Source organism: Notamacropus eugenii, chromosome 1 (assembly GCF_028372415.1).
Source record: "Notamacropus eugenii isolate mMacEug1 chromosome 1, mMacEug1.pri_v2, whole genome shotgun sequence".
NCBI classification, from domain to species: Eukaryota; Metazoa; Chordata; class Mammalia; order Diprotodontia; family Macropodidae; genus Notamacropus; species Notamacropus eugenii.
The window spans coordinates 254,219,539-254,361,257 of NC_092872.1; the positions used below are offsets into that span (position 1 = coordinate 254,219,539).

Sequence of the window (141,719 nt, forward strand, 5' to 3'; positions counted from 1 at the left end):
TTCTCTAGAATAATTAGACAAATTCATTACTCCACCAGCAGTGCTAAATGAAGAGTTGTGAAAATCAAATGAAATAATATATGTAAAAAGTGCTTGACACAATGTGGTGCATAGTAGGCACTATAGAAATGGTTTTTTCCTTCCCTTTTCTTTTTCCTGCCTTCCAGATTCCAAGAATGTAGTTCATCTGGGCAAGGCTTATTGAATTTACAGGGCACTATTTGTTCCTCTCCAACTGACACATGTTCAAAGGACATGATTAGGCAATTTTGGGGGAAGAAGTCCAAGCTATTAATGCTGTAAGAACAAATGATCCAAATCACTAATAATTAAAGACATACAAATTCAAACAACCCTGAGGTTCTCCTTCACAATCAAACAGTTGTGAGAACAGACTAAAAAGGATAACGCATGCCTTCAAGGGCTTTTGGGGGGAGGATTCTGGGAGGATGGTGGACTAGGTTACAAAATTCCAAGCTCTCCAGATTTCCCCTACAAATGAGAAAAACATAGAGTGATAAAAATAAATAAGAATAGGGGAAGAACAGTGGTCCTCCTGAGACAATCGGAAATCTGAAGAAAAATATCAGGATGAGGTTTGGTCTCTGCAAAGAGTAAACACTTCCAGGCTAAGTCCACTTAAACAAGTGCTGTCAGTTATCTGGGATTACAGGTTGCTGTGAGAGGAGTTGGGCATTTGAGCCAGGGAAAATCGAGGGGATCTCTGCTGACAAGAAATGTCAGCTGTGCAGCAGAGATGTTGCTGTGCATGACAAGGAACCAGGACAAGCTCAGATGAGTGCAAAAGCACTGGGGTGGGGACACCACTGGCTGTGGGCACTTATGGGAGGCTAGATTTGTTGGTTTTGGTTCTACACCAAAGGGGAGAACTGAAGAAGGATCTGAGACCAGAGGCATCATCTCCCATATCACAGGGCTAGAGGTGATTATAAAAATGAAACTGCTACAAATAAAAACAAAATATGAACAAGCAAAGGAAAAGGAATCCAACCATGGAGAATTACTATGGTAATAGAGAAGACCAGAATTCACATTCAGAGGAAGATACTGAAACAAAGAAACCCTCTTCTATCCCAAAGACTAGTGTCAAATCATCACTGGCTGAAAAAAATTTCAAAAAAGAACTTTTAAAAAGACTTTAAACATAAAAAGAGACTGAGGACAATCTAAAAAAATAAGAACTATTCAAGAAAAACAAGATGATCATGAAAAGAAAGTCAACCAATTGGAAAAGGAGATCCAGAATCTTATGGAAGAAAATAACTCCTTGAAAATCAGAAGATCAAGAGAAAATCAAGAGAAAGCCAGAGAAGCTATAACAGATCAATAAATAATAAGAAAAATATGAAAAAATAGAAGAGAATGTGAAACATCTCAGAAGAAAAAACAATTGATCTGGAGAAGGGATTATAAAGAGGAAACATAAGAATAATTGGACTACCTTAAAGCTGTAATTTAAAAAATCTTGATGCAACAATACAAGAAATGATTACAGAAAATTGCCCTGAAGCATTAGAACAAGATGGAAAAGTAGGAATAGGAAAAATCCACTATTAACACTTGAAAGAGATTCTACAAAAAAAATCTATAGGAATATTCTAGTCAGATTCCAATACTCTTATTTCAAGGATAAATATTGCAAACAACAAGAAAATAAAATTAAATATAGTGCGAGTGGCAATTAGAATATCATGAGCCTTGCCTAAGAGATTCTAAAGGACTGCAGATCTTGGAACACTATATACTGAAGAACAAAAGAACTGGAGTTCCAGTCAAAAATATTTTACCTAGTAAAGCTAAGCATAATCCTGAATGGGGGGAAATGGGCATTTAATTAATCACTAGACTTTCAAGATGTTGTTTTAAAACAAACCCTACCTTAATAGATTTCACTTTCAAGAGCCAAGAGAAATATAAGGTACATGCCAAAGACTAATTACAAGGGACTCAATGAGGACAGACTGCTACCTTTTATGTAAAGCATATGTCTAATACTGTTATTAGTAACTGGGTAGTTCATAAGAAATATTGGGGTAGACCTGAGCATGATATGATTTTCAAAAGCAAAACCTTTTAGGAACAGCTAAAAAGAGAAATCATCTTATATAAATGAGGGGAGAGAGGAAGAGCCAACAAAGAAGAATTAGATGGGGAAGAGGGCTGTTGATTTTGGAAACCTATTTTCATTGGGAATGGGTTAAAGAACAACACATATATATCGAGGAGAGTATAAAAGTTTTCTAAATTCAGGAAGAAATAAAACACTAAGGGAAAGGAGAAGAAGATAAGGGAAGGATCTTTAGAGTGGCAAGTGAGGGAGTAGATCAAAGAGGAGTATAGAAAGGTATTTTGTTTTGTGGGAATGGGAGAATAAGGGAGGGATCCTGGTAGGGGTTAGATTAAGTAATAGGAGGGCAAGGTAGAAGATAGAATAAAGTAGAGGAGTCAGGAGGGCTAGGGATATGCAAGAAGACATGCACAAACATAAAATAAGGATCAGAAGCGGGATTTGTTAGGGAAAAAGAAGCAGGAGTATTAATCTCGGACAAAATTAAGGCTCAAATAGATTTAATCAAAAGAGAAAAACAGGGAAACTACACTATAAGTCACATTTATCAACATTGTTTTGGATTATTTAAAATAACTAGACAGTATAAGGTGGGAATATTGTTGTGATACAGGAAATCATGAGTTGATGGATCTGGAAAAATGCAGAAAGACTTGGACTTATGAAGAGGAGGTTATTGACCCTCAGAGAAACAGAGGATAAATTAGTATGATCTTACATAGATGCTTCTTAATGAATATGTCTATATATGAATGTGATTATTAATATCTAAGTACATGGATGTGTGAATGCATGCATATATGGGTCTTTATATGTCAATATCTTTATCTGTATGTATGTATATATACTTGCATGTGTATGTATCTGCACTTAATTGTGCCATCGTGGGTGAGGAGGAAGAGGGAAAAGGAACAAAGTAAAAAGTGTAGAGCACAGAACAAACTAAACTTACAAGGAAACAAACAGAAGATGGACAATTCTCAACACAATGTTTAATATTTATTATATAAGTTTTTTGAAATAGAAATTTATTGATGTATATTTTGAATTGCATGTGGCAATATTTTTTTTATTTTCTTATTTTGTAGTTAAGTTTAAAATTATTTAAAATTACAAAAAAAAACCTACAATTTGCTCTAATATGATTGATACATTAAAGAACATGTCAAACATAACATGAATTTTGAGTTTTCTTCCTGAGAAGTGACAAGAATGCAGAATATGGCACCACTTAACAAAAATTTACAAGTTGCTAATCTTAACACAAGTAAACCTAAGGCTTTTGACAAGGTAAAGTGCCACATGCATTCTATGATTTATGGTACAGTTAGGAGCTGTGAGCAGGGAAAGCCTGGTCCTCACACTCTCTCATGCCAATTTCTCCTCCATGGCCTCTAACCTCAAGGCTCAAGTTTGACTTGCCCTGAATCCTAGGGCTCAGTCATTTTGTTCAATTATTTTTAGGGCATGCATCCTTCTCCTTGGAAAAGAAAACATATAAGAAATGAACCTCTCTGCCCTCTTTCTGTTGTTGGCACTATTGTCCTGTTTACCCTAAGCAAGTGTCCCTTCCCTTGGTTAATACTCTTTTGCCCTTGTTCACTTAAATCCAATTAACTTATCATGTCATGGCATCATCTCCATGATGACATAGACCTCAATAACAAAGTACAAACAGCAGCAGCACCAAATGACTGAGTCACTCAGTGTCTAGCTTTTCACATTTGAAAAGTGAGGGAAGTAATGCTTGCCTTACCTCACAGAATTTTAATGAAAATTTTAAAAAAATCCCAATATCTGTAAAGAGCCTGGTAAATGATAAAGTGCTATGGAGAGTCATAGGCTCATAGATCTAGAGTTGAATGAGAAATTGGAAGTCATTGACTCCAACAGCTTCGTTTGACGCATAAGCAACTGAAGCCCTAATTAGGGCAAATGACTTGACCAAGGTCACATAGGGAGTCATGAGCAGAGAATGCATTTGAAGTCAGATCCTCTGACTCCAAGTCAAGGTCCCTTCCCAGGATACCAAGCCAAATCATTATGTGCACTGCTGGCCTCACAGGAGTGGTCAAAGGCGATGGTGCACCACAACTGCATTTTACACTACAAAATGCTCTAATTATGGCTGTGTATGAGTTTAAAAGCTCTATAAAGGTCTAATAATGATGTACTTCTCATTATTACCTTCAGCTAAACCTCAACATAGAAACTGGAATGAAATAGAATTCCATCTTGTCCAGAACACTGTGCAAAGTTTGGGGGTTTGATGCACCCAGTGCTATTTTATCCCCAAATTGGAGCACCTGGAGGACCTCACCAACCAAATGAAATTTTTCTTGCTCTCTATCATGATAATGTTAAAAACTGTCCATAACCATGAGTCTCCCTGACAATAATGATTAGAAGGCTGGCTCAAGGTGACCTCATTCTAGAATCCACATCACTCCTTCTTGTCCTTGAACCATGTACCTTGCATCTGTGTGAAACAATTTAGCAGCAATTAAATAATAGCAGTCCTGGATCAGGTAAACAGGTAAGTTTTAAAGAAATGCAAACATGCTCAGAACTTCATGCCAAGTTCAAAAGAGTCCATCAGTGGTCACCAGGGTCCATTTCTCCTATAAACAAAGAATGAAGTTCATCTCAGATTGAGTGAGTGCGTAGTTCAGGCAGGATCCCAGCTCTACCTGCCACTCATTGGGTTTATGGCCTTTTGGAAATCTCTTCCTATCTCTGTGCTCAAATGTCCTAATCTTTAAACTTGGAGGAGAACGTTTTATTGGGAAGGGAATCACAGGACTACAAGGGTTCCCTCTTTGAGAACTGGGTGGTCTAGTCCAGCACTCACAGTAATCATAGAAAGAAACTGAAATCTAGGGATAGGAAGGGACTTGACCAAGGTCAGGAGGGTAACAGGGGGTGGAACCAGGATGGTATTTCTGATATTATTCTCCAGTCACTTAATCACTATGTGGCTCAATTTTCTCATCTGTAGAATGGGAATAACAATAGCATCTACTTACTCAAATTGTTGAGGTAATACCAATAAAGCTTTTTTTTAAAATTTATTTATTTATTTTAATTTTTTTTAATTAAATTTATTTATTTAACTTTTAACATTCATTTTCACAAAATTTTGGGTTACAAATTTTCTCCCCTTTTATCCCCTCCCCCCCCAAACACCAAGCATTCTAATTGCCCCTATGACCAATCTGCTCTCTCTTCTATCATCCCTCTCTGCCCTTTTCTCTGTCTTCTCTTTTGTCCTGTAGGGCCAGATAGCTTTCTATACCCCTTTACCTGTATTTCTTATTTCCTAGTGGCTAGAACATTACTTGACAGTTGATCCTAACACTTTGAGTTCCAACTTCTTTAGCTCCCTCCCTCTCCACCCCTTCCCTTTGGAAGGCAAGCAATTCAATATAGGCCAAATTTGTGTAGTTTTGCAAATGACTTCCATAGTAGTTGTGTGGTATAGGACTAACTATATTTCCCTCCATCCTATCCTGTCCCCCATTACTTTTATTCTCTTTTGATCCTATCCCTCCCCATGAGTATCGACCTTGAATTGCACTCTCCTCCCCATGCCCTCCCTTCTATCATCCCCCCCACCCTGCTTGTCCCCTTATCCCCCACTTTCCTGTATTATGAGATAGGTTTTCATACCAAAATAAATGTGTATTTTATTCTTTCCTTTAGTGGAATGTGATGAGAGTAGACTTCATGTTTTTCTCTCACCTCCCCTCTTTATCCCGCCACTAATGAGTCTTTTGCTTGCCTCTTTTATGAGAGATAATTTGCCCCATTCAATTTCTCCCTTACTCCTCCCAATATATTTCTCTCTCACTGCTTGATGTCATTTTTTTTTTAAGATATGATCCCATCCTCTTCAATTCACTCTGTGCACTCTGTCTCTATGTATGTGTGCGTGTGTGCATGTGTGTGTGTGTAATCCCACCCAGTACCCAGATACTGAAATGTTTCAAAAGTTACAAATATTGTCTTTCCATGTAGGAATGTAAACAGTTCAACTTTAGTAAGTCCCTTATGACTTCTCTTTGCTGTTCACCTTTTCATGGTTCTCTTCATTCTTGTGTTTGAAAGTCAAATTTTCTTTTCAGCTCTGGTCTTTTCATCAAGAATGCTTAAAAGTCCTCTATTTCATTGAAAGACCAATTTTTCCCCTGAAGTATTATACTCATTTTTGCTGGGTAGGTGATTCTTGGTTTTAGTCCTAGTTTCTTTGACTTCTGGAATATCCTATTCCATGCCCTTCGATCCCTTAATGTAGAGGCTGCTAGATCTTGTGTTATCCTGATTGTATTTCCATAATACTTGAATTGTTTCTTTCTAGCTGCTTCCAATATTTTCTCCTTGACCTGGGAACTCTGGAATTTGGCCACAATGTTCCTAGGAGTTTCTCTTTTTGGATCTCTTTCAGGCAGTGTTCTGTGGATTCCTTGAATATATATTTTGCCCTCTGGTTCTAGAATCTCAGGGCAGTTTTCCTTGATAATTTCATGAAAGATGATGTCTAGGCTCTTCTTTTGATCATGGCTTTCAGCTAATCCCATAATTTTTAAATTGTCTCTCCTGGATCTATTTTCCAGGTCAGTTGTTTTTCCAATGAGATATTTCACATTATCTTCCATTTTTCCATTCTTCTCGCTTTGTTCTGTGATTTCTTGCTTTCTCATAAAGTCCTTAGCCTCCATCGGTTCCATTCTAATTTTGAAAGAACTATTTTCTTCAGTGAGCTTTTGAATCTCCTTTTCCATTTGGCTAATTCTGCTTTGAAAGCATTCTTCTCCTCATTGGCTTTTTGAACCTCTTTTGCCAATTGAGTTAGCCTATTTTTCAAGGTGTTATTTTCTTCACCATTTCTTTGGGTCTCCTTTAGCAAGATGTTGACCTGCTTTTCATGCTTTTCTTGCATCTCTCTCATTTCTCTTCCCAGTTTTTCCTCCACCTCTCTAATTTTATTTTCAAAATTCTTTTTGAGCTCTTCCATGGCCTGAGCCCATTGGGTGGGCTGGGACATAGAAGCTTTGATTTCTGTGTCTTTGCCTGATGGTAAGCATTGTTCTTCCTCATCAGAAAGGAAGGGAGGAAATGCCTGTTCACCAAGAAAGTAACCTTCTATAGTCTTATTTCTTTTCCCTTTTCTGGGCATTTTCCCAGCCAGTGACTTGACCTCTGAATATTCTCCTCACACCCACCTCGCCTCCAGATCCCCCCAGCCAGCATTTGGGGTCTGAGATTAAAATGCTGCTTCCAGCCTTAGGGCTTTTGGCGGGGGCAGGGCTGCTATTCAGTGTGAGATTAAGTTCAGGTGCTGAGGTCTGGGCAGGGCTGCCTCTCAGGCTCAGTTCCCTCAGGGGGTTTATGCACAGACCTTCCACAATGGATCCAGGCTCCTGCCCCCTTGGGGAGCCCTGGTCTGCAGCTGCCTCTCAGCTTCTACCTCCCGGGGGGGCCTGAATTATGGGGGCACCCCACTCCTCTCTCGACCCACCAAAGAGACTCTTTCACCAACTCCCCTCACCTGTGGGTGGAGGGACTTGTGCAGCCGCTGGAGATCCTGTCCCTGAAGCCTGCTCGGATCTGTACCTCTCAGTGCCGTGGCCTTGGCAGGTCTGGGCTGGGCTGGGCTCCGCATCTGCAGTGTGACAGACCTTTTGCGAGAGGTTTGCAGGTCTCTCCAGAACAGAAATCTCCCTCGCTCCAATGTTCCGTGGCCTCTGGGTGAAGAATTCACCATGAGTTACTTCCCTGTAGCCGTTCTATGGGTTGTGGGTTTGTAGCTATGTTTATGTGCGTCTTTCTACTCCGCCATCTTGGCTCCACCCCCCTATAAAGCTTTTAGCATGGTGTCTGAAACATGGAAAGTGTCACATAATAATAATTATTATTGTTATTGCATATATCAAGGGTTCTGTGATTGAATCAATGAAGGAGCTCCTTCTAAGAACAGAAAAGGTAAATCAATTATGCTTTTACAGAATAGGTAGCTCTTGTGTAAGTACTCCTAAAAATCCTCCACAGGGGCAGTATGCAGGGGTGGTCTGGTAAATGTCTAACGTATGGCTTCCCAGAAAGAAATGCCGGGCATATTTTCATATTAAATAAACCCCACTAACATTTACCTCATTAATTTTGAAGTCTGCAAATAAAACAACAATTTAAGCACTTCTTTATGGTATTTGTCAGATGTTCAAGGTGTAAATGTTCACACTTACAATTCAAAAACCAGCTCTCTTGAGATGAACAGAGCAGGCTCTAGCACATCTTTTGGCAAGAGTTGAATGCTTTATCTTCTCATTTTATTCTAAAACTATCACATTCTCCTTTCTTCCAACAGAACAAGAAGCTTTGATAGAGTGGCACCTTTAGACAAACTGCTGGCAGTGGACTTTCTGTGAAATGAAGAGAGGGTGATAAGTGAATGAAAACTAGCTGAGACCATACTCCAGTGCGTACATTTCTTCTTGTAGTGTTCCCTGTATGCTGACGATTGATGGCACATTAGATTATCCTTGAATCTTTAAAGATCTGTGGGTAAGTCAAACATAGGGCAAGGTGTACATCCTGATGCGATTTTCAGAGCCTTGCACCTGACATGAAAGCAGATGTCAAGTATGAACAGAGAAATGTGTCCCATATCAATCCAAGGGGGAAAACCATTAAGAATAAAACTACCTGTAGCCATAGTCTCAATCTGAGATCTGTAGTTGTTCCCCAAACTATAATGGGGTAAGTAATCCATGGAAGTCTGTAAGAGGGATGGATTCATGCTCTGCTTGAGCTGTCATTAGTAGGTGAGGGCAAATACCAAGGATGATTGGAGGGTAAGCATCATCAAGGACTGATACAGTAAAAGACAGCAACATGAAAGAAAGATCATTGTCAGGAAGGCTAAAGCTCAGAATACATCCAAGCATCTAAAAAGGTTTGGGACATCAAACGTCCAAGTAAGAAGAAGAAAGATAGATAGTGGGGAGAGCTCCTAGGGCAAGTGGACTACTGCTCAAAGAGGATAGAAAAAAGGCAAGGTATGTCAATGCCTGTTTTGTTGCCTTCTTCTCTCTCAAGAGAAACGTTCTTCAAGATGAAGGACAAGCATGATTAAGAAGTTAATCAAGCCCAGTTTAGCTTAGGACATAAGAAGATAACAGCTAATCACTTAAATGTGAGGTGAAGTCTGCAGTATCTTAGAATCTGGACTCTATAACCATGTTTTCTCAAGATGAATCTGGATATTTGCTTTGTCCTTAGCTCAACACACACCCATAGGTCAGCAGAAATTTGGTTGTTGACAGCTTCTGACCCCTCCTCAAAAGATGAGCAGGGCAAAATACTGGCATACCCTTACTTTCCCTGTGCATTTTAGGGGAACATTAGAGTCAGGAACTCAGTCTAAGGGGTCACTTCCCACATCATTAATGTTTTAAGTAAATTACTTGATCTGGTCTTCTCCATACCATACATATCTTTGATAGTGAATAGAGAGCTCGAAAGGATTCAGCTCTCTCCTGTTACATATGAGAAAAAAGGGGGCCCTAAGGAGTTAAATGACTTTCTCATTGACACATACATACCTCTTAGCTGAGGCTAAATCTAAATCCAGGTCTTCCTGATTCAAAGTCTAGTGCTCTAACTAATATGCCATATTGTAGGAGAGGAAGAAGGTTGCCTAGCAAGGACAAATTTATGGTGCAACAATGGAAGCCTTAGGAAATTGGGAAGGTTCTCTTCTCTCAGAGTAGAGAAATGAAGATGGTGGTAAGGCTCCTAGGACAAACTTTATATACCTCATATGGTTTCAAATTATTTTCCCTGTTGTCTCTCATTATTTCATGAATTTCATACTTCTCATTTAGGATAAAGGTAATCCCCAGGCTGAATTTCACTTGAAAAACCTATTAATGACTGCAACAGACTTGGTGCAGGGACAGAGACAACTAGCCTTACTCTAAGATATGGTCTGCTGCTCATTCTGAAACATCCTAAGATCCAAGATAAAGTAGAATTGCTGTGTTTCCTGACCAGGCCTGCTTTCCTAGCATTGTACCTTGCTCAGCAGATGGTCCCACTTTCTCACTTTTTGGATTTACTTGACTCCCACACAGATGAGCAACAGGTCACACAGTAGCATATTTAAGAAAACAAAACACTGGAACAAGATCAGAGAGTTATTTAAGTATGTGAAGGTCTATCATGGGAATTCAATTCACTTTAAGATGTATAAAGTTCACACTATACACCTTCACTTCAACACTTAGGATGGAAAGACTCAAATAACATGTCCCCTTTCCTCAAATGACTGACATCCTACCAGGATGGATCCAAAGATGCAGAACTAGTAGCCACGGAAAGAAGTTCCAAATTGAGCAATGAAAGTTTCATATAAGGAAAGACTTGCTTATTAATTCTTTATTTTTATTATTCTATTATTTTTATTATTTATAATTACCTACTACAAGACTATTAAAATTCTCCCAAAATTGATTCATCTGCCCTGGAAGGCAGGAGTTCTTGATTGTTGAAGGTTTTTAATTTGTTCATTCCATTAGAAAGAGGATTCCTGTTCAACTAAGGATAATGCTGTCATTTTTAACGGTGAGACTCTATGCCTCAGCAACCTAGGTTATTGAGACAGGAGATGAGATACATACCTATTGAATGGTTTGAATCAAGATTATAATATCATCACCAGCATTATCATATTCATATAAAGACATCTATTTTCTTTCACAATGTTAGCTGGAATCAATATAAAGGATGTAAGGTTTGCAAATCACTTGACATATTATTTCGTTTATTGCCCTATAAAGGAGGTATAGTTACTATCTCCATTTTACAAATCATAGAATAATAGATTTAGAGGTATAGGGAAACTTACAAGACATATAATTTATGATCCCCATTTTTCCAATAAGGAAAATGAGGCTCAGTTAGGTTTAATGACTTGCATGAATACATACAGATGGTGTCTAAAGAAAATGTAAACATTGTTCTTCCTGACTCCTATCCACGAAGTCACAGAAAATTATTCCATCGCTGTTGAAAAAGCCTGTTTCCTGGACTATGTAGAAGGAGGACACTGAGTAAAACTGAGAATTATTTTAAGTCGTAATCAGGCAGGTACTCCTCACAGGTTCTGTTGCGCATTTCCAGGAGAACAGGAAGTTCAGTGATTATTACTATTTTTGTCTTTGCAGCAAAAATTCATGAGGAAATTAATCATGTGATTGGATATAATCAAGTTACTTCCATAAAGGACAGACAAGATATGCCCTATATGGATGCTATGGTGCATGAAGTGCAAAGATTCATTGACCTCACACCTTTCAATGTGCCCCATGCAGTGACCCATGACATTCAGTTCCAAAAACATGTCCTCCCCAAGGTAAACAGTCTTGGGGCCATGGAATCTAGTGCTGGCAAACATCAAAAATGTCATTTGATCCTGTGACATCATTTTAGACATGAGAAAATCAAGTCTCATTGTCACCATCTCCTAGGAAGTTCCCCTTAAGGCAGTCTTGTTAGATATAGCTAACTTGGATGTGGTGCTGAATGGTGAATAAGAGAAAAGCATATATTTATTTTGATTCACCCTGTTTTTCATTGATCACAGCACCACTGGAAAGACAATGTGCAAGGAAAATAATAGAATGACATTGCTAAAGAGAAATTTTTGTTCACGCCATTTCCTCTTACTAGACAGTGAAGTAGATTATGTAAACGCTCTTATTTGTCCCATTCTATAGATGGAGACATTGAGTCTCAGATCTAATGCCTTGCTCAAGGGCATTTAAAAATGTTGGAGCTGAGACCAGAACCTGGATCTTTAAACTCTAAAATACTACTTTCCAGGGGTGATAAAGAAACACTGAATTAGACTAAAGTTTTCTAGCAATGGCTGAGCAGAACTGTTCTCCCTCAGAGAAAACAGAAGGGAGCATCTCATCTAATTTCACATGTAACATACCCCTTTGAGTGCATTATGCAATTCCAATCATCAAACATTCTCAAGAACCAACTATGTGAAAATTTCTAGGTCAAGTTCCGTTGGCAAAAAGCAAAAATAGAAGGATATTTGACCATTAAGGACTTTGGTTTCTCCATGAGGGAGCACAATTTGGAGCCAGAAAAGTTCATCCAAAGTATCATTTCTTTCCTTCACACTCAAGCTGGATTTGATTGGCAGAATGACTTTCTGCTGAAGAAACTCCCTTAGGGGAAAGTAAAGTGTGCCACCAGAGGCTTAAGCATTGCCTGGGGCACTGACAGTTCATACATCCTGACCAAAGTCACAAAGGCAGCACATGTAAACATGAAGTATAGATCAAAGAACTAAGGAGAGAAAGAGCACAAAAAGATTCTAAAAAGCTGAAATGAGCAATAAGTGCCTTCAGGGAATGGGGCATAACCATGATAAAGGTATGAAAATCACTGAGGGAGCCTTGTGCATGGGAATAAAGCAATTGGACCAGTTTAACTGGAACCCCAAAGAGGGCATGATGGGGACAATAATGGGGTCATCAACTTAGAAAGCTAGACTGCAGTCTATGTAGATTCACGATGGCTAGACATCCCAGTCACTCAAAGAAGTCTGTATTTTGTACTAGACAAAAGGGAGTCACTGAAGATTCTTGGCACTGCAATACAAAGGATGTTCACAATGATAATTGACTTTCCCCTGGAATTTCTTCCCTCTAGGGCACAACAATCTTTCCACTGCTCTTCCCAGTCTTACATGAGAACAAAGAGTTTCCCAAACCTGACCAGTTTGACCCCCAGCACTTCCTGGATAAGAGTGAGAAATTCAAGAAAAGTGATTACTTCATGCCTTTTTCATTGGTAAAAAGAAAAACTTCCCATCTCTACCTCTCACTCTAAAAGGAGAATTTTGTTCCCCTTTCCGCCCTTCTCTGGATAAGCTTCCTCCTCTTAGTTCTCCTGAGGATATATTGTACCATTGAGGCACATGACAATGATTTTTCTAGTATTCCTATGGCCTGATTTCTCTTTAGATCCCTCAAATGATGAGCTGATCCTCTTAGCTGCCTCACCTGACCCCTTACTTTAAAGAAACACTGGCAAGGTCCACTGCACAAAGGCTCACCATGAGAAGAATAGTATAAAGAGGGAATTTCTTCCTTACCTTAATGATGATTGATGGCTAAAACGTAACAAAATAATAGTTCTGACTATTTCTGCCCATCGATGTCCTTCTCTTTTACTCTTTTCCTCACTATTGCCCTTGATCACTGAGTCTGTTTTATTTTGTCTGACACTGGGATGTTCTGTGAAGACTTCAAAGTACAATTTTCTTTCCCTCCAGGAAAATGATCTTGTCTTGGGGAGGGTCTAGCAAGAATGGAGCTGTTTTTATTCTTTACCACAATTCTATAGAACTTCACTCTCAAATCAGTTGGAGATCCTAATGAAATTAGTATCAGGACCAATCATGTTGGGTTCACCTATGTTCCACCATATTTTCAACAGTGCTTTCTTCCTCATGTAGGAAGACGATGAAGTTGATTTAGGAAATTATGCAACTGTTTTCATCTTTTTCACTCAGTACTCTCATGTTCTTTGACTGAAATCCCCTTGAAAGAAAGAAAAATTCCCACCAGTGATCAAAATGAGTCTTAATTTCCAGAAAAAAGTCAGGTTAACAAACTACCTTGTACGCCATTATGTAATAGGGGCTGCCTTTTAGTTATTTATGTGCAACTCCCTTACCAGTGTCTCCAGTCATGATCTAATTCACACCCTCAATTCTAGTTTTAGGATATGGAGAAAGATCTGTAAAATATCGCCCCAAGAAAACTCATATTAATTTGTAATTTTCAAATATCCAGATGAATCATCTTCTCTGGCATTGCATAGCTCTTGGTTGTGAATGTAGGGAACAATAAACTTGGTGGTGTTGATAATAAATCCTAATGTGCAAATGTGTGCCTGCACTTCCATACATTGAGGATTCATGACTTCAGAAGCAGCATGGTAATATGGAAGGAACCCTGACTTTAGGGGCAGAGGACCTGGAACCTATGTGCACATGTTCACGAGCAGTAAGGAAAAAAGCAATTGAATTAGAGATATTGAAAACTGGCAAAAGACAAGGGTGGATAGAAAGCACAAGTGTCAGCAGAGAAAGGAGTTATGTATGATTAATGCTAACAACTTGTGTGTCCTGGGACAAGTCAATTTACTATTTATTCTCATATCAGATTCTTCATCTCTATAATGAATAGATTGAACTACATGGGCTCTGAGTTCCCTACTGATTTTCCATCTATAATACTCTGATGAGTGCAGATAGTCCATCCATCTTTACTTCAGTGGACCATTTTCAAAAGTTAAATTCAACGGAGAACCATCCTCTGGTGACAGCCATACTAGTGAGGAACTTTTCTGCTATTGACTAGGATGGTCATTAAACCATGGTGATTAAACCACTGGTCATTGGTGGACCCATAACTTTCCAGTGTTGTACAGTCTTCTAGAGTTTAGGTCTTAACCACTCAAGACCACATCTAAGCTACAACAAAATGCAACACATCAATCTGTCAAGGATCTGTGCTTTTGTTGGCAAAGTCCCAGAAACATAAGAACACAACTAGAACTCACTAGCTAAATCTGAGAGAGTTAACTAAAGTTCTCAGACATCATTGGACTTGCCTATGGTCACACAGTTCTAAAGAATTATTTGGAGAATCCAGACCCATATTTTTCAGACTCCAAATCCAGCTTTTATCCACTACAACACACTGTCATGTTTTTCCTGGGGCTCACACTTTCTGCATCTCTCCTTTTTCCTTCACTTCTATGCCTCCCTGTTTTCCAAGATCCTTCCTTCATTTCTTGTATCACCTTCTTCCTTTCAGCATCTTGACTCAGTGGTGAACCAGTTCCATCTTCAGTTGACCTCCATGTCAAAATCCCTTGTTCTCTTCCACTATACAGACATGTATCCCATGCCAAAATCCAACATGGAATTACTCCTATCATTTGCCTTCTCTTTTACTATAGACTTGCTACTGACCACAGAAATTTTCTCTAGCTCACTACCTCCCCCCACATATATTCTAAGATTTCTCTTTTCTGTTTAGTCCTCTCACATCCCGTTCCTTCTAACCAAGAAACTGAACTCCATCTTTCACTGAAAAAAAAAAAAGAGGATGTCTATTTCATTGAAGAAAAAGAGCAAATTTTTTCTACAATTCTATATTCTAAATTACTTCTTCATTCCACACAAACTTCCTTTCTTTTGGTTTAGTATGATAGATGGAGGTGGAAGAATAGAAAAAGAAGGCAGCATTTCTCTATGGAACCATGTACTTCTCTACTCGGGCCCTTAATCATACATAGCTCCTTTCTCTGCTGACATTTGTGCTTTCTGTCCACCCTTGTCTGTTGCTGATTTCCAGTGTCTCTATGTCAATTGCTTTCTTCCTTACTATTTGTGAGCATGTGCTCAACTCTCTCATTTTTAGAAGGAAGTAAAAAACAATTCCAGAGATTCCTTGGCTGCTTCTTGCTTTCACCCTTCAAAATGACAAAACATGTTTTTTTGGAATATGTGCCAAGTTAGCAACAGCTCTCTAACTCAGTGGAGGAGACTTTGCTTCAACTTCTGGGAGGCACAGTATATCTGAGTCCTTCATGACTGGCTTTTCATCTTAAAGGTACAAGGTGCTGAGTCACACATGGCCAGCTGGAAAGTCACCTGGAAATCTCTCTGCCCTGTTCAACCCCAAGTGTATTGCCCTTTTCTGTCTCTCCTCCTTCTCATGGTCGGTCTTTTTACTTTGTTCATTCACTCCTCTTGCCTCCAGAAGGCTACAATTAAGTGCATATATATTTATATAGATACACATATACTTATATACACATACATACATACATATATACATACATATATTTTCCTAATAAAATCCACTTCTAATCTCCTTTTTATGTTTGTGTGTCTTTCTTATCCCTCTTAACTCCTCTACTCCTTTACTTCTGCCCTCTGCCTTGTCTTCATATTAATAGACCTAGATCCCTTCCAAGGACCCATCATTTTTCTTCCAATTCCTTTAAATGTAAACACCTTTCTATGTCCCCCTTTAACCTACTTCCTCACCTTTCCCTCTAGAGATTCCTCCCTCATTCTCTCCCCCTACTTATCCCCTTAGTGCTTTATTTCTTTCTGAATTTAGAAAACTTTTATACTCTTGTAGATATATGTCTTGTTCACTCTTTAACCCATTCCTAATGAAAATAGGTTTCCAGAACTAAAAGCCCTCCTCCTCCATCTAATTCCTGTTCGTTGGTTCTTCCTCTTAGATTTCATTTGTATAAAATAATCATTCCTTTTAGCTATTCCTAAACAATTTTTGACTTTTTAAAGTCATATCGTACTCTAGTCTACCTCAGCCTTTTTTATGAATCAGCCAATACTACTAACAATCTTAGACATAGGTTTTAAGTTTTACATACATAAAAGTAACCTGTCTGTCCTTATGGAGTCCCTGATATGCACCTTATACTTCTCTTGACCCTTGGACATCAAATCTTCTATTAAGTTCAGAGTTTGTTTTTTTCACAAAGTCCTGACCATTCATTAAATATCTATTGTTTTCATCCAGCATTATGCTTATCTTTGCTGGGTGTGATATTTTTGGCTGGAACCTCAGTTCTTTTGCTCTTTAATATATAGTGTTCCAAGACTCATGATCTTTTAGTGTCCATTCTGCTAGATCTTTTGTGAATCTAATTGTGGCATCCACCATATTTAAATTATTTTTTTCTTATTGCTCATATTTTATCCTTGAGCTATGGGTTTCAGAATCTGACTGTGACTTTTCCTTGCAGGATTTCTTTCAGGTGGTAGTTAGATTTTTTTGTATTTCTGCTTTTCCATCTTGTACGTATGCTTCAGGTCAAATTTCTTTAATTATTTCTTATATTATTTGTATCAAGATTCTGTTTTTGATCATAGATTTCAGAGAGTCCAATTATTGTTATGTTTTCCAGATCAGCTGTTTTTCTTATAAGATGTTTCACTTTCTCTTCTATTTTTACATTCTTTATATTTTATTTTCTTATTTCTTGATCTTTGATAGCTTCCTTGGCTTCCCCTTCCCCAATTCTGATTTTTGAGGAGTCATTTGCTCCCTTAAGATTCTGAATTTTCTTTTCCAATTAGTTCACTTTCATTTCATAATCTTCTTGCTTTTCTTGGATTTTTTTTTAAGGTTTTCATCTATTTGTCTCCACTGATTTTTAAAGTCTTTTCAAAATTCAGCTATGAATTCTTTGGGAGGAGGTTACCATTTGATGTTATTCTTTGGCGTAGAACAAGGTTTCTTTGCTTCAGTATGTTCATCTGAATATGAACACTGATCTTTTCCATTGCTATAGGAAGTCTTTGTGGTTTGATTTTTTTCTCCTTTGCATAAGAATTTAAAAAAAATTTTAGTACTTCAGCTTTTATAACCACCTTTAGTCCTCGAATATTGGTGATGGTGCCTCTGGCCTGATATTGTCCTTTAGTTCTCCCCTCTGTCTTGGAACTGGAACAAAGTCCTCCAGCCTCCTGTAAGTGCTCACATTGAGGGGCATCTCTGCCCCACTGCTTCTGCATTCACAGGCATGTACTGGTTCCTTCTTGCCCCCAACACTCACCACAGCACAGCTGGGTCTACAATCACTTGTCAGCAAAGATTTCCTTCACCTTCCCTGGCTGAGATGCCCCACTCCCCTCACTATTCCAGGGGTAAAATTTCCTAAAGCTAGGGCCTAAATAGCCTCCCAATCCAGCAAACCCCAGGGCTTGCACTTTGTTATTTACCGGGAACCTAGGACTAAGCTCAGAGGTTTTATTTTTCACATAAACCAAATCTCATCCTGGGACTTCTCTTCAGATTTTCTCCATTTGTCCCAGGAGGACCCATTTCTGCCCCTACTCTTACTTACTTTTACTGCCCAATATTCACCCCAAGGCTTTGTTGATGTCATTTCTGGAGGAATATCTTGAGAGCTTGGAATTTTCTGACCTACTCCGCCATCTTACCAGAATACTCTCTACAGTGTCTTTTATTTGCAAAATTATGTTACCTTTTACCAATCTTCATCTTTTGACCTCTCTGACACCTTTCATATTATTGACCACACTCTCCTTCTATGCCAGTAATGCTTCTCCCTGGATTATCTTGATGCTGTACCTCTCTTCTAAATATCTTCCTTCTCCTTGTCTGGCCACAATGTGGCCAAGATAATGAATTTTATAGACAGTAAGGGAGGGGGATAAGTGGGTGCAGTAGCCATGATAAACAATCCTTTAGATGTGCTAGCTATATTACAGAAACACTCAGAAGCAAAATTAGCAATTCTGACATAAGGGACAGAAGCATCAAGTGACTTCAAATGCACTTTGCAATGACCAGGACATTGCATCATATTGAAGGGAGAGAAACTCGGGGAAACCACTAAGGAAGCCACAGGGGTAGAGAAAGGATCAAGAACAAACTGAGAAGGAGCTCCAATGGGATGGAGTCCTGTTGTCAGGGGAGAGAGAGCAGGAAGGTGCCAGCTGAAGACTGCCCAGTAGCCATTTTGGGGGGGGGGGGACAAGATTATAAGATCCATTGTTTCTACTTGCTGAAAGAATACAAAAGATTCCTCTCACTCTCTCATTGGTGGAACAGGGGAACAAAGTCCTCTAGCAAAGTCCTCCACCCTCCTGTAAGTGCCTACAACCAGGAGTGTCCCAACTCCACTGGTTTTGCACTCACCAGGCATGTGCTTCTTCCTTCTTGTCCCTGGCTGCGTTTCTGCAGCACAGTTGAATCTGGCATTCCTACCTGGTTCACCTTAGCTATAGCACAATTGCCCTATTTTTGATTATCTCATGTAAGATGTTATAGCCAATAGGTTCTCAAAGCAAGGACTGTGATCACTTCTCAGTCATTCTGAGGCTATCTCTCCTAATACTCCTAAAAAGCAATCTCTTTCTACACCTGTGACAATCTCCAGATGACGGCTAGGAAAAGTCTAGTGATTGTTTGGACAATGAAAATTCTTTTCTTCAAATGTAGCTTACCTAGTGTTCCATTCATCAACACCTCTATCTTTTAAAACCCTTATTACATTCAGGAAATATGCACAAAATTGGTGAGAAAACTGAATGACAATATGCCTCTTCCCCCTACCCCAACATAAAAAATCCCAAATGACACCTCAGACACTACAAATTTCAAAGGATCAGTGACATAAAAATAAAAAGTCACATGAGAAAAGAAGATGAGAATGAAATGTTAGCTCTTTGAAAAAAATGGGGAGGGCAATAAAAACCTACCAAAATGTTCCTAAACATTGACATCTGGTCAATACTTTAATTATCTAAAATCTTATAGTTTTGTACTTACAGTTTTCTCTTATAGTTTTAGACAAAGTTGCTTGGCATGCTGAGAGGTAAAATGATTTGCCCACATTCTCATAGACAGGACATAAAACCAAGTCTCTAATAATTTCAAGGTCATATGTTACTCCACAGAATTGGGCTGCCTCTTGTAGTACTCCCACATACTTTGCTGTATTTTCATCCATCTCATCCCTATTATTCAGGGACGTTCCCCAGTACTCTGTTCTAAGCCATCTTCTATTCCCTCTCTATACCAAGGATTCTTAAACTGAGGTCCAAGCACCAGTGAAGGTCTAAGGATTGATCTCAAGGTGTCTATGGGCTTGTTTGTGGACAATTTCACAGTACCAACTACCTGGTGAATATATTTCAACGTTGATGTCCCATAGACATCTCACACTCAACATGTCCAAAACAGAAGTATCTTTTGCCACAAACCTTCCCCATTAATGTGAAGGGCATCACTATCCTTCTAGATACCCAGGCTTGCAACCTCAGTGTCATCCTCAGTTCCTCTCTCCTATCGATTTCCAATAGCTAATCTCTTATTGAGTAATATCGTTTCTACCTTCTTGACATCTCTTACATACATCTCCATTGACATCTCCACTCACATAAATACCACTCTTGTTTATGCCTTCATCATCTCATGTCTGAGATCACACAATAGCCTTCTGATAGGGCGCCCTGACTTATTTTTCTCTCCATGTCAAACCAAGTTACCAAACTCAGCTGCCAAACATTTAAATCACAAGTCTGATCATATGTATAAGAAAGTGCATTCATTTCTTATTACTTCCAGGATCAAATATAAAAATGTTCTGTTTGACTTTTAAGGTCCATCAGTACCTAAATGCTTTCTATATTTCCAATTATCTGACTTTTTTCTCAGTAACTTAGACAATCAGGCAATAAACATTGCTTAAATACTTACTCTGTGCCAGGTACTGTGTGCTAAGTGCTAAGGATACAAAAAGAGATAAAAGAAAGTACCTGCTTTCCCTGGAAGAACTTACACACACACACACACACACACACACACACACACACACACACACACACACACACACACACACATGTCCTCACACACAGAAAAGCTTTATATTCAAAGAATTATCACAGAGAAGGCACTAGAATTAAGAACTTTGGAAAATTTTCCTGTAGAAGAACGGACTCTTAGTTCAGACCTAAAGGAAACAAAAAACAAAAAAGGAAATAGGTGGAGATGAGGAAGAAAAACATTCCAGGAACGTGGCACAGTCTGAGAAAATGCCTGTACCTGAGAGATAGAGTGTCATCTTTGGGGAACAACCAAGAGTCCACTGTCTTCTTTCAGTAAAATGCTGTTTCTCTATATTAATTGATTCTGGTTTTGCTCTCACCATTTCTAAGATCATGACTACTCCAACTACTTTTTTTTATTTAGCTGAGGAATATTAAATTGTGCTGTAGTTTCTTATTTTAACTGCACAAATCCCTTGTGTTTTAAGTAGATTTCTTATAAACAACATATTGTTTTATTCTGCTTTGTAATTTATTCTACTATCCTCCCAGTTTTCTGTATGAGTTTATTCACATTTAGGAACATTTATTGCATGTTATTATCTTCAACCCGTTCTCTATACTTATTCTTCTCTGGACCCATCGCCCTCCATTCACAAGTACAAATGGTAAGATGAACATAGAATATGCTCAGCATTGGTCCTCCATGATTGATGGAGTCTGACATTTTCTCTTCTCCCTTCCCAGACAACAATCACAGGGTTCTACCTTCCCCTTTTTCCTTTAAAAGTTTCTCTTCTCAACCCTCACTTTCACTTTAGAGTTTGTTTTACTTATAACTTATCCTTCACTGAATCTAGAATCCTTCTTGTTTGATACAAGCTGTTTGATCCTCAGGTAAGTCTACTAATCTCTATTAAGATGACACTGTAGAAGCATGGATCTGTAGATCCATGCAGAAGTATGCTCAGGCTCTTCCCCCAAAACCCTTAAAATACCTGCAAAAAAGACTCTAAAGAAATTCTAGAGCAGCAGAAGTCACAAAATGACAGAGTGAAACAGATTTCCAGTCCAAGACAACCTGGAAGGCTGACAGGAAGGATCTATTGTATTGAATTCAGAGTGGAGCTCATTCCAGTGTGTCACACTCCTGCATAGACAGGATTGGAGCAGACTTCAGGTCTCTTAAGCTGCTGTGGTTTCCAGATTTCTCAACACACAAACTCCAAAGACAGCTTCAAAGGTCAATGAGAAAACTTTCTGACCTAGGTGAGAGGAAAGAGTTATCTGGCCCCAGTGTCAGCCCCAGCTCCAGCTCCAGTTACAGGGGTGCAGCAGCCACAGCCAGAGCGGCAACTGCTTCTGGAGCTCTTGGATTACAGACAGTGGGGGAATCGAGGGGTTGATCTGTATCTCAGTCCTGAGTGGTGGGCCTGAAGTGAGGAGGAGAACTGGCATGGCAGAGCTGATGGCAGGAGTGTAGAAGGAATCCTACTCACAGTTCCATGGCATAAAAAGTGCTTGTGGTTGCTCACAGACCAGTGTGCAAGACAGGAGAAGAGTAAACACCTATCTTTTGATCATACCATTTTGGAGGAACTAAGAATTTACAGGTCCCTAGAGATATCTTGGGGAACAGCTACAGAAAACCACTGCCGAATGGGGTACTATAACCTGCACATAATAAAGATCTCAAAAGTCTAGTAATTGTCAGGGGAAATACCTAAAAGGGGGAAAATAAGACTGTAGAAGGTGACTTTATAAGAGAAAAGGTATTTTCTTCCATCCTTTTGGAGGAAGAAGACCAAAACTTACAACACAAGGAAGACAGCAAGATCAAGAGTCCTACATCTAAAACCTGAAAAAAATGTGAAGTAGTTTTGGGCCATGGAAAAGCTCAAAAAGGATTTTGAAAATCAAATAAGAGAGGTGGAGGAAAAATTGGGAAGAGCAATAAGTGTGATGCAAGAAAATCATGAAAAATGAGTCAACAGCTAGCTAAAAGATACCAACAAAATGCTGAAGAAAGTATGACCTTTAAAACTAGACTATCCCAAAAATGCAAATGAAGTCCAAAAAGCCAATGAGGAGAAGAATGCCTTAAAAAGTAGAAATGGCCAAATGAAAAAGAAAGTTTAAAACTTCACTGAAGAACGTAATTCCTGAAAAATTAGAATGGAGCAAATGGAAGCTAATGAATTTTTGAGAAATCAAGAAATTATTTTAAAAAATCAATACATTCAAGGAAAGAACACAATGTGCAATAACTCCTTGGAAAAATAACTCACCTGGAAAATAGATCCAGGAGAGATTATTTAAAAATTTTTGGTCTACATGAAAGCCATGTTCAACAAAAGAGCCTAGACATCATCTGCCTAGGAATTGTCAAGGAAAACTGCCCTGATTTTCTAGAACCAGAGGGTAAAATAGAGATGGACAGAATTAACCACTCACCTCCTGAAAGAGACCCCCAAAGGATAACTCCTAGGAATATTGTAGCCAAATTCCCACATTCCAACGTCAAGGATAAAAGCAGCCAGAAAGAGACAATTGAGGGACTATGGAAGAACAATCAGTGTAACACAGGATTTATCAGCTTCTACCTTAAGGAAATGAAGGGTTTGGAATATGATATTCCAGAGATCAAAGGAGGTACAATGAAAATCACGAATCACCTAACACAAAAAAAAACTGAGCATAATGCTTCAGGGAAAAAAATGGAATTTCAATGAAATAGAGGACTTCCAAGCATTCTTTAGAAAAGACCAGAGCTGAAAAATACAAGAACCAATAGAAATATGAAAAGTTAAACATGAAAGAGAAGCCATAAAGAACTCTACAAAGTAGAACTGTTTACATTCCTACATGGAAAAATGATATTTGTAACTCATGAGATCTTTCTCAGTGTTAGGGAAGTTAGAGGGAATGCATAAACATACATACATACATACACATATATGGGTGTGTGCATATGTATATATGTATATGCATATATATGTGTGTATATTTCTGGCTTAGTAAGAAGGCAGATGAAATTCAGTTTTATGCTGATACTAACATTCCAAAGTGCTTTTATGATTTCCTGAAAGCTATTTATGGACCTAAAACCTATGGTGCCAGTGGAGTCACATTGATTAGTGATAAGGACATGATCCTAGAGAAATGGGCTGAACCCTTCCATAGTGTTCCAACGGATCATCATCAATCAATGCCAAGTCCATTGGCCATTCACGTCAGGCTGATGTCAATCCCTCTCTAGCTGAACTTCCAACTGAAGAAAAGGTTTTCAATGCCATTAGGATCATTTCATAAGGCAAAGCACCTGGTGCTGATTCTATTCCAGCTGAGATTTACAATGTAGGGGGACCATTACTCAAACAAAAGCTGAATGAAATTTTCCAGGTTATATGGCAAGAGGAAGTTATCCCTTGGGAGTTCAAGGATGCCTTCATTGTCCATTTCTATAAAGGTAAAGGAAATAGATTGTCCTGTGACAATCACAGGGAGTTCTCTCTCTCTTTGCCATTGCTGGCAAGATTCTTTCTAAAGTCCTCCTTAATAGGGTGACCCTTCACCTGGAAGATGGTCACCTACCCAAGAGCCAGTGTGGCTTCAGAAAGGGCCAAGGAACAGTCGGAATGGTGTTTGCTGCCCGACAACTCCAGGAGAAATGCCAGGAGCAGAACAGAGATCTGCACACACAATGTTTGCAGATCTGACCAAGGCCTTCAGAACTGTTAGTCATGAAGGCTTATGGAAAATTATGTCAAAATTTGCTTGCCCAGGAAAGTTCATCAGCATTGTACATCTATTTCATGATGGTATGTTTGTCCAGGTTCTATATAGTGGACAATGCTCTCGTGTCTTCCCAGTCACCAATGGAGTGAAACAGGGCTGTGTACTCACTCCCATGCTTTTTAGCATGATGTTTTCAGCCATGTTGTCAAAGGCTTTCAATGAGGATTAACACGGCATCAGGGTCATCTACTGTGCTGATGGTAAATTCTTCATTTTGGAAAGGCTAAAAACCAAGATCAAAGTGAAGGGAGTGGTGGTGCACGATTTTCTGTTTGCAGATTATTGTGCACTCAATGAAGCTTCTGAAGCTGAGATACAGCAAAGTATGGATCAATTCTCTGCTGCCTGTGCTAATTTTGGACTAATAACTAACACCAAGAAAACACAGGTGCTCTATCAGCCACCACCACACCATCCATACATGGAACCATCAGTTACAACAAATGATGAAGTTTTGAATGCTGTGGATAAGTTCACTTACCTTGGTAGTGTACTTTCCAGGCATGTACACATTGACAATGAGGTTGATGCACACATTTTCAGAGCTGGCTCAATGTTTCAGAGGCTCTGAAGAAAAGTTTGGGAGAGAAGAGGTATTAGATTGATGACTAAATTGAAGATTTACAAAACCGTTATGCTGACCTCATTGTTTTCTGCCTGTGAAATATGGACAGTCTACCAGCACCATGCCAGGAAACTAAATTGCTTCCATTTGAACTGTTTTAGGAGGATTCTGAAGATCTTCTGAACATCTGAAGTATAAGGTACAAGAAACTGAGGTCCTTGCTCAAACTAAACTGCCAAGCATTCCAACTATGCTTCAGACATCACAACTCCACTGGGCTGGCCACGTTGTTTGAATGCAAAATCTATGCTTGCAAAAAAGACTGTTTTATGGAGAACTCTCATGGGGCAGGAGATCACATGGTGGTCAGAAGAAGTGATACAAGGATACTCTCAAGAATTTTGGATTTAACTATGTGACATGGGAGACATTGGCACAAGACCACTCAGTTTAGTGTGCCCACATGAGAAAGAGAGCTGTGCTCTTTGAGCAAGGCAGAATTGAGACAACACAAAGGAAAAATAAGATGAACAAATTCAGAGTGTCCACCCCAAATGTTCATACCAACTATCTGTGCCCAATCTGTGGTACAGCATTCCGAGCTCATATAGGTCTGATCAGTCACAAGTGGACACATTGAAACTTGATGTTATCATGGAGATGCCATTTTGGTCCTCCTCGAGAGCAAAGGAAAACTGCCACCACCACCATATATGTGTACACACATCATATATACATACATATTCACATACACGTGGGTATGTATGAATATACTATATGTGTGTATATATATGGGTAGGTGTGTGTATGTATGAATATACATGTATATATATACATATATATATATGAGCATATTGTATGTGTGTGTGTGTTTGTGTGTGTATATATGCATAGGCAGAGGGCACAGAATGACATGAATATGAAGGGAGAATACGTAAAAATAAAATATACTGTTTAGTGAAATACATTAGGAGAAAGAGAAAATGAGAGGTAGAATGTAGCAAATCATGTCACATAAAAGAGGCAAGAAAGAGTTTTTACAGTGGAGGGAAAGGGGGACAGATGAAAGGGAAAAAAATGAACCTTACTCTTATGGGATTTGACTTAAGGAGGAAATAAGCACCTCCAACTGGGTGTGAAAATCTATTTCATTCTGTCAGAAGGTAAGCGGGGAGGGAATAGGAGAGGGCAAATAAAAGAACGGACAGTAAATTGGGGAAAGATAATGAGATGCAAACACTGTTGGCAGGGGACAGGTCAAGGGAGAGAATTGAATAAATGCCGGGCAGGATAGGACAAAAGCAAATGTGGTTACTCTTTAGCAACATCACTGTTATGTAAGTATTCTGCACAGCTACACATGTATGACCTCGATTGAATAGCTTGCTTTCTCAATGAGGATGGGTGCGCATGGAGGAAGGGAGAGAATATGGAACTCAAAGCTTGAAAAATGAATGTTAAAAAGTTATTTTTGCATGCAAGTGGGAAATAAGATATACAGGCAATGAGTTATAGAAATCTGTTTTGCACTACATGAAAATGGGTGCAGGGGGTTGGAAAAAGTGGGGTGATAGAAGGGAGGACAGACTGAGTGAAGGGTGGATAGGGTTCATGCTTTCCTTGGGTGGGGGGTGGGAAGTAAGTTTTGTATTCAAATTCTTGAGAAAGTGAATGTTGAAAATTGAAAAATAAATAAATTATATATTAAAATTGAAAAAAATTAAGCTACCAAGAGAAAACATAAGTAATGAAGTATATTACCCTATCTCATGAAAATACTAAGAGGAGGAACAAACTAGAAAGGGACAGAAACCTATTAAGGTTTATTCATTTATTTTCACATAAAGTATTTATTTTCAATTTTCAACATTCACTTCCACAAAATTTTGAATTTCAAAATTTCTCCCCAAATCCCCTTTACCACCACCCCAGGAAAGTGCATATTCTGATTATTGTTTCCTCTAATCTGCCCTCCCTTCTATCACAACCTGAATCCCCTTCTTTTCTATTTTCCTTTAGATAAATTTCTACCCCGCTTTGCCTATATGTCATATTTCCCAGTTGCATGTAAAAGCATCCTCTAACATTCATTTGTGAAGCTTTGAGTTCCACATTCTCTCCCTTTCCCCCTCCCCACCCACCCTCACTGAGAAGGTAAGCAATTGGATGAAGGTTATACCAATGTGTTGTGATGGGAGTTAATTATCTTCCCTGTCTATTGATAGACCTCAGGTGAGGCTGTTGATGGAAGCTTGATTCAGCAATTGTTTTGTATGGAGGCCTATACTTTGTGCTGGATGCTGGTGAGGCAAGGTCACTAGGTGTTATTGAAAAGAGAATATGCACTCTGAAGTGAGGTTTTGCTTTGGGGTTCAGTTTTTGGAAGAAGTTTCATGTGCCAGATGAGACTCTGGGAAGTCATTTTAAGAATCCCCCTGACTTTGAAAACCCAGATGTTGGAGCTTCTCTCTAGTAACAATGTATGTTTGCATTGCCTATGATCAGACAGTTGGAAACCCTGTCTATTGGTCCTGCTTGTATTTTCTCTGTTAGTATATGTGTTTGATTAAAGTGATTGTTGACCCTTCAAATATTGCTTTGCTTTTAGAAAAACACCTGTGTAATAGGCCCTCCTGTGTATGCTGGTGTTCTTACTGCTGCCTGTGGTCATCCAAAACATCTGCATAACAGTGATCTTGTGAAAGACTAACCAGATTTCCCTCTATCCTGTCCCACTGTCTGTTTGTTCAATTTTCTCATTTGACCTGTCCCTCTACCAAAGTGTTTGGTTCCAATTACCCCTCACTCCAATCTGCTGTCCCTTCTATTATAACCCTTCTCTTATTCCTCTCCCTTCTGCTTTCCTTTAGAGTAAGATAAACTTCCATACCAATGGAATGTGTGTGTTATTTCCTCTTGAAGAAAAATCCAATGAAAGCAAGGTTCACTTACGTCCTCTCACTTTCCCCTTCTTTGCCTCCATTGTAAAAGTTTTTCTTTTCATGTGAGATAATTTATTATATTCTGCCTCTCCCTTTCTCTTTCTCCTAGTATATTCCTCTCAACCCTTAATTTTCTTTTTTAGATATTGTCCCTTCATATTTACCTGACCCTGTGTCCTCCATCTCCATTTCTCTCTCTGTCTGTCTCTCTGTCTTTCTCTGTGTCTCTCTGTATCTCTCTGTATATACACACATAAATATACATACACACACATATATGTATATATATATATACATATATATATATATATATATGTTTCTTCTAGCTATCTTAATACTGAATACTGAGAAATGTCTCAGGAGTTATAAATATTTTTCCAAGTAGGAATGTAAATAGTTCAACCTTAGTAAGCCCCTTATCGTTTCTCTTTCCTATTTACCTTTTCATGCTTCTCTTGATTCTTCTAGTGAAGAATCTTCTAGTGAAAGTGAATTTTGTCCCAAAGAGATCACAAAAATGGGAAAATGTCACACATGTACAAAAACATTTATAGCAGCTCTCTTTGTGGTGGCCAAGAACTGGAAATTGAGGGGATGTCCTTGAGTTGAGGAATGATTGAATAAGGTGTGCTATACTGATGTGAAGGAATACTATTTTCCTATAAGAAATGATGAACAGGAAGGCTCCAGAGAAGCCTGGAAGGACGTATATGGACTGAAACTGAGTGAAATGAGAAGAACCAGGATAACATTGTACACAATAACAGCCATAGTGTGCAAGGACTGTTAGTGGTAGACCTAGCCCTTCACAGCAATGCAAGGACTTAAAATATTCCCAAAGGACTTGAGGCAAAATATCATCTGGATCTAAAGAAGGAACTCTGGAATTGGAATGCAGAATGAAGCAGACTCTTCTCTCTTGTGTTATGTTATGTTCTGGTTGTTTTGTCTTATGGCTTCTCCCATTCATTTCCATTTTTTATGCAACATAACTAATGCCAAAATATGGTTAATAAGAATGTGTCTGTAGAACCCATATAAGATTGTATGCCATCTCGGGGAGGGAGATGAAAGGGAGGGGGAGAAATCTGGGACCTGTGGAAGTGATTGTGGAAAACTGAATACAAATAAATTAATTTTTAAAAAAAGAAAGTGAAATTTTCTATTCAGCTCTGGTCTTTTCAAGAAGAATGCTAGGAAGTTCTCTATTTCACTGAAGTCACATTTTTTCCCCTGAAGTATCATACTTGTTTTTGCCGGGTAGGTGATTCTTGGTTTTAATCCTATCTCCTTTGACCTGTGGAATATCATATTCCAAGCCCTTTCATCCCCTGCTCTAGAAACCATTAAATCCTGTGTTATCCTGACTGTATTTTTACAATACTTCAACTGTTTCTCTCTCCCTGCTTGTAATATTTACTGCTTGATATGGGCACGCTGGGATTTGGCTCCAATATTCCTAAGTTTTCCTTTAGGGGTCTCTTTCAGGAAATTATTGATGAATTCTTTCCATTTTTATTTTACTCTGTGATCCTAGAATATCAGTGCAGTTTTCATTCAAAATTTCTTGGAAGATGATGTCTAGGCTCTTTTTTGATCATCGTTTTCATGCAGAACAAAAAGTTTTAAATTATTTCCCCTGGATCTATTTTCCAGGTGAGTTGTTTTTCCAATGAGTTATTTCACATTGTCTTCCATTTTTTTTCATTCTTTTGTTTTTGTTTTGTAATGTCTTGATTTCTCTTAAAGTCATTAGCTTCCATCTGCTCCATTCTAATTTTTAAAGAACTTTTTTCTTCAGTGAACATTTGGACCTCCTTTTCCACCTGGTCAATTCCACTTTTTAAGGCATTCTTCTCTTTATTGGCTTTTTGGATCTCTTCTGCCAATTAAGTTAGTCTATTTTTATAGCTGTTATTTTCTTTAGAATCTTTTGAGTCTCCTCTAGCAAGCCGTTGACTCATTTTTCATGATTTTCTGGAATTACTCATTTCTCTTCCCAATTTTTCCTCCACCTCTCTTTCTTAATTTTCAAAGTCCTTTTGAAATTCTTTCATGGCCTGAGACCCTTTCACACTTTTTAGAGACTTTGGATGTAGGAGTCTTGACCTTGCTATCTTCTTCTGGTTGTATTCTTTGGTCTTATTCTGGTTCTATGTTTTGAACTTCTTCATTTAAAAGGATAGAAGACAGTACCTTTCACCAAGAATGTACTCTTCCATGTTCTTATTTTCTCCCTTTTGGGGGCATTTTTCCAGACAATTACTTGACTTTTGAGTCCTTTGAGATCTGTAAATTCTTAGTTCCTCCAACATGGTATGATCAGAGGGGAGGTGCTTACTCCTCTCATGGCCTGTACTCTGGCCTGTGGGCAACCATAAGGACTCTGTTCTACCCTGGAACTATGAGTAGAATTCCATCTCCACAGTCAATTCCAGCTCCATCATGCAAGCACCCCTCCTCACCCTAGGCCTGCCACTCGGGACTGAGACCAAGGTCAGTCAATGGATTCCCCCACCTTCTGTAGGCTGAGACCTCTAGAAGCCACTGTCACTGCTCTGGGGCTCAGCCAGGGGCTGGGGCCTAACCAAGTTTCCCTCTCTGCCAGGTGAAAGACCTTTCTCACTAACCTTTGAAGTTGTCTTTGGTGTTTGTGTGTTGAGATATCTGGCAACCACAGCAGTTATCCATGATTCAGCACATTGAAGCCTGATCCAGACCCGTCTGTTCTAGCAAGGCCCATGCTGGGCTGTGCTCCACTCCAAGGCTGGTACAAAAGACCCTTCCTGTTGGTCTTCCAGGTTGTCTTGGGCTGGAAACAAGTTTCATTCTGCCTGTCATTTTGTGGCTTCTGCTGCTCTAGAATATGTGTAGAGTCATTGTTTACATGTATTTTAAGGACTCTGAGGGGAAAGCTCAAGCAGGTCCATGCTTCTACTCCACCATCTTGGTTCTGCTCCAGGTTAGTCTATTTTTAATGGTGTTAATTTCTTCAGCATTTTTGGATCTCCTTTAGCAAGCTGTTAGCTTGTTTTCATGATTTTCTTGCATCACTCTCATTTATATTCTCAATTGTTCCTCTACTCCTTTATTGCATTTTCAAAATTCTTTTTGAGGTCTTCTGTGTCCTGAGACCAATTCATATTTTTCTGAGAGGTTTTGGATGCAGGAGTTTTGACTTTGTTGTCTTCTTCTGGCTATATATTTTTATCTTCCTTGTCTCCAAAGATGCAAGAAAATACCTTTTCACAGGGAATGTAAGAATCTGTAGTCTGTTTCTTTTTAGTTGGATTCCTCATTTTCTGAGTCATTCACTCACGTTGAGGGCTCCAGAAGCACCCTCTGGTTCAGCAGTGGCTCTGAGGCAGGGGCTTGAGATCCCTTCTGAACCAGGTGAGAGATCATTCCCACTGACGTTTGAAACTATCTTTAGCATTTGTAGGCTGAGAAGTCAGGAATCCACAGCAGACACCATCAGTTGTGTCCCTAAGGCCTGGTCCTGCTCAGTCCAAGCTGGCATGACCCGCAGAAAGGCAATCCTTCCCCAGCCTGGTTGGATACAACATGCCTGTTCCAGATTGTCTTTGACTGGTAATTTGCATCTACCTGCCATTTTATGGCTTCTGATGGTCTAGAATTTATTAAAAGTCATTTTAAATGTCTTTTGAGGAGTTTTGAGGGAAGACCTGTAGTAGGTCCCTCTTTCTACTCCTCCACCTTGTCTCTTCCTTCCCATTCTAAGTTTTAAGAGAAAAAATAACAGAAAGATCTTCAGAGATTTCTTCCCAAAGGTACTCAAGGGGATAAGGATTGAATTCCAACTTCTGTCCCTTCCTCCCTCCTGCACCAGCCCCAATAAGAAGGCAAGCAATTTAATATAGGTTTTACATGTGAAGTTATGCAAAACTTTTCCACAACAGTCATATTGTGAAAGACTAACCATGTTTCTCTCCATTCTATCATGCCCCCAATTTATTTTATTCTCTTTTCACAGAATACCTCCTTAAAAGTTATTTCCTTCAAATGCCCCCCTCCTCCCATTTCCCCAACCTTCTAAAATCCCTCCCCACCCTGACCCCACACTTATCCCCTTCCCTCCTACTTTCCTGGAGGGAAAGATACATTTTCATAGCAAATTGCGTGTTCATGTTATTCCCTCCTTAAGCCAAATGCAATGAGAGTAAAGTTCACTCTTTCCCTCTCACTTCCCTCCTCTTCTTCCCCTCTATTGAAGATTTTTCTTGGCTCTTTTATGTGACAGATAATTTACCTCATTCAATTTCTCCCTATCTCCTCCCAATATATTCCTCTCTCATACCTTAATGTTATTTTAAAATATCATCCCTATTCTACTCACCTTGTGCCTTCTGTCTATATGTATATAATCCCTCCATCTATCCTAATGCTGAGCAAAGTGTCAAGAGTTACAAATATTATCTTTCCATGTAGGAATACAAAGAGTTTGACTTTAGTAAGTTGCTTATGATTCTCTTTCCTCTTTACCTTTTCATGCTTCTCTTGATTCTTGTATTTGAAAGTCAAATTTTCTATTCAGCTCTGGTCTTTTCATCAGGAATGCTTCAAGTCCTCTATTTCATTGAAAGACCATTTTCCCTTTTCAGGTCCATACAATCAGGGATCTTTCGGGTTTGCCACCACTGAACAAGTTAATGAGACTGGCACATGAGGATATTGTGTGTTCTCATGTTCATCAAAGGAACAGGCTAATTTGCCTTGAAACAATCAATGCTATTAATTCCCCACAATGTCATTTTAAGTAAACTAATTCTCATCCCTAACAAAAAAAAAAAAAGACCATTTTCCTTTGAAGTAATAAACTCTATTTTGCTGGGTAGGTGATTCTTGGTTTTAATCCTAGCTCCTCTGATCTCTCGATTATTTTGTTCCAAGCCCTTCAGTCCTACAGTTAATGTAGATGCTGCTAGAACTTTTGTTCTCCTGATGGTATTTTCACAATACATGAATTGTTTCTTTCCTACTGCTTATAATATTTTCTCCTTGACCTGGCAGTTCTGGAATTTGGTTACAATATCCCTAGGAGTATTGATTTGGGATCACTTTCAGGAGGTGATCAATGGATTCTTTTAATATGTATATTATCCTCTGTTTCTGGAATATCAGGGTAGTTTTCCCTGATAGTTTCTTAGGAAATGATGTCTAGGCTTTTTTTTTGATCATGGCTTTCAGGTAGTCCAATAATTTTTAAATTGTCTCTCCTGCATTTGTTTTCCAGTTCAGTTGCTTTTCTGATGAGATATTTCATATTGTGTTTTATTTACCAAAGAATTCTTAAATTGATCATTCCTTTTGACCCAGCAATACCACTACTAGGGATATATTTACAAAGACGATTAAGGGAAAAGGAAAAGAACCGATATAACCTAAAATGTTTATAGTAGCTCTCTTTGTAGTGGCAAAGATCTGGAAATTTCAATGATACCCATCAATTGGGAAATGGCTGAACAATTGGTGGTACATGATTATGATGGAATAATACTGTGCCATAAGAAGTGATGAGTTTAACGATTTTAGAACAAGCATGAAAAGGCTTCCACAAAATAACCAAGAAACAAAGGAACAGAGCCAGAAGAGCATCATATGGAGGAACAGCAATATCGTTTTTAAGAATAACTTTGAGTGAATATCATTTTGACTATTATAAATGCCCAAATTAGCTACAGAAGACATGTGAAGAAAGATGCTATATGCATCCAGAGAAAGAATTGACAAAGAGAAATATGGATACAACAAATTTACACAAACACACACATGTATTTGTGTCTGGTGGTAACCATCTCTAGGTTGGGGGGAGAAACAAATAAGTTTATATAACTTTATTATATATTTAAAAGGATTAGCAAGTTGCACATAACAGATTTATAGTATCATGTACATTCATTTTGTTACACTCTGTTATGGAAAAGCTTGTTTTATTCCAGAAATTTAAAAAATAAAAACAAAATTTTTAAAATGCAAATTAAGATGATTAAGGAGATGATATCTGCAAGGGACTAGAGAAGACAAACGAATATCAATATTCAGCACATATTTAGCAGATGCCATACATCTGAATTAAAATAAAGAAAATTCACTGAATTCCAAGAAGATATAGACTTCCCTGCAACTCTAGCTCAGATGGGGTCTCATAATTATGGCACCTTGATTTCAATATATTTATTTCATTTCAATTCCACCCAAAACTAGCCATGAGAAACTATGGAAATATCAAGCTCATAAACCATCTGTGAACAGTGGACAGAAGTACATAAAAAAATACCCTGACATTAGTCAGTTCTTTTCTGCTGCAGATAAATAATAGCCATGGCTCATTATTTGCTGTCAAAGAACTACCATGAAGTACTCAGTGGCAAGGACCTGATGCATTGTCCATTATCAGCAGTGTGATCAGCAGTGTACCCAGCAGGCTAACCTCAGCTGTTTGCTCTTTTCTTCTCCTTTTATACTTCCAACCCCACATTTCATTCCTATGTTCCAGAGAAGAGAAAGTGTTGGCCCCGGGGCCAGGAAGATGTGTTCTGACTTACTGGCTATGTAGCCTTTGACTAGTCATTACCATCTTAGTATACCTAGAAAATTCTCTAGTCGAATGTTTCAGAGAAAGTGCAATGTGCATTAGGAGAGGACATCTATCAACAGAAATTCATTCCCTAATGGAATCACACATTTAAGAATGACATAGCACATACTTGGCATGATCATAAGAGGGTTTTGTGGTAGGAGAAGCTTTATATGGAGTTCAAAGGTATGCCTGCAAATTCTGCTCTGCCAGTTCCTGCTTGAACATACTTGTGTCAATCACTGAATGACTCAGGGCCCAGGATTTTGCATTTGAAAAATAAGCTGAGTAATGCTTGCCCCACTCACCTCACAGAATTCTCATGAAAGTTAAAGGAAACAATGTCTGTAAAAACCTTGGGAAATCATAAAATGCTTAAAAGAGTCATGGGATCATAAATCTAGAGCTGAATGGGAACTTGGAAGTCACTGAGGCCAATGGCTTCATTTGACACATGATAAACTGAAGCCCTTGTTAGAGCAAGTGACTTGACCAAGGTCACACAGGGAGTCACCAGCAGAGCTGACATTTGAAACCAGATCTTCTGACTCCAAGTCTAGGTTCCTTCCCTGGATACCAAGCTAACTCATGAGGTGCACTTCTGACCTCACAGGAAACTTGTGATGATCTAAGGATCATCTGCATTTTACAAATGATCAACTGCATTTTACACTAAAAATGCTCTAATTGTGACTGTGTGTGAATTTAAAAGCTATATAAAGTTTTGATAATGATGTAGATATTCCCTTTGTTACCTCCTAACTGAACCTCAACACAGAAATTGGAATTCTGTCTTGTCCAGAGTGCTCTGCAAGTGTTGGGGATTTGATGCATCCAGATGGAAGCACCTGAAAGACCTCACCACCCAAATGGAACCCATCTGGCTCTCCATCATGACAGTGCTAAAAACTGTCCATGAACATCTGTCTCCCTGATAATAATGATCAAAAGGTTGATGCCAAGTGATCTCCCTTCATAATCCACATTCGCTCTTTCTTGTCCTTGCAACATGTATTTTCCATCTCTGTGGAACCAATTAGAAGGAATTAATTCATACCAGTGTTGAATAAGGCACACGGATAAGTTTTAAGCAAGCTTAAAGTGCTCATAATTTCATGCCAAGTTCAAAAGTCCATGAGTGGTCACCAGGGTCCATGTCTCCTATAAACAAAGAAATAAACTCATCTCACTTTGGTTGAGTTCATAGTTCAGGGAGGATCCCAACTCAGTGTGTCACTCATTGAGTGTATGATATTATATAAATCCCTTCTAATCACTTCACTAACAATTCCTAATATTTAAATTAGGTGGTAAGGATTAGGTAAGGCATGGGGAGGGGGATGGAATCACAAGATCACAAGGGTTCACTATTTAAAGACTAGTTCTTCTAGCCCAATGCTCTCAGTAATCAGGGAAGGAAATTTAGGTCTAGGGACCAAGGTCAGAATGGTAATGGAATAGAGGCAGTATGGTATTTCTGCTATTATTTTTAAGCCACTTAACCTCCATTTGGATCACTTTCCTCGTCTGTTAAATGGGGATAATGATAGCACCTAGTTACTCATATTATTGTGAGGATTAAGTGAAATACTTATAAAGTTTTGAACACAGTGTCTGGGACATAGAAAGTGTCACATAAATATTTTTTATTACATAAATTAAGATTTTGGGGATATAACCAGAGAAGGAACTCCCTCTAACAACTGATATAGTAAGACAGTCATATCTTTGCAGGGTAGATAATTCTTGTGTCAGGACACCTAAGACCCTCCAAAGAGGCAGGGTTCAGAAGTAGGCTGGTAAATAGCCAGATTTCCAGAAAAAAAATTACACTTGTCACACTTTTAGATTTAGACTTAACTATTAACATTTTCTTCATTATTAAGTCTAGAAATAAAACAATAAATCAAGTGCTGATTTGTGGTGTTTGTCAGATGATCAAAGCATAAATGGTCACACTTAGATTTTAACAACCAACCCTCTGGAGATAGACTGAGCATACCCTTGGTCAGTAATCTTAATTCTTTACCTTTTTGTTTTCTTTTTGAAACTCTCAGTATCCCCTTTGTTCCAACAGAACAAGAGACTTTAGTCAAAGTTTGCCAGGGAATGGAATTTCTGTGAACGAAAAAGAGGAAGATAAGTGAATGGTGACTAGCTGAGACCCTACCTAGAGTCCTTCCTGAAGTACTCTCTGTGTACTGACCATTGAAGGCACATTGTATTACCTATGGAACTTTAAAGATCTGCAGGAAAGTGCAATATGGGGCAAGGAATACATTCTAATGAGATGCTCAGAATCTTGAACCTGACACAAAATGGAGGTCAGTATGAACAGAGAAATGAGTTCTATATCAATATAAATTGGAAGACCACCAAGAATAAAAGGATTTAGGATTACAGTCTCAGTCTGAGAACTATGGTTATCCTCCAAGCTAGAATGAGGCAGGTAATCTATGCAGGTCAGTAGGAGAGATGGGTTCAGACTGTGCTTAAAGTGGCATTAGTAGATGAAGGCTTATAACAAGAATGGTTGGATGGTGAGTATTTTCAATGACTGATACTGGAAAAGAAATCAACCTGAAAGATCAGAGTCAGAAAGACTAAAGCTCTGAAGACATTTAAGGATGTAAAAATCTGGGAAACATAAAAGGTCTGAGCAAGAACAGTGAGAAAGAGAAAGATAGTGGGGAGGACCCCTAGAGGGGATGGACTACTACTCAAAGAGTACAAAAAGAAAGCAGGACATGTCAATATCTATTTATTTGCCATCTTCTCTCTCAAGGGGAATGTTCTTCAAGGTAGAGAAAGAATAAGCATGATTAAGAAGTCAATTAAGCCCAATGTAGCTTAGGAGAGAAGATGATAGGACATAAGTTCTTTAATGGGAGGTCAAGCATGCAGGATCTGACCATGTGAAATCCACCCCTACCTCCTCTCAGGCGGAATTTGGATATTTTCTCCCTTCTTAGTTCAATACACATTCATAGACCTGTAGAAATTTTATTATGGACAGTTTGTGATCTCCCAACAAGAAGAGATGGATATAATCCTTCCTGCCTCCCACTCTCTCCATGTAATTTATTGCCAGGTTAAGGTCAGTGTCCAAAGACCATTAAACTAAACAAAGTTAATGGAAAACTAATCCTGATTTCCTACAAGAGCTATGTGTTTATTGGCTGGTCATTCCCTCCCCTTGTTTTCTACAAATGATTATAAAAGTATGGTAACTGATCCAGTACCCCTGAGAGCTGTAGGACCACCTTTCAGGGCAATGGATCCTTGGGGGTTCACCACTACTGCCCTTCTGGCTTGTGTCCTTTTCCTGTTCTTTGTGTCCCTATGGAACCAAGGATTCAAAAGGAGGAAGCTCCCACCAGGTCCCACTCCTCTACCCTTTATTGGTAACATCCTGCAATTGGATTTCAAGAATCTGACTGCAACATTCTCACAGGTAAAGGGACAGAATTTGGGGTTTGGATCCTAGCTGCTTGGAATATGTCTCTGTGTGTGTTGGAAGGGGGATGTGACACAAACACTTCAAATAAATAATAGAATCAGGACTCATGGTGATTTAGAGTCCTAGCTTATGTACAGTATAATCAACGGTTGTATGAATGATATCTCCATTATCAATGATGCCAGGCATGCATTGATGGTTTTCTCAAAACTCTGATAGCAAAAGAATTTCAACAATACATCCAGTTTTCCCAGAAATTTTTGTTGAACAGTAAGTTCTTATCCCAGAAGTTGAGGTCCTTGGGTTTATCAAACTTGATAACAGTGTGGCAGAATCCAGGCGTAGACAAATGCCTGACACCTTACACAAAAATCAAGTCCAAATGAATACATGATCTCGGTATAAAGATTGATACTATAAACAAATTAGTGGAGCAAGGAATAGTGTATTTATCAGATTTATGGAGAAGGGAAGAATTTTTGACTAAATAAGAGATAGAAATTATTATGAAGTGCAAAAGGGGCAATTTGGATTACATTAAATTGAAAAGTTTTTGCATAAACAAACCCAATGCAACCAAGATTAGGAGGGAAGTAGAAATTTGGAAAAGAATTTTTGCAACTAGTGTCTGTGATAAAGGCCTCATTTCTAAATATAGAGAGAACTGAGTCAAATGTACAAGAATACAAGTCATTCCCCAAATGATAAATGGTGAAAGGATAGAAATAGGTAGTTTTCAGAGGAAGAAATGAAAAGATGTCTGCAGTCATATGAAAAAATGCTGTAAATCACTATTGATTAGAGAGATACATATCAAAACAACTCTGAGATATCACAGGACACCTATCACATTGACTAACATGACAAAGCAAGAAGATGATAAATGTTGGAGAAGATGTGGGAGAGCTGGAACACTAATTCATTGTTGGTGGAGCTGTCAGCTGATCCAGCAATTCTGGAGAGCAATTTGGAACTATGTCCAAAGGGCTAGAAAAATGTGCATGCCCTTTGACCCAGCAATGCCACTTCTAGGATTGTATCCCCAAGAGATTATAAAAATGGGAAAGGATACTACATGTACAAAAATATTTATAGCATTGATATATTTTGTGATGGCCAAAAACTGTAAATCAAGGGGATGCCCATCAATTGGGGAATCGCTGAATAAATTGTGGTATATGAGTGTCACAGAATACTACTGTGCCCTAAGAAATGACGAACAGGAAGAGTTCAGAGAGGAATGGACAGACAAATGATCTGATGCTGAGTGAAAGGAGCAGAACCAGGAGAATTTTGTACACAGCAGCAGCCACAGTTTGCAAGGATTTTTTCTGGTAGACTTAGCACTTCATTGTAATGCAAGGACTTAAAAAATTTCCACTCGTCTTTTAGGGCAAAATGCTTCCCACATCAAGAGAAAGAACTGTGAAATTCAACTACAGAATGTAGCAGATCATTTTCTATTGTATTATGTTTTGTTTGTTTTAGGATTTCTTCCATTCATTTTAATAAGAATTAAAATTCTTATTAAAAATAAATTTTAATTAAAATTTAAAACTACACAACATGAGTATGGTAAAAGTGTTTTTAATAGGAATGTATGTGCAGAACCCATATAAAATTGCATGCCATCTTGGGGAGGGAGGGGGGTGGTGGGAGTAAGGAGGTGGAGGGAGGGAAAAAAATCTAAGTTATATGGTAGTGATTGTAGAACACTGAAAATAAAAAAAACAAAAAGAAATTCAACAGTAGGATAAAGTATTTGTCTTTTGTAATGCATCACACTACTTTCTGGGGATGCAAACGCAAAAATAAATCAGTCAATGAATGAGAACTTCTTCAGTACTTATTATGTGCCAGGCACAGTGCCAGACACAGGAGAAAAACCTGAATGAAATCATCTCACTTTGAAAGAAAATGGTTCCTGTCCTCCTAGTGCTTATGTTCTAATAGAGGGATATGACAAATTCATAGATAAATAAGTAGAAGGTAATTAAATTACAGAGAAAAAACTTGTAAATGGAAGATCCAAAAAAAAGTTTCAAGTGGAAGAGAACACCTGAGCTAAACCCTGAGGGAAATAACACATTCTGATTGGAGGACAGGGTGGGAGTGAATGCCTGGCATGGGAGACATCCTGGGCAAAGGCAAGGAATTGGGGGATAATGTAACAAGCAAGTGGATTGGGCAATAATGTAAAGCTTGGGATGAGGGGTCATACAAAATATATCTGGGCAATTAGATTGGAGCCAGCTGTGGAGGTCTTTAAGTGCCATGTTAGGGAAGCAGTAGGGAGCCCCTGAAGACTTTTGAAAAGACGAATGACATGGTCAGAATTCTGCCACAGGAATATTGAGTTATTAATTGTGTGGATTATTCATTACAAAGGAGAAATATTAGGCCCAGGGTGTTGAAGTTGGAGTTCACTGAAAGAATGGATAAAAATATCAACACTTAAGTACTTACTATGTGCTCAGTATGGTGGAGATAATACAGAGTATGACATTTCAGGTCTATATCACTAGGAAAGGTCTGATTCTTCTTAGGGCAAATTTACAAAACTGGTAGCAATACAGCACATTTAACATCAGTTCCATTGATAAAAGTCATATCTTTTCTGATACTGAACCATTTTCTTTTCCAGTCTTCAGTAGTTATGGCTTCAGCACCTACAAAAGCAGTTGCTGGAGTTTTGCTTCCAGGGCTGATGCTGGGAGTGGCTTGAATGGAAGTAGGAACAGTGGTTTGCAGGGTGGACTGCCACTCCCAGGAATCTTGGGCTTACCTGCCTTCCAGGATCAGTTGTCTAGTAATTGGAAGTGATGGTTTTGAGGAAGGTGGGTCCCTTATTCATAGCGATTGCCCCTCAGTGAAAGGATTCTTGCTTGGCCTGGGCAAAAACGAAAGTCAACAGTCTACGGGGAAAAAGTTCCCAAAGGGGGTGATACCATGCAATGCGGGTCACCAGGATGATCCAGGAGGTGATAATAGCCTCTGGTGCAGTTATGGAGCATTGAATAAAGACAAGCTGGCAGTGGAAGCATAAGGACAGAATAGCAGAAAAATTTGAAAAACTTCTTGTACGTGTTTTATCTGTTGTGAAATAGAATTAAAGTCATATTATTTACGTTATTTTCTAAATAAAATAAACTTTTTTATTTTTTTACTTTTTAAAAATAAACAAATAAACTACATAAAATGTAAGTTATAATAGATCAGTATGTTGTCAGTCCACAGGTCTTAACAAGCGAGTGTTGTGAGGTAAGTCTATAGTACATTTATGGTTGTGAAGTCCAGCATCCATTTGCAGGAATATCTGCATGTAATGACATTTTAACATTATGACATTATGTCATAGAAATAAAAAATTTTAGAAACCACTAATTTTCACTAAATTATTAAATATAAGTTGTATCGACTGAGATATTCTTTTGCATTTTTTTTAAAAAATTGAAATGTTGAGGAAAATTGATTTCCAAGAAGCCACTAAAGAAGTTTTTTGAAAAAGAGACAGGAGGCCAAACAAGTTTGGGAACCTCAGGTCTCAGGGGAGGAATCATTGATGTGAAAAGGCCATCCCAAAGGCTCTTGAGTAACAGTTCTGGGCTATCTCGATTTCTAAAGGATTTTAATGGTAGTTTGATGGTCATATTCCATTTTTTCTTCCCCTCTAAGTTACTTATTGGGTTAAGGAGTTTGGGTGCAGTTTCAGAAGTCTATTACAGTAGTCTAAGCAAGGTAGAGAGGATGAGACTCTTTATTAGGTCAGAAAACAAGTAAGGATGGAAGACAGAATATATGTGGGAGACACGAAGATAGAATCTACCAGACTTGACCACAATTAATTGGATATAATTAGGAATGAAAAGTCAGACATAAACCCATACCTAAAAATCAGGGTTGGTGGAGGTGCCTCCAAATGAAGTTTGCCTCTTGGGTTCCCTCAAGGAAAATGGATATGTTTGGAGGAAAGTGTAGTTTTAAGGGAAAACAAATGACTTGTATTGTGGACATATTAAGTTTCTAATACCAATAGGATATACAGGGTGAGAAATCCACTTCTCAGTAGCTAAATATGTGGAGGTCAAAAGTGATAGCCTAGTCATATGAATGTGGGAATCTTCTGCTTATAAATGATAATTGAAACCATAGACACTGAATTACCTAGCTAGAAAGTGTAATGGCATCTCCATGGAATCTCCATGGGAGTGAAAAGGAAAGAGGGGCCAGAAAAGAGCCTTAGTGGGCAGGAGATTTATGATGATCCAGCACTGCAGATTCAGAATAAGCAGCCAGGCATGTAACAGGAGAACCAGAAGAAACTGAGATAGTCTGCAGAAATTTCTTGATTACTCAGTTTCCTATCTATTTTTCTCTCCATTTTGCAGGGAGTGGTAGTTTTACTTTGCTTTATTGTTTCTTGATGCCTAATGGAACCATAAGCCTCAAGTCATTCTGAAGCCAAATTTCAAAAAGAGAAAAAAATTCAGAGCCTGTGAAAAAATGGTCAATTAATTTTATGTCAATTCCTGGAAAATTTTGGGAGTGGATTACTGAATAAATATTTGTTGAACATCAAGAAAAGAGCATGATGATTACAAAAAGCTACCATGCCTTCATTTAGAACAGATAATGCCAGGGTAACTTCTTGTCCTTCTATCACAGAGATATGAAAGTGAAAGAAGATCTAAAGTCCTGGTTTTAAACTTGTTTGAAAAGAAACCTGCAGAAAGAAGTCTGGGTAGCAGAGAATGGGCCTAAGCATCTCTCACAATTCGATAAAAATAATGTTATGAACTACAACAAAGAGGGTTGTTTTTTAAATTTCTGTGTGGGAAAAGCAGGATAACTATGGAAAAGGACATTTGCTTGGCATTCATGGGACAATAATGACAACAGAGAGGGGGCAAATTCAGGTATTCCTTATTTGACTACGCTTTTCTTGCCAAGGAAAAGGAACTATGCACTGGAAATAATGGGGGAAAATGACTGAGAGGTGATGTTCAAGATAAATAAGGAAACAGTAAGAGAACGGTTAATTTTACTTAATTAATTAGATTCACATTTTTTTGTGCAAGGAAATTCATCTTTTCTCATCCTGCCTGAAGCTCTCACATTACAAAGAAAATCAAATCCTTGTAGCTAATGTGTGGCCAAGCAAAACAAATTCCTGCATTATCTATGAACGAAAAGTATCTCCATCTGAACCCTAATCTATCCCATTTCTTTCAGGATGTCTATAGAATGTTTCATTATTAATCCCTTGGCATGGTGGGTTCTTGGTGTGCTGATGATAGTCCTCAAGATTTTCAAAGTTTTTTGTTTTTATAATGTTGCTTTTAACACATACGTTGTTCTTGATTTGCTCACTTGGCTCCACATCAGTTCACACAAGATTTCTTCTGTTTCTCTGAGACTATCCCATTCTTCACTCCTTAGAATGAAATAATATTTCAGCAAAATTATGTACAGCTATTCCTGCAATAACATGTTGTATGATTTCTCCCAAATCACCCCACTATCCAAAATTGTGCAATAAAACCCATAGTTTATGGGGAAAATGGGATTAGGGATTAAATAATTTTGTCAGGGACCAATAACAAAGGGAGTAACCTAATAAAATGACAGAAGAGTTTTAAAATGGTAAATGATTAAGAAATACTTAAATACTATATTGATCTTAGGTAGACTTGTTCTCCACAAACAGATAGCATATAATGAAGACATTATTGTGACTAGGGCTTTTTTATCTGGGCAGAATATGCCAGAACTTAATCAATCAACAAAAAAGTCATCACTGAACATGTGCCATGTGACAGGCATTGCACTAGGAACTAAGGTTACAAAGACAAAAGCAAAATGATCCATGTCCTGAAGGATTTCACATTTGAATGAGACAAAAGGCATGTGTGTGTCCACACACACATTCATGAAAAAGACCTAGAAGAAAAAGATAATGACTTACATACTCTACATATGTAACCCTATCTATGTATAACACTGCAATCATATAACAATTTTGTGCTCACTCTTGTAGAACTCAGAGAGCTTCAGCATTCATCCATTGGAGGGGCAATAATTCCAGTGCGGATATAGATTAGGGAAGTAAGCCAAAGGGGAAATGTGAGAATTGCAAAGTAAACATAAATGCTGAAAATAAATGTAAGGTAATGTGTATATGGGAAGGCAGTGCAGAAAGGTATCAGGAAAGACCTCATGCAGAAGGTGGTACTTGAGCTAAGTTTTGATGGAAACAAGTAACTGTAAGAGTCAGAAGCAAGAAAGAAGTGCCTCCAGAACATAGGGCTCCCAAATGCCTTGCAAAGGCAAGGTTATGGGAGATAGAGTACTGTGTGAGAAACAGCAAGAAAGTCAATTTATCTAAATTACGGAATAAGGAAAGAGGAATAATGAAACTGGAAAGGTTTCAGCCCAGTTGCAAAGGACTTTAAAAACTAAGGAAGTTTACATTTCGTCCCAAATGTAATAGGGAACTGCTGAAGTTTGTTGATCTGGGGAGAGAAGTGATAAGACCTCTGCCTATACAGTGGCATCTTAGTCATGAATAAGAAAATTTGGAAGAGAACGGATCGTTAGGGTAAGGAGAGTGAATTCTATTTTGTTTTTATTGACGATGGTATGCATGTGGATATTCAAGAGAGATAGTAGGGCAAAATGTATAGATCTGGGAGTTATCTCCAGAGGGATAAAGATGTTACCAAGTGCAAGTATGGAAAGAAAAGACGGCCCAGGACAGAACAATGGGGAAAATTCACATTTCAATATGGATTATGATTGAGCAAAGGAGATGAATAAGGTGTAATAATGTAAGTAAGAGAAAAAAAAAGACAGAGAGACACATAGAGAGAGACATAGATAGAGATAGAGAGAGACAGAGAGAGTGATGTAAGAAACCCAAAGAGCGGCGGAGCCAAGATGGCAACGTAGAAAGACGCACATACACATAGCTCCGAACCCACAAACCACAGAACGGCTAGAGGGGACTAACCCAGGGCGAATTCTGCACCCAGAGACCACGGAATATTGGAGCAAGGGAGATTTCTGTTCCGGAGAGACCTGCAAACCTCTTGCGGGGGGTCCTTCGTGCCGTGGACGGGGCGCCGGGACGGGGAGCAGAGGGCAGCCCTGCTGCGGCCACGACACCATGAGGAAAAGATCTGAGAGGGCTACGGGGACGGGATCTCCAGCGGCCACGCGGGTCCCCCCACCCACAGAGGGACCTGCAAACCTCTCGCAAACTGTCCGTCGGGCTGCAGTCGCGGAGCCCAGCATGGACCTGCGGAGGCCGCGGCTCTGAGAGGTACAGATCCGAGAAGGCTCCAGAGATGGGATCTCCAGCGGCAGCACTAGCCCACCCACCAACAGGTGACTGACGGGGATAGGTGAGAGAGTGTCTTTGGCGGGTCGAGAGGGGAGTGGGGTGCCCCCATGGCTCGGGCCCCCCCAGGAGATAGAAGCTGAGAGGTGGCTACAGACAGGGGCTCCCCAAGTGGGTGGGAGCCTGGATCCATTGTGGATGGTCTGTGCATAAACCCCCTGAGGGAACTGAGCCAGAGAGGCAGCCCTGCCCCTGACCACCTGGACTTAATTCTCGCACTGAATAGCAGCCCTGCCCCCGCCAAAAACCCTAAGGCAGGAAGCAGCATTTGAATCTCAGTCCCCAAACCCTGGCTGGGAGGACCAGGAGGCGAGGAGGGTGTGAGGAGAACATTCAGAGGTCAGGTCACTGGTTGGGGAGAATGCCAAGAAGAGGGAAAAGAAATAAAACTATTGAAGGGTATTTTCTCGGAGAAAAGACACTTCCTCCCTTCCTTTCTGATGGGGAGGAACAATGCTTGCCATCAGGCAAAGACACAGAAATTGAGGATTCTGTGCCCCAGCCCACCCAATGGGCTCAGGCCATGGAAGAGCTCAAGAGGAATTTTGAAAATCAAGTTAGAGAGGTGGAGGAAAGACTGGGAAGGGAAATGAGAGGGATGAGGGAGAAGCATGAAAAGCAGATCAGCTCCCTGCTAAAGGAGAACCAAAAAAATCTTGAAGAAATTGGCACCTTGAGAACTAGTCTAACTCAGTTGGCAAGGGAGGTGCAAGGGGCCAATGAGGAGAAGAATGCTTTCAAAAGCAGAATTAACCAAATGGAAAAGGGGATTCAAAAGCTCACTGAAGAAAATAGATCTTTCAAAACTGGAATGGTACAGATGGACGCTAAGGACTTTATGAGAAAGACAGATATCTCAGAACATACCGCACAGATTCGAAAAATGGAAGATAATGTGAAATATCTTATTGGAAAAACAACTGACCTGGAAAATAGAATCAGGAGAGACAATGCAAAAATTCTGGGACTACCTGATAACCATGATCAAAAGGAGAGCCTAGACATCATCTTCCATGAAATTATCAAGGAAAACTGCCCTGAGATTCTAGAACCAGAAGGCAAAATAAATATTCAAGGAATCCGCAGAACACCGCATGAAAGAGATCCAAAAAGAGAAACTCCCAGGAGCATTGTGGCCAAATTACAGAATTCCCAGGTGAAAGAGAAAATATTGCAAGCAGCTAGAAAGAAACAATTCAAGTATTGTGGAAATACAATCAGGATAGCACAAGATCTGGTACCCTCTACATTGAGAGATAGAAGGGAATGGAATAGGATATTCCAAAAGTCAAAGGAACTAGGACTGAAGCCAAGAATCACCTACCCAGCAAAACTGAGTATAATACTTCAGGAGAAAAAATGGTCTTTCAATGAAATAGAGGACTTTCAAATTTTCCTGATGAAAAGACCAGAGCTGGAAAGAAAATTTGACTTTCTAACACAAGAATGAAGAGAACCATGAAAAGGTGAACAGCAAAGAGAAGTCATAAGGGGCTTACTAAAGTTGAACTGTTTACATTCCTACATGGAAAGACAATATTTGTAACTCTTGAAACATTTCAGTATCTGTGTACTGGGTGGGAGCACACGCACACACACACACACACACATGCACACATGCACACATACATAGAGACAGAGTGCACAGAGTGAATTGAAGAGGTTGGGATCATATCTTAAAAAAAAATGAAATCAAGCGTTGAGAGAGAAATATTGGGAAGAGAAAGGCAGAAGTTATATGGGGCAAATTATCTCTCATAAAAGAGGCAAGCAAAAGACTTCTTAGTGGTTGGATAAAGAGGGGAGGCAAGAGAAAAACATGAGGTCTACTCTCATCACAATCCACTAAAGGAAAGAATATAATGCACACTCATTTTGATAGGAAAACCTATCTCATAATAAAGGAGAGTGGGGGACAGGGGCACAAGCAGGGAGGGGGGGAGGATAGAGGGGAGGGCATGGGGAGGAGAATGCAATACGAGGTCGACATTCATGGGGAGGGAAAGGACCATAAGAAAATAGAAGTAATGGGGGACAGGATAGGATGGAGGGAAATATAGTTAGTCCTATACAACACAACTAGTATGGAAATCATTTGCAAAACTAAACAGATATGGCCTATATTGAATTGCCTGTCTTCCAAGGGGAAGGGGTGGAGAGGGAGGGAGCTAAAGAAGTTGGAACTCAAAGTGTTAGGACCAAATGTAATGTTCTTACCACTGGGTAACAAGAAATACAGGTTAAAGGGTCAAGAAAGCTATCTGGCCCTACAGGACAAAAGAGAAGACGGAGACAAGGGCAAGGAGGGAGGATAGAGGAGAGAGCAGATAGGTCACAGGGGCAATTAGAAAGCTTGGGTCTGGGGGGGGGAGGGGATAAAAGGGGAGAAAATTTGTAACCCAAAATTGTGTGAAAATAAATGTTAAAAGTTAAATTAAAAAAAAAAAAGAAACCCAAGACCAGAAGAGTGTCAATTGTTGTAAAGAGCTATAAAAGAATGTAGATTGAGATAAGACTATCAGATTTGGCAATGCCAAGAACATTAATAACTTTAGAATCATCAGTTGGAATTGACCAGCTATGACTAAAGAACTATTGAAAAAAAAATTAAGAAATTAGAGGAGAAGCAATGAGAGTAGTTAACTTTCATTAGGAGATGCCAATGCCCTCTGCAATCTGTGTAACTTTTTCCCATTTCCTCTTATAAAACTGCCATACGTCATCTACCAAACATTAACCCCAGAGACTTTTTATATTCTCTTCACACTAGATAGGTACCAATGGAGCACAAAGGGAGATTCCACTTGAGAAAAATACTATGTCACATAAGGACAGGGCTTCCCAAGGAGCAAACTAAAAGGAATGAGAATACTATTTTGCTGCCCCACAGCTTATGCCTTTATATACCCATAATTCATTAATAGCATATAATCTCATGCATATATAGGCTCTGGCATGTTACAAAACACTTGTGGGAATAAATCCCAACTTTCTAAGATTTCACACTGAACTTCATCCTATTTCTTGGCATTCTTTTCACAGCTGGCTGAAAAATATGGCCCCATTTATACTCTTTATTTTGGAACCCAGCCTGTTGTGGTGCTCCATGGATATAATGTTACCAAGGAAGCTCTAATTGATCAAGGAGATGTTTTTATGGAGAGAGGAGATGTACCAATATTTGACGATTTTTCCAAAGGAAAAGGTAAGTTCAGTTTATGCGAGAGTCACAGAAAAGCAAAATATATGACAGAGTATATGCAGTAGAATATACCCCTCTGGAGTATAGTTACTGGTTTCATTTTTATTGTTCTATTAACAGCAGCTACCACATAACCTTCATGTGGTAGGTACCTGTTACTTGCCATGTTACCATTGCATTTGGGGCTGACTTGAATAAAATTAAACTCAATCAATGGACTAAGCCAGAAAATCCAGTCACTATACCCCTCCCCCACCTCTAAAGTTAGAGTGATCAATGTCATATTCTTCTCCTTTGTCTAGGAGTTATTTTCAGTCATGGAGAAAGGTGGAAACAAATTCGCAGATTTTCTCTCATGACCCTAAGGAACTTTGGGATGGGGAAGAGAACCATTGAAGAGAGAGTTCAAGAAGAAGCCCAATGTCTGGTGGAGGAACTCAGGAAAACAAAGGGTTGGTTTTTGGTTATTTGCTCCTGGGCATGTGGGGTCCAACTGCTCCATCATTCCCAGTCCTAAATGGTAGTTAGAATTGTTTTAAAATCTCTGCCATGGTTGACTGAACAAGTTAATAACTCTACTGAGACAGAGAACTCCATTCTTTCTTTCCTGTCTCAGGTATTATAAGCATACTTGCCCTCCCAATAAGCAGTAAAAGAGATGGTATAGAACAATATTCATTAACCTTAAAGGAACTAAGTACCGTATTCAGATATGAGTAGCAGAGATGCACAGATTCTACTTCATTAGAAACATTCTTACTGTAGTTGCTTCCCCCACTTTTGGTAAATTTTTCTACATTAGGTCAGCCCACCGATCCCACTTTCATCCTTGGCTGTGCCCCATGCAATGTGATCTGCTCTATCCTTTTTCGTGATCGATTCAAGTACAATGATGCAAAATTTCTACATCTGATGGGCTTGTTAAATGAAATCTTTCAACTTCTTAGCAAACCATGGTCACAGGTAAGACCAGAGTTCCTTTCTTACTCTGTAATTATTTGCAGAACTTCAGAAACAGGATTAGTAAACCATAGGCTCCCATCCCTTAGAAAGATTTCCATCACTCATGAGAACACTCACACATACACACACACACACACACACACACACACACACAGTCACACATTCCCACACCATTCAACAAGGACAATAACATCATGTAGTATCTTTGGTTGTCAGATGAAATGCTGGGGTTGATAATCTGTTTCTAGTACTCATTCGAACTAGTTCTAGGTCATATAAAAATTTAACATGTAAGGAAATGTCTGATTGGGGTCTGCTACATCCTCAGTTGAATAGTGTTCATTGATGTGGCCAAGTAAAATAACTCTCAACAAAGAACTTTCCATACCCATTTCCCAGAGAAAAAGGAGGAGAAGTGACTAAAGTTAAACGGGCAAGCTATTTAGATTGACAGCCTACACTGACTCAGAGGGTGTTCCAGTCTAGGATCAAAGCTTCATTCATTGAAGCTAGAACTAAGTATCCTCTTCCAGACAAAAAAACAAGCTTTCTTTTTCTGTGCCCATGTTCTGTTCCACTTACAGTCTGGAATACATACTCTAGCTAAACCCTTCTCTGGCAGCATGTGAACTTGTTGAGGATGACGACTGCTTCATTCTTGTCAATATCAACATAGTCTAACACAGGACTTGATTCATAGTGAGCACTGAATAAATGTGTGATGCATTTCATTACCTTAATGTGAATTGAGGTGAATTATTTAGATACTTTGATGTCTATTTGCCTTCTTTGTTACGTTGATAATTCCAAGCTACTTAGATTTCCCCTTAACTTTAATATCAGTATCTTTTGAACAAGCACATAATATTCTGCCCTCTTGCCTCTTGAGTGGGAAGTAAAACAATGGGCAAATTAATTTTGAGATATTTGCCAATTTAGATTGGAGAAGACTTATGTAACTCTTGGGATTTGAATAGAGTATAAAGTTCTGTTATGTGGAAATGAAGAGTGATCTAAATAATTAAAGGAATCTTAATTGCTCATAGGCAGGCTGAACCAACATAATAACAATAGCAATACTCAATTCATTCATTTATGAATGCCACTCAAATCCAAGGATTACTTAATAGAAATAGAAAAAGTGATAAAATTCATCTATTGGACAAAATGTCAAAAACTTCAAGGAAATCATGAAAACTGGAGAAGAGAGTCTAGCAGTACCAGATGTCAAAATGATGTTATTATATTTGAAAATGGATAAATAGATCAGGGAAATTTGATAGGATATAATGCAATTAGAGACAAGCTAACCTGGCAGCGTAAACCCTAGCTCATGGGGTAGAAAATCACTATTTGACAAAAAAGTGCTGGAGAAACTAAGTATTATCCTGGTAAAAAATAGTTAGGACCAAGAGTTCATATCTTATACATAAGGATTACCTTCAAATTGCATGTGACATATATAAAAGATCACATCACATACAACTTAAAGATAAAAGGTAGGCATTATCTTCCAGATATATGCATATGCAAAGAGCTTATGACAAAACAATGAAGCTAGAGAACCACAAAAGATTAAAGGAACAATTTTGATATGTAAAATTGAAAATTGCTAGCAAAAACAAAATCAATGCAGTTGCAATTAGTAGGGAAACTAACTTGGTAGAATATAGCTTACATTTTTCTCTGAAAAATGTACTATTGACAAGATTTGTAAAGAATTGATTCAAATTTATCGTAGCCACTTTCCAACTGATAAATGAACAAAAGATATGAACAAGCATTTCTCAAAGGAAGACATTCAAGTTACAAGCCACCATATAAAAAAATTTGTTACACATCATTAATAATTAGAGGAAGTAAAAATTAAAGCAAATATTACTCTCATTTAGCAAAGTTGATAAAATAGTAAATGACAAATTTTGGTGGAGCTGCATAAAAGTTGGCACATTAATGTAATGTTTGTGAAGTCATTCTGGAAGTCATTTGGAAGAGTGTCTTAAAAGTCATTAAACTCAAAAGTCATTTAAACTTTCAACCATCAGTTCCTCTATAGACCTCATAGAAAAAAGTAAAATGATTATATATTTACAAAAATATACTTAATTTTTGTTGGGGCAAAAACTTAAAATTGAGGGGGTACACATCAATTTTGAAATGGTTGAAAAACTATATTACATTAATTTAATGAAGTACTATTTTACTTAAAGAAATAATGAGAGTAATGAGTTCAGGGAAGCCTTGAAAGAAATGGGTAAATTGATGAAGACTGACACAAGCAGAACGAGGAGATCATTTTATCCAATGGCAACAACATTTTAAACACAAAAAACCTGTAACAGACTTACTTAGTCTTATCAATGCAATGACCAATGCTGATTACAAAGGATCCAGGATAAAATATGCTGTTTACTGAAAGAAAATTGAAAGATTGAGTATTCGGAAAGAGACAAAAATTTATGGACATAGACAATAGGATTTGTGTTTTATTTGGTTATTAATGTTTCTTGCTACACTATTTTTTATTTTCAATTCAACAGGCATGGAATGACAAAGTTTATTAACTGATAAAAAATGGAAAGAAATTGATTTTACACTTTTGCTCCACAGAAAATCTCTCTTCCTATCCCTTCAAGGGCTTAGCTTCTGCAAAGGTTAGAACTTTCCTTTTTTCTGAAGTCTCTAATTAATTCTCCTCCTCCCAATTCTAATCGCCACCTCGATTAGAATGTGGCAGCACTGTGCCCTGCCAAAGTTCCATTTCTGCAAAGAAAGAAGCATTGTCTTGTCCTGAGGTTTCTTTCTCTGTTCCACGGTCATTTCAGTCAGAAATGAAATTCTTTCTCCTTGAAGTTCAGTGAAGTCAACAACTTGTGATTTCTCTACCTCTGTTGTGCATAACCCTGAAACTTGCTCTGTCCAAATAAGGTGAGATGTTTTGTCTGCTCCTGGTTGCTAGAACCTGCTCATTATAACTAACACCAAGTCTTTGCTCAGTGGATGACTTGAAAAAAACATTCTTCCAGTTCACTGCCCTTTTGAAGTTGTCATAAAAAATTAGCCCCAAATGACTTTCTTTAAAATGTGAACAAGTCCTGACTTCTCCTTGCAACTGTTTTCAAATTCATTTAAACAAAGGTAAATAGCACATTTTAAAGGGACTGTGGGAAGAACAGCACATTGAGTTACTCTTTGGTGTAGCTGTGAACTGATCCAGGAAATCTGGAAGGCAATGTGGATCTATCCCTCCCATATCAGTAAATTTATATATCCATTGATTAGTAAATTATGTATATTAGTACATTATTAGAGAAGTAAATTATGTATATCCTTTAAACCAGCAATACCACTACTTGACCTGAACTCAAAGAGAACTTTTTTTAAAAGAAGAAAATATGAAAAACAGAAAATTATCTGCAAAATATTGAAAGCAGCCTTTTGTGGCTATAAAGAACTGGAAATTAAGGGGCTATTCATCAATTGTTGGATAGTTGAATGAATTATGGCATATGCATGCAATGGAATTTCACTGTATTGTGAAATATGATGAAAGTGAAAGTTTCAGATCTAGAACAAGTTTAGGAGTAGATGCCAAGTAGAATGGGCAGGTAGGTAGCACAGTAGATAGAATGCCAGGTTTGAAGTCAGAAAGACATTTTCTTGAGTTCAAATTTGACCTCAGACATTTACTAACTGTGAGAACCTGGACAAGTCACTTAACCCTATTATTTTCTGTAAAATGAACTGGAGAAGGAAATAACAAGTCACTCCAAGATCTTTGCCAAGAACATCCCAAATGCAGTCACAAAGAGTCAGATGCAACTTAAACAACTGAGCAGCAACAACAAAGTGAGCAGAATTTGTTTACAACAGCACTGCAAGGACAAATACCACTCAAGTCTAAGTAACAAACAATGCAAAGACTCATACCAATTTCAGAGGAAGCACAGTCAGCCAAGCTACCCACCTCATGACGGATTGGGGAATGGACTCAAGATGGAAGATGTGACACAAATTTCTGGCTATTGCCATGGTGGGGATTTGTTTTGCTTGACTATGTATATTTGTTTCAATAGATGTGTCTTTCTTTTTTTTCCAAATATATGGTAAAAATGAGAAAGAAAATACATTTTGTTATTGAAAAATATTAATTAAAATGAGAAAGAAGTCTAATGCCTTTGAATAAAATGAAATAGTGTGTAATTAGAAATTTAAAGTTGATTTTTCATGACACTAAACTTATTTGTGTTTGTTTGGGTTTGGGGGTGTCTTTGTATAGTTCTACAACTTTTTACCAGCATTCAGAGCATACCTCCCTGGAACACATAAAACAATTTTTAAAAATGTTGAGGAAATAAAACGCTTCATTTTGGAAAGAGTGAAGGAGCATCAAAAGATACTGGACCCCAACAACCCACAAGACTACATTGACTGCTTTCTCTCCAAAATGCTGCAGGTAGGACACATCCAGGAAGCACTTTGCGCATTGAACAAGGCTGTTTTTATACGAATTATCAACAAGTTTAGCAGATTTTAAAATTTGACAAATCTCTTCAAAGCACAGGAAGGAACATGGAGAGTCTCAAGGTATCCACATACCCCAAAGAAGCCATTGGCTTTCTTGTAACTAGACTTTATTTGATTTATGTCCCTTCTCTGAACTCTGTATGGAAAATGAGAAAGGAAAACATGCACTTTGCTGGATGTTGAGCTGCTCATGTGGGCTTTCCTGTTTGGAGGAGGATATTGCATTGGAGAATGATAATAGGAATAAATTAGTAAACATTTACCAAGCACCTACTACGTGTCAGGCACTCTGCTAAGTTTTAAAGATTAAGAAAAAGGGCAAAAGACAGCCCCTACCCTCAAGGAACTTACAATGTGATGGAGGAGATAATATGCAAACAAATAAATACAAAACAAACTTTAAACAGGAGAAAGGAGCTGCAGAGGAGGACTTGGAGTCAAAAAAACTGATTTCAAAGTCAAATTCCTGTACTTTCCAGCTTTGTAATCCTGGGCAAGTCTTATTGCCACTGTCTGTCTTCGTTTCCTCATTTGTAAGATGGGGATAATAGTATTTAACTCCCAGGATGATTATGAAGGCAAAATAACACTTTTCAAAGCAAACTGTTAACCTTAAAATCTTCTATAAATACTATATATTAATTCAAATGATAACAATAACTCGATTGTATAAAAACAGTCAAAATTAATTTCAGGAGGAGGGCAACCTTAATTTTGCCCTACACAAAAAAGAAAAACATGCAAAAGTCTCCCAGAAATCCACAAACCAATTCAGCAAATAAATGAAGCATTTATGGTATCCCATACTGTTCCCTGACAAGGAAAATTTCCTCAGAGTTGCCATGAGGACATCAGTCCTACATCGTAATTAATCCTTCTAGTGCCACATAGTTACACTCACATTGATAGAGGTAGTAGGTAGTGGTATGGAAAGAGTCCTGATCCTGAAGTCAGAAAAGCTTGTGTTCAAATTTGGAGACAGCTGCTTTATAGCAGTGTACCCCTGGACAAATCACCTAACACCTTTTTGCGTCCGTCTTTTCAACTATAAGATGGATATAATACTAACATCCACCTCCTACCGTCATTGTGAAGGTCACATGAGATAATATTTTCCAAGTGCTTAGCACATTGCAAATGCTCAATAAATGCTTATTAGTAAATAAGTAAAATAAATGTTAGTAAATTCTAAACTAAATATATGCTGGAAGGAAAAATCATTTTGGGAGTGCTAACCAGTATCTGAACTATCCAAATAATTCATGATCATGTGGGGGTGGGGGCAAGGAGGAGAGAGTAATTGTCTTCCCTCCCCCAACACCATCTTGGTAGTATCCTTAACCCTTTCTTTTCTGTAGTGACACCAGAACCACCCTACTTCAGGTCACCATCGTCTCTCACCTAGATAATGCCAGTTCTCTCTTACCAGCTCTCCAGGCATTCAGACTCAATCCATTCTTGACACAGTTACCATGCAAAGCGCAAGACTCACTGGTTCACTGTTGTGATCAGAAAACTTCAGGGCTCCTAAGACAAAACACAAACTCGTCTGTTTGGCAACTAAAGCCCTTCACCATCTCCTGCCAGCCTCTCTTTCTAGGCTGCTTCTGCATTTCCCCCCTCCCAACCTCAAACTGGCCCACTTGTTTTCCCCTTTACACAATATCCCATCTTTTGCCTCTTTGCCTTTATATAATTTTGCCCCCATGCCTAGAATGTTGTCATTCTCCTTCCTCAACTCTTAGCAGGTCTAACATCCTTCCCCATGGAGCTGCTACCTGCTTTAAGTAGCCTTCTCTTCTTCCTCCTGCTGTTTGTGTTCCACTCCAAAATCTCAGTGTATTTCTTTTCTATGGATCCCATATGTACTTGTCTTTCAATATGTTGCATTCCTTCAGCAGAATGTAAACTCCTAAAGGAAATTGATTAAGTTATTTGTATCATTTGCTTTTATATCACCATTATCCAGAACTCTGCTTGACACATAAAAGATATTTCGTATATATTTATTGACTGACTGATTCAATATACTGATAAAAAATAAATAAAATAGTACAGATCACTTAAGTGTTCACTAGATGGAAATACAACAATCTTTGAAGACTGTTTTAACCTCCTCCCCAGATATATTGGCACTTACTTTCTATTGTCACTATAATTTGTACTTTGTTTTTTTTCAGTGATGCTGAGTCAGTGGGAGATTTTTAAAAAGTGTTAAACTGAAATAAAAGCATAAGAGTATTGCTTCCAATGCTTAGGTTTTTCTTATTAAATTTTTATTTTCCTTATGATCATCTGGTTTAAAGTATTCCAGGTCACACACCTGACTCATTATGAATTCTTTTTAGGAAATATCTGAAATCCACCCTTTTTTCATCTTCTTCTTTCTAATACTTATTTCCTCCTGCAATGGAGAAAAGATAAACAAAATCCTTGTTAACAAATAAACATGATCAATAAAAACAAATTTCCATATTTGCCATGTCCAAAAATATGTGTCCCATTTTGCATACTCGTCTATCAGCTCTTTTAGAAGATAGCAATCTTCATTATTAGTCTTCTGTGCTCATGCTTTATAATAGAATTGGTGTGAATTCTTAAATCTTTCAAAATTGCTCATTTTCATAATATTGATGGCTATAAGTCCATCTTATTTTGTGCAGGGTTAAGTTCATATTTGCAGGATTATTTAAAACTATAGCCTAATCTGCTTTGGTTTTGATAATATTGTTTTCCAGTTTATGATTTCCCAGACACAATTCATTCAAACTTATTTTTCTTGATAGATAAAGGGCATAGTTATCATGCCCAAAACACTGGTTTAGTGTTGATGATGTAATGTTGGAATACTACAGTTTGTGAGGTTTTCAACTTGATGCTTCGTTCTTTTTGATGAACTCAGAATTTTATAAATATACTTTTGTCCTTTGTTTTTAAAAATTGTATAGTTTTTCTTTATTGAAGTATTGCATGCAGTATTTAAGATTAATTCTACATTTGTAAGATATCTAAGAACCTTAATATATTTCTTAAAGCCCCATCTTCAAGATCATTTTGGCTTGTAGAGAGCCAATGTGTTATTCCAACATTGTTGTCTACATTGAGTTTCCAAAATTTCTGTACTTTCCAGTACCAAATGTGTCAGTTTCATTTTAAAGGGATGATTCATTGTATGTTTTAAATTATCTAGATGAGTTTTTTTGGGGTAGTGGGGGGACCTGCTCTTTCAGCCCACTCTTCATCCTTATTTCTCCCTTTAATTCTTTTCTTTATCTTTGTGAAACACTTTCATAGTAATAGTTAGCATTTAGATGACCCTAAAAATTTCAAAGCACTTTGAAAATATTATCTCACTACAACCTCACAACAACCTTGAGAGGTAGGTGCTATTATTTCCCCTACTTTAGAAATGGAAAAATGGAGACAGACAGAGGTGAAATGACTTGCTCACTATCACAAAGCTAGAAAGTGTTTGAAGCTAAATTTGAATTCAGATCTTCCTGATTCCAAGTCCAGCACTCCTCCCATTGTGCCACTTAGCTCTCTCTAGGATGTTGCTCCCTTATTTCTGAGAGTCCTATTATACTAACTCCCTTGTTTTTCTCATTTATAGAGATGATTCAATAGTTGTTCTTGATTATATATTCTATATTCATTGTTTTATGTCATGGTATTGATTATTTGCTCATTTTCCACTCTTCATGAGTTTCACTGTCAGTTGATTTGAGTAGAAAATCAAGTCACATTTTGTCTCAACCTTTCCTTCCTTCCTTCTTTCCTTCCTTTCTTCCCTCCTTCCTTCTTTTTTCTTAATTTCTCTTTTTTCTTCTTTTTTGGACCACAGACAACTTCATTTCTGCTCCAGGCAAAATGGTATTAAATCTTCTCCATTCTGGAGAATCCTGACCATTTTGGTCATTCCAGCATTCATCCCTTTCCATTTTCTTCTGTGTGACCTTGAAAAAAATCACTTCACCTCTCTAAGGCATAATTTCCTTTATGTTGGGCCACGTCATCTCCAAGGTTCTTCCAAGCCCTAAATCTTATGAGTTTGAGTATTTCAGAGATTTTCAGGGAATTTATGAGTTGAAATGAAGCTCAGCAGATACCTAACTTTGAGGGCTTTCAAACAAATGAATTAGAATGCTTTGCTTCCTCCCTCCCAGGGGACACAACTCATTACAGTGGTTTGAAGTTATGGAGACACATTTCAATTCCACATGATGGGGACAGTCAACAAAATTGACATGAACTTCTTCATTAAGTAATATATTCCCCATCTGTGAAAGTCTTCAAGTTGAGGCTGAATGACCACTTATAGGTGATATCTGATCAGTCACAGGTTGGGTGGTTCATTTTCCCTACAAAATTTGAAATTCTGCATTCTCCTGCCCCAAGAGTTTTCTCTCAATTCCCCATTCTGAAAACCTGAAATTTCTTCTTGTTGTTGTTTTTTAAAACCAAGATGCTGTTTTGCCTTGTGGGGAAAGTATCAGCATGAGGGATCATTTACCTGGCTATTAGGATTTTTAATTAATTATTTGACCAGGTCCTCACCATACCATGTATATCATAGATAATAAATAGAGATTTGGAAGCGATCCAACTCTCTCATGTTGCATATGGGAAACTGAGGCCCAGAGACAGTAAGTAACTTTCCCATGGATACCTAGCCCTTAGCTGAAGCTAAAGTTTGATCCAGATCTTCCTCATTCAAAACCTACTTCTCTGTCCACTATGTCATATTGCTGCAAGAAGAAAGTTGTCTGGGAAGAACAAGTCTTTTGTAGGGCAGTGGAAGTCTAAGGATATTGCAAAAGTTCTGGTCTTTTGGGGTACTGAAGTGAAAGTGGGCAGAGCTTCTAGATCAACCTTCATGTACTTAATATGATTACTAATGATTTTCCCTACTGTCTCTCATTACTTCATTTATTTTATACCTGTCCTTTAGGAAAAAGATAATCCACACTCTGAATTTGACCTGGAGAATCTAAAAATGACTGGAGTAGATTTATTTGGTGCAGGAACAGAGACAACAAGCAGCACTCTAAGATATGGCCTGCTGCTCATTCTGAAACATCCTGAGGTCCAAGGTAAAGTATAAGAATTGCACTGTTTACTGACTAGGTTTGTTTTCCCAGCCTTGCACCTTACTCAGGAGCTGGCACCATATTTCAACCCTTTGGATTTCTATGACTCCCACACAAATCAGCAAAAGATCAGGTGGTAGTATATTTGAGAAAAGAGGACCCTTGGACAGGGACTGATAATTATATAAGTATGTGAAGGCCTGTGATGGTGAATTGAATTCATTCTAACAAACATGATTTAAGCTCCCACTGAGCACTCTCAGCTCTATGCTTAGGATAAAAAGACTCAAATGGAACACCCCCTTTCCTTAAATGGACTGCATTCTGCCAGGGCTGGTTCTGCTGGATCCAAGGAGACAAAGCTAGGAACCATAGATAGAAACTGACAATTGACAAATTGAGGCTTCATTTAAAGAAAGATTTGGCAATGATTAAAGTTCTCCCAAAACCTTCTCACTTGTTATTGAGGTAGTAAGTTCTCCTTTAGTAGAGATTCTTAAGCAAAGGCTGGGTGACCCTTTGTTCATTCCATTGGGAATGTGATTCCTGTTCAAGTATGGATGGCCCTAGGTGAAAAGGGATGATTTCTAATGCTAAGTTCCTCTGCCTCAGCACTTTAGGACATTGAGACAGGAGATGAGCTATATACCTGGTGAATGATTCAAATTAGGAAGATAATGAAATCACTAGCACCATCAAATTCAAATGAAGACATCTGCTTTCTTTGACAATAATAGATGGTATCAGTATAAAAGACGTAGTGTTTGAAAATTACTTGTCATATTATTTTATTTGATGCCTTGTAAGGGAGGTGCAGATTTTATCTCTTTTTTAAAAATCACAGAATAATAGCTTTAGAGGTGCAAGGAACCTTAGAAGACAGATAATTTCTGATACCCACTTTTCAGTTGAGCTAAATAAGGTTTAGACAGATTTAATGACTTGCCTGAATTTATACAGAGAGTGTCTAAAAAAGAATGTAAAAGCAATTCTTCATGACTCCTATCAACCAAACCATGGAAAGGTATTCTATTGCTAAGCCTTTGTAGCATTAACTGAGTAGTAGAAGGAGGACACTAAGTCCATCTGAGAATCATCTTAGGTCACAGGCTCTGTTGGGCATTCCTAAGAAACCAGGGAGTTGTAGCAGCAAGCACCCTGACACATCCAGGATGCCTGCAAGCATAGGTTCTTAGATCTTCCTTTATAAGAGAAAAGCAACTTTTGAAGGGTCAGCAATCTTCTTTAAGTACATTCACAAATACAGAAAATACAAGCAGAGGAAGTAAAGACCAACAGACAGGGTTTCTAACTGTGACTATAAGCAATACATACTTCACAGATCAACAGACAGATCCAGTTGTCTGACGATTACTTACATACATAGTCACTAGAGAGACAAGCACCAATATCTGGATTTTCAAACCAGGGAAATTCCATAGGGGCTACCCAGAGTCTCATCTGGCACATGAATCTTCTTCCAAAGAGTAAGTCCCTAAAGCAAAACTTCACCTCACAGTAAGTATACACTTTTTTACAACTGGAGGTTGTCACGACCATCATGACCCAGTGCCTCATCAGAAATTAACTAAATATGTGGTCTTCCTACAAAGCAAGACTCCCTTAATTAAGCTTCCTCCAGTGGAATCCACCTGGGGTCTATTAATGGGTGGAGAAGGTCTTCAACTCTCATTACAAGAGTTCAGTATTTATTTATATTTTTGGTCTCTGTAGCAAAAATTCAAGAGGAAATTGATCGTGTGATTGGACCTAATCGAGTTCCTTCCATAAAGGACAGACAAGATATGCCCTATGTGGATGCTGTGGTGCATGAAGTGCAAAGATTCACTAACCTCGTACCTCTCAACCTGCCGCATGCAGTGAATCGTGACATCCAATTTCAACAGTATGTCCTTCCTAAGGTCAGTCCTCATGGAAGAATGGAATCTAGTGTTGAAAGAGATCTTAAATATCATCTGGTCCAGGGATCTAATTCTACACATGAGAAAATTGATTCCCTTTGTAATGATCTCACATGATGTGCTCCTTAAGGTAGTCCTTTGTTATTACAAACAGTTAACTTGGATGTGGTGCTGAAATAAATGAGAGGAAACTTTATACTTATGTCTGTTCTTCTTCCTTCTCATTTACCATAGCAATAGTGGAAAGAAAACATATAAGGACAATAATAGAGTGAGATTGCTCAAGTGAAGTTTTTAAAATATCATTTTCTCTTACTAGACTATGAAGCAGGTTGTGTAGATGCTATTATCTGTTTGATTGTGTAGATGGAGATGCCAGTCTCAGATCAAATGACTTGACTAAAGTTATTAAAGAGTGTGGAAGCAGAGGTTAGACCTAGGTCTTTAGATTCTGAAGTACTGATTTGCAGGGTGGTTAAGTAACCTTAGAAATTAAATTGGATTGGATAGAAGTTTCTTAACAATGAATCAGCAGAAGAATTTCCCCTTGAGGAAAGAAGGGAGCAACCCATCTAATCTCACATTTAATATACCAATTGAGTGAATTGTTCAGTTCAAATTGTGAAGGCTTCAATAAGAACCCACTATAAGAGGACTGCTGGGACAAGTGCTATAGACAAAAGGCTGGAAGTGAAGGTTATTTCATCATTCAGGGCATTGGCTTCTCCTGGAGGGAGCAAAATTTGGAACCTGAAAAGTCCTCCCAAAGTGTTATTTTTTCCTTAAGACACAACTTGTGATTTGATTTGGAGATTGGCTTCCTGCTAAAGAAACTCCCCCAGGTGCCACTCCTAGAGCTTTTAAGCATTCTCTGGGGCACTGAAAATTCAGATATCCTGCCCACAGTCATGCTGGCAACAGGTGCAGACATGAAGAAAAGAGTAAGGAACTAAGGAGAGAACATAAATAGCTGAGGGCCTTAGTCAAAGCTTCCTTTATGAAGGGGTATCCAAGCCAAGCCTTGAAGAAAGTGGGAGATTCTAAAAGGCTGAAGTCAGCAAGCAGTGCCTTCCAGGCTTGGGATATGACTATCATAAAGGCATGAAAACCAGACAGGGAGCCTTGTGGATGGGGAAGAGAAGTTTGATTAGTTTAGCTGGACCTCCAAGGAGGGCATGATGGGATCAATAAGGGAGACATCAACCTGGAAAGCTAGAGTGAAGTCTATGCAGATTCTAAATGGCTTGGCATCTCAGTCTATACCACACAAAAAGGAATGTGCATTTTGTACTAGAAACATTAGGGAGCCATTAAAGTTTCTAGGAAATGGCATAAAAGGGATAGTCATGATGATAACTGCCTTTCCTCTGGAATTTCTTTCCCTTAGGGAACAACCATCTACCCATTGCTGTCTCCAGTCTTGAGGGACAGCAAAGAGTTTGCTAATTCTGAAAAGTTTGACCCCCAGCACTTCCTGGATCAGAATGGGAAATTCAAGAAAAGTGACTACTTCATGCCTTTTTCCACTGGTAAAAAGAAAACCTTCCAAATGCAACCTCTTACTCTGAAAAGAGAATCTCATATCCCCTACCACCCTCTTCTAGCCAATCCCCCTCCTGGTAGTTTTTCTGAGGATGCATTGCCACACTGTGGCCTGTCACACATTGTCTTTTCTAGTATTCTCAAGGTCTGGCTTCTTCTCAGACCCCTCAACAGATGAGCTGATCCTCTTGGCTGGCTCATCTGCCTCTTTATTTTAGTGGAATTCTGACTCCATTGTAAGATCCACTGCACAAGGGCTCATCATGGGAAAAATCGTGTGACTGGGAATTCCTTCCTGCCCTGTAGTAACCACTAATGACAGATATAACTCCCAACAGGAATTCTCACCATTTCAGCCCATCTGTATCCATCTCTTTTACTCCCTTACCCACTATTTCCCTGGTCCAGTAAGGCTTTTTCACTTTGCTGACACTGATATTGTGTGAAGATTTGTGAGCACAATTTTATTTCTTTCCAGGAAAACGGTCTTGTCTTGGAGAGGGCCTGGCAAGGATGGAGTTGTTCTTGTTCTTTACCACCATATTACAGAATTTCACCCTCAAACCAGTTGGAGATCCAAATGAAATTAGTATGAAGACCAGTCATACTGGGTTTACCAATATTCCACCAAGCTATCAACTATGCTTTGTTCCTCACTAAGTAAGAAGAAAAGCTCATCTGTGTAAATTATCCAGCTGGTTTTGTCTTCTAGACTCATCACTCTCTTGTTTTTGACTGGAATTCCTATGAGGAAAGACAAATTTCTATCTAGTAATTAGAATACATTTTAATTTTCAAGGATAAGGTAGGCTAGCAAAATGCATCATATGTCATTATGTAATGGGGGCTACCTTCTAGACCTTTACATGGAGCCGTGTCACCAATATCTAGAGCGTAAATTCTAGTTATAGGGTGCGGAGGAAGATATGTAAAACATCCTCCCCAAAACCCATATTGATTTTTACTTTTCAAATATCCTTAAGGATGATCTTATTTTATATTGCATACCACTTCTTTGTGAATTTATACTACAATAAATACAGTTGTGTTGCTAATGACTCCTGATGTCCAACTGTGTACTTGTACTTTACACTGAGGATTCATGATTTCAAAGGCAGCAGGGTAACATAGAAGGATTCCTAACTTTGGGAGCATAGTACCAGGGATCAATCCTGCCTCTAACGCTGACAACTTGTGTGAGCTTGGGCAAGTCACTTCACCATTTATTGTCATCAGATTCTTCATCTCTCAAAGAAAAGGGTTGGACTACATGAGCTCAGAATTTCCTAATGAGTCCTCATATATGTTACTTTGATCAGTGGGGATAGCCCATTCATCTATCCTTTGGGTCTTCATACCATCTTTCTTCTCACTTTCTTTCTTTCAGTATCTTGACCCAATAGTAAACCAGTTCCATCTTAAATTAATCTCCACTTTCAAATCTCATGTACCCTTGTCCTATGGGGGCACACATTTCCTAACTGAATTCCAGAAAGGAATTATTCCTACAACTTGCCTTCTCTGTTATTATTATCTTGCTGCTGAACACAGATCTGTTTTTCTGACCATCCCCTCACTTCAGCATCTATTCTAAGATTTCTCTCCTCTACTGAGACTTCTCCCACATCTCACTCCTTCCCTCTTACCATAAGACTGAACTCAATACATCACTGGAAAAAAATTGAGAATACATATTGCTAATTTATTCTTGTCTGCAATTCTTTATTTTAAATAACCTCTCCATACTCACACACACTTCATTTCTTTTGTCTAATGTGGCTGAGCGGGTGGAGAGAAAAAAATATCATTTCTCCTTGCAACCACCAACTTGTATACTTGAGTCCTTGATGTCACCTCTCCCTCTCCTGTAGAGGTTGCACCTTCTCACCTCCCCTTTTCCCCAATTTTCAATTTCTTGATATCCATTGATTCCATTCCTACTGCTTGCAATACAATGTATTTCTCCCTCATCCTGAAAACAACCTAAAGCAAAAACAAATTCCCAGAGATTCCCTAGCTGAATCTTACTGTCTATATTTTACTTATCACTTATGTAACTTGGAAAGAACAAAGTATTTTGGACAAGGAAAAAGTATTTTTGAGTATCTACTGAGTTAATGACAGTTTTTTCAGCTTAGTGGATAAGAAGAGTTTTCTTCAACTTCCAGAAGGCACAGCACTGAACGAGTAGCTTTTCATCTCCAAGGAGCAAGAGTGCTGTGTCACAATTGACCAACAAAAAGGTCACCTGGGAATTCCTCTATGTGCTCTGTTCAACCCCAATTATATTGCCTCTCTCTCTCTCTCTCTTTCTCTCTCTCTCTCTCTCTCTCTCTCTCTCTCTCTCTCTCTCTCTCTCTCTCTCTCTCCCTTTTCATAGTGAAACTTCTAGGAAAACTGTCTACCCATTAGCTTCTTTTCACCTCTTTATGGTCCCATTTGAACTTTTCTTTGCAAACATACTGGAGGGATCTACTATTTCCTTCCCCAGCTCATTTAAGAGATGGGGAACTAAGTCTAACAGGGTTAGGTGATCCGCCCAGGGTCGCACAGCTAGTAGCTATCTGAGTTCAGATTTTAACTGAGAAGGGTGGGTATTCCTCATTCCGTGATCAGTGACCTATGCACTGCATCATCTAGGTACAAAGATATATAACAGGGAGTAATCAGAAGGGACTATACAAGGATACAATATTTACCCTTCTCATCTGTAGCTCCATGAAGCTATAGCATGTACAAAGGCCAAATCCTGGTAAAAATCAGCAGGCCAGCTAAACCAGGCTGAGGGTAACTGACAGGCCTCAAACCCATTTGTGATTTCTGGTGATGTGTACCCAAAGCACATAAAAGCTTTCACCAATGGAATGAGTGGATGAGAACAGCTTGTTCCAATTGCCTTGAAGGTCATCACACCTTAATCAGACATCAAAGATGCCAAGGCCACCCAATGCATCCTAGGTCATCAAGAGTCTTTCTGACTTTTTGTCTTGCCACTGGACTTTGATGAATCTGGAAGAGAGACTGCAGCTGACATCTTCGTTTAAATACAATTCATGAACAAGTCAACCCATCCCCCCAGGATGTCACTGGTTCTCCTCAAGAAGGAAGGATGAACAGCAATTTACAGGCTGAAAGGGAAAGATGATGCAAGTCTCACCTCAAACTCGTACTGTCCTTAGGGGTTATAGAGGCTGTTAAACAAATAAAGGGTTTGAAGTATTTCTGTTATGTATTGATAACCACCAAAGAACGGAAAAGGCGCGAAGCAGGAATACTCTAGGGGGAAAGGGGAAAGATCGATTGCAGTTGCTTTATCTTATATAATTGAAGTGATAAAATAGAACGTTTTGTACAAATGAGGTTTTGTACAAACCATTTAAGCAAATGACTGAAACCTGAAGAATGATACACTCCTTGTTTAGGGGTAACATTCACTGCCCTTGGGCTGGTAGGAGACTATATGCTTGAAGTCTTTGAAATCTCTTTCAAAGGACTTGAAATTGAAAAGGAAGAAAAGAAAAGGAAACAACCTATGTAGTTTTTAATGTTTATCTTTATTACAGAGAGTAGTGACAGTGTGGGAAGAATAGTAGCAAAAGTCACCTTGAAATTGACAGGAAGTCATGTCTCTGGAAGGCTCTCAAAACACAACTCATGGCCTCAGATCTCTACACACTTGTTCACGAAGTATGTGAATCAAGAAAGGGGAATTTTCGATTCACTTGTGAGGAGGAAAATTTGACCTTCTTCTTATCACTGAGACATAATAGGATGAGACCTATGAGTGGAATAAAATATACAATATTCAAAAGGAAAAGGATAAAGGACAAATATGGGTTCAGGGGAGGGAGAGCAGCAGCATGTAAGAATGTTCCAGAAAGGGGGAAATCAAATGAGAAACCACTGAATTGAAGACCAAAAGAGAGAAAATAAAAACACTTTTGTCATTGAAGCTACCTGGATGGAAAGAGGAAAGAACCAATGAATTTGAGAAGAGGAGGTATGAGATATTAGTGATCAGAGACTTCACAATCTGGTTATCTGCTGGAATGTCCTGTCCCTCTCCCTCCCTCTTTTCTTCTCTTTCTCCACCTCTTTTTGTCTCTGTCTTTCTCTTTCTCTTTATGACTCTCTCTCTCTCTCTCTCTCTCTCTCTCTCTCTCTCTCTCTCTCTCTCTCTCTCTCTATCTCTATCTCTATCTCTATCTCTTTCTCTCTCTCTGCCTGTTTTTCTTTCTCTCTTCTTCTTTTTGGGAAGTTAGCTGGAACAGAGGATGGATTGCCAGACTGGGACTTCAAATCTAACTTCTGACCCTTACTAGCTGTGTAACCCTGGGCAATTTGCTTAACTTCTGTTTGACTCATTCCTCATCTGTAAAGTGGGGATAATAGTAGCACCTCCCTTCCATGGTTGTTTTTTTGAAGATCAAATGAGATTTTAATCCTGAAGAACTTAGCATAGTGTCTTGCACATAGTAAGTTCCATAAAGATGTTTGTTATTCTCTCTGTCTACTTTCTCTCTGTTATACCTCTTTGTTCTCACTTTGTCTCTCTGTTTCTCTATCTGTATCTCCCGACCTCACGTCTTTGTCTCCTTGACTCTCTGTTCCTCTGCTCTGTGTCTCTGACACTGTCTCTGTTTCTCCACCCCTTGAAAAGAAAAAACAATCTTAAAATATCTTGACTTCTCTAATTGAAAATTTCATGTTTCAAAAAGTGAAATGTCAATTCTAGATCTTATTCTCACCAAAGTAAAACTGATTATTGAGGTGGAAATGAAAGGGCCATTTGAGAGTTGACCTTGGCATCTTCGCATTTGTGATAGAGTAGAAGAGAGCTGCTCATAGGTTAAGAAAAACTGAGATGAGGGGGAGAACAGATCCCTGAGAGTTTACAGAAATGATATGTGACATCTGTAGGAGCATTCAGTCCAAGAGGAATGGAAACCTCTCAGAATTAGATTATGTAGAAAAAAGAAAAGAAAAATAAAACAAGTGAGGAAAATATATGAGGTATAAGTATACACATATGTATATATGCATGTATGTATACACACACACATTGCCAAGATACCCCCCCCCCCAATTTGCAGAACTTCTTTGAATGCTACTTAATGATCAAACTGTTAAGCCAGAGTCTTTCCCAAAACTGAGCTAGCTCTGGCAATGCATGCATCAATGTCATTGTCAATGTGTACATCCCTGGAAAGTACACTACCAAAACTATCCACAGCATTCAAAACTTCTCCATTTGTTGCAACCTAAGGTTCCATGTATGGATGGTGTGGTGGTGGCTGATGGAGCACCTGTGTTTTCTTGGTATTAATTAGTAGGCCAAAATTAGCACAGGCAGCAAAGAATTGATCCATACTTTGCTGCATCTCAGCTTCAGAGGCTGCAGTGAGTGCACAATCACCTGCAAACAGAAAATTATGTACCAATACTTCCTCTGCTTTTGTCTTGGCTTATAGCCATTTCAAATTGAGGAACTTGCCATCAGTACTGTAGTTGACCTTGATGTGGTGTTCATCCTCATTGAAAGCATTGACAACATGGCTGAAAACATCATGCTAAAAAGCATGGAACAAGCGCACAGCCCTGTTTCACTTCATTGATGACTGGAAAAGCATGAGAGTGTTCCACATCGCCTGCTTTAGCTGTCTTCATGACTGTTGAAACAAATTGTTCTCATAAACCCATTCCACCAAAGGAAGTCTTCACATGTTTGGGGTAGACATCTCCTAACTCACCAATGGATTTGAAACCCCTTGGTTACCCTCAACCTGGTTTGGTCCATCTGCAGAAATGGTTTACCAGGGTGTGGCTGCTGCACATGCTGCAGCTTCTTGGAGCCACAGGTGAGAGTTGGGTGGAACAGGTAAACACTAAAGGTTGGAAGAGTTGCAAAAAGGGGTCAGTAACCATCCCACCAAGGTACTGGTGCTCCCTGAACACACTCTACACCTTTGACTGAAGTATAGATTGTCTGGAGGGAGTCGTGTGAGATGAGGCTAAAAAGATAGGTTGGATTCATACTATGATAACCTTTCAATTCCATGCTAAGAAACCTGTGTTTACTGTGCAGGTAATTTGAAATTACTGACTATAAGTTCTTTTTAATGGCAGGGACAGTTGTGGTTTGGGCTCTCTCATTTGGGCCTCCCAATATTAATATCAATCAATTCATTAATAAACATTTATTAAGTGCCTACTACATGCCAGCAATTGTATTAACAATTCACAGTTAACAGATCACCAAACAAAGTTAAGAAATAACCATATAGATCATAGACCGCTCCAAGGTTGTGAAACCTCATCAATATATTACAGAGATGGGACTACCTCTGTCCAAAAGGGAAAAGCCAGGAAGTTATCTTTGGTGTTGCCATAACACCACCCCAATCTGGATGCCAATTTAGAGCAGCATAGCATCCCCAGTACAGTCCTTTTGGGGTCTCAGACAGCTAGCTAAACAGACCATCGTTTAACAAAACTCAGTTGGACATAATAAGTTTTGATATTCTCTTTTTCCCTTCCCAAGTAAGGATACAGAACTACCACTCATTTGGAGAGGCCCTACCCACCAAAATGTAGAAATCAAAATGCTTAGGAAAAAAATGTTCATTTCCTCTTCATTTTAAAATGCCTATAACTTACTCAGAGATACCTTATTCAAACAACTGCAGTAGGTACCCCTAAAGTAACTCCATCTCATTAAAAATTTGGTCAGATGGTAATCACCTCTGACCATACACAGGATTATTTCTGATTAGTAAGGATCTTACTGAAAGCACAAGTTTGGGACAAGTTTTGTTTGGGGCAAGTATGGCTTATCTTCTGACACCTGGAATGCACCCTCCTCGTCATTGCCTGACACTTCCATACTTTGGCAACCTATAATTTCTTTCATCCCTCCATGATGACTAACACCACTCTGAGCCTCCTGTAATTCAGTAGGTGGTCTTTGAGTCACTATAGCCAAAACATTTAGGACTCTCTGGCCAACCTGCTACTAAATCTCTACACACCTAGCTCATCTGGTTCTCAGACAGTAGTAGGGGCATGCTCACAGTTCTTTTCCAGCTTGATAAGAGATGCTAAAATTTACTTTTTTATTTTAATTTTTTATATTTTAGGAGTCCAAAGTCATCCCCATGTCCTGAGGAGGCAATGGAGCAGAACTTCATTGTGGTTCTTTCACTTATTATTCTTGATGTTGAATGATTTTCTTCTCTTCCACTATCAATCACTCTCTGTTAACAATTTCCCATTTATTTGTGAGCAGGCCCTTGAAGCCAAAGATTAACTCACCATCCTTGTATTGGAGGATATTGGGAGCTGCTGACCTGTTTCCCTGCACAGAGTAACCTCTGGGGTAGGGTGACAAAACTGAGCTCAGTTGTTTTATCAATTTGTTTTCAACAAGCTCACTGTTGCCACTGAATCTAGCAAGTTTTTTCTTTATTAAATTCCTCCCTCTACTCTCCTTCTTTCCTGCCTAGATCTGGAGAAAATCTGCTCCTGCTAATTCTTGAGAGGAAAAGGATGATATTTCAACAGTTACTGGAACATAATTTCAGGGACCCAAAGACTTAACAGCAATGTTTACTCTCAGTTTAGCTTCCACCTCCTACAACCTCTCTGCAGTCAAGACCACCATCCAGTGAGGAGCAAATAGGGAATAACAAAAAGATGGTATTTCTAGGGCTCTTTTGGTTTTAAAAGTCCTTTATATATACTATTCTGCATTTGCTTCAAGTATCTCTATGATAGAGATAATGCAAAATTTTTATCTCCATTTCACAAGTGAGACAACTGAGGTTCAATGTGAAGTGACTTTTCCAACTGTCACAGCTAGTAAGGGGAAGTGCCAGGGCTCCATTACATCACAGATAAATATATTCTGGAATAAATAAACCAAATATTTACAAAGTCCCAGTGTTACTACACACTGGGAACTATTGCACCATGATGTCCAGCCTCACAATATGAATTGCCCAGTATATGGGAAAGGTCCTGTGAGCAACTCACCAGGTAAAAACCAATTCCAGAATAAAGCCCCCTTACCTTAAAGAGGAATTTGAGGATTTTCTGTGGGTTCAACTGGGGAAAATTCCCACAGGCAGGCAGAGGAATTGGGCCTGAAGGAATTTTTCCCCATTCTGCCCCTGTGTCTCCACACAAACAGGACAACAAGGTAAAAATCACAAGCGACTAAGCCAGGAGTGACTTATCACTACAGGTCCATTGCCCTATGTTGGGACCTTGAGCTGACAAGCACCAACTTATATGCCCAAAGTTTACTGTCTTGTAGGAAAGGAGTGGGACTGAGGAGTCAACTGGAAATGCTGTCTCATCATTTCAATTGAGAAGTTAAAAGGTAAATAAATATTTTGAAAAGTGTGTTTTTTTTTAAAGTCTTTGACATTATTTCCTTAATATTTTATTTAACTGATCAAAAATAGTCATTAACAAAGTCCACCTCTTTCCCTTTGTTGTTCAGTTGTTTCAGTTGTGTCTGACTCTGCATGACTCAGTTCTGGGTTTTCTTGGCAGAGGAATGGTTTGCCCTTCCCTTCTCCAAGTCATTTTACAGATGAGGAAAGTGAGATAAACAGAGTAAAGTGACTTATCCAAGGTCACATAGCTAGTGTGCCTGAGACCTGATTTGAACTCAAGTCTTCCTGACTCTAGATCTGGCTCTCTGTATCCCCTAGATGTCCCATGGTTTTTTTACATCTTTTCATTGATGTTGTTTATTTTTATAATTCCTCCATTTCAAAATATATCTTTGCCTATTGCCTTGCCCCACAAATAATCTCTTTTCTCAAAAAGTTTTATTCATTTTAAATTCTTTTCATACAAAAAGATTTTTGAAAAAAATATTTCTATGTACACAGTAGCACATAAGAAGATTTAATATAAAGCCATAAATTTCCATTTCACACTGTTTCCTTTTTTTGAAAAAGCTATGTAATACATTTTGCACATCATTTTCAAAGCTAACCTGTTTTTCTGTGGTTTCTTCTGTTTTTCTTTTGTTCTCTACTGTATAATTTAACTTTTTTCCTTCATCCCCACATCACCCTATAGAAAGTTATGATTATACACAAATATATATATATATATATAAAACCATACAATACATACTTCTTTTTATCAGTTCATTTTCTGAATGATGATAGCCTCCTCCAGAAATCCTTTATAACTGATTGGGAATTAGTTTATCTTTAAATGTTTGGTTTCATTCCTTTTTCCCTTTCTCCCTCCTTCATTCCTTCCTTTCTTCTTTCTTAGTTTCTATCTTTCCTCCCTTCTTTCTTTTTTCTTTCTTTCTTTTCTCCTTCCTTCCATCCTCTTTCTTTTTATTTCTTATAATCAATGTGTGTATTATTTTTCTTGTCTGTTTGTTTATTCTGCATCAGTTAATACAATTCTTTCCCTGCTTCTTGGGTAAGTATTCACAGACTTTTCCTTCTGACCTCCCAGTATACTTGGCCTGGAAAAAGTCTCAGCTCAACTATGTGTGTGCGTGCACGTGTGTGTGTGTGTGTGTGTGTGTGTGTGTGTGTGTGCATGTGTGTGTGTAAGCTGGTCAAGTCACTTAACCTCCTAGCCGTCCAAGTAATAAGGTTCAAAACTATAAGACACAGACCATATGCAAATATTTAAGAACATTTTCATAGTTCTTTACTGCCCTCCACATTTTTTTAAAAGAGCTAATACTTCATTCTCATATTTTCTCATTTGATATTGAATATTTAGACAATTGATTCTTTAGAATTTGTACCATCTGATTCAATTTTCTGGATCATTTACAATGGGGAGGAGAGGCATATTGTTATTCAGTTTGCTCAGTAAATTGGTTTATATGTCACTTTCCTGAACATAATAGTGGCTTTTAAAAGTGGAGGGAGGTTGGTGAATTGAAAATTAGGCAAGCTAAATTTTGAAAAAGAAAACAATGTCTTCAGTTTCCAAAGAGTCATTTATCTTCTCCTGACCATCAAGTGGGGATAGCAACAGCTATAGAAAGACTGCTTCTTAGGAGCATTGAGAAAGATTACCTCTGAACAACAGAAGTGATAACAAGCTCAGTCTTTGCTTTTAGAACCTACCGGTTGCAGCATCTTGGATGAGACAGTCATGAATAGAGCAAATGTATTGTAGCAAAGGTGAGCCAGGCAGGGCTTTGTTCCTGGTCTCCAGCACTGAGATGGTGAGGATAGCATTTGTATTCTCTCAGCTAGTGGAAACAATGGATCTTAAAGCTTTGTTCATAAGATTCAATGGCTAACTGGGCAGTGTGCAGCTGGTTTTTTCCTGTTCTCTCTCTCCTGATAAAATGACTCCAGTGGAACTCCTTTCCGGGTTGGTCTTGATCTCTTGCGTACCCTAGTGGTTTCCTCTTCAATTCTCCATGGTCTTTGTATCCTTACCAGGTTAAATAGCCTTGTGAGTTCAAAGTGCCTTTAAAGTCACTCACCACTTCTGTCCCTGATGTCAAAATTGGTGATTATCATTCTGACTGTTTCTACGAGTGAACTAGAATAGTTAAGGATTCTTTGTTGTGGCTACTGCTCACAATCATCCCCCTCCCCTACTGGTCTTAAAGCTCTAAACTAGTCCATAGAGAAGAGTCATCTTTTTCAAGTGATCTTGGCTACAACATGGCCAGACAGTGAAGATGAAGAGAACTAGATGACAGGTAGAGTGTTGAGAAAATCCAGGGAGGAGAAATACTCAACCAGAAGGAGAATATGGACAGTAATAGCAAAGGTTTTAGAGAAGCAGCAAGATGAAGAATGAGAAAAAGCAACAGAGTTTTGCAATTATATGACACTTTAGTCTTAGAGAGAGCAGTTTCTTTTGAGGAACAAAAATGGAAGCCAGATTATGTGGGGGGGGGGGAGTTTAACAAGAGGTGAGAAAGTAGAGGCCAATGAATAGATCATTTTTCTAGGAGTTTGATCATATAAAGGAGGAGAGAGAGAGAGAGAGAGAGAGAGAGAGAGAGAGAGAGAGAGAGAGAGAGAGAGAGAGAGAGAGAGAGAGAGAGATGGGCAATATAATTGGGTTGAACAGAGCATGTAAAGGAATTTCCTGCTGGCTATACAGCTGGCCATGTGTGAACCAGTACCTTGTACCTTTAAGATAAAAAGCCTATTATAAAGGACATAGATGTCCTGTGCCTCCTAAAAGTTAAAGCAAACCTTCCTCCTCCACTGAGCCAGAAGAGCTCTTTTTAACTCAGCAGATATTCAGAAAGGCATGTTGTGTCAGTTTGAAGGGCCAAGAGTGCTGAGCAACACATGGACAATAAGAAGTAGACAGGGAATCTCTGCAATTAGATGGGTGATGTACAATGGTAAACAGTAGGGAAGGAAGCAGTTGACATGGAGAGATAGAAGATTAGGAAAAGAAAATGGTGGATAGAAGGCACAAGTTATCTGAGGAGAAAAGAGGAGCAGTGATTAGGGACCCAAGTAAAGGGACTGATATATACAAGGAAACTTCTTTTTCTCTTCCTCTACCTCCCTCTACCATACTGGAACAAAATAAAAGGGGTGTGTGTGTGTGTGTGTGTGTGTGTGTGTGTGTGTGTGTGTGTGTGTGTATGTTTGCATGTGTGAGAGAGAGAGATGGAGAGGTGATATTGAATATAGGATTGTAGAAGATAATAAATTACAAATAGATATTCTCAATTATTTTCAGTGAAATATGGAGTTTGATATTCTGGTGAGAGAGAGGGAGACATTGTGAGATGACTCAGTAGAAAAGAGAATCTTAGAATACATGACAAAGAGAGGGAGATCAAGAGTCAGAGATGAGTTCTGTGTTCAGAAGTAAGCTTACAGTAACAGAGAAGACAAGTGATTGTTGGAATTTGATACTTTATGCATGCCTACATAGGGCAAAAGAAAAAAGGATTTTGACATGGTGGTCAATTTGAGATGCAACTGATTGACATTTAAGTTAAGAAACTGAAAGGAATAAAATGAGGCAAATGATGGAGGGAGGACCTGTACAAACAAGGAGGCACGGAAGTGAAGATAAAAAAGTGGAGGCAGATGATATGAGCCATAAGAAGAAATGGCAATATGCTATAGTAGATAGAATTCTTGACACAGAGTCTGAAAAACATGGGTCAGAATTCTGCTTATAACACTTCAGAACTGTGTGGTCATAGGCATGCCCCATGATGTCTTCTGGGAGTTCTGGGAGACAAAATGGTGGGAGTAAGAAATAAGTTGCTCTCATTCTTCCTTATTGACCCCAAAAAACCAAGAAAATATTGCTCCAGGAAAGATCTTGGAATAACTGAGACAACAGAAATATGGGATGCAGCAGTCTTGTAGCACAGTAAATTTGGGGGACTAACTGAAAAGGCATCTCTAGCTCTGGTGGAAAGGGAGCAGTGCAGGACAGGAGGCATCCTGGCAAGCCATTAGCAAGCACCACTTCAGCAAATGGGGAGATTCTGAGTTTCAGGGTGGTGGAGCAGGCAAGAGCCAACATGAGAAAGAAACAATCATGGAATCACAGTTCAAATATCATAGAGCCATAGTGAGTATTACACAAGACCTTGCACCTTCTACATTAAAAAACTGGAGGACTTGGAATATGATATTGCATAAGGAAAAAGAGCTTTGATTACAACCGAGGATCAACTGTTCAGTGAAACTGAGCATAACTTTCAGGACAGGAGATGGAATTGAATAAAAGAGGGGGTATCAAATCTTCCTGATGAAAAGACCAGAGCTCAACAGAAAATCTGATCTTCAATTACAAAATTCAAGAGAAGCATAAAAAGCAAATAGGAAAAAAATGTTATTCAATAAAGGCAAACTGTTTACATCCCAATAAGGGAAGATGACTTGTAACACTTGAGAACTATGTCTTGATTGCCACATTTAGAAGGGGTTTACATAGACAGAGGGCATAGTTATAAGTTGACCTTGATGTCATGATAAAAAATCTATTTAAGTGCTAAAAAGTGATTATACTGGGAGAAGAGGAAAGTAGGAGAAAGAAAAGGATATATAACATCATATGAAAAGGCACAAAGACCTATTACAGTAGAAGGAAGGAATGGAAGGAGATGAGAACAGTTTGTACCTTACTCTCATCAGATTTGGATCAAAGAGAAAATAACATAATCAGTTAGGTATAGAAATGTAACTTACCCTATATGAAAAAAGAGGAGAAAGTGTAAAGAAATGGGAGGGGGTGGAGAGGATGGAGGGGACATTGAGGGAGGCAGTGGTCAAAAGCAAAATTCCAGTAGAAAAAACAGGGAGAAAGGAAAGAGATAAGTATAAATGGTAGAGAGGGAATAGGATAGAGGGAAAGACACAGATAGTAATAATAACTGTGAATGAAAATGGGATAACTCTCCCATAAAACTGAAGCAGATAGCAGAGTGGATTAAAAATAATAATCTTGCAATATGTTGTTTAGAAGAAACATATCTGAAGCAGAGGGATACACACAGAGTAAATAAAGGTAAAAGATGGGAGGAGAATATATATGCTTCAGGAGAAGTAAAAAACAGCAGGATTAGGAATCCTGATGTCAAAGGGGGCAAAAGTAAAAATAGATCAAATTAAAACAGATAAGAAAGCTCCATCCTGGTAAAAGGTACCAAAGACAATGAAGTAACATCATTACTAAACATATATACTCCAAGTGGTGTAACATCCAAATCCTTAGAGGAGAAGTTAAGGGAGGTACAGGAAGAAAAAGACAACAAAACTGTACTAGTGGGGGACCACAACATCCCCATGTCAGAAGCAGATAAATCTAACCATAAAATAAACAAGAGAGAAATAAAAGAAATGAATTGAATTTTGGAAAAGTTAGAGATGATTGAACTCTGAAGAAAATTGAATGGAGATAGAAAGGAATGTACCTTTTTGTGGTGGTACTTGGCATATACACAAAAATTGACCATGTATTAGGGCATAAAAGCCTCACAATGCAAAGCAGAAAGGCAGAAATGTTAAATGTATGTTTCTCAGATCATGAAGCAATAAAAATTACAGGTAGTAAAGAGTTATGGAAAGATAGACTAAAAATTAATTAGAAACTAAATAATCTAATCCTAAAGAATGAGTGGGTCAAACAACAAATCATAAAAACAATCGATAACTTCATCCAAGAGAATGACAATAATGAGACCACATATTAAAACTTGTGATCTGCAGGGAAAGTGGTTCATAGGGAAAGTGTTTTTTTTTTTTACTCTAAAAACTTACATGAATAAAATAGAGAAATAGTAGATCAGTGAATTGCACATGCAACTAAAAAAGCAAGAAAAGAACATATTAAAAATCTCCAATTAAATACCAAATCAGGGAGGGGGTAGAGCCAAGATGGAGGAGTAGAAGCAACAATCTGCTACAGCTCTCCCCCAAACCCCTCAAAAATGGTAACAAATTAATTCTAAATTAATTCAAGAGCAGTGGAAGCCACAAAATGACATACTGAAGCAAATATTTAGCCCAAGACAATCTGGAAGATTGAGAGGAAGGGTCTATTGTGCCAGACTGGGAGTGAAGCAGAGTTTGTGTATGCTGCATGGTGTAGATAGAGCTGGAACAGACCTTAGGGGACTGAATTGTTGCTGGCTGCTGCAGTTTCTGGACTCCTCAACCCAAAAACACCAAAGACAGCCTTGAAGGGTCTCTCACCTGGATGAGAGAGGAATTTGATCTAGCCCCAGGCCCAGTACCAGGGCCAGCCCCGCCTCAGGGTGGCAGCAGCCACTGCCAAAGCAGTGGCTGCTTCTGGAGCACTCCATTTAACAAAGAACTCACAGGTCAAGTAATTAATGGGCTGAGCAGCTGCATTTGGAGATCTCTACTTAACAAAGACCTCAAAAGTCAAATAACTGGCTGGGAAAATGAGCAAATGGGGAAATAGAAACAGACTATAGATACTTACTTTCTCAGTGACTTCATTGGGGATGATAAGATCAAAACATACAATCAGAAGAAGACAACAAGGTCAAAGCTCCTGAATCTAAACCCTCCAAGAAAAATATGAATTTATCTAAAGTCATGAAAGAGCTCAAAAATGATTTTGAAAATCAAGTAAGAGAAACAGAGGGGAAATTAGGAAGAGAAATGAGAATTATGCAAGAAAATCATGAAAATTAGTCAACAGCTTTATAAAGGAAAACTCCAAAAAAATGTTGAAGAAAATTACAGTTTTAAAATTGGACAAACCCAAATGGCAAAAGATGCCCAAAAAGCCAATGAGGAGAAAAATGCCTTAAAAAGCAGAATGGGTAAAATGAAAAAGCAGTCCAAAGGTTAACTGAAGAAAATAATTCCTTAAAAATTAGATTGGAGCAAATGGAAGTTAATGACTTTATGAGAAATTAAGAAATTATAAAACAAAACCAAAAGAATGACAAAATAGAAGATAACGTGAAGTATCTCATTGGAAAACCAACTGACCTGGAAAATGGATAAAGGAGAGACAATTTAAAAATTATGGAACTACCTGAAAACCATGATCAAAGAAAAGAGCCTAGATATCATTTTTCATGAAATTATCAAGGAAAACTGTCCTGATATTCTGGAACAAGAGGCAAAATAAATATTGAAAGAATTCATTGATCACCTCCTGAAAGAGATCAGAAAAGAAAAACTCCTAGGAATCTTGTAGTCAAATTCCAGAGTTCCCAGGTCAAGGAGAAAATATTGCAAGCAAACAGAAAGAAACAATTCGAGTATTGTGGAAATGCAGTCAGGATAACCCAGGATCTGGCAGCTTCTACATTAAGGAATTGAAGAGCCTGGAATACGAAATTTCAGAAGTCAAAGGAATTAGGACTAAAACCAAAATCACCTACTTAGCAAAACTGAGTATAATACTTCAAGGGGAAAATTGTCATCCATTGAAATAGAGAACTTTCCAGCATTCTTGATGAAAAGACCAGAACTGAATAGAAAATTTGACTTTCAAACACAAGAATCAAGAGAAGCATGAAAAAGCAAACAGGAAACAGAAATCATAAAGGACTTACTAAAGTTGAACTGTTTGCATTCCTACATGGAAAGATAATATTCGTAACTCTTGAAACTTTTCCCAATATCTGGGCAGTTGGAGAGATTATACAATAGGAATGGATGATATCTAAATAAATGAGATTAAAAGGTGAGACAGGAATATACTGGGAGGACAAAGGAAGAAATAAAATGGGGCAAATTATCTCTCATAAAAGAGGCAAGAAAAAGCTTTTTCAATGAAGAGGAAAAAGTGGAAGTGAAAGAGGAAAAGTGAAGCTGACTCTCATTACATTTGGCTTAAGGAGGAAATAACATGAACACTCAATTTGGTGTGAAAATCTATCTTACACTACAGGAAAGTAGGGGAGAAGGGGAGAAGTGGAGTGTGGAGGGATGACAGAAGGGAGAGAAAATGAGAGGAGGTGGGTAATTAGAAGTAAACACTTTTGGGGAGGAATAAGTTCAAAAGAGAGAATAGAATAAATGGGGAGCAGTATAGGATGGAGGGAAATATAGGTAGTTTTTCACAACATAGTTATTATGGAAGTCTTTAGCAAAACTACAAGTATATAGCCTATATTGAATTGCTTGCCTTCTCATCAGGGGATGGGTGGGGAGGGAGGAAGAGAGAGAAGTTAGAACTCAGAATTTTAGGAATGAATATTGAGAATTGTTTTTGGTTGTAACTGGGAAATAGGAAACACAGGTAATAGGGTATATAAATCTATCCTGCCCTACAACAAAAGAGGGAAGATGGGGACAAGGGAAGGCAGAGGTGTGATAGAAGGGAGAGTAGATTGGGGGAAGGGGTAATCACAATGCATGGTGTTTTGGGGTGGGGGGAAGGGAGACACAGGAAGAAAATTTGAAACTCAAAATCTTGTGGAAATGAATGCTGAAAACTAAAAACAAATAAATTAATTGGCAAAAAGAAATAGCTAGTCCTTATAGTCATATGAAAAATTTCTCTAACTCACTAGTGATTAGAGAAATTTAAATTAAAACAACTCTTATGCATCACCTCACATCTATCAGATTGGCTAATATGACAAAAAAGGAAAATGATAAATGGTGGAGAAGATGTGGGGAAATTGGAACATTAATGCATTGTTGATGAGGTTGTGAACTGATACAACCATTCCGGAAAAGAATTTGGAGCTGTGTCCATAAGGCTATAAAACTGTGCATAACCTTTGATCCAGCAATATCTGTATTAGGTCTGTATACCAAAGATGTCATAAAAAAGGGAAAAGGACCCACATGTACGAAAATGGTTACAGGAACTCTTTTAGTGGTGGCAAAATATTAGAAAATGAGGGAATGCCCATCAGTTGAGGAATGGCTGAACAAGCAGTGGTATATGAATGCAATGGCTATTGTACTATAAGAAATGGTAAGCAGGTGGATTTCAGAAGAAACCTGGAAAGACTTACGTGAACTGATGCTGAGTGAAGTGAGCAGAATCAGGAGAACATTGTATACAATAACAGCAATACTGCAATGATCAATTTTGAGATTTAGTTCTTCTCAGCAACACAATAATCTAAGACAATTCCAAAAGACTCATGATAGATTATTGACATTCAAAGAAAGAATTATGGAGTCTGAATGCAGATCAAAGCATACTATTTTTCTTTTTTTTCTCATGGATTTTCCCATTTCTTCTGATTCTTCTTTCACAATATGACTAATGTGGAAATATGTTTAATATGATTGCACATATATAGTCTATATCAAATTGCTTGCTATCTTGGGAAAGGGAGAGGGGAAGATGGGAGGGAGAAAAATTTGGAACTCAAAATCTTATAAAAGTGAATGTTGAAAACTATCTTTACATATAATTGGAAAAAATAAAATACTTTTAAGTGGAAAATTAAAAAGAGCAAAAATTGCAAAAAAAGAAAAAAATATCAGATTAGAAATTCTGAAAAGCAAAGGAGAGATTAATAAAATTAAAATTAAGAAAACTATTTAATTAATAAAACTGAGATGGCTTTATGGAAAAAAATATTAAAATATATAAAACTTTGATTAATTTGATTTAAAAAAGAAGAAAACCCAGTTACCAGTATCAAAAATGAAAAAGGTAAATTCACCACAAATGAAGAGGAAATGAAAACTATAATTAGGAGTTATTTTGCTCAACTCTCTGCCAATAAATTTGGCAATCTTTTTTGAAATGGATAAATATTTACAAAAATATAAATTACCCAGATTAACAGAAGAGGAAATAAAACACTTAAATAACCCCATTTCAGACAAAAGAAATTGAATAAACCATCAATGAACTCCCTAAGAAAAAATCTCCAGGGCCAGAAGCATTTACAGATGATTTTTTTCAAACACTTTACACATAATTAATTCTAATACAATATAAACTGTTTTGAAAAATAGGCAAAAAAGGAGTCTTACCAAACTCTTTCTATGATGCAAACGTGGTACTGATATCTAAACTGGGAAGTGTTGGGGATGTAAGCTCAGTTTCACGTGGACAGTCTCGGGCAGGTAAAGGTGAGGACTTCTAAACCTCAGAGTTCTCATGAGGCCCCCCAGGGAATAGCTGGGAATTGAGGTGTGAGACACAGGCTATCTCGTGCATTTCCGTCTCTTCTCCGTGGGAAACTTGCTGGGGATAGCATCCCACCCTTGAGATTGGCCATGGTCTGAGCACACCTGTTGTTGACTAGCTAAGGGCTGAGAGCAGGCACGGTATTCATGTGCAAACTATGCGGCGGGAGAGCTTAAGTAGGGACAGGAAAGCCTGAAAGCGCTCTTCGCGCTAAGGGGCCCTTAGAGGGCAGAAGGTCCTTCCCCTCTCCCACTCCCATCCTCTTGCTGTACGATCTTTGCCCCTTGGGAGGAGGAGGATTCCTCTCTCCTGAGGAAGAATTCACCCTGCACATGTAACTAAGATCCTGAATAAAGTCTAACCCTTGTTCGACTCTGGAAAGTCTCTTCTCTCAACACGTTTATCCGGTTGATCCCCAAAGACCTGGATGACAGGTAAGAAAAGGCTCGGGTAGCCCTTCAGCCTCAAGACCGAACAGGGAAGAGTCAAAACAGAGAAATAAAATTATAGATCAATATCCCTAATGAATAAAGACACAAAAATTTTAAAGAAAATATTAGCAAATGAATCATAGCATCCTATTACAAAGATAATATACTATGTTCTGGAAGGATTTATACCTGGAAGAAAGGACTTGTTCAGTATTAGGAAAACTAACAGCATAACTGACAATTTAAACAACAAAACCAGGAGAAATTAAATGATTATCTCAATGGATGCAAAAAAGCTTTTGAAAAAATACAAACCCATTCCTATTAAAAACACTAGAGAGCATAGGAATAAATGAAATCTTCCTTACAAACACAAGTAGTATTTATGTAATAGCATTAGCAAGCCTTATATGTAATGGGGATAAGCTAGAAGCATTTCCAATAAGATCAAGAGTGAAACAAGGATGTCCATTATCGCCACTGTTCTTCAATATTGCTCTAGAAATGTTAGCTTTAGTAATAAGAGAAAAAAATGAATAGAAGAAATTACAATAGGTAGTGAAGAAACAAAGCTATCAATCTTTGCAAATGATTTGATGGCATACTTAGAGTATCTTAGAGAATCAAGTTAAAATGACTTCAAATAACAAACAAATTCAGCAAATTTGCAGGATATAAAATAAACCCACACAAATCATGGGCATTTCCATATATTACTACAAAATGCAACAACAGCAAGAGATAGAAAGAGAAATTCCATTTAAAGTTATTGTAGATATTATAAAATATTTAGGAGTCTACCTGTCCAGACAAACCCAGGAACTATGTGAACACAAGTACAAAACACTCTTCACACAAATAAAACCAGATGTAAATAATTGGAAAAATATCAGTTGCTTATGGGTAAGATTAGCTAATGCAATAAAAATTCCAATTCTATCTAAATTAATTTACTTATTCAGTGCCATACCAATCAAACTACTAAAAATAATTTTGTAGAGCTAGAAAAATAATATCAAAATTCATCCAATAGAGCAAAAGGCCCAGAATATTGAGGGAATTAATGAAAAGAAATTCAAGGGCAGGTGGCTTAGCTGTACCAGACCTAAAATTGCATGGTAAAGTAGCAATTATCAAAACTGCTTGCTACTGGTTGAAAATAGAAAGATGGATCAGGGCAATAGATTAGATACACAAGACACAATCAATGACTATAGCAATCTATTGTTTGATAAATCCAAACACTTCAGCTTCTGGGATATGAACTCACTATTTGGCAATAACTGATGGGAAAGCTGGAAAATAGTATGCAGAAAATAGGCATTGAACAACATTTTACAACATAAACAAAGATAAAATCAACATGGATATATGATTTAGACATAAAAAATGATATTGCAAGTAAATAAAGAGGGCAAGGAATAGTTTACCTGTCAGATCTATGGGGAAGGTGAGAATTTATGACCAAAAAAAGAGACTGAAACATTATGAAATGTAAAATGGATAACTTTGATTACATTACATCAAAGACTTTTTCACAACAAAGCTAATGCAATCAACATTAGAACAGAAGCAGAAAGCTGAGAAACAATTTTGACAAACAGAGTCTCTGATAAAGGCCTGTTTTCTAAAATATATAGAGAACCGAGTCAAATTTATAAGAATACAAGTAATTCCCAATTGATAAATGGTCAAAGGATATGAACAGGTAGTTTTCAGATGAAGAAATTAAAGCTATCTATAGTCATGTGAAAAATTATCTAAATCACTATTGGTTAGAGAAATGCAAATCAAAATAACTCTGAGGTGTCACATGACACCTATCAGATTGATTAACACGACAAAACAGGAAAATGATAAATGTTTTAGAAGATGTGAGAAAATTGGGATACTAATGCATTGTTGATGGCGTTGTGAACTGATTCAACCATTCTGGAGGGCAATTTGGAACTATGGCCAAAGGGATAGAAAACTGTGCATGCTCTTTGACCCAGCAATACCACTTCTAAGTCTGTATCCAAAGGAATCTGTATCCATAAAAGTCTGTATCCATAAAAATAGGGAGAGGACCCACAAAAATATTTATAGCAGCTCTTTACAGCAAGTCAAGAATTGGAAATTGAGGAGATGCCCATCAATTGGGGAATGACTGAACAAATTGTGGTATAAGAATGTAATGGAATCTTATTGTTCTATAAGAAATGATGAGCAGATGGACTTCAGAAAAACCTGGAAAGATTTATATGAACTGATGCTGAGTGAAGTGAGCAGAATCAGGAGAATATTGTATGCAGCAACAACCACATTGTGTAATGAGTGTCTATTTTAGACTTGGCTCTTCTCAGCAAAGCAAGAATTGAAAATCCAAAAGACTCATGATTGAAAATGCTGTCTACATCTAGAGAGAAAACTGTGGATTCTGAATATAGATTGAAGCAGACTATTTGCTCTCTTTTGTGGTTCTTGTTTTCTTTCTTCTTCCTCACGGTTCTTCCTATTGGTTCTAATTTTTCTTTATAACATGACTAATGTGAAAATATGTTGAATATGAAAGTATATGTAAAGCGTATATCAAAATGCATTCTGTCTTAGGGAGGAGGAGAAAATTTAAAACTCAAAAGTTTGTAGAAGTGAATGTTCAAGACTAAAAATAAATAAATTTTTTAAAAAATGAACTTTAGCTCTCCACCCCCCTCTCTGGGACTTGTAGTGCTACTTCTCCTGCACGCACCAAGAAGAAAGGAAGCCAGATGGTAGGGGACCGCATCACCCTGCTCATGGTCCACGATATGTGTTTCCCAACCTCTCTTGGAGGCCACAGGTCTGATGCCAGGAACACTAACCCAGATTATTCCACGGCCTATGTCATAATAGAGACAAATGCAAAGGGTGGACTCAAGGGATATGGAGTCACCTTTACTTGGGGGAAAGGAACTGAAGTTATTGTCTGTGCCATAAATACACTTTCCCATCATGTGCTTAATAAAGGCCTTGGAGACATTGTCAGAGACTTCAGAGGATTCTACAGGCAGCTCACTAGTGATGGACAGCTCAGATGGACTGGTCCAGAGAAAGGCTTTGTACATTTAGCTACAGCAGCTGTTTTGAATGCCTTGTGGGACTTATGGGCCAAGCAGGAGGGAAAGCCCCTTTGGAAATTACTTGTTGACATGGACCCCAAGTAACTGTTATCCTGCATAGATTTCAGTTACATCACAGATTCCTTAACTGAAGAGGAAGCCTATGAAATATTGCAGAAGGGGAGCACTGGCAAAAAAGGACAGAGAAAAACAGATGTTGGAGTGTGGCTACCCTGAATATACTACTTCCTGTATCTGGCTGGGTTACTCTGACCAGCAGTTAAAGCAGTTATGCAGTGAAGTGCTCAAAGAGGGCTGGACAAGGTTTAAAGTAAAAGTTGGGGCTGATCTTGAAGATGACATTTGTAGATGCAGACTTATAAGAGATATGATTGGGTCTGAAAAGATTTTGATGGTAGATGCCAACCAGCGATGGGACATGCCAGAAGCAGTGGAGTGGATGTTAAAGTTGGCTGAATTTAAGCCTCTGTGGATTGAGGAGCCGACCTCCCCTGATGATGTGCTTGGACATGACGCCATCTCTAAAGCTTTAGCCCCATTAAGAATTGGTGTTGCAACAGGAGAACAGTGCCACAATAGAGTGATATTTAAACAGCTCCTACAGTAGTGCCCTACAGTTTCTCCAGATTGATAGCTGTAGACTGGGATGGCCAAAAAATTTTAAATTCCTGTTTGCCCTCATGCTGGAGGAGTTGGCCTTTGTGAGTTGGTACAGCATTTAATAATATTTGACTATATATCAGTATCTGGAAGCCTTGAAAACAGGATGTGTGAATGTGTAGCTCATCTACTTGAATACTTCAAGTATCCTGTAGTAATCAAAAATGCCTCTTACATGCCTCCTAAGGATGCTGGCTATTCCACAGAAATGAAGGAAGAATCTGTAAAGAAACACCAGTTTCCAGAGGTTGAAGTCTGGCAGAAACTCCTGGCTGCTCAGCAAAATTAAGTTCTTAGCCTTACCATGGTTTTTTCCTCTTGTACAGGTGAATTTTTAATGAGGGAGAGGTGAGGGAAGCTTGTCTGATTTGACATATCAAAATAACAGTATTATCCAAATCACCATCAAGATTTAACCATTCATTTAAATGGTCTGAGCCACATTCTTTATTTTCTTAAAGAGGAAGTAGACTGTCATGTATGCTAATGCCTTCATGTAGTATTGCAACTCAAGTGATAAACTACCTTTTCAGTAAAAAAGAAAAAAATGAACTTTAGGCAACCTGTTCAGATTTAGCTACTGACTTATAGCTGAGTTGTGACCTGAAGTGAGACATTACAAACAAATCACAGATCCTTGACAGATTGATATATTATATTGTGTTGTAGCATGGAAGTGATCTTAGGTGATTAGGACCTAAACTGTAGAAGATTCTGTGACACTAGAAAGCTTTGGGTCCATCAATACACAATGACTTAGACACCTGGTGACCATCGTACCCAAGAGCAGAGAGGTTTATCACTAGAAGATGTTTCTCCTTTGAATATAAACTTTGAAAATGGTCTATTAAAGCATGAATGGATGGGTTGAGTTACTCCACTGATCCAAATACCATAGATGGAGAATCAGTAAGGAACAATGAGCACATGTAGTTCAACTTATTCATTGTAGAGATGAAGAATCTGACATGAGAATAAACAGTGAAGTGCCTTGTCTAAGGCCACACAAGTTGTTAACAATAGAGGCAGGACTGGTCCCAGGTTCTCTGCCCCCAAGGTCCAGACTCCTTCCATATTACCATGCTGCTTCTGATGTCATGAATCTTCAATGTATGGAAGTGAAGGCACATGAGGTGTGATTAACAACAGAGCCTTGTTTATTGTACCTCAAATTCACAAACAAGAGCTATATAACACAAAATAAGATCATCAGTGAGGATATTTGAAAAAGACAGACAAATATAGTTTTGCAAGGATAATATACAGATCTTCTTCCATAGCCTAAAAGTAGAATTGTGGATGTGGCTGGAGATATTGGTGAAGGGGCTACACCTGAATGTCTATAATGCATCCCCTACTACATAATGACATGCAAAGCACTCTGCTCATCTATCTTGTCCTTGAAAATTGAAGGCCATTTTAATCAATCTGTGGGAATTTATCTTTCCCTCAAGGGAATTCCTGTCAAAAGCATGAAAGTGTTGAGTCTAGAAGATGAAACAAGCTGGGAAATTTACCAAACAACTTTGTCTTCTTACTTAGTGAGGAAGAAAGCGTAGTTGATAATATGGTGGAATAGTGAAGAACCCAGTACAATTGGCCTTCGTGCTAATTTCATTTGGATCGCCAAATGGTTTGAGGGTGAAATTCTGTAGAATGGTGGTAAAGAACAAAAACAACTCCATTCTTGCCAGGCCCTCTCCAAGACATGACCATTTTCCTGGAAAGAAATAAAATTGTGCTTAGAAATATTCACTAAATATCACATTGTCAGTCAAAGTGAAACAGACTCATTAGACCAGGACAATAATGAAGAAATGACTGAAAGAGAAGTAGATAGAGGGGCAGAAATGGTGAGGAGTATTAATGTGATTTATATTTCAGCCATTAATGGTCACTAGTGGCAGGAAGGAATTCCTTTCTCACACCATTGTTCCTATGGTGAGCCCTTGTGCAGAGGATGTTGCAATGGGTTCAGAGTTTCACTAAAATATGGGGTCTGCTGAGCCAACCAAGAGTATCAGTTAATCTCTTGAGTGGTCTGAGAAGTACCCAGACTATGGGAATACTAGAAAAAAACCATGTGTGACAGGCCACAGTAAAGCAATACTGTCCTCAGAACTACCAGAAGGAGGCTCAGCCAGAGGAGGGTGGATAGGGGAACTGGATTTTTCTTTTAGAATGAAAGGTATATATGGGAAGGGCTTATTTTTACCAATGGAAAAAGGCATGAAGTAGTCACTTTTCTTGAATTTCCCATTCTGATCCAGGAAGTGCTGAGGGTCAAACTGGTCAGGATTAGGAAACTCTTTGCTGTCATGCAAGACTGGGGAGAGCAATGGGTAGATGGTTGTTCCCTAGAGAAAAGAAATTTCAGGGGAAAGTCAGTTACAATTATGAGTGTCCTTGGTATCCTAGTTCCAAGAATCTTGAGTAACTTGCCATTGTCTCTAGTACAAAATACACACTCCTTTGTGTATGATATAGATTGAGATATCAAGCCATTGAGAATCTACATAGGCCCCAGTGCAGTTTTTTTTATCTGATCTCCCCAATATTGTCCCCATCATAGTCTCCTTAGGATTACAGTTAAACTGATATATGTAACCTATCCACAAGGCTCCCCCTCTGGTCTTCATGCTTGTATGAGGGCCATGTTCTATCCTTGGAAGGCATTCTTTTCTCACTTCAGCCATTTAAAATCCCTTTATTTCTTCAAAGATTGGTTTGGATAACCCTTCCCATAGGAAGCTTTGGCTAACGCCCTCAGCTTTTCGTGCTCTCTCTTCCCTCAGTTCTTTGGTCTGTACTTCATGTCTACATGAAGCCTGTACTATGCTTCATGTGGTTCAGTGTGAACTATGAGTTGTCAATGATCCCAGGCAGTGCTTAAAGCCTCTGTGGAAAGACCAAAGCTTCCTTCTGAGGGATTTTCTTTAGCAGGAAGTCATTCTGAAAATCAAATCACAGATTGGTCCTGAAGAAAAGAAATACTACTTTAGATGGACGTTTTTGGTTCCAAATTGTGCTTTCTCTGCAAGTCGAAGTCCTCAATGATCAAATACCCTTCTACTCTTGCCTTATGTTAACAGCATTTGGCCCAATGATTTTTGCATAGTAGGTTCTTACTGAAGCCTTGATTATTTGAACCAAACAATGTACTCATTGGGGGTATAACAAATGTGAAGTGAGTTAAATACTCCTTTCTTTGCAAGAGAATAGTTTTGCTCAACCATTGCTAGGAAACTTCATTCTGATTAAATTTAATTCAATAAATGCTTTTTAATACCTCTAGAAAATAGTACTTTAGCATCTAAAGATCTAGGGTCTAGTTTCAAGAACATTTTAAAATGACCTCATATTCACTGTCTTTATTTGCATAATGGGACAAATAATAGAATTTACACAATCTGCTTCACTGTCTAGTAAAATAAAATGAAATAAATACAAAATTTCACTTAAGCACTCTCATTTTGTTATTTTTCCTGTACATTGTCTTTCCATAGTGTTGTGTGGTGAATGATAAGCAGGGAAAACCAAGATAAGTATATAAATTTCTCTCATTCTCCATTGAGCACCACATCCAAGTTAGCCTCATCTAACAAAAGCCTGCTTTAGGGAGAACTTCTCGTGAGGTCATGATAATAGAACACAGTTTTCTCATGTTTAAAATCTGATCCCTAGAACAGATGATATTTAAGATTTCTTTCAACACTTCATCCCATGGCCCTATGAGTGCTGACTTTGGGGAGGACATATTGTTGAAACTTGATGTCCTGGTTCAATGCATGGGGCAAGTTGACAGGTAAGAGGTCAACAAATCTTTGCACTTCATGCACCACAGCATCCATATAGGGCATATCTTGTCTGTCCTTTACTGAAGGAACTTGATTAGGTCCAATCACACGATCAGTTTCTTCATGAATTTTTGCTGCAGGGACAAAATATGTGAATAACCACTGAGCTACCTTGTGTCCTGGGAATATCTAACATCCTGATCATGTAGCCTAAGATGATCCTTAGTTGGTGTTCAATGTCCCCCTTCTACACAGTCCAGGAGGCATAGGATTTTGCAGGAGCAATGGGATAATTGTCAGTGGCATAGTGGATAAGAGTCAGAAAGAACTGTGTTTTACATTCCTCTTTAAGCATCACCTGCATGAATTTAGGAAAAACATTAAACCTATATGAGCCTAATTTGACTTCTCTTAAAAATAGGAATCCTAAACTATCACTTTTCTAAAGTTCCCTATATCTTTAATCTATTACCTTATGATTTGTGAAGTGGAGATGATAACTGCACTCCCCCCTTAGTGCGTGTCAAATAAAATAACATGCATCAAATGATTTATAAACTTTATATCCTTTATATTGTTGCCAGGTAATATTTTCAAAGAATGTAGATTCCTTTATTTGAATTTGATAATGCTGGTGATGAAATTATCATCTTGTGATAAACCATTCACCAGTTACGTATCTCAGATCTTTTCTCAATATCCTAAATGCAGAGGCATAGAATCTCAGCATTAGAAATGATCTGTTATCCCCTAGGGTCATCCATATTTGAATGAGATTCCTGTTTTTAATGGAATCAAAAAAAGGTCACCTAATCTTTGCTTGAGAACCCCCAGTAAGAAAAACTCACTACCTACAGGGCAACTGAACGAACTTTGGGAGAATTTTAATAGCTGACAATTCTTTTCCTTATATGAAGTCTCCATTTGTTGATTTGTAGCTTCTATCCTTGATTCCTAGTTCTCTCATTTTGTTCCAGCCAAACCAGATATTGCAGAATATAAGCCATTTGAGGAAAAGGGGTATTTCATTTGAGTGTTTGTATCCTAAGCATAGAACTGAGAGTGCTCAGAAGAGCTTTATACATATTTGTTAAAGTGAATTCACTTTAAAGTGAATTTCCCATGACAGACTTTCACATACTTAAAAATACTATCAGTTCTTGCCCAAGTATTCGATTTTCTAACATAGGCCTGTGGGAGCCATACAAATCCAAAAAGTTGAAATGGGGGGCCAATTCCTTAACAAGTTCCAGTTGTGAGAAAGCAAGACATCTATAGGCATGACAAATCTCATACTTTACCTTGGATCTCAGGATGTTTCAGAATGAGGAGCAGGCCATATCTTAGAGTGCTGCTGGTTGTCTCTGTTCCTGCACCAAATAAGTCTGTTGCAGTTGTTATTAGATTCTCTAAGTTAAATTCAGACTGGGGATTATCTTTTTCCTAAAGGAGAGGTACAAAATAAATGAAGTAATGAGAGACAACAGGAAAGCCATCAGTAACCATATGAAGTACATAAAGTTTGTAATAGGAGCCCATCCCCACCTTCATTTCTCTATCCTAAGAGACTAGAACCTTCCTAATGCCCTCAGGCTTTCATTTCCCAACCACAGGTTTGCCTTTCCCAGACAACCTTCTTTCCCTCAAACTAAATGGCATAGTGGGTAGAGTACTAGACTTTCAATTTCAATTTAGCCTCAGCTAAGACATATGTATTTGTCCATGAAAGAGTCAATTCCTTAGGGTACCACTTTCCTTATATGTAACAGGAGAGAGCTAGATCCCTTTCAGCTCTCTCTTTACTATCAATAATATGTACAGTATGGAAAAGACCTAATCAAGGATTTCACTTGAAACCTTAATGACCTGGTAAGTCACCCTTTATACTGATATTTTCACCACAAAACAGAACAACATCTTGGAAGAAGAAGAAGAAGAAGAAGAAGAAGAAGAAGAAGAAGAACAACAACAACAACAACAACAACAACAACAACAACAACAACAACGTGTAAGAGGAGGAGGAGGAATTTTGGATTTTCAGAATAGGGTAACTGAGACAAATGTTTTGCAGTGGAGAAAAAAGAATTTGAAATTTTGTCAGGAAAATGAACTTTATCCAGGCAACCTGTGACTGATCAGAAATTTCTTTTTCAAAATGTTCCTTAAGTGGTCATCCAGCCTTGACTTGAGAGCTTCCACACATGGTGAACTTTTACTTAATGAAGAATTTCATTCCAGTCTTGGATATCCCCCTCACGTGGAAATGAAATGCGTCACTATAATTTCAAACCACTGTTGGTTCTATCTCCTGGGAGGGGAGAAGCAATCTAATCCTTTTGTGTGACAGTCCTTAAAATTAGGTGGCTACTGAGGTCCCTTCCTGCTCACAAAATCTGTGAAAATCTATGAAATATGTGAGCTCATAGGACTTAGAGCTTGGAACAACATTAGAGATCACATGACCAAAAAGACTTTTTACAGAAAAGAAAATTATGGCCTAGAGAGAAGAAGTGACATTTTCAAGATCACCAAGGGGAGAATAGAAAAAAGGTGGGTGGTGGGATGGCCCAAATGGGAGAAGACCTAATATAATGTTACCTGGAACAGAAATGAGTCTGTCTATACATTTAATTTAAGGTTGAGACAAAGTTTGGGCAGAAGCACATTTTCTACTCAAATCAACTTGCAGGAAAACTCATGGAAAGGAAAAATAAGCAAACAATTTAGGCCAAGATATAAAACAATGAATATAGACCATATAATTAAGAACCAATATTCTAACATCTCTGATAAATGAGAAAACAATACACTAAATATCATAGGACCCTCAGAAATAAAGGAAAAATACCCTACAGGCTTCTAGGTGGCAAAAAGGATGGTGTGCTTGACTTGGGGTCAGGACTTGAAGTCCATTTCCTCATCTCTAAAATGGGGATAATAAAAATAACTAACTCCTTCGGTTATGAGGCACAAGTGAGATACCTGAGAAGTGCTTTGAAATGTTTGAAGCATGACAAATGCTATAGCTATGTTTATTAAAGTATTTTACAAAGAGAAAAGAACTAAAAGAAGAAAGGGATGAAGAGTACACTAAAATAACTGGCCTCACAAATAAAAGAGTGAATTGATGATTTACAATATATGATGAATGACGTGTCTAAAGCTGTATAGAGCTTTTAAGGTGAAACTATCTGACTTGTTGCTAGAAAATAGAGAAATTTTGACATGAAATATGGGTACAAAAATATTGGAAAACATTGGCTCTTTACAAACCAAAGTGATCTTGAAGATAAGAAATGAAATAATTTAAGGATCTTCTATGTTTTAGAAATAAAGAATTAATTTTAACTTCTGAAAATAATACTTCAACAATGAAAATGCACGATTGTTAAAAAAAAAACCTGAGAACAAAATATATATTTATAGAATTCAAAGGCTGTCCAACAGAAATAATCATTAAGTTTAACCCATCAGGAAATGAAGTGATTAAATACTAGACTTTTTAACACTAAAGAAGTATTTTGGGCAATGGAAATAAAGCCTTTCACCTATCAAAGAAAAGAAATTTGGGTAGGTCAGAACTACTCCTCTTAGAGAAATCAAAGGGGATATTTAAAAACAACAATAATAAAATCAAGGGACATTGATTTATAAACTTACATAACCAATCCTGCAAATACACAAGCTTAATCATGCATGGAATAAGATAGGCTTGCAGCTTTAATACTGAAAAAAGAACAATTTTGAAAGATTAATGAACTCATATCAATTCAATTCTCAATACAGAAGAATATAGAAGATCAGTGATGGAGAATGCTAACTGGCTCCTAAGAGAGAGTTGTTGGACTAGTATGTAAAATGAGACAGACATTTTTAGATATAGACAAAATGGAAATTTATTTTTCTTGACTATGTTTATGTGCTGACAAGAATTTTGTTTATCTTTTCTTCACTGGATGAAGGAATATAAATATTTGATAATAGGAGATAGCCTTATAGAAATAAAAGTGAATTTCAGCATTTCCTGAAAAGAATATCAAAGGGAGTCAAGTTCTTGACATGGAAAAGTTCAAACCAGACAAACATTAGGTAAATAAATTAATGAGTAAAGATAAAGCAATGGAACCAATACCCTTATAGTTTTATATCAATACAATATTTTTTAAAATTTCCTATTGGTTCAAGGCCACAGCAGTAAAGTCAAAAATATAAAGGCAAAAGTAACAGCAGCAATATACCTAGGGAGGGGGTTAAAGAAGCCTTGGTATGGGGTGGGGGTGGGGGGTGGAGCCAAGATGGTAGAGTGAAAGCAGGGACTCACCTGAGCTCTCCCACAAACTCCTTCAAATACTTCTAAAAAGTGAATCTGAACAAATTCTGGAGCAACAGAATCTACAAAAAGACAGAATGTGACAGATTTCCAGCCCAAGACAACCTAGAAGGTCCACACAAAGTATCTGTTGCACCAGGCTTGGAGAGGAGCACAGATTAGTGCACAGGCTGCACTTGTGCAGATTTGATCATAGAAAAGCCAGAGCAGACACCAGCAGACTAAATTGCTGGCAGCAGTGGTGATTACCAGACCTATCAGTGCAGGAGTGGGAGGGGCGAGGGGAGGTGTGTGAGAGAGGCACAATCCTTCACAGGACCTATAGCAGCAGCAGTAGCACCTACACCTGAGGCTATTACTCCACAGATTGAATGTTTGAAAGTCACATATTTAAAGTTGCAGGAGCCAAGATGGCAGAGTAAGTAGTAAGTAGCTCTCGCCCTCCCTTGTTGACCTTGAAAAACTTAGAAAATATTGCCCCAGGAAAAATCCTGGAATAATGGATTCAGCAGAAAGACAGTACAGTAGTACAGTACAGTACCTCAGGAGGCTAGGGGAATTAGCATGAAAGATCCCTAATGTTGTGGCTGAAGGGGACCAGTTCAAAACATGAGGAACCCAGCAAGCCAGCAGGAGCTCCACCTCAGTGGACAAGCAGGAGATGCTCAGCCCCAGGGTAGTGGAGCAGGAAACTGATAACACCAGGCATACACAATCTCCAGGTCAGCACCAGGAAAACTACCAGACCACTACAATATCCGATTGCTAGTACCCAAGATCCCTGCACACAAAGATAGTAACCAAGTCCCTAGCACTAAGCACAGGAAGTCTGGGACAACGCTCCATGGGCCCCAGAAGCAGAGATCAAATATAAAATAATAAGCAAACAACATGGTCAAGAAGAATTAAAAAATTTAATGGTCATAGAGAAATATGTTGGTAACAGGGAAAATCAAATCTCAAACTCAGGAAAGGACAACATGGTCAAAATGCTCACATCTAAAACCTCAAAGGGGAATATGAACTGGTCTCAGGCCCTGAAAGCCTTCTTGGAACAGATCATGAAGGGTTTTAAAAGCCAAATAAGAGAGGTAAAAGAAAAATTTAAAAATAATATTAACAAAATGGGGGGGAGGGGGGCGTGAGCCAAGATGGCAGAGTAGGAGGGACCTGAGAAAGCTCTCGTCCCATGGCCCATAAAATGCCTCTAAAAATGACTCTAAACAAATTCTAGAGTAGCAGAAGCAACAAAACAACAAAGTGAAAGAGATTTCCAGTCCAAGGCAACCTACAAGACCAACAGGAAAGGCCTATCTCATCAGTCTTGGAGGAGAGCACAGCCCATGGAGTGCAGTCCAGCATTGGCCACACAGCAACTGCAGGGACAGGACAGGAGAAGGCCTCAGGGGATGGAAGCAGCTGCTTCCATCAACTGGCAGTAACTGCAGTTTCCAGATTCCTCAACCAACAAATGTCAGAGACAGCTTCAAAGGTCAGTGAGAAAACTCTTAAACCTGGGTGAGAAGGGAATGTGGTCTAGTCCCAGTCCCAAGTGATGGCAGGGTCCATTTTTTCAGTCCTCAGTATAAAGACACTTGGGGAATCGAGCTGCTGATCTGGGTCTCAGACCTGAGTGGAGACCCTGGGGTAAGGAGGAGCATTGGCTGACATGGTGGAGCTAGCAGAGGCTCTGGAGAGGGAATCCTACTCACAGATCCTGGACAGAAGAGTGATTGTGTTTGCTCCCAGACCAAAGCACAGACCAGGAGAGGAGTAGATTCCTCTCCCTTGATTGGGTCACCTTGGAGGAATTGAGAACTTACAGGTCCCTAGAGTATACTCTTCTCTTGAGAAAGGACTCAAAAGTCAAGTAACTTCCTGGAAAAGTGCCCAAAAAAGGGAAAATATAAGACTATAGAAGGTTACTTTCTGGGTGAACAGGTATTTTCTTCCATTCTTTCCAATGAGGAAGAGCAATGCATACCATCAGAAGAAGACCTAAAAGTCAAGACTTCTGCATTCAAAACCTCCAAAATAAATATTCAATGGTCTCAGGCCATGGATGAGCTCAAAAAGAATTTTGAAAATCAAGTAAGAGAGATGGAGGAAAAATTGGGAAGAGAAATGAAAGCAATGCAAGAAAATCATGAAAAATGAGTCAAGAGCTTGCTAAAGGAGACCTAAAAAATGTTGAAGAAATTAACACCTTTAAAAATAGAATAACTCAAATGGCAAAAGAGGTCCAAAAAAGCCAATGAGGAGAAGACGGCTTTAAAAAGCAGAAATAGCCAAATGGAAAAGGAAGTTCAAAAGCTCACTGAAGAAAATAGTTCTTTAAAAATGAGAACAGAGCAGATGGAAGCTAATGACTTTATGAGAATTCAAGAATTTACAAAACAAAAACAAAAGAATAAAAAAATAGAAGACAATGTGAAATATCTCATTGGAAAAACAACTGACTTGGAAAATAGATCCAGGAGAGACAATTTAAAAATTATGGGACTGCCTGAAAGCCATGATCAAAAAAGGCACTACACATCATCTTTCATGAAATTATCAAGGAAAACTGCCCTGATATTCTAGAACCAGAGAGTAAAATAAATATTGAAAGAATCCATAGATCACCTCCTGAAAGGGATTGAACAAGAAAAACTCCTAGCAATATTGTAGCCAGATTCCAGAGTTCCCAGGTCAAGGAGAAAATATTGCAAGCAGCCAGAAAGAAACAATTCAAGCATTGTGGAAATGCAATCAGGATGACACAAGATCTAGCAGCTTCTACATTAAGGGATAGAAGGGCATGGAATAGGATATTCCAGAAGTCAAATGAACTAGGACTAAAACCAAGAATCACCTACCCAGCAAAACTGAGTATAATACTCCAGAAGAAAAAATGTTTATTCAATGAAATAGAGGACTTTCAAGCATTGTTGATGAAAAGAGCTGAATAGAAAATTTGACCTCCAAACACAAGAATGAAGAGAAGCATGAAAAGTGGCCAAGAATTGGAAATTGAGGGAATGCTTATCACCTGGGGAATGGCTGAACATGTGGTATATGAATGTAATGGAATTCTCCTGTGCTATAAGAAATGATGAACAGGAAGACTTCAGAAAAACCTGGAAAGGCTTATATGAACTGGTGCTGAGTGAAATGAGCAGATCCAGGAGAATATTTTATACACAGTAGCAGTCATGGTATGTGAGGACTGTTTCTGATAGACTCAGCTCTTCCCAGCAATTCAAGGACTAAAATATTTTCAAGGGATTCTTGATGAAAAATGCCATCCAATTCCAGAGAAAGAATTATAGAATCAGAACTGTTTAGGTTTTTCTCATTGATTCTCCCATTCATTTTTATTCTTCTATGCAACATGAATAATGTAAAAATGTATTTAATAAGAATGTGTGTGTAGAACCCATATAAGATAGCATGCCATCTTGGGGAGGGGGGGAGAGAAAATAAGTGATTGTTGAAAACTGAAAACAAATAAAGTAATAAAAAAACAAGAATAAATAAATAAATGGATGAGTGCATAAGCAAATAAATAAATAGATAATTGAAGGGAAGGCAAAAGTATAGTTAGAGGTTAACAGAAATAAAGATGCAATTTTTTGTTTCTCAACCAACTTCACAGAGCACCGTTAAGAATACCTGATCTACAGGGAGGACAAAATGGAAGAAGGAATAGTATTTGGAACTCAACATTTTTTCTTTAAATGTTTAAGAATTGTTTTAACGTGCAATTGGGGGGAAATAAGATATTATTTTTTTAAAAAGAGAAAAAAACAGGAAAAAATGGGAGGGGGGAATACACTGAAGAAAACAACTCTTTAGCAGTAGAATTGGCAAAATGGAAAAGGAGACACAAAAGCTAACTGAAGAAAACAATTCCTGAAAAAGTGGAATTGGGTAAGTACACTCTATGACACATCAAGAATCAATCAAAAAATAAATCAAAAGAATGAAAAAATAGAAGAAAACATAAAATACCTCATTGGAAAAACAACTGACTTGGAAAATAGAACCAGGAGAGATAATTTACAAATAATTGGTCTATTTGAGAACCATGATGAAAAAAGAGCCCTGACAGCATCTTTGAAGAAATCATCAAGGAAAACTGCTCTGGGGTCTTAGAACCAGAGGGCAAAACAGTTATTGAAAGAATTCACCTCCTGAAAGATACCCCAAATTGAAAATGCCAAAGAATATTATAGTCAAATCCCAGAATTATCAGTTCAAAGAGAAAACACTACAAGCAACCAGAAAGAAACAATTCAAATAACATGGAACCACTGTCAGGGTTACACAGGACCTTGCAGTTTCTACATTAAATGGTCAGAGGGCTTGGAATATATTCCATGAGGCAAAGAAGCTTGGATTACAACCAAGGATCAACTACCCAGTGAAACTGAGCATCTACATTCTTAGAGGAGAATTTGAGGGAGTTACAGGAGTAGACAACAAAACTATACAAGTGGGGGACCTCGACCTCCCCCTCTCTGAACTAGATAAATCTAACCACAAAATAAACAATAAAGAAGTTAAGGAGATTCACTATTGGGGATGGGAGTGGGAGCTGGAGCTATCCAAGAAGTTGGCAGAAGCCAGAGATCCAAGAGAGCTGCCTGCCAGCATACAGCTGAGATCCAGACAGTCCCCTAGGAGGGAGGCAGGAGAAGAGCCCCAAGAAGCCATGACTTAGTTAGACATCAGGACCATGACTCTGGAGCAATCCCTCTTGCTGGGGTCAAGAGAGTAAAGGATCCTCTTGTATGTGGATGTCAGTGAGACCACAGGGGGCAACCATTTAACAGAGATTCTGAGGGAGCTACAGAACCCTCATGATGTCCAAAAGCTACACATTAGAGACTTTGTTTGGGTGGCTCAGGAGACTAGGCAGAGAGTGCTGAGAGAGCTCATCCTGGATCATATGGTAGAACAGAAGCATCTGGATGACCTGTGTAACAGCATCATCTATGGGTGTTTTCTGGAGCAGAAGTCCCTCCTACAACACTATGGCCTCAGCCACAGGGTGTACCTGGTAGAGGATCACAGCTCTGCCCACAACCTCACACTCCCCAAGAGTAGCCTGCTGTAGGCAATCACCAATACAAGGTGATTGAAAGCTTTTTTGTGAAACACACGGTGGCTCTGAAGAAGTCAGCTTCCTACCTGATTCTCCTCACTCAGGCTCTGCAGAAACTCTGTGAGGGTCAGGCTCAGGGTCTGACACTGGGGGGATGAGAGAGACCCTGGGGCTAGGACCCCAACCTGCTTCCTTTCCACCTTCAGTGACTTGGATGCAGGTGCCATGAAGAAAAAAGACTCAGTCTGTGAAAAAGATCTTTACCCAGCAGCTGATGGAGGTAAGGTGGAGAGGTGAGCTGGGAGAAGGCTGCTACTGTGCTGGAGGAGTACAACACCCCTGCTCACTTGCTGGTTAAATATGATGCCTGTCCCCAAAAACAGGAGAAGCTGCTTAATTTTGTCCAGTGTGGACACCTGCAGAGAAACCTGGGCCTGGACCTGAACTACACCATATGCCAGCTTTATTATACACCTGAATCACTGCTCTGACCCCAGTCAGGAGGAGATGTGATGCAAGGCCTAAGGGTGGAAGATTGGGCAGGAAATGTTCTGAATATAATAAAAGTCTCAGACCACCAAAAATAAGAAGCTAAGGAGGTGGATAGAATTTTAGAAAAGTGAGATATGGTAGACCTCTGCAGAAAAGAGAATGGGGAGAGAAAGGAATATATCTTTTTCTCAGTGGTACACAGCACCTACACAAAAGTTGACCATGTACTAGGGCATAAAAACCTCACAATCCAAAGCAGAAAAGCAGAAATATTAAACGCATCCTTTTCAGGACATGATGATGCAGTAAAAACCGTATGAAATAAAAGGCTACAGAAAGATAGATTCAAAATCAATTGAAACCTAAATAATCTGATATAAAAACAATCAGTAACATCATTCAAGAGAATAACAATAATGAGGCATCATACCAAACCCTATGGGATACAGCAAAAGCAATTGTTAGGGGAAGTTTTATATCTCTAAATGCTTGCATGAATAAAATATGTGTTCAGCCCTTGTTGCTGAAGAAGACCATGCCATCAGAGAAATAATGACATGACTTGCACTTGACTCTTTTTGGAGTGAGGGAGGGCTGTGCAAGTTACCAGCTTCACTTCTCCTCCAGAGCCATCTGAATCTATTGACCAGATATTCATCAGGATGACTGGAGATGACCCAGGATGAGGCAATTGGGGTTAAGTGACTTGCCCAAGATCACACAGCTAGTGAGGGTCAAATGTCTGAGGTGAGATTTGAACTCAGGTCCTCCTGACTCCTGCACTGGTGCTCTATCCACTGCACCACCTAGCTGCCTACATGAATAAAAGAGAGAAATAGAAGATCAATGAATTGGGCATGCAAATAAATAAAGTTAGAAAAAGAAAAAATTAAAAATCCCCAATGAAATACCACTTTAGAAGTACTGAAAACCAAAGGAAAGATTAATAAAGTAGAAATTAAGAAAACTAATGAACTAATAAATAAAACTAAGAGCTGGTTTTATGGAAAAAATTAAATATATAAGCCTTTGGTTAATTTGATTTAAAAAAAAGAAAGGAGAAAACCAAATTACCATATCAAAAATTAAAAGGGTGGATACATCAATGAAGAGGAACTTGAAACAACATTTAGGAACTATTTTGACCAACTGCATGCCCATAAATTTGACAATCTTAGTTAGATGGATGAATATGTATAAAATGAATGCAAAAATATTTACAAAAATATAAACTGCATAGATTAACATAACAGGAAATAAAATGCTTAAATAATCCCATCTCAGAAAAGGACATTAAATGAGCCATCACTGAACCTGTAGGAAAAAATCACCAGCACCAGATTAATTTACAAGTGTATTCTATCAAATATTTTAAAAACAATTCCAATTCTATATAGACTACTTGGGAAAACAAATGAAGAAGGAGTCTTGCCATATTCTTTTTATGATACAAATAGGATACTTATGTCTAAACTGAGAAAAGTCAAAACAGAGAAAGAAAATTATAGACAAATTTTCATATTGCATATAGATTTTAAACTGTAAATTTAATTTTTAAATTTCAATAATTTAATTAAATTTTTAAAAATTAATCAATTTAAAATTAAAATATTAGCAAAAAATTGCAGCAACTTTTTATGAGAATAATATACTATGACCAGGTGGGATTTATTCCAGGAATGTAGGGCTCCTTCAGTATTAGGAAAACTATCAGTATAATTGATCATATCAACAAAACTAACAGAAACAATATTATTTTCTCAATAAAAGCAGAAAAATCTTTTGACAAAATACAGCACCCATTCCTATTAAAACACTAGGGAACATAGGAATAAATGGAGTCTTCCTTAAAATAGTAAGTAGCATCTACCAAAAAATATCAGCAAGTATTATATATAATGAGGATAAGATAGAAGCATTTGCAATAAGATTGGGAGTGAAACAAGGATGTCCATTATGTCCACTGTTATCCAGTATGATACTAGAAATGCTAGCTTTAATAATAAAAGAAGAAAAAAAATTGAAGGAATTAGAATAGGCAAAAAAGAAAAAAACTATCACTCTTTGGACCTGATATGATGACATACCTAGAGAATCAAGTGAAAAACTAGTTGAAATAATAAATAACTACCAAATTTGCAGGATATCACATAGATCCACATAAATCCTTAGCATTTCTATATATTACTAGGAGATCCCAACAGTGAGAGATAGAAAAAGAACTTTCATTTAAAGTTACTGTGAACATTATGAAATATTTGGGAGTCTACCTGCCAAAATAAACCCAGGAACTATATGAACACAATTACAAAACACTTTTCACACAAATAAAGTTAGACCTAAATAATTTGAAAAACATCAGTTGCTCATGGGTAGGCAGAGCTAATATAATAAAAATGACAATTCTACCTAAATTAATTTACTTTTTCAGTGCCAGACCAATGCAACTAGCAAATATTATTTGATAGAGCTAGAAGAAAATAATAACAAAATTCATCTGGAAGAACAAAATGTCCAGAATATCAAGGAAATTAATGAAAAGAAATTATATGGAAGGTGGACTTGCCATAGCAGATCTTAAATTGCATTATAAACAGCAATCATCAAAACTACTTGGTATTTGCTGAGAAACAGAGGGGAAAATCAGTGGAATAGGTTAGGTATACAAGACTCAGTAGCAAATGACTACAGAAATCTACTGTTTGATCAGTCCAGACTCAAGCTATGGGATAAGAACTCAATACTTGACAAAAACTAAGAAAAATGGAAAATAGTATGGCAAAAACTGAGCATAGACCAATATTTTACACCGTATACCAAAATAAACTCCAAATGGGTGCAAAATTTAGATAAAAGAGCTGATACTATAAGCAAACTGGAAGAGCAAGCTTGCCTGTCAGATTTATGGAGAATGGAAGAATTGTAATCAAACAAGAGATACAGAACATTATGAAATGCAAAATGCATAATCTTGATTACATTGAAAAAGTTTTATACAATCAAAACCAATGTAACCAGGATTAGGAGAAAAGCAGAAAAACTGGGGGGGGGGGGGGAATTTCACAATCAGTGTCTGTAATTAAGGCTTCATTTATAAAAATATATAGATAATTGAGTCAAATTTATAAGAATACAAGTCATTCTTCAATTGATAAATGGTCAAAGGATATGAAAATGCAGTTTTCAGAGGAAGCAATTAAAGATATCTATATTCATATAAAAAAATGCTCTAAATCATTATTGATCAGAGAAATACAAATCAAGAAACTCTTAAGTACCACATCACATCTCTCAGATTGGCTAACATTACAAGAAAGGAAAATTATAAATGCTGGATAAGATATGTGAAAATTGGAACACTAATGCATTGTTGGTGGAGTTGTGAACTGATCCAACCATTTTGGAGAACAATTTGGAACTATATACAAAAGGCTAGAAAAATGTGTATAGCCTTTGAACCAGTAATGCCACTTCCAGGGCTGTATCCCAAAGAGATCATAAAATGGGGAAAGAACACACATGTACAAAAATATTTATAGCAGCTATTTTTGTGGTGGCCAAGAACTGAAAATTGAGGGAATGCCTATCAATTGGGGAATGACTGAACAAGTTGTAGTACATGAATGTAATGGAATACTATTATGCTAAAACATATGATGAGTAGGCAGACTTCAGAAAAATCTGGAAAGATTTATATGAATTGATGCTGAGTGAGGAGAGAAGAAACAGGAGAACATTGTACACAATTACAGACACATTGTGCTATGACTAACTTTGATATACTTGGGTCTTCTCAACAATGCAGTGTTCTAAGAACAAAAGGTTCATGAAGGAAAATGCTACCCACATCCCTGGAAAGAATTATAGAATCTGAATGCAGATCTGGCATACTATTGACTCTCTTTTTTGTTTTATTTTGTTTCTTTTTTCTTGTGGTTCACTCCATTGGTTATAATTCTTTATAACATGACTAATGTGAAAATATTTTCATATGAATGTATAGGTAGAGCCTATATTGTGTTGCATGACATCTTGGGGAGAGGTGGAAGTGAGGGGGAGAAAATTTGGAACTCAAAAAGCTTGTGGAACTGAATATTGTAAACTAAAAATAAATAAAACTAAAAAAAAAAAAAAAAAAAGAAAGTCTTCCAATCAACCTGGAAGAAAATTTCTGGTGAGCACTTCAATGATATATGTTTAGTTCTATGCTGTTTAACATTTTTATCAATATATTAAATCACTCAATTAACAAATACATAAGATATATCCTTTTATACCAAGTAGAGTGCTAGGAAGTAGGGAGTTAAAGGTAAAGGATAAAAATAAGACAATCTCCACCTCAAGGAGTTTACATTCTATGGAAAGAATACAACAAATTTGAAGATAACTCCAGATGGGACCTATAGAAAATAAATGCCTGTAGATTTTTGGATGTGACACCAGCAAAAGAAGGAATAAGGGAAGGCTGCTTGAAGGTGGTAGCAGCTCAATGTGGAAGGATATTAGGGCTGTTAAGAGTTAAAGAAAGTGAGTGAGAACACTCCAGGCATAGGGGCCTGTGTATAAACACAAAGAGGCAAAAGATGGAAATTATGTACAACAATATAGGAGGACACTTTGCTTCAGAGGAGAGAGGATTTGAGGAGGGAAAAGCAACCTTGAAAGAGAGGTTGGAATCAGATTGTAAAGGGCTTTAAAAGCCATACAGATGAGTCTTATTGTTGGGATTGATCCAGTGAGTCTTTCACTTTATGCATATTAACTTTGCAAATTTGTGAAGAAGAATTCAGAGTCTAGATGCTTGGAGAGTTGTTAGGAAGAATTGTCATTGTCCTAGGGAGAGATGATGTTGAACTGAACTAGGATGTTGAACTGAACTAGTTGGGAACAGAGAAATAAAAGACTTGAGGATTACTGCCAAGACAGCATTCTGAGGGGGCAGGGAAAGAAGACATTTACTTTCTACTCTTCTCTGATATACCCCTTGCCCCATTGACATAAATCATTTGGACAGTTCAGATCTGATGGGAAAGAGGATTGCCTGTTCAGCCCTTCCAAAATGATTGTTTCTTCTAGAGGAAGTTTCATCCATTGGGTTATACTGTGAAGGAATGAAGGAAATGAGCTTTTAAAAGCATCTACTAAGTACCAGGCCCTGTGCTGAGTGCCATAAAAATATTATCACATTTGGTATTTACAATGACTCTAGGAGGTAGATGCTATCATCTCTATTTTACAATTGATGAAATAGAGGCAGACAGAAATTAAGTAACTTCCCCAGGGTTTTACTGGTATAAAGTGTCAGAGTCCAGATCTGAACCAAAGTTTTTTTGATTTCAGGCTCAGTATTCTAGCCATACTACCACCAACCTTCATCTGAGTGCAACTGTGTGGAACTGGAAGATAGTTAAGGTTTAATTGGAATGTTGGATGGATGTCCTATTGTCAACTCTGAGTAAATTTTCACCATCAGGGAACAGTATCAGATATTATCAGTGCTTTATTTGTTTTCTAAATGAGTTTGTGAGTTTCTGGGAGGCTTTTTTTTCTTTTTTTCATCATTTTCCTGTGGAGCAAAATAAAATCTATCATCTTCCTGGTATTAATTAATTTTGAGAGTTTTTATGGAAACTGGTTTTAGCTAGCATTTATATAATGCTTTAAGGTTTCTTTTCTGTTCTTCAGTCATTTCAGTAATGTCTGATCCTTCATGAACCCATTGGGTTTTCTTAGCAAAGGTACTGGGGTGGTTGGCCTTTCCTTCTCCAGTGGATACATTTTCAGACAATCAGAGGTTAACTGACTTTCCCATGGTTTACATAGCTAGGAAGCGTCTGAAGTTGGATTCGAACTCAGATCTTTCTGACTCTAAGTCCTATGTTCAATCCACTGAGTCATTTGCTGCTTCTACTTTAAAGCAAACAGCATGCTTTACAAACATATAATTTTATCCTCACAATCACCCAGGAAGATAATTGATATTATCTCCATTTTACAGGTGAGGAAAAAGAGGCAGAGAGTGAGGGTATGACTTGCCCAGGGTTACACAACTAAGAAGTGTATGAAGTTGTCTTTGAACTCAAGTTTCCTTACTTGAAGCCTGCTCTCCATCTCATTTCTCCAGTTTACAGCATACTTTGTATGTATGTGTTTGCCTTCCTATTGATTGCAAGTTGCTTGAGGGCAGGGACTCTCTTTTGCTTCTTTTGTGTCTTCAGCACTTAGTAAAGTACCTGACACATAGTAGGCACTTAGTAAGTGTTTATTAATTGATTCCTGTTATCATTCTGCAATACACTGTCCTCCTCCAAACAGGAAAGCCCAGATCAGCAGCTCAGCACCCAGCAGAGCATTAACTCTTCCAATCTCATTTCCCTTACAGAGTTCAGAGAAATGACAGGGTCAGAGCAAACAAAGCTGCTTTAATAGAAAGTCAATGACATTCTTGAGGGACATGTATACCTTGAGAGTCTCTGATGTTCTTCTCTGTGCTTCGAAAAGAGTGATCTGTAAAAAACTTTGGAATATCAGCCCTTCTCAGTGAGCAAAGTGCTTCCCCAAAGCATCCTACCTGTTGCATTTTGGCCAGGTAGCAGTCAATGTAGTCCTGTGGGTTGCTGGGGTCCAATGTCTTTTGATGCTCCTTTACTCTTTCCAAAACGAAAAGATTAATTTTCTCTACATTTCTGGAAATTATTTTTTGATTTCCAGGAAGGTACACTCTGAATGCTGGTAAAAAGTTGTAGAGCTACACCCCCAAACCCAAACAAACATATTCGTTTAAGTGGAGACAACTGTATATCTCTTCCTTTAAGCTATAATGTTTTATTAAAAGGCATTGCATTTTTTTAAGTGTAATTAAAATTTTTATTTACAAAAAGTGTTTTCTCTCTCATCTTCAGTATACATTGGAAAAAAAAGGAAACCAAAACCCTTGAAACACACATATATGTGTATCTATGTATATATGTGTGTATATATGTGCATATATTTATATATGTATGCATGTGTGTCTATATATGTATATAAATATGTGTATGCATATACATATATGCATATGTATATGTCTATATATATTCAAGTGAAAATAATCCCCACCTTGGCAATAGCCTAGCCAGAACTGTGCGTCACACTCCACATCTTAAGTCCATCCCCTCTCTGGCAGGAGAAGGGCAGTGTGTTTCATTGTGATTACTCTAAAATTGTGCTCAGTCCTTACATTGATCAGAGTACTTGAGCCTTGCATGGTGTTTGGCTTTCCATTTTTGTTTTACTATTGTGCACATTGATTCTACTCACTTTACTTGGCATGCATTCAGAAAGTCTTCCTTAGTGTAAAGTTGTCCCTTTCAGCATTTCTCAAAGCACAGTAAAATTCTATTATATTCATATACCATTATATGCTCAGCTATTCCCCAAAAGATGAGTTGCCCCCTATTTTCCCGTACTTTGTAGGTGATGTCATATTTGGAGGGCCTAGAATACCAGACAAACAAGATACTGTTTTCTACCTCTTGAAACAGTCTAGCCTCTCTATCTGTGTAGTCCCAAACCAAGGTGATTTTAGCCTCCAGTTGACATTGATGGTTATCAGGTAAAAAGGGAAAGTGTTGCGAGTGAAGAACAAGATGGTCTCCGGCCCCTACAAACTTGAAGATGGAAACTAAGGCCATCATTTCATGAACTGATCATGACTCATTCTCCTTGCCAAAAGTGAGGAGTGTTGGATTGACCAATATTAACAAAAGGACTTAGAGATGTTAAAGATTCCCGTTGAATTAGTTCACATCTGTTTTGTGAAGATGAGGTAATCTGTTCTTCAGCAGAGAATGATTAATTGGAAAGTTGATTGCATTTACAGTCATGTATGCATGCATGCCCTGTGACACACACATAGTGATCTCCGGTAAATCACTTCACTTCTCTGTACTTCAATTTCCTTCTCTCTGCGGTAATAGAAATAATGATAATAATAACAGCAACAGTAGCTAGCATTTATGTGGATATCTATATATGTCCCCAAAGTGCTTAACATATATTAGCTCATTTGAGTCTCACAATAGCTTTGGGACATAGGTACCTTTATTCTTCCTATTTTACAGTGAAGAAAACTAAGATGAGAGAAGCAAAGCAACTTCTCAAGGATCATACAACTGTTAAGTGTCTGAGGGAGATTTTAGATTCATTCTTTCTCCCTTCAGGTCTACCTTCTATTTGCTAAGTGTCTTTCTTTCTATAAACTTCATGACTTTGTGATCTCTCCAAAGAGTAGTCAAAGGAATAATCATCCTGGGCACTTAGGAGTATTGAGGTACACTAAACAAATCCCAAGAGTTTTATAAGTCTTCAAAAATCTAAGCCTAAATTGGCAAATATCTCAAAACTAATTTGTCTAGTACTGTGCTACACACTGAGGAGACCAGAAGGCAGAATATTATTGTCCTTGTTCAAAAGAAACTGCTTTCTGAGTTAAGGAAAATCTACTAACCTTGGATAGGGCAATAATTTTTTAAAAGAAGGTAAAGACATACCAAGGCATCCGATCAATTCAATTAAATTAACATTAAGTTAATAAAATCCATCAGGCATTTATTCAGTACTCACTATGAACCAAGTTCTGTGCTAGGCTATGATGATATAGACAACAATGAAATAGTCCTTATACTCAAAAGTATTAAATTCTAAGCAAGAAAGGTTTAGCTAGAGTATACATCCCAGTGGAACCCAACATGTATAAAAGAAAAGAAAATTTGGTTTTGGCTACATGAAGATCCTCAGTTCTGGCTTCAGTGATTGAAGGCTTTGATCTTCCATGTTGGTCCATTGTAGAGGTTAGGCTATAGCACTTCCAGAATCAATCAGTGTAGTATATTGGCCTAAATGTCTTGCAGATTTAGCTTTGGCCAGTTTTCTTCCCTAATGCACCTCCCCCTCCCCCGACCCCCGCCACAAGGACCTGGTCAGGCTCTTTCTTAATAATTATTTTACATGACCATATCTATGAACACTATCATACCTGGGATATTCCAGGCACCAATCAGAAATTTCTCCCTATAACTAAAATTGCTGTATGACCTAGAACTAATTTAGAGGCCTACTGGGAGCAGAATATCTACCTGGATCTTGACTGAGAACCAAATATTCTGTGCAATGTTAATGTCATTAAATGCATGACATGTGAATGTGTGTGTGTACTCATGTTGCTGGAGCCCTTGCCAAGGAGATAAGATCAGTACACTTATCCTGTTGCTGACATTCGGTAAACAACTATAGAATTAGAAGACAATTCTGGCCTTACCTGTACCCATGGTGTGTTAAACAGCTTAAAGTTTTCAGTTAACATGTTCATCAGATTTAGAAATTTCTCATCATTGTACTTGAATCATTCATGGAAGAGGACAGAGCAAATCACATTACATGGGGCACAGCCAAGGATGAAGGTGGGATCAGTGGGTTGACCTAATGTAGAGAAAAGTTACCAAAAAGAAAAATAGCTTTATCAGAAATGTTGCCAATTATGTAGAAACTGGACATCTATTCTGCCAATACCTGAATATGGTGTTTAATTCCTCTAAGGTTAGGGAATGTTGTCCTCTTGGACAATTTCCTTTGCCATTTACAAGGAAACTAGATAAACTTATAATGCTTAGGTAAAAGAAGGGAAAAGGGAGTTCTCTGGGCCAGCAGACTGATTACTGGTCAGTGGACCAAGGCAAAGACTTTTAGAATGACTCCCAAAGTATTTAGGATGGGGAACGGGTGAGGAGTTGGACCTCACATGCCCAGGAGGAAAAAACCGTAAACCAACCCTTTGTTTTTCTGAGCTCTTCCGCCAGGTATTGAGCTTCTTCCTGGACTCTCTCTTCAATGCTTCTCTTCCCCATCCCAAAATTCCTTAGGGTCATCAGAGAAAATCTTCTGATTTGTTTCCACCTCTCTCCACGACTGAAAACAATTCCTAGACAAATGAAAAGAATAAAGTATCTATTACTCTAACAATGGAAATGGTGGAGGGTACCATAGGTTTGGGGGATTTTTTATTCTTTCTTAAATTAATTTATTTTCAGTTTTCAACATTCACTTCAATAAGATTTTGAGGGGGGGCGGAGCCAAGATGGGGGAGTAGAAAGATACACATACGCTAGCTCCGAACCTACAGCCCATAAAATATCTGTAAAAAAGAACTCCCAAGAAATTCTGGAGCAGCAGAAGCCACAGAACAATGGAGCAGATGAGATTTCTGTTCCAGAGAGCCTGAAAACCTTTTGCAAAAGGTCCTTCATGCTGCAGACTCAGAGCTGAGCCCAGCCCTGCCTCAGCTGTGCCGCACTGAGAGGAGCAGATCCGAGCAGGCTTCAGGGATGGAATCTCCAGCCCCCGGGCAGGTCCCTCCACCCACAGGGGACAAGGGTCAGTGAAAGGGTTTCTTTGGCGGGTCGAGAGGGGAGTGGAGTGCCCCCATAACTCAGGCCCCCTCGGGAGGCAGCAGTGGAGGTGGCAGCAGACAGGGGCTCTCCAAGCAGGCAGGAGCTCAGATACATTGTTGAAGGTTTCCACATAAACCCCTGAGGGAACTGAGCCCCATGAGGTGGCCCTGCCCCAACCTGAGCACCTGAACTTAATCTCACTCTGAATAGCAGCCCTGCCCCACCCAAAACCCTGAGGCTGGGAAGCAGCATTTGAATCTCAGACCCCAAGCTCTGGCTGGGCAGATCTGGAGGCAAAGGGGGTGTGAAAAGAATACACAGAAATCAAGTCACTGGCTGGGAAAATGCCCATAAAAGGGAAAAAAATAAGACTATAGAAGGTTACTTTCTTGGTGAACAGGTATTTCCTCCCTCCCTTTCTGATGAGGAAGAACAATGCTTACCATCAGGGAAAGACACAGAAGTCAAGGCTTCTGTATCCCAGCCCACCCAATGGGCTCAGGCCATGGAAGAGCTCAAAAAGGATTTTGAAAATCAAGTTAGAGAGGTGGAGGAAAAACTGGGAAGAGAAATGAGAGACACGCAAACAAAGCATGAAAAACAAGTAAACACCCTGCTAAAGGAGACCCAAAAAAATACAGAAGAAAATAACACCTTGAAAAATAGGCTAACTCAATTGGCAAAAGAGGTTCAAAAAGCCAGTGAGGAGAAGAATGCTTTCAAAAGCAGAATTAGCCAAATGGAAAAGGAGGCTCAAAAGCTCACTGAAGAAAATAGTTCTTTCAAAATTAGAATGGAACAGATGGAGGTCAATGACTTTATGAGAAACCAAGAAATCACAAAACAAAACCAAAAGAATGAAAAAATGGAAGATAATGTGAAATATCTCATTGGAAAAACAACTGACCTGGAAAACAGATCCAGGAGAGACAATTTAAAAATTAGGAGACTACCTGAAAGCCATGATCAAAAAAAGAGCCTAGACATCAACTTTCATGAAAATATCAAGGAAAACTGCCCTGATATTCTAGAACCAGAAGGCAAAATAAGTATTCAAGGAATCCACAGAACACCGCCTGAAAGAGATCCAAAAAGAAAAACTCCTAGGAACATTGTGGCCAAATTCCAGAGTTCCCAGGTTAAGGAGAAAACATTGCAAGCAGCTAGAAAGAAACAATTCAAGTACTGTGGAAATACAATCAGGATAACACAAGATCTAGCAGCTTCTACATTAAGGGATCTAAGGGCATGGAATATCATATTCCAGAAGTCAAAGGAACTAGGACTAAAACCAAGAATCACCTACCCAGCAAAACTGAGTATAATACTTCAGGGGAAAAATTGGTCTTTCAATGAAATAGAGGACTTTCAAGCATTCTTGATGAAAAGACAAGAGCTGAAAAGAAAATTTGGCTTTCAAACACAAGAATGAAGAGAAGCATGAAAAGGTAAACAGCAAAGAGAAGTCATAAGGGACTTATAAAAGTTGAACTGTTTACATTCCTACACAGAAAGACAATATTTGTAACTCTTGAAACTATTCAGTATCTGGGTACTGGGTGGGATTACACATACACACACGTACACATACAAGCACACACACATAGAGACAGAGTGCACAGAATGAATTGAAGAGGATGGGATCATATCTCAAAAAAATGAAATCAAGCAGTGAGAGAGAAATATATTGGGAGGAGAAAGGGAGAAATGGAATGGGGCAAATTATCTCTCATAAAAGAGGCAAGCAAAAGACTCATTAGTGGAGGGATAAAGAGGGGAGGTGAGAGAAAAACATGAAGTCTACTCTCATCACATTCCACTAAAGGAAAGAATAAAATGCACACTCATTTTGGTATGAAAACCTATCTTACAATACAGGAAAGTGGGGGAGAAGGGGATAAGCAGGGTGGGGGGGATGATGGAAGGGAGGGCATGGGGAGGAGGGAGCAATCTGACGTCAACACTCATGGGGAGGGACAGGATCAAAAGAGAGAATAGAAGTAATGGGGGGCAGGATAGGATGGAGGGAAATATTGTTAGTCTAATACAACACAACTATTATGGAAGTCATTTGCAAAACTACACAGATTTGGCCTATATTGAATTGTTTGCCTTCCAAAAGGAAGGGGTGGGGAGGGAGGGAGGAAAAGAAGTTGGAACTCAAAGTTTTAGGAACAACTGTCGAGTACTGTTCTTGCTGCCAGTAGGAAATAAGAAATACAGGTAAAGGGGTTTAGAAAGGTATTTGGCCCTACAGACAGAGGAGAGGATGGAGACAAGGGCGGAGAGGGATGATAGAGGAGAGAGCAGATTGGTGATGGGGGCAATTGGAATGCTTCGTGTTTTGGGGTGGAGGGAGGGGATAAGGGGGGAGAAAATTTGGAACCCAAAGTTCTGTGAAAATGAATGTTAAAAAAGTTAAATAAATAAATAAATTGGGGGAAAAAAGAAAATGAATGTTAAAAGTTAAATAAAGAAAGAATAGGATGAACCCAAGGACCCCAGCTTCTGGGATAAGAACTCACTATTTGACAAAAATTGCTGGGAAAACTGGATAACAGTGTGGCAGAAATTAGTCATGGACCCATACCTGACACTGTACACAAGAATAAAGTCCAAATGGGTACATGATTTAGGTATAAAGATTGATACCATGAATAAACTGGAGAAGCAAGGAATAGTGTATTTATCAGATTTATGGAGAAGGGAAGAATTTTTTACTAAAGAAGAGATAGAAAGCATTATGAAATGCAAAATGGATAATTTTGATTACATTAAACTGAGAAGTTTTTGCACAACCAAACCCAATGCAACCAAAATCCGGAGGGATGTAGTAAATTGGGAAAGAATTTTGACAGCTAAGCTCGGGGATAAAGGCCTCATTTCTAGAATATATAGAGAACTGACTCAAATGTATAATCATACAAGTCATTCCCCAATTGATAAATGGTCAAAGGATATGAACAGGCAATTTTCGGAAGAAGAAATTAAAGATATCTATAATCATATGAAAAAATGCTCTAAATCACTATTGATTAGAGAGATGCAAATCAAAACAACTCTGAGCTACCACATCACACCTATAAGATTGGCAAACATGACAGAACAAGAAAATGATAAATGCTGGAGAGGATGTGGGAGAGTTGGAACACTAATTCATTGTTGGTGGAGCTGCGAGCACATCCAACCATTCTGGAGAGCAATTTGGAACTATGCCCTAAGGGCTACAAAAATGTGCATACCCTTTGACCCAGCAATATCGCTACTAGGACTGTATCCCCAAGAGATCATAAAAATGGTAAAGGGTCCCACATGTACAAAAATATTTATAGCAGCACTCTTTGTAGTTGCCAAAAACTGGAAGTCAAGGGGATGTCCATCAATTGGGGAATGGCTGAATAAATTATGGTTTATGAATGTAACGGAGTACTATTGTGCCATAAGAAATGATGAACAAGAAGACTTCGGAGAGGCCTGGAAGGACTTATATGACCTGATGCTGAGTGAAAGGAGCAGAACCAGGAGAACTTTGTGCACAGCAACGACCACAGTGTGAGAGAGTTTTTTCTGGTAGACTTGGAATTTTGTAAGAACGCAAGAACTTCTTAAAAAAATAATAATAAAATCCCAAAGGTGGTTCTCAAGGCAAAATGCCTTCCACACTCAGAGAAAGAAATATGGAAGTCATTCGCAGAATGTAGCAGATCATGTTTGTGTATGTGTATGTTTTTGTGTATCATGTTTTGATTTGTTATATGATTTCTTTCATTTATTTTAGTCCAATTACATAGCATGACTGTAGTGAAAATGTACTCAGTAGGAAAGTATATGTAGAACCTATACAGAACTGTATGCAGTCGTCGGGAGGGAGGGGGGTAGTGGGGGGTAGGTGTGGGGGGGGATAAAATCTCAATTGTATGGCAGTGATTGTTAAACATTAAAAAATAATTTTAAAAAAAAAGAAAGAATAGGATGTATTAAAAAAAAAAAAAAGTAAGATTTTGAGTTCCAAATTTTCTCCCTATCCTATTGCCCCCCTCAAGATCATGTGTAGTCTGACATAGGCTCTACAAATATATTCATAATAAACATATTTTCACATTAAACATGCTGTAAAAAAGATTTAGAACCAATGGGAGGAATGATGGGAAAGGAGAAACAACCACCACAACAAAAAGAGAGCAAATAGTCTCCTTCGATCTGCATTCACTTTTCATAGTTCTTTTTCTGGCTGTGGATGGCATTTTCCATCATGAGTCTTTTGGAACTGTCTGAGATTATAATTACTGAGAAGTGCCATGTCTATTAAAGTTGTTTGCCACACATTGTTGCTTTTATTGTATACAATGTATTCCTGGTTCTGCTCACTTCATTCAGCATCAATTCATGTAAGTCCAGATTTTTCTGAAGTCAATCTGCTTATCATTTCTTATGGAACAATAGTATTCCATTACATTCTTATACCACAACTTGTTCAGCCACTCCCCGATTGATGGGCATCCTGTCAATTTCCAATTCTTGGCCACCACAAAAGGGCTGCTATTAATTTTTTTGTATATGTGAGTAGTTTTTTTCATTTTTATGATCTCTTTTGGATACAGACCTAGAAGTGGTATTGCTGGGTCAAAGGATATGCACAGTTTTATAGCCCTTTGGGTATAGTCTCAAATTGCTCTCCAAAATGGTTGGATCAGTCCACAATTCCATCAACAATGTATTAGTGTGCCAATTTTCTCATATCATCTCCAACATTTATCATTTTCCTGTTTTGTCATGTTAACCAATCTGATAGATGTCATGAGGTACCTCTGCAGTTGTTTTTGATTTACATTTCTATAGCCAATATGATTGTAGATAGTCTTAATTTCTCCACCTGAAAACTGCCTGCTCATGTCCTTTGACCATTTACCAATTGGGGGAATGATCTGTGTCCTTATAAATTTGATTCAGGTCTCTGTATATTTTAGAAATGAGACCTTCATCAGAGACACTGGTTGCCATTTTTTCCCCCAGTTTTCTGCTTCTGTTCTAATCTTGGTTGCATTAGCTTTGTTCGCTTAAAACTTCTCAATTTAATGTAATCACAATTATCCATTTTGCATTTATAATGTTTTCTCTATCTTGTTGGTCATAAATTCTTCCAGATGAATTTTGATATTATTTTTTCTAGCTCTACAAAATAATTATCTGATAGTTTGATTGGTATGGCACTGAATAAGTAAGTTAATGTTGGTAGAATTGTCATTTTTATTATATTGCTTCGGCCCACCTATGAACAACTGATGTTTTTCCACTTACTTAGATCTGACTTCATTTGTGTGAAAAGTGTATTGTAATTGTGTTCATATAGTCCTTGGGTTTGTTTTGGCAGGTAGACTCCCAAATATTTTATAGTGCCTACTGTTACTTTAAATGGGATTTCTCTTTCTATCTCTCGCTGTTAGGCTTTGTTAGTAATATATAGAAATGCAGAAGATTTGTGTGGGTTTATTTTGTAACCTGCAACTTTGCCAAGGTTGTTTATTATTTCAAGCAGTTGTTTACTTGATTCTCTGGGATTTTCTAAGTATATCATCATATCATCTGCAAAAAGTGATAACTTAGTTTCTTCTTTGCCTATTCTAATTCCTTCAATTTCTTTTTCTTCCCTTACTGCTGCAGTTAACACTTCCAGTACCATATTGAATAATAGTGATGATAATGGACATCCTTGTTTCACCCTCGATCTTATTGGAAATGCATCTAACTTATCCCCATTTCATATAACACTTGCTGAAGGTTTTAGGTAGAAACTGCTTATTAGTTTGCGGAAAGTTCCATTTATTTCTATGTTCTCCAGTGTTTTCCATAGGAATGGGTGGTGTATTTTGTCAAAAGCTTTTTCTGCATCCATTGAGATAATCATATAATTTCCATTGCTTTTGTTGTTGTTATGGTCAATTATGCTGATAGCTTTCCTAATATTTAACCAGACATGCATTCCTGGTATAAATCCTACCTGGTCATAGTATGTTATCCTTGTGATAAGTTGTTATAATCACTTTTCTAATATTTTATTTAAAATTTTTGACTCTATATTCATTAGGGAGATTGGTTTATAAATTCTTCCCCTTTTTTGGCTCTTCCTGGTTTAGGCATCAGCACCATATTTGTATCATAAAAATAACATGAGGGCAGCTAGGTGGCACAGTGAATAGTGCACCAGCCCTGGAGTCAGGAGCACATGAGTTCAAATCCAGCCTCAGACACTTGACAATTACTAGCTGTATGACTTTGGGCAAGTCACTTACTCCCAAATGCCTAGTCTTTCCCCCACCAAAAATAAAAATAAAATATATGCTGGCAATTTACCAAAATGGCAGCTTATTTTTTAAAAAAGAATATTGCAGGACTTTGCTTATTTTCCAAATAATCTATATAGTATTGGAATTAATTATTCATTAAAGGTTTGGTAAAATTCACATGCAAATCCATCTAGCCTTGAATATTATTTCTTAGGGAATGAAGCCATTGAGGGCTTCTTCAATTTCTTTTTCTAAATTGTGGCTATTTAAGTATTTTATTTCCTCCTCCATTAATCTGGGAAATTTATATTTTTATAAATATTCATCCATTTCAATGACTGTCAAATTTATTGACATACAATTGGGCAAAATAGTTCCTAATTATCATTTTGATTTCCTCTTCATTGGTGGTCAATTCATCCTTTTCATTTTTTATACTGGTAATTTGGTTTTCTTCTTCCTTTTATAAATAAAATTAATCAAAGTTTATCTATATTTTTTCATAAAACCAACTCTTAGTTTTATTGATTAGTTGAATAGTCTTGATTTCCATTTTACAAATCCCCCCTTTGGTTTTCAGAATTTCTAATCTGGCATTTAATTGGGGATTTTTAATTTGTTATTTTTTTAGCTTTCTTAGTTCATTGATCTTTTCTTTCTCTATTGTTTTCATGTAAGCATTGAAAGATATAAAACTTCCTCTACAAAGCACTTTCACTGCATCCCACAGGTTTGGGTTTGTTGTTTCATTATTGTCATTCCCTTGGATAAAGTTATTGATTATTTCTGTAATTTGTTGTTTGACATACTCATTCTTTAGGATTAGATTGTTTTTAGTCTATCTTTCCATGGTCCTTTATTGCTTGTAATTTTTATTGCATTATCTAAAAAGGATGCTTTTAATATTTTTGTCTGTCTGCAATGGATTATGAGGTTTTCATGCCCTAATCCATGGTCAATTTTTGCATAGGTGCCATATATTGCTGAGAAAAAAAGGTATATTCTTTTCTATCCCCACTTAATTTTCTCCAGTGGTCTACCATATCTTATTTTTAAACATTTCATTCACCTCCTTAATTTCTTTCTTGTGTATTTTATGGTTAGATTCATCTAGTTCTGAGAGGGGGAGGTTGTGGTCCTCCACTAGTATAATTTTGCTATCTATTTCTCCCTGTAACTCCCTTAACTTCTCCTGTAAGAATCTGGATGCTATACTACTTGGTGAATAAATGTTTAGTAATGATATTACTGCATTGTCTATGATACCTTTAATAGGATTTGGTTTCATTTCTTAACTCTTTTCATTAGAACTAGTTTTGCTTTTGCTCTCTCTGAGATCAGGATTTCTACCCCTGCTTTTTTTTTTTTATTTCAACTGAAGCATTGTGTATTCTACTCTAGTATTTTACATTTACTTTGCATGTATCCCTCCGCTTCAAATGAGTTTCTTGTAAACATATTGTAGGATTATGTTTCTTAATTCATTCTGCTATCTGCTTCTATTTTATGGGAGTGTTCATCCCATTTACATTCACAGTGTTATTACTATCTATGTCTTCTCTCCATCCTATCCCCCCATTCATTCTTTTATCTCTCCTTTCTCCTTTTCCCTCCTCACTAGAGGTTTGCTTTTGACCACTGTCCCCATCAATCTGCCCTCCTTTTCATCAGGCCCCTCCTTTTTCTTTCTCTTTTTCCCCTCCTAGTTCCAATAGAATAAGTTAGATTTCTATGTTTGAGTACACTATTCCAGTTCTGAGCCAAATTCAATAAGACTAAGGCTCAAACAATGCTCATCTCCCTCCCTTTTTCCCTTAACTGTATTAAGTCTTTGTATCTCTTCATGTGATGTAATTTACCTTTTTCTGCCTCCTCCTTTCTTCTTCTCCCAAAACAATTTCTTTTCACCACTTAATTAGATATTTTTTATCCTCACATCAAAGTCAACTTATACCAATGCCCTCTGTCTATATTTAGCCCTTCTTAATAGATACAATTCTCAAAAGTTACAAGTATCATCTTCCTATTTATGGATATATACAATTTGGTCATATTGAACAACACATTTGGGTCTTTTTCTTTGCTGTTTACCTTTTTATACCTCTCTTGAGTCGTGTATTTGAGGGTTAAATTTTCTATTGAGCTCTGGTCTTTTTATCAGGAAGGTTTGATAGTCCCATATTTTATTGAATGTCCATCTCCTGCACTGAAAGATTATGTTCAATTTTTCTGGGTAGTTGATCCTTGGTTGTAATACAAGCTCCTTTGCCTTATGGAATATCATATTCCAATGCCCTCAGTCTTTTAATGTAGAAGCTTCAAGGTACTATGTAATCCGAACTGTGGTTCCGTGGTACTTAGATTGTTTCTTTCTGGATGCTTGCAAGAATTTCTCCTTGACCTGATAATCCTGGAATTTAGCTACAATATTCCTTGGTATTTTCAAATTGGTATCCCTTTCAGGAGGTGATTGGTGGATTCTTTTGATGACTAATTTACCCTCTGAGTCTAGGACCTCAGAGCAGTTTCCCTTGATGAGCTCTTGAAAGATGCTCTCCAGATTATTTTTTTATCGTGGCTTTCATGTAGACCAACAATTCTTAAATTATCTCTCTTGGATCCATTTTCCAGGTCAGTTGTTTCTCCAATGAGGTATTTTATGTTTTCTTCTATTTATCATTCTTTTTATTTCATTTGATTGATTCTTAGTCTCACAGAGTCATTAGCTTCCACTTATTCAATTCCACTTTTTTAAGGAGTTATTTTCTTTGATGTGCTTTTTCCCCCATTTGGCCAATTGTATTTTTAAGGAATTGTTTTCTTCAGCTATTTTTTTGTCCTTTCTTTTCCAAGCTGTTTACTCTATCTTTCATACCTCTCATTTCTTTTCCCAATTTTTCTTCTACCTGTCTTATTTGACTTTTAAAGTCCTTCTTGAGCTCTTCCAAGAAGGTTTTTGGGCTTGCAACCAGTATACATTTCCTTTGTAGGTTTCAGATGTGAGTATATTGGTAATGTTGTCTTCTTCGAAATATGTGCTTTGAACTTCCCTGTCACCACAATAATTCTCTGTGGTCAATGCTTTTTGTTGTTGTTGTTTCCTCATGGTGTTTGCCTATTTTCTTACCTTCAGAGTTGATCTCTGCTTCTAGGGAACAGGGGGCACTAACTCAACCTTCTTGTGCTGCAGATCAAGGGTCTGGTCACTGGCTTTGCATGCTGGGGCTTCAAGTGTTGCTAACTGGAGCATGTAGAGGTCTTGTTGGTTACCTGGATCTGAGCTGGAGCTGGTGATGGTGGCTGGTGTGTGCTGAAGTCAGGAGGCTTTCTGCATTTCTCTGGATCTACACTGGGGGTCTGACTGGTAGAGGATGCCTGTTCACCCATAGCTGTACAGAATCATAGGAAAGTTCAGCTACTGGAGGATGATTGCCCACCTGAAGTTGTGCTGAAGCATAGGGAGGTATGGTGGCTATGACTTGCCTGTCATCATATGTAGTGGTTCTCTGAGATGGAATCCAGAAGTCACCCTGGATGTGCCAAGGCATGTGGTTAGGGGTGACTTGGTGTTGGCTTGGCTTCTCCACCACTCTGGCACTCAGAATCCCACCCTAGGTTGCTGAAGTGAGACTTGCTTCTGGCTGACCAGGGTGCCTCCTGTCCTGAACTGTTCCCCTTCCACCAGAGGGAGAGGAACCTTTCCCATTAATCCTCCAAACCTCCCAGGCTACAAGACTGCTGTACCATCTCTTTCCTCTCTGATGCTCCAGGATTTTTTCCTGAGGTAGTATTTTCTGTATTTCAAGTTGAATAGGGGAGGGTGAGAGCTATTTATTGCTTATTCCAATGCTTTGGCTCCTGAAAGTTCTGCCAACCATGAGGTTTTTGGATTAAGTCAATGATCAAGTTTAATTTTATTCAATTCATGCAATGCAGCATAGTAGTTATCAGCTACCTTTCACATGGAGGTCTTGTGTTAGGTGCTGAGAATAGAACAATTAAAATGAAACCAGCAGTGATGTTCTAGGGATGATGGTTGGGTACATTCTATTGAATGTACTCTGCAATACCTTTTTGTATTTTAGTGATTCTTTTGAATAAACTAAGTTTACCTTGTCCTTTGAATATATCTTCAAAGACTGGTATAATTCCTCTTCCTGAAAAACCATCTGCTTGCTCAGTTAGAGCTTCCTTCATAATGTTATATCCATGTAGCACCACAACACGCTGGGTTCCAACATAAATAGTGTAAATAGAGCCATATTTTTCAGCCAGCTGTGAAAAGAATGTCAAGCAAGAAAAAGAGGTTCGGTGTAAAACTTTAGAAAGTTGAGATTTACCCCACAACCACCTCATAGCATACCATATGCATGTGTACATGTTTGTACCTATGCATGTGTGGGACCACACATTGTTAATGAATTCTGAGTATACAAAGACATAAGCTGTGGGACAACAAAAAAATATTCTCATTCTTTTTAGTTTGTTCCTTGAGAATACATGTCATTATATGTCATAGTATTTTTCTCAGGTGTTTTTTTCATGTGTGGAAATTGACTATGTGTGGTCAACTGGTATCATCTAGTGTAAAAAGACTGTAAAAAGACCCTGGGCTCAACATTGAATAGATGAACCATGGAAGATTTCTAGGAAGATATGGGAAAAAGTCATAGGATACTGAGGGAATTGCCATCTGTTAACAAAAATGATCTACTCTCATTTCTGAAATTTTTCAGTCATCAACACCCAACTCTAGCTGATCATTACAAAGTTACTAATGGTCTCTGAATAGCCAAATATGGTAGCCTTATCTCAATCCATATTTTCTATACTTCTTTACAGTATATGATATTGTTTACTACCCTTTTCTCCCATATACCCTCTTCTCTCCAGGCTTCTCTAATCACCTCTCTCTCTCTCTCTCTCTCTCTCTCTCTGTCTCTCTCTCTCTCTCTCTCTCTCTCTCTCTCTCTCTCTGTCTCTCTCTCTCTCTCTCTCTCTCTCTCTCTCTCTCTCTCTCTCTCTCTCTCTCACCTCCTTCCTCTCTCTCTCCCCTCCCTCCCTCCACTCCCTGTCCTGTCTTATTGTTCCTTATCAATCTCCTTTCCTGAATCATAGCCCACATTGAACCACAAATCCATGAGTTTACCCAGTGGTTCTGATCTGGGTCATATTCTCTTCTCTTTCTACAGTCTCACTCTTAGTAACATCATAATCACTAGAGGTAACTCCCAGATCTAAACATCTTTGTCTATTATCTTTCTTTAAAATCCATAGGAATTATACACAAAATTAGTATAAAATAAAATTTGTTTTCCTTACTCTAAAAAACCACCCTCTTCCAAACTTCCTTCTTTCTGGTGAAGATACAACTATATTAGCACATTCCTGTTTATTTCACTGCCCTGATCAACAAACTTCAGAGGTTCCTTATTACCTCTGGGATCAAATGCCTTCTTTTGCATCTAAAATCCTTCACAACCTAACTGGAACCATCCTTAACTGTGTCATTATTCCTCTTCATTTATTCAATGGTTGAGACAAATAGGTCTTTTTGCTGTTTCTCACATGACACAATCGGCCATTACCTTGACTTTGCAAGGCATGCTCAAGATGCATTTCTTTCATACTTCTGACTCCTAGAATTTAAATTTCACATAGCTTCACTCAAATGTCACTTTATACAACAGATCTTTATTGACCCTAGTTGCTGGTGCAATCCTCTCCTAATATTAAATTACATTTATTTTCAACATATTTTTATGTGCTTACTTTGCAAATTCTCTCATTCTCCCATTGGTTTACTTCTCCAATCTGCATCCACACTACAACTTTGGGTCCTCAGAAGGTGAGTACTAAAGCTTTCTGTGTTCTATAAGGAGAATGGACAGAAAAGTATTGTGCCATTTCAGTGAAGCACATGTTTAGTGACACATGTGGTTAGGACAGCTCATATAACTCTGGAACCATTTAGGATATACCCTCAAAAATGTTCAGAAACAGATTGAGTTGGATCTATTTGTGGGTGGATCTATTGATAAACTGAACTGCTCAAACTGGGCCACTGTAATATAAGATTATCCTGTTGTTCAGGTAGACTGCAGGTCAGGTGCATATGTGTTGGATTAGGTTCCGTTGCTTTCTGTTACTGGGCCACTCCAATTCTGGGCTGATCCAGGTTAGTGGCAGTGAAGAGGATCTTTCAGAAAGGACACAGATTCTTATTTGGGAATTTATAGAAGCTCCTTCAATTCTCCCATGCCTGCGGTGGAAGAGTTTTCTGCCTTTCAGTCAATGTGTGTAACTCCAGAGAGGTTTATAGAGTCTCTCTTATCAACCAAATCTTTTAAGCACCAGGTATCAGTGCAGAGAAATATAGACAGTCTTCCTCTTAGATCTGGGTTCTTTTCTTAGAACAATTCTTTCTTTAAAGATCTCACTCTAGTGTAGGATCATTATTGAGTAATTCACTAAATCCCCATATGTACAAGCTAAGCAATAAACTGGCAATGTACATTTGTCAAATGATCACAAAACAGATCTTTTTCTCATGTATTAGGTATTAGCTCCAAAATTCTCCTTTTGGTACAAATGAGACATTGGAAACAAGGCATTGAGATACCCCTTGCCCTGGGCAAATGCATTGTCTCTGTGTCCTGCTAGCTTAGTATTTTCTATACGCATATTTGATACCTGTTTTTGCCCCCTTTCAAGCAGTAAAATAAACAACGGGACAGAGACTATTTCATCTGTGTGTTTGCAACAGCAGCACCTTGGATAGTTCCTGGCATGTAGTAGGTGTCTAATCAAGGCTACTTGATTGGTTGATTGAAAAATTCAATTAAATATTCATTCAGTGCTTTGAAGGAAGATTTCTCTGGGAAGATTTTGGGGAAAGAAGGGCATCTGAAGTAAATGGAAATGTATGACCAGGACACTTGAGGTGGGAAATTTCAAAATATATCTACGAAACAACAAGTGTACCATGGTATATTGATTAGGGGTGGGAGAAGGAGAGAGAATAGAGGGGTTTTTACATGATATTTTACATACAATGATAATGCATGACAAATGACTTAGAAATATTGGACTAAGGAATAGCAGTGGAGTGAGCAGACTCAGAAATATCTGTCTTTTGTACAAGGGCTCCCTTAGCATATCAGGAATTACCATTCCATGGGTGATTTGGAAGCAAAGGCATATTAAAAATGAGAATTTGGGGGGCAGTCAGAAGGCTAGAGTTAAAACAGAGATGGGGGGTGGAGCCAAGATGATGGAGTAGAAAGACAGACCTACTCCAGCTCTCCCCCCATAGCCCATAAAATATCTGTAAAAATGATTCTAAACAAATTCTAGAGCAGCAGAAACCACAAAAGGACAGAGTAAAAGAGATTTCCAGCCCAAGACAACCTGGAAGGATGAAAGGAAAGGTCTATCACACCCAACTCAGAGGAGAGCACAGCTCAGACTTGGTGCACAGCACAGCATGGACAGGACTGGAGAAGGCTTCAGGTCGTGGAATCACAGGTAGTAGCTGCAGTTCCCAGATTTAGCAACTCACAAATGCGAACGACAGTTTCAAAGGTCAAAGTAAGAAAGTTCTTTACCTGGGTGAGAAGGGAGTAGGGTTGGGCCCTAGTCTCAGCCCCAGGGTGGCAGCAGCCAGTGATGAGCAGTGTCCATTTTTGGAACCCTTAGCAAAAAGATACTGGGGAAATTGAGCAGTTGATCTGGGTCTCATTCCTGGATTGTGGTCCTGGGGTGGGGAGGAGCCCTGACATGATGGACTCTCTGGAGAGGGTATCCTACTTGCAGATCCCAGACAGAAAAGAGTGCTTGTGGTTGCTCACAGAACAGAGCACAGGCCAGGAGAGGAATAAACTCCCCTCCCTTGATTATGCCACCATGGAGGGATGGAGAACTTACAGGTCCCTAGAGTATACTTTCTCCTTAACAAAGAACTCAAAAGTCAAGTAACTGACTGGGAAAGTGCCCCAAAATGGAAACAATAAGACTAGAGAAGGTTACTTTCTTGGTGAACACATATTTACTTCCATCTTTTCAGATAAAGAAGAACAAAACATACCATCTGAGGAAGACATAAAAGTCAAGGCTTCTATATCCAAAACCTAAAAAAATGCAATGGTCTCAGGTCACGAAAGAGCTCAAAAAGGATTTTGAAAATCAAATAAGAGAGGTGGAGAAAAATTGAGAAGAGAAATGAGAGCAATGCAAGAAAATCATGAAAAATGAGTCAATAGCTTACTAAAGGAGATCCCAAAAGAATGCTGAAGAAAATAACACCTTTAAAAATAGACTAAACCAAATAGCAAAAGAGGTCCAAAAAGCCAATGAGGAGAAGAATGCTTTAAAAAGCAAAATTAGTCAAGTGTGAAAGGAGGTTCAAAAGTTTACTGAAGAAAACAGTTATTTAAAAATTAGAATGGAGCTAGGGTAGGCAGTATAAAATATCTGGGAGTCTACTTGCAAAAATAAACCCAGGGACTATATGAACACAATTACAAAACACTTTTCACACAAATAAAGTCAGATCTAAGTGAGTGGAAAAATATCAGTTGCTCGTTGGTGGGCCGAACCAACATAATAAAAATGGCAATTCTACCCACATTAGTTCACTTTTTCAGTGCTACAGCAATCAAACTATCAGACAATTATTTTGTAGAGCTAGAAAAAATAATATCAAAATTCATCTGGAAGAACAAAGGATGCAGAATGTCAAGGGAACTAATGAAAAGAAATGCTAGGGAAGGTGACCTAGCTCTATCAGATCTCAAATTGTATTATAAAGCAGTAATTACCAAAGCCACTTGGTACAGGCTAAGAAATAGAAGAGTAGACCAGTGGAATATGTTACATGCTCAGGACACAGTAGTCAATGAATATAGCAATACACTGTTTGATAAATCCAAGGACCCCAGCTTCTGGGATAAAAACTCACTCTTGGACAAAAATTGCTGGGAAAACAGGATAACAGTGAGGTAGAAACCAGGCATAGAGCAATGCTTGATACCATACACAGAAATAAAATCCAAATGGGTACATGATCTAGGTACAAAGATTGATACTCTGAAGAAATTAGTGGAGAAAGGAATAGTGTATTTATCAGATTAATTGAGAAGGGAAGAATTGTTGACTAAACAAGAGATAGAAAACATGATGAAGTGTAAAATGGATAATTTTGAATACATTAAATTGAAAAATTTTTGCACAAACAAACCCAATGCAATCAAGATTAGGAGGGAAGTAGAAAACTGGGAAAGAATTTTTGCAATTAGTGTCTGTGATAAAGGCCTCATTTCTGAAATATATAAAGAACTGAGTCAAATGTACAAGAATACAAGTCATTCCCCAGTTGATAAATGATCAAAGGATATGAACAGGCAGTTTTCAGAGGAAGAAATTAAAGCTATCTATAGTAATATGAAAAATGTTCTAAATCACCATTGATTAGAGAGATGAAAATCAAAATAACTGAGATAACACATCACACATATCAGATTTGCTAACATGACAAAACAGGAAGATGATAAATGTTGGAGAAGATGTGGGAGAGTTGAAATACTAATTCTTTATTGGTAAAGCTGTTGGTAGAGCTGTTGGTAGATCCAACCACTCTGGAGAGCAATTTGAAACTATGCCCAAAGGGTCTCTGATCTGTGCATACCCTTTTATCCAGCAATATTGCTTCTAGGACTGTATCCCCAAGAGATCAGCAAAATGGGAAAGGGTTTCACATGTACAAAAATATTTATAGCAGCTCTTTTTGTGGTGGCCAAAAACTGGAAATCAAGGGAATGCCCATCAATTGGGGAATAGCTGAATAAACTGTGGTATATGAATGTAATGGAATACTATTGTGCTATAAGAAATGATGAACAGGAAGACTTCAGAGAGGTCTGGAAAGACTTATATGAACTGATGCTGAGTTAAAGGAGCAGAACCAGGAGAACTTTGTACACATCAACAACTACAAGGTGTGAGGAATTTTTCTGATAGACTTAGTACTTCATTGCAATGCAAGAACTTAAGAAATTCTCAATGATCTCTTAAGACAAAATGCCTTCCACATCTAGAGAAAGAACTATGGAATTCAATTGCAGAATGAAGCAGATCATTTTCTTTTGTGCTATGTTTTGGTTTGTTTTATAATTTCTCCCATTCATTTTCATTCTTCCATGCAACATGACTAAGGTGAAAATGTATTTAATAAGAATATATGTGTAGAACCTCTATAGAACTGTATGCCATCTTGGGGAGAGAGTGGGGAGGTAGATGGGAAGGAGGGAAAGGGAGGGGAAAAAATCTAAAATGTATGGAAGTGATTGTGGAACTCTGAAAACAATTAAAATAATAAATAAAAGTAAAAAAATTAGAATGGAGCAGATGGAAGATAATGACTTTATGAGAAACCAAGAAATTATAAAATACAACCAAAAGAATGATAAAATAGAAGACATTGTGAAGTATCTTATTGAAAAAACAACTGACTTGGAAAATGGATCCAGGAGAGATAATTTTAAAATTATTAATATACCTGAAAACCATGATCAAAAAAAGAGCCTAGACATCATTTTCTGAGAGGAAGTGAGTAGTATCAATGCTGAAGAAATGACTTCAACATTCTTGATACCCTCTCTAGCACCAGGAAATAAATTTAGGGGAAGCCAGAATAGATAAAGTTTGTTTATAAGTTTAAAATTCAGTAAAGGGCTTCCTAAGATCCATAGTCAAAAGGTTAGTTCACAAGTCTCAAATCCTATATGGGAGTAAATTTGGGTGGTTGCAGAGGAAGATGATTAAAAAAAGTGTCTTCCATAAGACTATGTGATGCTGCATTTGGAATTAAGTGTAGGAGAAATAGAGTCAGAAGAACCATGCCTTTTAAAACCAAATTCCTTTAAATAGAAAAGCTAAAGATCTCGCCCTGAAAAGTTAGACTGCTTGACCCTGTAGAAAAGACCCAGGAAAATGGCATGTGGGATGATTATTATGGAGTTGTGGGTCATTGAGGGGGAAATAGTGAAATGAGGAATCAACATTGCTTTTTCTCATGTGGAGAACTTAATAGTTGGAAAATTTACTGAAAATAGACTCAAAGATTCAAAATTATATCCCTTTTATGTAGATAAAATTGGGGTAGAAGAATCCTAGTGGAAATAGTTAGAAAAAAAAAAGGATATTAACTGATAATCATTGGACAAGTCACCAGTAGGGCTCATGAGCTGTTAGTATTAGAAAAGCTCACTCCAACTCCTCAGGGCTGCAGCTAGAATGTGTGAGAATAAGAGGTATCTAAGCCCTGGAGACCCAGTATGCTAGGGCAAGTGGAGATTGAGAGAGTAGGTGCAGAGCATGGGACACATATATGCAAAGAACAGATATGGAAATAGCATGTGAATTTGAGCTTCTATTATGTACGGTTTGATCCATATTTTCAATTTAATGTGATAGTAACAAAACTTCCCTGTTTGCCTGTGTTCTTTTTTTGGACTCTTCTCTGCTACCACAAAAAAAGTATTCAATTAGCATTATTATAATTTAAATTTCATCACTAAAAATCTGTGAACTTTTGTGCTTGTTAGATAAGTACCTACATAATGTTCATTATTTTGATTTTGGCCTGCAAAGTTTAAAATATTTACCATCTTGTCCTTCATGTAAAAGTTTGCTCTATCCTACTCTAGTTTGCCAGGACTCAGCTTTTGTTGTACATTTTGTTGAAAACGTTTCTTAATTAAGTCAATCTAAAATTCCAAGGCAAAAAAGTGCTTATATGAAGCTTATGTTGCAATAAAATCAGCTGAATGAACACATTATTGGATGCAGAAATAAAAACAATGAAAATCAAGCTTTTGTACTTCCAGTGATTTCAACATTAAAAAAAGAAGCAAGGCCTCCATTCCCACACAAATTTACAATGGAGATATTTTTTAGCTCAAACTATGACTCTAGTAGCAAACATGGCTTCTGCCCTTTATTCAATTCCAAAAGAATCTCCTATATTCCATATTTCACTCAATTGTGCAGTTGAAGTGGTATCACTTTCATATCTCAGTCAAAGGACATGAAGTTGACCTCTCGTTGTCTGTTCTTGATACAGATAAGGTGGCTCTTTGTAATCATTGAGTCCCTTCCTTGATGTTCACCAAACATCTTTTTGTTGATGTTATCAAAATTTCCCAAAAATTGGCATAAATTCAGACCAAGCAGTCATCCTTTCAATGAAGAGCAATCACTGTGGATGACAGACCCACTTTCCTTATCACCACCACCACCAATAAGTAAACCAACTGACATTAGCAAGCAGGTAAGTCCAAGATTCCTGGAAGTGAAGGCTAAACCCTGCAGATCACTGTTCCTACTTCCATCCCAATGTCCCACAACATCCCTCCCAGAAGCAACCCTACTGGAGACTAGAAAAGAAAAATCTGACGATCAAGTCCTGGGCACTATCCAACGGTTCAGAATCAGAAAAAATGTGATTTTTATCAATGGAATTGACAATAAATATGCTGCATTACCATTTGTTTTTTAATTTGCCCTAAAGCAGGCCTGCATAATTTGTGGTCCATGGGTTGTATGCCAAAGGATATCAGATGGTCCATAAAAAATGGAGAGGATTTTACATTTTACATCTACATTTTTCCTGAACCACCTGAAATCCTTTAGCTGGCTGCAAGTTGTGAAGGCCTGCCCTAAGGACCACAAGTCATTTCTGGTAGATATTCAGCTTAAATCTCTTACTCTGTGCTATCTCTAGAATACTGAACATAATAGATAGATAGATAGATAGATAGATAGATAGATAGATAGATAGATAGATAGATAGATAGATAGATGGATGGATGGATGGATGGATGGATGGATGGATGGATGGATGGATGGATGGATGGATGGATGGATGGATGAATGGATGGATGGATAGATAGATTAGATAGATAGATTAGATAGATAGATAGATAGATAGATAGATAGATAGATAGATAGATAGATAGATAATGATATTTTGTCCATTCTTTCAATGGCTTCCAAGTTTAACTTACTGTTTCTAGAAATTCTCCTTTGTAATGAATGAATAATCCAAACGTCAAACAACTTAATACTCTTGTGGCACAGTTCTGTCCATGTCATTTCTCTACTCAAAAGCCTTTGGGGACTCTGTCCTGCCTGCGTAATGTGGTACTTAAATACCTCCTCAGCAGAATCCTACCTAATTGTCCAGATTAATTTTGTGTTACTCCCTCATCCCAAACTTTACATTCTTGCCAAATTCACTTGCTAGCTATGTTATCTCCCAACTCTTTGATTTTGTCCAGACTGTTTCCCATGCCTAGAATGCATTCTCATCCTCTCTTTCAAACAGAATCTGTTATTCCCTTCAAAGTCCATCCTAGGGGTCCTCTCCTACTTGAAATTTTTTTGGGTCTGCCTACTACAAGTGTTTTCCTGTCTTCCAATTACCTTCTATTTATATAGCTATGAATTTCTTGTATCCCTCTATTAGAATGTGAGTTCCTGGGGGAAAGGCACTATTTCCTTTCTAGGAGAGATTGTTTCATCCCATGTGTTTCTCCCTTGTGTCATGCCCAGTGACTGACACATAGTAGATACTAAAGAAGTTCTCATTAATTGAATGATTTATTTTACCTTTGTATCCACAGAGACTGGTATGATGCATTACAAGAGGTGAAGATCTGGTCTTGTTGTGGAATTTCTTCTACTACAAAAATTTTGACCAAACAACTAATGCATGTTTGATATCACTGCTAGTGGAGATATCACTCACCCTTAACTCAAATGATCCATTACCTAGAACTCTAAAGACACAATTATTCATTTGGAATTTCCCCCCAAACCCAAGCAGTTGGGATCTAAATCCCAAATCTAACCTCTTTACCTGTGAGAATGATGCAGCAATGTTGTTAAAATCCAATTGCAGGATATTGCCAATAAAAGGAAGAGGAGTAGGACCTGGTGGGAACTTCCCCTTTTTGAATCCTTGGCTCCATAGAGACAAGAAGATCAGGAAAAGGACACAAGCCAGGAGGGAAGTTGTGGTGAGTCCCCAAGTTTCCATTGTCTTGACAAATGGTCCCGCAGCTCTCAGAAGTACCCAATTGGTTTTCACATTTTTATAATTATTGGTAGAATCAAGGGGTGGGAATGCCCAGCCAATAAACAGACATTCTTTAGAGGCAAACGTAATTAGTTGTTCATTAACTTAGATTAGTTTATCAAATAAGAGATAATCAAATAAATATGTACAGATTTGTTGCTTTGCAATCAGTTCCTAACTTTAACCTGGCGTGAAAGCTCATAAGGCAAATGAGATTAAGGAAGTAATTTGTCCAGCTCACTTTGTTGAGGGTCATTGGTGGTCAACACTCAAAATTTAGATGACCTGTGGGTGTATGTCAAGCTAAGGACAGAGTAGATATCCAGATTCAATCTAAGAGGAGTTGATTATACAGTCCAGACTCTAAGATTTTGCAGACTTGATCTCACATTTAAGAAGCAAGCTGCTACCTTCTTATGTCCTAAGTTAAACTGGACTTATTTGACTTCTTAACCATGTTTATTCTTTCTCCCCCTTAAAGAACATTCTTCTTGAGAGAGGGGATGGCAACAAAATAGACATTGACATGCTTTGGTTTCTTTCTGTCCTCTTTGAGTAGTTGCCCACCTACCCTAGGAGGCCTCCCCACTATCTATCCTTTTTTTTTATTTCTTGCTTGTTTCCTTGGTGTTCCCAACATTTTTGCATACCTGAATGTCTACTAAGCTTTAGTTTTTCTTACCCTGATCTTTCAAGTTGGTGTCTTTTCTAGCATTAGTCCTTGATGACACTTACCCTCTGGCCATCCTTGGTATATGTCCTCATCTACTAATGACACACCTCAGACAGAGCCTGAACCCATCCCTCTCACAGACCACCACTAATTACATACCTCATTCTAGCTTGAAGAACAGCCACAGATCTCAGATTGAGACTGTAGCCAGAGTTCTGGCTACAGAACTACAGAATTTATGTCTTCCTCCTTGGATTTATATGGAATACATTTCTTTCTTCATACTGAATTTTGTTTTCATATCAGGTGCAAGGCTCTGAACATCACATCAGAATGTACACCTTGCCCCATGTTTGACTTGCCCACACATCTTTAAAGTTTCAGACAATCTAATGTAACACCAATGGTCAGCACACAGGGAATACTAAACCATACCCACCTGGCTAGGGTCTCAGCTAGTTATCATTCATTTATCACCCTCTCTTCACTTCACACAATGTCCATAGTCTGCAAGCTTTGTCTGAAGGTGCTGTTCTACCAAAGTTTCTTGCAACATTGGAACAAAGGAGATTCTGAGAGTTTTAGAAAGAAGATAAAAAGATAAGGAAATAAAATTTTTGCCCAGGGTGTGCTAGAGCCAGCTCAGTCCATCTTAAGAGAATTGGTTGTTAAATTCTAAGTGTGACCATTGCAAGGTAGGATTGTCAGGTGGGAGAATTTGGAGCTTTTCTGGCAGGCTAACTCTTGATCTGGGCAGACAGGAAGACAGGAATGGAGACATGATAAAGGATTAATTAAGCTTATTTTATTCTAGTCTTCTCAAGAGGGTTGCTAACAATGGGAACACCAACTCCTGCAGGTTCCCCTACTTACTGTTGTCACAGGGGCAGACAAGAGTAGGACTACCAACTTCTAGTATCCCCTAAGCATCAATGGGGGCTGGTTGAGACATGCAAACATGCACGTGCCGCACTCACTGACCAGTGCTCATTTGATTCATAGGGTAACAAAGAAGGCAATTTGCTACCAATAGCCTCACAAATTTATATTAGTTTATCTTTATATCTTACTCTGCAGTTGCAGTGGGTATTTATAACATTAAATCCAAATGTTTATATTATTTACCATTATATAGTGCTGCCCAAGTGTAGTGTGATTGTTTATGATATGAAATCCTGGGAACTAAATATTATTGTGGGCATGGCTTCTGGGAACTAGTATCTTTAAAAGAATCACAAAAAACACCTTACACATGCTAAAATCTACCTTACATACAGACCATTTATGCCTTGGGCATCTGATAAGTACCACAAACCAGGACTTGATTTATTGTTTGATTTATAGACAAAAAAACTGAAGAAGAAAATGTTCATAGGGCAGATTCAACCTAAAAGTGTGAGTTAATTTTTTTCTGATAAGCCAACTGTTAAACATGAAGCAAACCACCCCTGTATCCTGACCCTGTGGAGGATTTTTAGATAAGAGCTGCAAATACTGCAAAAGTATGACTGGCTTACCTTTTCCATTGTTAGAGGGAGTTCCTTCATTGTTACAATCACAGAACCATTGATGTATGTAATAAGCAGAATAATGTTTATGTGACACTTTCTATGTCCCAAGCACTGAGCTAAAATCTTTACAAGTATTATCTCACCTAATTCTCACAACAATATGAGTAGATAGATGAGTTTATTATCCCCATTTTACAGATAAGGACACTGAGACAAATAGTGATTAAGTGACAAGAGAAAAATGGCAGATATAACATCTTGGTTCTAACTGCTGTTAACATTCAGACCTTGGTCAATCACTTCCTATTTCTAGACTTCAGTTTCCTTCCCTTGTTACTCATAGTGTTGAACTAGAAGACCTAGTTCTCAAACAGTGAACCTTTATAATCCTGTGATACCCTCACCACCTCCTTCCCCAATCAAATGTTCCCTACCCAGTTTAAAGAGTAGGAAATTTGAGCACAGAGGTATGAAGGGATTTACACAACGCCACAAAATCAATGAGTGGAAGACAGAGCTGGGATCTGGTCTGAACTATGGACTCATCCAAACTGAGATGAACTTATTTCTTTGTTTATAGTAGATATGGACTCTGGTGACCACCCATGGACTCTTTTGAACTTGGCATGAACTTCTGAGTAGGTTTAAATTTCTTTAAAACTTATCTATTTACCTAATACAGAACAACTATTTAATTCCTGCTAAATGGTTTCACACGCATGCAAGGTACGTGGTTCAAGTACAAGAAAGAGTGACATGGATTCTGAAGGGAGCTCATTTTGAGGAAATCTTACGATCATTATTATCAAGGAGACACATGTTCATGGACAATTTTTAGCACTGTTATGGTGGGGAAATGGAAGTATTCCATTTTGGTGGTGAGGTCTTCCTGGTGATCCCATTTGGGGATAAAATGACACTGGATGCATCAAACTCCCAAATCTGCAGAGCTGGAATACTACTTCATTCTAATTTCTATGCTGAGGTTCAGTTTGGAAGTAATAATGAGAAGAGCTATATCATTATCAGATTTTTATATAGTTTTCTCATACACAGCCATGATTAGAGCATTTTATAGAGTAAAATCCAATTGGGGTGTACCATCTCCTTTGGCCTTACAAGTTTCACATGAGGCCAGCAGTGAGGTAGCTTGGCATCCTGGGAAGGGACATAGACTTGGAGCCAGAGGATCTGATTTCAAGTTCAAACTCTGTTGATGATTCCCTATGTGACCTTCGTCCAGTCATTTGCCCTAATTTGACAGTTTCTCATATGTCAAATGAAGCCATTGGCCTCAGTGACTTCTAAGTTCCCATTCAGTTCTAGATCCATGATCTTATGATACTCTTTACCACTGTATGGTTTCCCAAGCTCTTTACAGACATTTTTTTCTTTTAATTTTCATGAGAATTCTGTGAAGTGAGTAGGTTAAGCACTGATCATTTTTCAAATGCAAAAACCTAAGCCCTGAGTGATTCAGTAATTTACACAAATATGCTCAACATGGAGTGGCAGAGAAGGATTTGAGCCCATGTCTTTTAACTTCATATAAAGTTTTTCCTCAACAAACTCCTCCTATGATCATGGCAAGTATGTGCTATGTCATTTTTAAAAATTAGATGTGTGATTCCATGAGTTCTTGTTGATAGATTCCTCTCCTAATGCACATTTGCACTTTCTCTGACACATTCTCCTAGAGTTGTCTGAGGACACTAAGATGGTAAGTGACTTGTCTAAGGTTACCCGGACAGTAAATGAAACCAAGTCTTCCTTACCCTAAGGTCCACAGATGATCTACTCTGCCACCTAGAAATGGAATGTGGAACTGAAAGCATAAAAAGAGAAAAGAGTGAGTAGATTAGGTTAACCTGCTGGTTGCCCTGCCAGTCATGGACAATGCATCAGCATCTTGCCACTGAGTATTTGAAAGCAGTTCACAGAAAAGTGCTGACCATTTTCATGGTGTTTTTTATATACAGTACAACCCACAAGTCAGAGATAGTATATAAACTTTGAATTATCACAATTCCCACTTTCTAGGGTTGGATTGAATTGAAATAAATTGAATAGACTGAAATCAAAGTGTCATAACTATAAGGGCCAGTACTCCATTGGAGTTGGAGTTGCAGGAAAGTCTATATCTTTTTGTAATTCACTTAATTTTCTTTTATTAATTAGATGCCATGGTACTTGCAAAATATATGTTGAATACTAATATTGGTTTATCTTCTATGGTTCCTTGCAGATAATATCAACTCATGACTTATCTTTATTTAAATTTTGGTTTTCAATATTCACTTTTATAAGATTTCAAGTTCCAAATTTTTCCTCCTCCTTCTCTTCCCACCACCCAAAGAAGGCAAACAATCTGTCATAGTCTTTACATGTACAATCAGATTAAACGTATTTCCGTATTAGTCATTTTGTGTAACAATAATCAGAACAAAATGGAAAAACCATGGAAAGAGAAAATAGAATGCTTCAATCCACATTCAGACTCCATAGTTCTCTCTCTGGATGTGGATAGCATGTTCAACATTAGTCTTTTGGAATTGTCTTGGGTCATTGTGTTGCTGAGAAGAGTTAAGTCTAACAGAGTTGACTTACTATGTACAATGTTCTCCTGATTCTGCTTACTTCACTCAGCATTAGTTCATATTAGTCTTTCCGTGTTTTTTCTGAAATCAGCTTACTCATTTTTTCTTATGGAGCAATAAATAGTATTCCATTACATTCATGTACAACTTGTTCAGCGATTGCCCAACTGATGGGTATCCCCTCAGTTTCTAATTATTTGCCACCACAAAAAGAGCTGGTATAAACCTTTTCATATAGGTGGGTCCTTTTCCCTTTTATATGATTTCTTTATGATACAAGCCTAGTAGTGCTATAGCTAGATCAAAGTGTTATGTATAGTTTTACATCCCTTTGACTAAAGTTCCACACTGCTCTCCAGAATGACTGGATTAGTTTGAAATTTTCTTTTAACTTTATCAAATGATATGATTGTAATTTCTGAAATTTTGAAATAGTTTGGTATGTAAGATGTTTTACTGAAGCCTTCATTTTTATTTCCTTTATGTTTTTACTTTTTAGGTTTGCTTCTTGTAAACAATAAATTGTAGGGTTTCATTTTATGTCAGTTGATTGCTTTAATATTATTGGATTATTTGATCCATTTTCATTTAAAGTTTTGAGAGTTGGGGGTTTTTTTTCTCCATTTTCCTTAAATGGTACTTTTTTTCCCTGAATTAGGGCTTTTTTGCTCCTTTTTACAGACAATACTTTGCATCTTCAGTGTTTTTTGCTTGATATTTTTAAGACAACTCTAGCTCCACATACTTCCTTACCCTTAAAACCTTCCTCTTACATTCATCACTCCTTTTCCTAGTTACAGAATTTTATTTAACTTACTTATTTTTCTATATAACTTTTATCTAGTAATCCAGATCTTCCCATTTTTCTCCATGAGAAAAAAGAAATTGAAAAACTCCTTTTTCTCTTCTCCCTTTCAACTACTTGTGTAAGATTTAAAATTTTTCTACATTCTTTTTTAGTTCTATTTTAAAAATTTATTCTTTGATTGATAGTTCTGATATTTATTCATTCTTTCTTTAATTTCTATATTATTCTTGGAACTAGAGCATCCAATGGACCAATTTTCATTTCTCTCTTCTAAAAAATTTCTATGTTTTATTGTCTTGGAGGATTTGCCTCAAGCAACTTTTTCTGTTGTGGCTTACTCTTAAATATATCAATTTCTACAGGACAAAGAGAGGATAAAAACATTGTCCTATGATAGAAATTTTCCAATATTCTTGATTATGTCAGTCAGTAATCATGTATTAAGTGCCTACTTTGTGCTAGGTACTATGCTAAGTGCTGGAGAGAGAAATACAAAAGATAGTTCTTGTTCTCATGTCTAAAGGCCCAGTTCTACCATGAGCCTTCACCATGATATTTTTTCCATGTTCTTTACCATGAATTTTCTGCTCTGGGTCCATACCCTGCAAGTCTTCTGGGTTCTGGTTTCCTCCAGGAACTCTGGGTCTCTTTCTTCTTTGAAAAGATGCTGTCCAGGGAATCCCAGTTCTCTCTCAGAAGTTTCAGATTTCACCCATTAAAAGGGCTCCCAAATTCCTGTGACAGAATATACTTCTCTGCACATTGCAAAGTTCTTCAATAAGACCCCTCCCATCACTGAGCCAAGATGTTTCCCTTGACCCTATTTTGATCTCTCTCTACACCACCTTGCTCATTCTCCAGTGGTGCCTCTTTTCCTGAAATAAAGCAGGAGTTATTTCCCTTCATTGTTTACCATTGACTTGATTAAAGTACATTAAGTACCTTTGCCTCTATTATACCTTCTCTCTGCCTTTTTTATGCAAAATTCTATTCTGCTCTTTAGTCCCACCCAGCAAGTACTTATTCATTTCTACAGGAAAGGTGTATGTGAGTTAGTCTGTTGTATTTCAGATATGTTTTTCTTCTTCTTTAAATTCTGCTTTTATCCTTATCCTCTTGTACACTTTTGGGAAGAAATCTCTGAATCATCTTTCTACTATTAAAAAAAACTCAATATGTTGCTTTGCCTTTCTAGTTTGTTCCCTCCTCTTGTGGTTGTGGTTTGTCCGTCATTCTTGAAGAGGACCATGACATTAGGGATATGATCACATGATTTGCAATTGACTTTGATATGAGTGAGGGAGAGTTGTGCAGTGTTACCAGCTTCACTTTCTCCTTCAGAGTCATCCAGGTCCAGTGGCCAGATATGGATCAAGATGACTAGAAATGGCTCAAAAATGCAGTGGGAGACCTTGGCCCTTTTAAGCTAACGTCTTTTCAAGTTCTCACTTTGAAGGAGGCAATGCCCATTCAGTGAATAGGCCTCTTTAAGAAGTGAATCAAAGGATGACTCTTTTAATAAAAGCAAAATCAAACTCTGATTGATAGTCCTGATACTGATTCATTCATTAATTTCCATATTGCTCTTGGAATTAGAGGATTAAATGAACCAATTTTGAGTTCCCTCTTCTAAATGATTTCTATGTTTTATTGGTTTGGAAGATTTGCCTGAAGCCACTTTTTCTGTTGTGACTCACTCTTAGATATATCACTTTCTACAGGACATAGAGAGGATAAAAATATTTTCCCATTATATGAATTTTCCTGTCTTTTATCATGTCAGTCAGGAATCATTTATTAAGTGCCTAGTATATGTAGAGTACTCTGCTAAGTGCTGGTGATAGAAATGTGAAAGACAGTTCCTATTCTCAAGAAATTCACATTTTAATAACCCAGTTCTACCATATGCCTTTTCCATGATAATTGTCTTTCTTCTTTACCATATATTCTTTTCTCTGCTTCCATGTCTTCCAACCCTTCTGGATTCTGGTTTCCTCCAGGAACTCTGGTTCCTTTCTTCTTTGAAAAGATGCTATCTAGGGTATCTCTTTCAGATTACACTCATTATAAGGTCCCCCAAATCCCTGTAGCAAAATATATCTCTCCTCGCATTGGAATGTTCTTCAGTGAAATCTCTTCCATCACTAAGCTAAGATGTGTCCCTTTACTCCAATCCCTCCCTTCACCAACTTGCTGATTCTCCAATGGTGCCTCTTTTCTTGAAATAATACATGAGTTATTTCCCTTTATGGTTTACCATTGACTTGATTAAGGTACGTAACACCTCCAACTCTCTTGCCTTCTCTCTGCTATTTTATGCACACTCCTATTCAGCTATTTAACTCCACATAGCAAATATTCATTAATTTGTATTGGAAAGATCCATTTGAGTTAGTTTGTGGTATTTTGGGTGAGTTTCTCCACCATGATATCTATTTCTTTAAAATCTGCTTCCATCCTTATCCCTTGTGTACTTTTGGGAAGAAATCTCTGAATGATCTTTCTATTATTGCCTCTTTAAGAAACCTAACAGGTGTTTTTCTCTTTCTAGTTTGCTCCTCCTCTTGGTATTTTCTGGAGATAGGGTAATCTCTTTTTTATTGGTTTTTTTTAAATGACCTCCACCTTTTTTTTTTAAAGAGTTAACATTTCATTCCCATCTTTCATCAAATGACTTTGAGTATTTACAGCATGGATCCTTTGAAACTTGTAGTGTCTGATGTAGAATCCTGGATTATTTACAATGGGGAAGAGAAGCATATTGCTATTCAGTTTTCTCAGCAATTTTGTACATATGTCACTTTCCTGAATAGAATAGGGGCTTTAAAAAGGTGGTGGTTGTGAATTGAACATTAGGAAGCTAGATTTTGGAAAAAAAAAATATGTTCAGTTTTCAAACAGTCACTAGTCTTTTCTTGGCCATCACTTAGGAATGGCCACAGCTGTAGAGAGAGATTGCTTCTTAGGAGTACTGGGAGATATGGCCCCACAGTGACTGACAAGTAATAACAGTCTTTGTTTTTAGAGCCTACTAACTATAGTATCTTGGATGAGATAGTCATTAGTAGAACAGATATGCTATAGCTAAGGTGAGTCAGACAGGGTTTTGTTCCACATCTCCAACCCTGAGAAGGAGAGGACATTTGCATTCTTTCAGTAAGTGGAAAGAGTTGATCTTTGAGTCTTGTCCAAAAGAATAAATAACTACCTGAGCAGTTAACAACTGGCATCTTTCTCTTCTCTCTCCCCTGATAAAATGACTCCATCCCATTGGAGCTCTTTTCTGGTTTGGTCTTGATCTCTGCATACCCAAGTGATTTCCACTGCGCTTTCCCAGGGTCTTTGTCTCTTCAATACAGTGCACAGTCCTGGACAATTCAAAGTGCCTTTGAAGTCACTTGGCACTTGTATCCCTAATGTCACAATTGCTAATTATGATTCTGGCTGTTCTAATGAGACAATTAGCGTAGCTAAAAGATTCTTTGTCATGGCTACTACTGCTACTCATCCCCCACCCATACTGGCCATAATGTTCTAAACTAGAGTCTCCTGTTTCAAGTGATTTTGGCCACAATATGGCCAGACGGGGAGAAGGAAGCGAACTAGAAGAGAGATACAGTGTTGAGAAAATCCAGGGAGGAGAAGTACAGAACCAGAAGGAGAGCGTGGTCAATAATATCAAGAGTTTCAGAGAAGTCAAAAGATGAAGATTGATAGAAGACAATAGAATTTTGCTATTAAAAGATGCTTTAATCTCAGAGAGAGCAGTTTTTTTGAGAAATGAAAATGGAAGCCAGACTATGGAGGATGGGAGAGATTAAGTAGGAGGTGAGAAAGTAGAGGCCAATGGATAGATGATTTTTCTAGGAGACTAACTATGAAAGGGAGGAGAAAGAGAGAAGAGCAATATAATTGGAATTGAACAGGGCATGTAAAGGAACGACTTTTCTAATGGCTATCTGTAACACAGTAGCCATGTACCTTGAAGATGAAAAGCCACTCATGGAGGCCTCAAATATCCTGTGTCTCCCAGAAGTTGAACCTTCCTCCTCCATGAACCAGAAGAGTTGTTGTTAACTCAATAGATATTTTTTTGAAGGTATAAATTAAAGCATGGTTAGAGGCATTGATAAGAGGTTTGCACATGAATGTCCAAAAGGCAGCTCCTATTACATCATGACATGCTAGGTACTCTGCTAGTCTGTTTTGTCACTGGAAATTAAAAGTCATTTTAATCAATAGGTAGGAATTTTTCTCTTCATAAAAGGGATTTTAGTGAAAAATATGAGAATATTGAGTCTGTAAAATGAATTCAGCTAGATAATTTACCAAATCAACTTTGTCATCTTCCTTAGTGAGAAAGAAAACATAGTTGGTAATGTGGTGGAACACTGGTGAACCCAGAATGTTTGGCCTTGATGCTAATTTCATTTGGATCTCCAACTGAGTTGAGGGTGAAGTTCTGTAGAATAACGGCAAAGAACTAAAATAATTCCATCCTCACCAAACCTTCACCAAGACAAGACCATTTTCCCAGAAAGAAGCAACATTGTGTTTAGAAATCATGTAATATCACAGTGTCAGCCAAAGTAAAACAGACTCATTGGAACAGGAGTAAAAGAGAAAGATGCAGATGGGCTGAAATGGTGAGAACTATTATTGTGGGCTGTTTTTCAGTCATAATGGTCACTAGAGGCAGAAAGGAATTTCCTCTTCACACTATTTTTCCCATGGTGAGCCCTTGTGCAGTGGATCTTGCAATAGAGTCAGAGTTTCACTAAAATAAGGGGGCAGGTGAGCCACCCAAAAGGATCAGCTCATCTCCTGAGTGTAACCAGGCCATGGGTATGTTAGAAAAAACAATGTGTTACAAACCACAGTGGGGCAGTGTGTCCTTAGAAGAATACTTTGTTCACTTCAGTCTTTTAGAATCCTTATATTTCTTCAAAGATTTGTTTCAGTACTCCCTCCTACAGGAACCCTTGGCTAAGGTCCTGAGCTCTTTGTGCACTCTCTCTGTCTCTCTGTCTCTCTGTCTCTCTCTCTTCAATTACATAGTCTAAACTTCATATCTACACCTGCTGCCCATGTGACTCTGGCCAGGACATATGAATTGTCAGTGTCTTAGGCAATACTTAAGAGGCAGCTAGGTGGTGCAGTGGGTAGACCACTAGTGCAGGAGTCAGGAGGACCTGAGTTCAAATCTCACCTCAGACATTTGACAGTCACTAACTGCGTGACCTTGGGTATGTCATTTAATCCCAATTGCCTCATTCTAGGTCATCTCCAGTCATCCTGATAAATATCTGGTCACTGGATTCAGATGGCTCTGGAGGAGAAGTGAGGCTGCTGACCTGCACAGCTCTCCCTCACTCAAAACAAAGTCAAGTGCATGTCATGTCATTATTTCTCTGATGGCGTGGTTGTCTTTGGCAATGAAGAATGAACATACAGGCAGTGTTTAAAGCCTCTAAGGGTAGACCAGACTTCCTCCAGAGGGAGTTTCTTCAGGAGGAAGCCACTCTTGGGTCTCAAAGAAAGCAATAATACTTTGTCAGGACTTTTCTGGTTCCAAATTATGCTTCCTCCAACAGAACCCAAACTCCACAGTGGTCAAAAAGCCTTCTATTTTTGCCTTGTATCAATAGCTCTTGGCTCAGCGATTCTTACATAGTAGGTCCTTACTGAAGCTTTGATGATTTACACCGAACAGTGCACTCAATGGGCAATATTAAATGTGAAATTAGTTGGAATGCTCTCTTCATTTTTCTTGAGGGAGAATAGTTCTGCTCATCCATTGCTAGGAAATTTCAATATAATTGATATTGAAATATTGCTTCAATCAATATTTGTTAGTAACCCTAGAAAACAGTATTTTAGAATCTAAAGATCTAGGTTCTATTCTCACCTCCAAAATTTTAAAATGACCTTGGGCAAGTTATTTGACTAGACACTCAATGTTTCTATCTGCACAATGGGACAGATAATAGGATTTACACAATCCACTTCACTATCTAGTAAGATAAAATGCCATAAACAAAAATTTCACCTGAGCAATATCACACTGATATTTTCCCTGTACATTTTTCTCTCCAGTGTTGCTGTGGTGAAACACACTTTCCTCTCATTCTTCATTCAGCACCAATCCAAGTTAGTTGTATGTAACAAAAGACTACCTGAAGGAGAATTTCACTGGAGACCATGACAATGGGAATCAATTTTTTTATGTCTAATATGTGATCACTGGACCAGTTGATATTTAAAATG

General features: G+C 38.0%; 1 protein-coding gene, 2 long non-coding RNA genes and 3 pseudogenes across 4 annotated transcripts; 3 read left to right on the forward strand and 3 right to left on the reverse strand.

Moving 5' to 3' along the window:
- Positions 1–3,148: 3,148 nt before the first annotated feature.
- LOC140517385 (uncharacterized) lies at positions 3,149–8,504 on the reverse strand. Its single transcript, XR_011971573.1, has 3 exons — positions 8,332–8,504; positions 7,638–7,833; positions 3,149–4,710 (listed from the first exon to the last, which is right to left on the reverse strand). It is a non-coding gene; the product is annotated as an uncharacterized lncRNA (long non-coding RNA).
- A 25,160-nt stretch (positions 8,505–33,664) lies between these two features.
- LOC140517384 (uncharacterized) lies at positions 33,665–37,509 on the reverse strand. The gene is made up of 3 exons (XR_011971572.1): positions 37,355–37,509; positions 36,452–36,540; positions 33,665–35,583 (listed from the first exon to the last, which is right to left on the reverse strand). It is a non-coding gene; the product is annotated as an uncharacterized lncRNA (long non-coding RNA).
- A 121-nt stretch (positions 37,510–37,630) lies between these two features.
- Positions 37,631–63,585, forward strand: LOC140517382 (cytochrome P450 2C23-like). Of its 2 annotated transcripts, XM_072628576.1 has the most exons (9): positions 37,631–37,876; positions 48,324–48,486; positions 48,786–48,935; positions 49,286–49,446; positions 53,726–53,902; positions 58,925–59,066; positions 60,798–60,985; positions 62,373–62,514; positions 63,006–63,585. In XM_072628576.1, the coding sequence occupies exons 1-9, from the start codon at positions 37,646–37,648 to the stop codon at positions 63,185–63,187; spliced, it is 1,536 nt and encodes a 511-aa protein (XP_072484677.1). In that variant the 5' UTR covers positions 37,631–37,645; the 3' UTR covers positions 63,188–63,585. The 2 variants fall into 2 exon arrangements, with proteins under 2 accessions (XP_072484677.1, XP_072484678.1); XM_072628577.1 differs by lacking the exon at positions 53,726–53,902.
- Positions 63,586–84,296: 20,711 nt separating this feature from the next.
- LOC140517386 (mitochondrial enolase superfamily member 1 pseudogene) lies at positions 84,297–85,601 on the forward strand (annotated as a pseudogene).
- An 845-nt stretch (positions 85,602–86,446) lies between these two features.
- On the reverse strand, positions 86,447–129,864 carry LOC140517387 (cytochrome P450 2C44-like; annotated as a pseudogene).
- On the forward strand, positions 94,044–99,014 carry LOC140529235 (crossover junction endonuclease MUS81 pseudogene; annotated as a pseudogene).
- Positions 129,865–141,719: the final 11,855 nt, after the last annotated feature.

Bases quoted from the DNA above. Each gene is read 5' to 3' on its own strand.
- LOC140517382 (XM_072628576.1), top strand. From the start codon at position 37,646: ATGGTAACTGATCCAGTACCCCTGAGAGCTGTAGGACCACCTTTCAGG. The intron at 37,877-48,323 runs GTAAAGGGACAG...TTCTTTTCACAG, and splicing joins TGACTGCAACATTCTCACAG to CTGGCTGAAAAATATGGCCC. The intron at 59,067-60,797 runs GTAAAGTATAAG...TGGTCTCTGTAG, and splicing joins GAAACATCCTGAGGTCCAAG to CAAAAATTCAAGAGGAAATT.